Source organism: Lepisosteus oculatus, chromosome 4 (assembly GCF_040954835.1).
Source record: "Lepisosteus oculatus isolate fLepOcu1 chromosome 4, fLepOcu1.hap2, whole genome shotgun sequence".
In the NCBI taxonomy this organism is placed as follows: domain Eukaryota; kingdom Metazoa; phylum Chordata; class Actinopteri; order Semionotiformes; family Lepisosteidae; genus Lepisosteus; species Lepisosteus oculatus.
This window is the reverse complement of record NC_090699.1, coordinates 17,155,592-17,298,774: the sequence shown is the minus strand read 5'-3', so window position 1 is coordinate 17,298,774 and position 143,183 is coordinate 17,155,592. Positions and strand designations below refer to the sequence as shown.

General features: G+C 41.3%; 5 protein-coding genes, 1 long non-coding RNA gene and 1 other non-coding gene across 13 annotated transcripts in view; 5 read left to right on the top strand and 2 right to left on the bottom strand.

The window, feature by feature from the left end:
* Window positions 1-10,289, top strand: part of cxcl12a (chemokine (C-X-C motif) ligand 12a (stromal cell-derived factor 1)) — a 10,451-nt gene extending 162 nt beyond the window's left edge. The window contains exons 2-4 of one of the 2 annotated variants that reach the window (XM_015346435.2): window positions 2,005-2,122; window positions 4,572-4,679; window positions 6,799-10,289. In XM_015346435.2, coding sequence (XP_015201921.1) covers window positions 2,005-2,122; window positions 4,572-4,659 — 206 coding nt within the window. In that variant the 3' untranslated portion in view covers window positions 4,660-4,679; window positions 6,799-10,289. The remainder of the gene's footprint in view (window positions 1-2,004; window positions 2,123-4,571; window positions 4,680-6,798) is intronic. The other variant, XM_006630250.3, reaches the window with a different exon arrangement.
* Window positions 10,290-48,932: 38,643 nt separating this feature from the next.
* LOC107077297 (uncharacterized) lies at window positions 48,933-60,536 on the bottom strand. The gene is made up of 4 exons (XR_001478338.2): window positions 60,013-60,536; window positions 57,194-57,382; window positions 50,213-50,291; window positions 48,933-50,070 (listed from the first exon to the last, which is right to left on the bottom strand). It is a non-coding gene; the product is annotated as an uncharacterized lncRNA (long non-coding RNA).
* A 4,553-nt stretch (window positions 60,537-65,089) lies between these two features.
* Window positions 65,090-92,721, top strand: ercc6 (excision repair cross-complementation group 6). Of its 3 annotated transcripts, none has more exons than XM_015346354.2 (21): window positions 65,090-65,178; window positions 66,362-66,796; window positions 67,479-67,599; window positions 68,757-68,862; window positions 70,177-70,894; window positions 72,464-72,595; window positions 73,157-73,315; window positions 74,215-74,350; window positions 77,773-77,943; window positions 78,339-78,515; window positions 80,886-81,002; window positions 81,291-81,386; window positions 83,490-83,708; window positions 85,508-85,618; window positions 86,722-86,841; window positions 88,880-88,974; window positions 90,007-90,152; window positions 90,489-91,073; window positions 91,409-91,595; window positions 91,713-91,791; window positions 92,067-92,721. In XM_015346354.2, exons 2-21 carry the CDS (start codon window positions 66,372-66,374, stop codon window positions 92,502-92,504), a joined length of 4,338 nt encoding a protein of 1,445 aa, XP_015201840.2. In that variant the 5' UTR covers window positions 65,090-65,178; window positions 66,362-66,371; the 3' UTR covers window positions 92,505-92,721. The 3 variants fall into 3 exon arrangements, with proteins under 3 accessions (XP_015201840.2, XP_006630380.2, XP_015201841.2); XM_006630317.3 differs by lacking the exon at window positions 65,090-65,178 and adding an exon at window positions 65,194-65,392 and having other exon boundaries at window positions 66,365-66,796; XM_015346355.2 differs by lacking the exon at window positions 65,090-65,178 and adding an exon at window positions 65,194-65,392.
* A 2,105-nt stretch (window positions 92,722-94,826) lies between these two features.
* LOC102689112 (bone morphogenetic protein 2-B-like) lies at window positions 94,827-101,574 on the top strand. Of its 2 annotated transcripts, XM_015346358.2 has the most exons (6): window positions 94,827-95,166; window positions 96,643-96,755; window positions 97,090-97,229; window positions 97,314-97,430; window positions 98,186-98,384; window positions 100,791-101,574. In XM_015346358.2, exons 2-6 carry the CDS (start codon window positions 96,659-96,661, stop codon window positions 101,237-101,239), a joined length of 1,002 nt encoding a protein of 333 aa, XP_015201844.1. In that variant the 5' UTR covers window positions 94,827-95,166; window positions 96,643-96,658; the 3' UTR covers window positions 101,240-101,574. The 2 variants fall into 2 exon arrangements, with proteins under 2 accessions (XP_015201844.1, XP_015201843.2); XM_015346357.2 differs by lacking the exon at window positions 94,827-95,166 and having other exon boundaries at window positions 96,371-96,755.
* A 3,064-nt stretch (window positions 101,575-104,638) lies between these two features.
* Window positions 104,639-113,724, top strand: drgx (dorsal root ganglia homeobox). 2 transcript variants are annotated; one of them, XM_006630315.3, is made up of 7 exons: window positions 104,639-104,785; window positions 105,181-105,289; window positions 106,606-106,706; window positions 108,128-108,229; window positions 110,035-110,207; window positions 110,587-110,699; window positions 111,746-113,724. In XM_006630315.3, the coding sequence occupies exons 2-7, from the start codon at window positions 105,232-105,234 to the stop codon at window positions 112,018-112,020; spliced, it is 822 nt and encodes a 273-aa protein (XP_006630378.2). In that variant the 5' UTR covers window positions 104,639-104,785; window positions 105,181-105,231; the 3' UTR covers window positions 112,021-113,724. The 2 variants fall into 2 exon arrangements, with proteins under 2 accessions (XP_006630378.2, XP_069044959.1); XM_069188858.1 differs by lacking the exon at window positions 104,639-104,785 and having other exon boundaries at window positions 105,122-105,289.
* Window positions 113,725-117,810: 4,086 nt separating this feature from the next.
* c4h10orf71 (chromosome 4 C10orf71 homolog) lies at window positions 117,811-127,040 on the bottom strand. 2 transcript variants are annotated; one of them, XM_069188856.1, is made up of 3 exons: window positions 126,500-127,040; window positions 123,096-123,188; window positions 117,811-122,656 (listed from the first exon to the last, which is right to left on the bottom strand). In XM_069188856.1, exon 3 carries the CDS (start codon window positions 122,532-122,534, stop codon window positions 118,596-118,598), a length of 3,939 nt encoding a protein of 1,312 aa, XP_069044957.1. In that variant the 5' UTR covers window positions 122,535-122,656; window positions 123,096-123,188; window positions 126,500-127,040; the 3' UTR covers window positions 117,811-118,595. The 2 variants fall into 2 exon arrangements, with proteins under 2 accessions (XP_069044957.1, XP_069044958.1); XM_069188857.1 differs by lacking the exon at window positions 123,096-123,188.
* Window positions 127,041-132,773: 5,733 nt separating this feature from the next.
* On the top strand, window positions 132,774-137,486 carry tmem273 (transmembrane protein 273). The gene is made up of 6 exons (XR_011189404.1): window positions 132,774-132,789; window positions 133,144-133,236; window positions 135,199-135,252; window positions 135,721-135,831; window positions 136,614-136,644; window positions 137,001-137,486. It is a non-coding gene; the product is annotated as a transmembrane protein 273 (transcript).
* Window positions 137,487-143,183: the final 5,697 nt, after the last annotated feature.

Sequence of the window (143,183 nt, the reverse complement as noted above, 5' to 3'; positions counted from 1 at the left end):
TTGCTTGCTTTAGCACAGAAATTGATTGACTGTTTCTGAACAGACTCGAGGATATCTAGAACATCTTACAGAGAGAGGAAGGGATAATTGGTTTCAGCACGGGACATGTTTTGCATCACAAGTTTAATTGATTTGCAATGTGTTAAATATAAAATAACAAATCAGCTGCTTCATACTGTATGCTGTTTTCTTAACAATAGCTGTATGTTATTATTTTGTATTTTTTGTATTTGTGTGCATTCAAACTTAGTCATAAATAAGATTATACTTAGTTATAACGTTGGTAAGTAAAAAAAGCTTTTGTGCTGCCTGCTATAGAATTATCTCTAGTTTTTCTGTAATGAAATCACTATCACTAATGTCTAACACCATCCTGCAGTTCACACTAAATGTCATAGGTTGCATTCCTGTAGTGATAAAATTGGAGAAAACTGTCCAGTGCAGTGTCTATTTTACTAGCATAACTTGTTTTTTTTAGAGGTACAAGACTACATACATTTATACAACATTGAAGGGCAAGGTTAAAACACTTTAAATATGCATGCTTCTAAAGAATTTGCTAGAGTACCACTGCAAAGAATGCATTACTTATTCGTTTACATAAAAGGTGTTGAACAAGAACCAACAAATAGGTGTTAAAATGATGATGAAATACTATTGAGTCTTTACTTTGGTCAACCTTTGTATGGGCTTAATTACCCTGTCATTTACATAATAAAATCACGGAATAATGTGAGAAACTAATTTGCATCTCTCAGTAAATCTCTCCGTCTGGCGTAATGGAGCCCTTTTTAATCGAAGGGCAATTAACACCATTCTGTTTCTGAAAGGGGAAAATTCCAATTACAGTTTCAAAATGGATGTATAAACATCCAAAGAATGTCATTCAGGGGGTCCTGCCTCATTATTTCTAGATACAATTGCCACAATTCCGGTGCCAAGTCTAAATATAACGGAAAACAGTGTTTCTCGCTTGAAAGATGCATGCAAGTATTTGATATTCCAGTATGTTAAAGGAATTTAGGTTTCATATCCTAACTGCAGAGATTGACGAGAGAATTAGACTGTGTAATTAGAAAACTGAGTTTTTCCATCTTGAGAGATTAATATCCTTTTGAATACTAGATTGCAATCAAGAGATTAAACAATTTGCTTTGTTAGTTGAAATTTTATAATATGAATGTGTCTCTTTCTATTGTTAGTAAAAATATAATTGCTCACTATGTAGTTTGTGTCTCTCGTGCACTAGAAATGTGTACTTAGTTCTTGTTTTGATGGATCATGATCTAAAATAGAATTTCATATTTATTGCCTTATTCATTGTGCAGCTGTAGTCATTATTAGGTAAAGCTCTTGGGCTGGAATCATTGTTAAACAAGTTCATAGGCAAAATCTGTACAGTATACAGTATAATATAATATATATATATATTAGTTATATTTTATTTGCATTTGCATGTATTTTCTTTATCAGACCACCTATTAGTTGCTTGCTATGAATAATAGCTTGTACGCAGAGAATACAGGAGTTTCCAATTATTAGAAAGATGAGAAATGCAATATTATCTAGATGAAATGATATTCAGTTTAAATTATTGCTTGCAGAGCTTATAGATTTCATGCATTGTGAATTTGAAAGATCCTTTGGATTTGGATGGCTTATATAATTGATAAATAGCTAAAATGTTGATAACAGGCTTTTATAGCTCCCTTAATAAAGAGCGGGAAATCGGAAATCTGCGGTGAGACACACCTAAATCAGTTGACTGTCACGTTGCTCTCCTACTAGTTTAGAAGAAACGTGAAACAAAGCAGCCATGATGTTGTTCTAGTTTTGGGAAACTGATGTACTCTTGTATTAAAAAAAAAACATAACGCATATAATTTTACACAAGTATCATTTTCAGACAGGTGGTCTTGTATGTGAGATATTCACATGAATTTGTCACCCGAACGCGCAAGCGACGCGACAGTTCTCACGATCTCGTCCCGTTTGCCTTCGCAGCTAAACCCTTCAGTCTGGGAGAGAGGTGCTGGTGCCGAGGTACAGAGAGCTTCGTACCCAAGAGCAGCGTCAAGCAGCTGAAGTTCCTGAACACTCCCAACTGCCCCTTCCAAGTCGTGTGAGTTTATAGACTGAAGCAAACCGGCCGCTAACCCTTGACGACTTTGTTGTCTCCTGGAAAGGACTGCGCGTTTTTTTTCCCCGACACATGGCTGTTTTGCGTTGCCCGTGACTTTCCAAGCCTGAGAACGGCTCAGGTGTGAGCCGACGTGGTTAAGTACATCACTGAGAATTTGTAGAGAGAGAGATGTGTCTGCCAGGGCTTGGTACTTAGTCAGGTGCCCCCCACAGCACATTCTCGTTCATTCAGGCTGCACTGCATTAAAGAAAAGCTCACTTTGGAAAGGAAACATACTGTAAGAGTCAGAGAGAGCCCAACTGCAAGCGTGGCAAAAGGTCACTCCTTAAAAAAGCATGGCAAGAGTAAACTTCCTTACTGCTGACACAGGAGTCACAGTAAATGCAGAAAAGACAACCAAGCAGCAGGGCCCTGGGCAGGGTCTCCTGATATCTTTAACCCTGTCGATGAGAGAAACTTGTAACTCTATCTCTGTGTTTGCTGTTGGTCTTAACTTGCTGTGAAGCAATTACTACCCGCTGTCCTTACTCAGGACCTCTGCTACCTTCCAGCTTAATTAGAAAGATGTGCTGCCAAAGACACACACCAATTACAACAGCTAGCAGAAAAAAAAAGACTGAAATCTTTTCTGAGGTGATTTCCTTTTAATTTTTCACTGTTAGTTGTTGGTACGAGGAGTTGATGCTGGTGTTGGGAATTCTGACAAGCGGAGCTCTGTGTTCCACTCAGAAGAGCATGTTTATTTAATGGGTTTGTAAAGGTGCTCTCACTCCCAGCTGCTAAGTGAAACGTGACCTTTTGGCACGGGGTTGTGAAACCCATATTCTGAATGCAACTCCTGTGCTCAAACCTCCCAAATTACAAAGGCGTTAAGAGGCGGCTGATTGCTTAACATCCCCAGGCAAAATATATTTGATAACTCTTGTTCAAGAGTGCGCTTCTGTCAGGGTAACATTAAAGGGGACTTTTAGCTCATCAAATGGAAAACAAATGGGCGCTTGGGGACAGTTCAGGGCGGTGGCTAATTTTGGCACCAGGGTCCTCTATAAATTCTTTCATCTACAGCATTGCTTTAATGCTTCCCATAATTCTTTTAATAATCATTTTGCGATTAAAAAAGAACTCCAGGAAACAGATGTTAACAGTGGAAGTGGCAGTGTTAATCCCAGCACTTTTCTGCATACAATATTTCAGGTTGCTGCACAATTAAGTTTCCCCCTGGGAAAAAAAGGAATGTTTTTTTAATGGTCAATACCCATCGCAATACCGAATACCTAAAGAATCTGGCATCCTTTTAGTAAAGCTTTGCAGTGAATTTACTGCTAAACTGGTTCCAGATATAAGATTTTCAAAATATACAATTGCAGCAATATGTGTTATGATTAGATAAGAGATATAAAGTGAAAAAAAATCTCCTTGCAGGGTGTTGCACAGTTCTGACCTTGCCCATAGTTCTAAACATTTAGAGCCTGTTCTTCAATATACTGTAACAGCAGTGATTTAATCAGACTAACAGGGAACCTCAACACTGACAATATGTATGTGGATTGAATTATGCGTTTGCAGACCTAAAAACGGCTCTACTCCTGGTTGTGTTTTCAAGGATAACAGCTTTGTAACCAAATTTGAAAAGGAAATCAGTAAAACCTGCCTCATCAAGTCTCATGCCTCTCATTGTAAAAACTGTGAACCCAAGATGAGATGTATGGTCACTGAGACCCATGAGACAGTGAATACCCGAAGGAGTGCCATACCGCCTTCTTTACTGAAGGCAAGGAAGGCATTTGCTGGTGTTTCATGCGGTTTTTGTTGATGTCTGAATGAGCAACTTGCTGTACTCTTGCAGCATTCATTAATGCTTCTCTTCAATAGAACCACAGAACTTGAGTTTCTACCCTGAAGGAACCAGCACATTCAGCTCAGTACAAGAACAGAGAAAAGAAAAAAAACCCTCTCTAACCAGAGACCTGCTTCAAAATTTGTGTACTGGGTTTTGACTCGGTTTGTGGAACTTTGTAAATGATAATTTATTATACATGGAATTGAAGCATTAATCTGTTTTAAAATTGTTCACAGGTGTATAGCAGCTACAGGTGACTTCATTTTATATTCTATGGATCCTGAAGCATTTGATAGAGATCTCTCAGCTCCAGTGAAATTATTGCCATGCCGGGCTGGAATGTGACAGTTAATCTGAATCAACATGTTTACCCCAGTTCATCACAGACGGCAGAATGAGGCAGAAAGGAGGGAATTGAGACAGTCTTTCATCCATCTAAGAATTAATCCAATAAAGGGGATTTAGGATGCCTGGATTTTAGTATGCAGTCCCTGACTTTGGTTTTAACTCGGAGCGGAAAAAGTAGAACGCACTCTTAGAATTTTAATTGAATGTTTTTTTCTCATCTGTCTTTTCTTTTTTTGACAGTGTCACGCTGAAAAACAGCAAAGAAGTGTGCATTAGCCCTCAGACTAAGTGGCTGCAGCAGTACTTAAAGAATGCTCTTAACAAGTAAGGAGAAACACTTCTTGGCAAGTAAGAAAACACATAGGTAAATGTGAGAAACATGAAATGAAATACTTGCCTGTTTTCACGTGCACATAAAGATCTTGTTTATTTTATACTTCAAAGTAAATATTTTTAAAGCTTTACTTAAGGGTGAGACAAAACAACAATTGGTTTAGTACTTGAAATAGTCTCCAAATGTATTCATGGTCCAGATGAGGTATAACTAAAGAATTTAGCATAAAAACCCATGTGTCCATTCAATATTTTTTCATAGAAATATAAAAACTAAAGACTTGCATGACTTTCAGTAAAGTATATGTAAAGCGAACGTCTGTCAAAAACACATACTTGGAAGAAAACCACTCAGATAGCACCCAAGGTTCAGAATTGAATCTTGGTCCCAGAACTGGTAGACAGCAATAGTAACCACTGTGCTACCATGCTGCCCATAATATATGTTATAACCTCTTTAAAAAATATTTCTTAGATTATTTATTTTTAAAAAATAAGATCCCAAAATGTTCCAGCTGGTCAAAATGGTTCAAATATGAATTTTTAACTAAAATCATAAAACATATTTTATCATGATTGCATTTTGTCACATAAAAACAGGCAGTTGAAATTCGTTGCTGGTATTTCTGGTTTCCTGTTTCTCATGAAAGGACTTGTGTGTGTGGTTATTGTCTGTGGCCTCTTGTCTTTAAAGTACTTTTCTGAGGTGAATTTTCAAACTTTTGGTTTTCCATTTTTTTAGCCTGACATTTACCACACCATATCTTTTGAATGTTCCATGTTCTAAATGTTAGCTGTGTGTGCTTTTGAGCAATGTGTTCTTTTACAACAACATTGGTGAGGGATATTTGAGTTCCCTGTGTTTAGTGCCCCTATTATCAGACAATTTTGCAATTCTTCTCAGTAGGATGTCTTCTCTCTATGCTACGTTTGCTCCTCATCACTGTCAAATCTGCATAGTGCTGTTTTGTTAAATGTGTGACATTTAACCAGATGTGCCATTTTGCAGCTGTTTGCTATTCCTTATCTTGTAGACACTATTAATTAGCATCAGCTTAATTACTGTATATATTTGCAGTGCTCAGTTCAGTTGCTGTTTAATGTTTTTTATTGTCTTTATTTTTTGTGGACAATGCAATTAGTTAGGGCAATGAATTAGAAGATATTGGATTTGTTTTGTAAAAGGGACTATCTATCCCAGAGATTTTAAATATACAAAAGATCATTATACAAAGAGTATGCAATTGTGACTTTTATGTTTAAGAAAGATGATTCTGATCATGTCTCATTACCCTCTTAATACTCCAGACCCAAATGGTCCAAGAACAGTACAGTAGGTGAAAAAGTGTAACAGCAGTGTTTTCGAATGAGCTTTGTAGTTAAAAAAATCTTATTGATAGTACAAATGCAGATATTTATCTGGAGGACAAACTGCAAGAAGTGTTTCAGATCCAAGGTGTTTGCACACTGGAAACATTTAACTGTCAAAAGAGTGACCCTGTCATCCAGAGTCACTCTTGTCTGTCTGACAACACTACAGCCATAAAAGGTAAAAGGAAAATAAAACATATACTGTATATGAAATACATATATATAATGTATTAGTCTTAGACATCAAGCAGTAGTTACAATACAGTATGTGTATGATAGAATTAGCAGTTCACTCAAGGCCATTAGTATTATTTGCCATTGTCACAGATTTGCCTTAATTAATCCCTTTTACTCTGGAAAAGAAGGAATCAAACTTTTTGTTGAGCATCTTAAAGTACATCAAGTGTTGTTGTCATGAATCAATCAATTTACCAATCAGGACTAATGGACTCATTGTTGGGTGGTCTTCACCATTAGTCATGTGCTCCCCTGTGAAGGTAAAAAATTGAGAAAAAGTTAAAAAAAATAGAGAATCTATCTGGACTAACTGCTATCTGAAAGCAAAATAGGTACAGTCTGGGTAGAAGATCTCAATTTCTGCAAGACGAAGGGGAAACCACTGTGTGAAATGGGTAGAAAAATGTAAAATGTCTAAGGCTTTTGCACAGCAGTGGATATACTGTATCATTACAGCCTACTGCCATCAAAAGGCTTCTGCACAAAATAACCTTTCTGCTCTTTGCTGTTGTTTTCTGTGTTTCAGAATTAAAAAGGAGGGAAGATCAGGCAATTAAGGACCTGTGCAGGTTAACAGCCGCTGTCCTGCCCTGCCATGCAGATATGTAATGTGTGCTCTGCTCTGGGCTGCTTCCTGTAACAACACTCAACAACCAGACATGCTTCCCCAGCACTGAACCTGCCAGCGGTTCACTGCCACCCCTAGTGACACTTTTCTTACAAGTGCAATTAGAAATATATGTGTATATGTATAAATATCTATTTTTTTAACCAAGAGGTTTTTGGAGATGTAGCCCTTTCATTCCTCCACACTCTGTCACAAGGAGCTGTAGTTGAGTTTCTGGGCACAGTGCACTCTGTCACCTGCGACAAGCCAGCTGAGCCGAAAAGAATCACCTTCAACGTTTCTGAGACCACCCCCTATTCTGAAAGAGATCAAAATTACCGTTGAGCTTTGCACAAACACAGCGCAAGAGAAACTTCAGCACCTTGGCAGCGAAAGACCCTAAGTCATAAGTATATTATTGGGGATTTTAAAATGTTTTTACAGGAGCCTCCTGATTGCAGAATGAGCCCTTTCGAAATTGACCTGAGGCTGGCCGAAAGACTCTGGTCTAAAACGAGCTATAGACAAAGCTGGCCACGATTTAACTGCCTGCTGTGCGAGAGAAACCCCCCTCTAACCCAAGACCCCTCGCTGACACGACAAGCTGATTTAGTATTCTTATTGAATGCCATAAAACATTAATAACGAGGGAAAGAAGCTGCTAAATAGGAAACAGCAGTGCGTTGTGTGTTGGATGCAGTAAGTGCCTATGCTGTCACACAGTGGGAAGAGGCTGTGCTGTGTCATATGCCACTCAGTGCCAGTGCTGGAGGCTGGATAATAGAAAACAAACACAGAAAAAATCCTGCTTATGCAGAAGATGCTGCAAGAGATATTTCTGCGGCACGAAAATATGAACCAATGCTTTGGCCTTTGTTTGTGCTGGGACCAAAATTTTGAACAGAATTCTGATCTTATTTCATCTAGAGAGGTTGTTTTTGGTTTTTGTTTTAAATGAAACGAATGTTTAAAAGGAGAGAATCACAGAAAGGGCCACACAGTTTTTGCTCGCCAATTAGGATGGCGGAATGAGTGAGGGAGGGCAATGAGGAGTTAAAAAGAAGCAGCGTGAGGTGGCCAGTGGCCAAAACTGACAAGTGTGCCGCTTGCCAAGGTCTGTCTCACAGCTGCAGACAACTAGAAAAGAAAAGAAACGCCAAGGACCTGAGGGACCATTGTCAAGATGGACTAAAATGTCCTTATAACAGTCAGTATGACATTGTGTCCCGATACATCGCTCCTTGTGACTTTATATCAACCCTTTTTATGTAAAAAGCTGCCTTCTGGTTACAAAGCCATTGTAGTGTTTCCTCTCAGATCCAGGACCAGTGTTGTCTAGTTGAACTCGGCAGTTGTTTTCTCCAGTTCAATGCACTTTAGAGAAGTATATACTTTACCTTCAGACCAGGCAGTTCATTTTGTAATGTAAATGAACTCTTATACTTAAACAAACAGCAACATTATCTGACTACAAATTATATTTTATATTTCTTTCTTATTTGCCATTTGCACCAGCAAGTATTTCAAAACAATAACATTTTGTTTCTATCCTACTTAGTTAACATTTTGACACACCTCTTTTTTAAGATTGTTTTTGCAAAATAAGGAACAGTAGATTATTTTTGTAATTGTCACATTTTTATACATAGTAATTCTTATGACAGTACAATATGAAGGTAATTCCCAGAATGTACTAGACTGCAGTGTTTTCTATTGTTTTTGTTGCGCAGTTTAAAATTGTGTTTGTCTTTTTATTGAGGAATCTGGAAAACGTCCAGTTTCAAAATGTTTTAAATGATATCAAGCATGATGTGAAATACACTCACAAAAATTAACATGATTGTAAAACATAATATGTGAAACAGTTGAGATGTTTAGTCTTTCAGATGTTAGTCGTAGTCATATAGTGAACAAAATGTGCCCAAAGATTGCTTTTGATCAAAAGTTTGATTGGTCAGATTTTCAAAATTTCTAGCCATGTATCTAGATGCAATTTAACCTACTGTAGGTTGTTAAGTACAGTCCGAAAAAAAAATCACAGAATTTGACCGATCACCCCCAGACAGGTGCAGGATAGTCCTACACTTCGAAAACCATACCTACTGTACCTTATAAGGGAATCATAAATATATCTTATTCCGTATTTCCTGGACATTTATAATTCATTCAGCTGCCAGGTCTCTTTGTATCAATAGATTAGCATTTCATGAGTTTCTTTCCCTGGCCGCGGAACAAGCGACCTGCAGGATGATCTTGAGGTCAGGAAGTGAGACTTGGGATTTGAAGCCCAGGGCTCAGACGGCTGTGATAGGTCACTGCTTTCGCACCCGGTCTCCATTAATGTTCGGTGTTAGTTTCCACTGAGTGAGTGGCAGGGTCCCTGCTCCGCTTAATCAATCAATGCCCTGATTATGTGAGCAGCAGCCTGCGGGCAAACAGATCAAGGAGAAACACACAAGGATCTCACAGCAGAATTTAGTGGGGATTTGACGGCTGGACGGGAAAGAGACTCTGTGTGGCTTCACACAGAGCCGTAGACAAAAATTCAATCCTACCAAAACTGATTTTCCTAAAAGGATTAAAAAGGTGCTATTTCTGTTTTTATCTGAGAACGTCCGCTGATTTAAGGTGCTGATAACAGTGGTATCTTTGTATCCCCCAAATGAACAGGTCTAATGATAACTGAAAAATATCTGGAAAGAAGAAATAGATTTGGGTAAATTCAGTTGTTGCTGGTAATCTGGTAATTACAAAAGAATTTAGTACCATGTTCACCCAGTATTTGGTTGTATCGATGTAGCTGCTAACTCAAACAGAGACAGAGCAGATGACCATGCAGGGTCACTTAAACTGTAAGTTAAAAACACAATCAAAAGCTTTTGATTCTGTGTCTTGGAAGCATTACATGAAACAACAGAAAGTAAAACTCTTGAGTCTGTCATTATGTAGTTTTATTGCCATGATAATTCACTCATGTTTCCTACAGCCTGGCCAAACACACTGTGGACAAAATACATTTTGGGAGGTGAAAGTTGAATTCTGAGACAGGGCCCTCTTTAAACTTAAGTACAAATTGAGTATTATTGCAGGAATTAAATAATTACTGTACTGATATTTTAAAATGTAAAACTGTGATTGTTTCACTGTATACCAATTGTTCAATGCCAATGCTTTTTGCTTGTCTTTCTCCCACACAATGTGAAGAAAAATATACTCTTTAAAGGCAGCTTACTTCATAAATATATGTCTATGTCATTCTACCTAGCTTTTTAATTAGTTTCACTGTTTGTATGCAGTCAAGCATAATACATTTGTTATCTCAATTCACTTGATATTTTTTAAATAAAACTTTTTTTAAAAAAAACATTGCTTTCACTGTCATTTATCTATGCAATAAATAGAAACATGAAGAGCTGTGTATTTAAATTATGTTGTTTTTAAAAAGAATTAACTTGATTTCAAACAATGGTGCTTTGTATACAGTGTAAGGACTGCACTACAGGTTGAGGCTACTAACGTGTCTGTTTTTCTATATCTCTTTTCTAAAGAAAAGACACACACTGATATTGCAACACACTGAACGCCTACATGATCTAAAGTAAAACATTTGCAGAAAACTCTATTTTCCTGCAGATGAAGACACCCCTATATTCCTGCAGACAAGTTTCTACCCCTCGCTAAGCTTTCCTTGAGAAAATGCTGTTTGAGTTTTGAAAGAAACTAAGACACAGAAAGGAAATCGCATCATGTCACTAAGGTAAATATAGCCACTGTTATGTGAAAGTGCTCAAAGACCTGAGCTTTTCGGTCTTTGTGGGATGAAGAGCTGGTTATTCATCCAAAGTTACTGTGTTACACAGGCTGAAACTCGCCAATATTTCAGCACCAAGCCAGAAACTATTCTGTAGTTCAGCTTTCTGCATTGGGAAACTGAAACACCACTTTCTGTATCATATTCTTGGTAGTGCAGTCAATGCAGTACTAAAAGGCCTTCATGTTTTATGAGCTTGTAGCTAGCTAAAACAGAGCAAATACTACTTAACTCACTTTTTGTCACCAAGGAGCTAAACAGTATAAATGTCAATATATTGAAAAATTAAAAGTAAAACACCTTTCTGTTTTCATAATGTATTTTCCTAAGTCTTGTCACTAGTCATTTGTTTTTATTCCAAGACATGCAGCAATTGAAACATATAAGAAGCTTGGCCCATCAGAAATCGAGGCACCTACTGGACTTGAAACTTAACATTTTGACACTTTGTGTGTTGATATATTCACTACAACAGGTTCATTAGACATTCATTGCATAGGGGGCTTCATATACATGCATACAGCTGTCACTATGAATAACCGGGAAATTCACAGCTCCAACAAATAGACTATTAATATTACACCTCTGGGAAGCAGAAACTGATTTTGACAAGTAGAATGAGATTCTAAAATGATAGGCGATGTGTTTTCAATTATAGACACACATTTAGAATTCAAATATATTGTTTGGGTGGGGCGGGGGATTGCGGATGGAGGGCTTGAATTTCAGCTGAGCCAAATAAGAAGCATAGGCTCACTTTGCACTTAAAAATCAAGATTATCAATCCACTTGTATGTAAGTGCCCGGCGTCACATTCAGGAACTTCCATGGTGAAATAAGTAAATTTGGTCAAATGCATTAAGAGTTTCAGTCTGTCTAACTAATATTGGAGAATCTCTTGCTTATATGGTTTAATTTCAAATGGCTGGGATAATCCTCTGTGATTCAAACACTTACACCTCTCAGATAAACAGAGCTGCTCCTTTGATGTAATGGGAAGCACGCTTGCTGCAAACCACAGGCTTGTCGGTGTAATCCGACTTTCGTGTTGGAAGAAATTACTGTGTGCAAGTCCGTGGCTGGAAGAGATATAAACCTCTTAGCTTAATATGCGCCAGTATTTTTTTATATCCTCACTGTGGTCGGCCCAAAGAGAACAAAGGAAATGCTGCTTCTGTCATAAGGATTTATGCTTTTCGAGATGAGTGAAACAGCCAATTACCATCCAGCGCCTTGATAAAAAGTGATTTAGAGTGGTTGTGGAAGTGATAGCAGTAATAATAATAGATAACGTTAACTCATTCCAAAGTACTTGACATACTGTACACTGTAAAAGGTACTTTGTACTGTAAGTCTGGCCTTGCAGGTTCTTAACTCAAACAGTTTGCTTGTGTTTTCAGACCCGCTTCAGTTTTTGAATAGTAGAACAAGTTTAACAATTAGTATACCAGATACTTTAGCTTATACTTTACTGGGTTTCAGATCTCCTCTCTCTTAGGTCTGTCATTTGAACCACTTGGCTAAATTTAACAAAGGAGCCCATGCCCTCTGAGAACATTAACTACTGCTGCTACCGTACTAATGTCACTCCCACCAGTGTCTGCACATCACTGATAAACAATAACACCTGTATAGAAAGCTAAAATTCCAAAGTGAACTGTGACACAATCCTACTCACTGTGTTTCTTAGAAATGGCATACAAGAAACCAATTATTTGTGAGCACAAGAGCTGAGTGCTGAAAACAATGAAAAAACAGTCAGTTGGTTCAACAAGTTGAATTGATTGAGGATTCAGTTAGTATGAAACCAGAAGAAACAGGTTACACCCCAGAAACCAGGACTGGGGAACACTGTCTCTTTCCCTGTACTAACCAAGCCCAACTTTACTTAGCTTCGGTGATGTGATGCAACGCAGTGGTAATTTGACCCAAAATCTGACCCAAATGTGACATATCAGCACACAAAATGACATTTTTCTACAAAACTGCAATAAAAGTAACGACTCTTAATTTCTTTGTCTCCTGAACTGGAAGGTCTGAATGTGTTTTGCCATGGGTTGTCTTTTTTCTGGATGATTGTTTTAAACCTGCCCCTGCCCCACACCTGATTGGCTGTTCCCTGCTGTTTCCTGTGATGGACGTTGCTCACTATTGGCTGAGCTCTAGCTCTCCTGCTGGTCTGCAGCCCAGTGGCACTGCCCTACTCTGTGCACAGCTCCTGTATGCTCACACACACTTGCTGACTGACAGCACCTTCTGTGGCTCTGTATTAAACATCAACACTGGCTGCCAAACACTGATATGTGAAGTGAAAGACTAAACAAATGGCAGGATCGGAAAACAAACAGTCTGACTGAGAAGTAATTAATTTATAGGTTGTTATTTTTGCATGAAGGAGAGTCACCTTGTGTATTTGTGCAATCATCTAAAAAATGAAAATATTCTGAACAGTAACATGAGACGTCAACAAAATTTAATGGTTTCATTATGATCATGGGAACAGTTCAAGGAATAAAATTCTTTCAGGGTTCACTTGTACGTAACATCTAAAGGATGTTTATTAAACAGAGTGTAATTGTAGTAACCCATTAGCAAACAAATACTGCTCGCAAGCAAAATATAGAGGCTGCTTAAAACAAAATGAACATGTTGAACGTTGACCTCAACATTGACATGTTGCATTAGGACATATTTTCAGTCTGAAATGAAATGAACGGTGACTTGTGGTGAACAGATTTGTCATCATACTATGAATAATCTCTCCATACTGGCAGTTGGATTGTAGAACATACTTCTGTGGTTAATAGGTCTTTGGTACGATCCAGAAATTATCTGGAGGAGGTGGAGGCCTGGGAATGGGAATTCCTACTGACTAATAAGGTGAGAAGTAGTCTGATTATCCAAATCAACTACACAAAGTCTGGCTTTCAGTACACACCTGCTCAGCTGTGAAATACTGTGACAGGACAGTTTATCTTCTTTCAGAAACTGTGACTGGAAGAAAAATATGTCTCTCTTCCAATCTTGATGTCTGTGCACTATGGATTCCTATTATTAATCGATTTGTGAATGGAAAGGACATTGTGAATATAACAAAGATTAAAAAGTAATGTCATTTGCAACCACAGCATATTACTTGTATTTGTATTTTTTAAATGTCCATATTTAAAATATTAGAAATATCCAACATAATAATTAGGTTGTGGAACCATCCCGTATATCTATTTAATTTCAATTCTGAGATCTTCCATTGTGTGATAAGAATGTAATCAGATAAACTCAAGATCAAGAATGGATGGTCATTATACTTAGGTTTGGTGCTGTGAATTAATAATAATAATTAATATTTGCTTACACTTATCTAGCGCTTTTCTGGACACTCCACTCTAAGCGCTTTACAGGTAATGGGGACTCCCCTCCACCACCACCAGTGTGCAGCCCCACCTGGATGATGCGATGGCAGCCATAGTGCGCCAGAACGCTCACCACACATCAGCTATCAGTGGGGAGGAGAACAGAGTAATGTAGCCAGTTCATAGATGGGGATTATTAGGAGGCCATGATTGGTAAGGGCCAATGGGAAATTTGGCCAGGACACCGGGGTTACACCCCTACGTGAATTCACCCAATTAGTGAATTGCCATATGATAGGACAGCAGTGATTATGTATTTAAAGGATGAAGAGTCTTAACAGGATAAAACTTTCTTATACAGTACCTTATTAATAAAACAATATAAATTGGAGCCTTTCACAAAAAAAGTAAGCATTATTATTGTACATCAGAAGTAGCACTCTGCATTATCAACATTTTCCCTTAACATTTATGATTGATGATGTCCATGACAAATCAAATACAGCAAAGTGGTAAAGGGTGTGTTACGTCATAACTTTACAAGTGCATGGCGTACAGAGATAAGAGTATTAAACACAAGTCAAAATCAGCACACAGTGGGTGTGGGGTTGTGGGTGGTGAAGGTGGTGACAGCCCATACAGGGGAGAACAAACCATATTGGTTCACTCAGGGTTGTGATTGGCTCATCTCCACACTGCCCCCTGTCTATCTGGACACGCAGACAGACACGCAAACACACACATCACTCTTCCACTTTCAGAAAGAGCGTCTTTGAAATCTGTTGATGAGCACGCAACTAAAATGCTGATCTCAGGACCAGGGCAGCAATAAAGAGGTAAAATGAACACATGAGCAAATACCAGCAGCTAACAGAAATAAATGAATGTGCCAAAGAACTCTAAGAACAACAGGGTACATTTAATGCCGTTATGAGTTATTTAGCTCGACAAATGCTTTTAGTTTTGTCATGTAAGAAACAGCACCTTCAACAAATCCAGAACAAATAAAAAAGTGCCATGGGTAAATTAAGAGACTCATCTTAAATAAATTCACTTTTTTTGAGCTGGTGGGAAGCTTGTAATATTTTTTATGGAGACTCGCAAAAAACACAATGAATGTTTGTTCAGTCACTGCATTGACACTGTGACTCTTCTTTGTAGGTTCAGCATTGAGGAAAAACACTGAAAGACTTGTCTTCCTCACAGCAGGATGACGGGCTCATTCCCTCAAATTTTGCTAAAGGAAAGGGTGAAGTCAGGTCTATCAACACGCTACTAACATGTAGATTCAGAAGGATAAACAGTCATTTGATTTATCAAAAAGTTTCCACCTGGAGGTATGTTAAGTTTTTGTGAGAAGTGATTATAAAGCTCAACACCCACCTGAGATTCTGTTTTGTAATAGCCTTCCATCCTGTTCAAATTTCACGAAAAAGAAACTCTCCCTATGAGAACACGGTGATCTGTTTTCCAGTCTCTGTTCAAACATGTGAATTTTGGAAAATGCTCAGAGCTATTAGATATCAAACAAAGTCGGGCCAATAAATCCTTTAAAATGCTTAGATAGGAAGAATACGTTTCAAAGAAGAGGGCATCTCGCTGTGCCATCTCTGGCAAAGGCACACTGTACCGTTTTCAGCAACTGAGTGCACAAGCTGTGAATCGTCTTGCTTCAAGGTACAATGACAATGGTGCAAAATGAATCTGATTTGGCAAACATTCCATTCAATCAGAAGGAAAATGTTTAGAAACAGGAACAATTAAACAACAAGATCAGATGGCCATTAGAGTTCTAAGACTACATACTGTATCATCTCACACTGTGCAGTACTCCTGCTCTTATAGTCCTACTGTCCTGAGTCTTTCAGGCAGGAGTATTAAAAGAAAACCTAGGAAACAGTTAAAGTTAATGGAAGGAAAACCCCTATAGTATGTATTGCCACTTTGTTAGAGCTGCGTAGCGTGAGAAAAAAAAAGTTTGATCAATGTTCTTGGATTGGAGTGACTGGATTGTGCAACTGAACGGGTGCTGGCCAGTTACTGTAAAATGGGAAATTCTTGGAAGAAGCATCTTTCATTAACATCAAACAATCTGCTTTTACGGCACACTGGATACAACTTGGCAAATATCATGTGAAAACGTATTAGAATAAGAACTTTTTTTTTGTTTCTTTTCAATGTTGCTTTTAAGTTTCATTTTAAGTCACATATAGAACGAAATGGACTCCAGTTTATCCAAAATATTGGATAACTGAATTAACTCTCAGTTAATTGTAATAGTAACTGCTCACAAATTCCAAGTCCTCAACTTTTGCAGGTTTCCAGTTAGAATGTGTATTTTTATATGCTGACATTGACAACCTTCATTATCAGAGCTAAGGAATATGTACTAAGTTGCAGGCAGCAAATACAACCACCCAGCTGATTGAAAAACATCAAAAGACACAGACACAGAAAAAGCAAAGAAATCATTTCTTCATTAAGAACGACAATAAAGCCTTCAAGTTTGTCATCCCAGAGCCCTCAGAATAGATGTAAAATAAGCAGGAGAATATCACACATGACCAGAGAGTGCACTACTGATCATCTGTCCCTGGACACCTCCAGTCCATTCGGAGTTTGGAGAGGGATAATCCGTTCCCCGAGGGGAAGCCAGGCCAAGCTCAGGGCAAGGATAGGCAACAATAACACTGAGAAATGAGAGGTGGCCACTCGGCCCATCTACAATAGTCGGAACACAAGGAGGCTTATCTGGGATTTTAACCCAGAGCTGCTCACACGTACTGTATAAGCATTAAACAAAGCCCTACAGCCCTGGCAGTATCAGCTTCACAAATGGCTAAATGTTCAGATCTGCGGACACAGATGAGGCCTGAAGCTGTCACACAAGGCCATGATGAAAACTTGTGGAATACAAAAGTGAGGATCGTTTAGAAAGAAGAGACAGTCACACTGTAATACACCATCTGGCCACCAGGGGGGTTTCAGGTGTGAAGAGGCTTGATCCCTGCAGACCAATGGTATTCATTGCTAGACCTGGAGAGCCATAGGCACCCAGGGTTTATGCAAGGTTCAATGAGTAAAGGTCCTGCAGCTGTGGTACTGTAGACCGATCAAGTGAACACTTCGGTCAGATCAAGTCATGAAGAGCGCAGCCGTTATTCCATATTGGTGTTAATCGCAAACAAAATAGAAATGGAAATAGATCTAACAACAAAACAGGTGGTAAAATACAGAAAGCAGTAGCTACATGAGTAAAGTACTGTAGCTTTGGAAGAAGATGCAGGCCGAAAGTTAAACTAATAAACTTAGAAATTAATCATATGGAACAAATATGACTTTTAATACATGCCTATGTCAACACCATTTTTAAATCACTGCACATCTTAAGTGGCGAGACAAAATGCTTTAGTCTCATTCCCTGTCTCAGAGACCTGGCAGTCAGGATGCCAGCACTGGTGGAAAATCCACACCTGACAGCAGATGAGAGAAACTCACTGTGGAAGACAGGAGGTTCACAGTTGGTGCACCCCAGATCTCTCACAGCCCACATCCTGCAGGACTGGAACCAGGCTGGCGGTGCAGGAGCTGTGAGCCCTGCTGGAATGTTCTTACATTTATCAAGAAGGGAAAAACATTGCTTTAACCTTGTAATAGGAAGAAGGGTCATGATGTGAGTGCAGAGGATTAAAAACAGGTGGGCTTATGTCTCACTTGTTAGTCTGTCTTTTCAGGCTGAACCTGAAATGGGGAGAAGGTAACAGTCATTAAAATTCACTGTCCTTTGAGTGTACATAAAAATAATTGTGTAAAATCTTTAAAATGTCTTTTAAATGTCCTTATATTAATATAGCTAGGAACGGCAAAAACCACAAAGTGAGTTGTTACACATTGTGGTGGGTTTCCTGGCTGTGTGAGTATCATTTAAAGTTTGATAGCCAAGCTTTTTTGTTAAATTTGATTCAGGATTAGGAAATTGAGGACTATTTTACATTCTGTGTAATATATTCTCCTGAGAGGCAATGAAATGTTTGGCAACAATTTGCCATTCAAACCCTTTCATGTGTATTATTAACACAGCAGTCATTTAATGTTGGTGTTTCTGTCTTTGGATTAATGCTAGTTAGTAGAAGTTCTCTTGTGTTGTGTGTCCAAGGCATTTTCTCTGGGGAAACATTAACACATTAGTAGAACTCTGGCCCTAGTGCTGCCCACAGGATGGTCTTCAGGAATAAGGATCTTTATTTAAAAAATATGTTGACTGGAAACCTTGTACAGATTTTCATAGAATTTCAAAGGACTTTTCTGCGTCAAATGTTTTTAATACTGCAAGTGAACTTTTGAGATGTCTTTTGAGATGAAAGCAGAGAAATCTTGGAATTTAGTGCGGTTCTAAATGTCCCATGAGGATTATCTTGAGGAACACATAATGCCGAAAAATAGAATGTATTCAGAAAGAAATGGAAGCACACGAATAGCTACATACAGCACATTGAATGCGAAACAAAGGAAAGTGAAAAGGAGAAAGATGGAAAAAAAGTTTTTACAACAGCCCCCTAAGGATGTCTGCTCTTGATGTGTTAATAGGAGATGGAAGGCAAGAGACCTCACACCTTAGTCTGTGCAAAGACCTCTGAGATGAAACAGAGACAGGCCTCAGTGTGTGCACCCACACAACTGGAAGACTGGGACTCAGACACAAATGACAGACCAAAGGCCCCCATTCACTGCAAGAGCTCTCAGCTTTAAATCATTGTTGTTCACTTTGTGGACAAGTCCTGTATTTAAAATGTTGCAGGCAGAAATAGACTGCCTCTGTGCAGAACTTTGAATTCCAAATGTTTCATTTTTGGCTGACCTACAAAGCTTTCAGTAGATGTGACCATTGCTCGGGGATGAGGGCTTTGTCAGTACTGTGTATTGACAAGATCCGTCATCTTATAAAACGGCGCAGTGTTGAGCAATTTTTTCCAGCTGGGTTCAAATCTCTAGAACACCATTAGTTTTTTTTTTCTGTAATTCCACTGGGGTTTATATTTCAGAGATAAAGGATTTATTTGAAGTTCTGTGTTCTGACCTTTTTTTAAAAACTGATATTTTTGTGTCCTTTTTGTAATTCGCACATGCCAGTAAAATGATATACATTTCAAGTGGCAAAAAGGGGCAAATTGTGTTTTCTCTTGTTGGAGAGAAGGAGATAAAGGATTTTTCATTGTGCCAGAGTGCACATGCAGTTAGTCCCAAAAATGTGTTTATACATTTGTTGGTTAACTGTTTTTCGGCGTAGTTACAACACACAGCAAAGCAGTTTACTGTAACAGGGGTGTGTATGAAACAGAATCATTGGTGAAAAGATGTTTTCCCCTTTACTCATTAACAACAGTTTTGCTCAGATGGGCAAGGTATATTCTGCATTGTAGGCATATTGAAATGAGGCTGCAGGTTAATATAATTGTGTTACAGAAATACTGTAAGGAAACCAAAGTTTGACAAGGAATATGTGGGCAAGCAACCAAAATGTTCAAAGAAAAGTGGAGACTTGACACCAGACAGGGCCCGTCTCAGTACTCCTCAACCCACATTACTAACCTTCTGAGGGTCTTGTTTGCAGCTTGAGGGGTGAGTAAGATGGCTATGATGAATTAAGAAAACAAAAGGAGTCTACATTGTTCATTCGCGGGTTGATTAAAAACAGACGAGTGCAGCCACCGCAGTTACAGCCCCACCAGTGTTTCCCCACACAAAGTGAACATTTCGGAGTGAAAGAGAATTCCTGGGTCCACTGCCCACAACACTGTGATCCAGACAGCCCACTGAGTAGAGGATCCCTGGTCTCCTGCCTATCACTGGGTGATGTGGTGGCTCTGTGGCTAAGGATCTGCACCTATGGCTCCAAGGTTGCTGGTTCAAGTCCTGTGGCTAGAAAAAGCATCCTACTCCTTTGGGCCCCTGAACAAGGCCCTTAACCCCCACTGCTCCAGGGATGTTGTATAAATGGCTGACCCTGTGCTCTGACCCCAAGCTTCTCTCCCCGTCTGTGTGTTTCATGGAGAGCAAATTGGGGTATGTAAAAAGACAAATTCCTGATACAAGAAAATTGTATATGGCTGATAAAGTGATCTTATCTTATCATACTGTGATCTGGACACTCTACTCAGCTTATCATCAAGATCAGGCTTTTTCTTCTGTTTGTTTACCTTTGATGGTCAAAGATTTGACAGAAGAAAACGCTGGCAAACAAGACAATTGTAGGAAGACAAAGTGAACAGTGGAAGCAACTGTCCAATCACAAGGACAAAACTTCAGATCTTCCAAAGCTTCAGTCCTGCACATCAACCACTCTGTGTTCCGAACCACAACCAATTTGTGTTTCATCAGCAGTGACTCTGTTTATATGAAAGGACATTATCATAGAAAACCCTCAGAAATATTGCAAAAACAAATCTGAAAGATAACGATGCTATGTTTTCATTTGATGTGTATACTATGTTCAATGTTCTCATTTTAAAATTAATTTAATTAATGTAGTTTTCATATGACAGAAGTAAACAACAGTACAGTATGTGAAACAATAAGCTCGAATAGACTCTAGAATCGCAGAACAATAGTGGACCAGCCAAGATTCCCCAGACTTCACTTCTCGTACACATGTTCTTCCTTTAAGTTGCACTGATTGAGTAACAGTGTATCAGATTTTTGGCACAAGTAAACATGAAAAGCGTAATAACAAGTTTACTCCTGCCTCCCTGCACCAAGCTGAGAGCCTTTGACGCAAATTAACAAAGGAGAAGAAAAGCGTTTGTTTAGGCCCCTTTAAAAGAATATTTGCAGAAGTTTGCAAAGTTGGCTACAGAAATTGCTTTTGATTTGTTTGGATAGAAGTGTGGAGTTTCTGTTTTTAGTTTAAAATCAGATAAGACAAAGATATGCAAACAGACAGTAAGCCAACATTTCAAATGGGACAAGAAGGAGAACAATTTAAGTCATAAATCATAATCGTTAGGTACTGTAATAGAGTATGCATTTCAGTTAAAGGGCATTCTTAGGGGCTTTATATAACAGTTAAAGTATACGTTAAAATCAGTCCCGTTTTGTTTAGAAAAAAATACTTACAAAATTAAGGCAAAATGTTTTGTGTTGACTTTACCTTCAGAAAAACATGGATTGTCAGGGAACATCTCTAAGGTTTGGTCTCATTAAAGCAAGACTATTTTTCCATTACTGACTCAAAATAAACAAATGGCAAATCTGGGCTAGTTTCAAGGCAGTTACAAAGTGCAATTAACTATGTAAATAGTAATTAGTAAGTTTAAACAAACAATGTTGAACTTCTACAATTGAAAATGATAAAAATGAAATGATAAAAAAACATCTCAGAAGTTAGCAAGCAGCTTACAAGAATAATGGATCTGATATAAAGAAACAAGTATAGACATTCCCCTCCTTCTCAGTCTGCTGTGGCACAATGTGGTGGGTCTCAGTCTGTGTTGTGGGACAATGTGATGTGTCTCAGTCTGTGTTGTCTGACAGTGTGTTGTGTCTCAGTCTGTGTTGTGGGACAATGTGGTGTGTGTCAGTCTGTGCTGTGGGACAATGTGGTGTGTGTCATTCTGTGCTGTGGGACAGTGTGGTGTGTCTCAGTCTGTGCTGTGGGACAGTGTCACAGTCTATGTTGTGGGACAATGTGATGTGTCTCAGTCTGTGTTGTCTGACAGTGTGTTGTGTCTCAGTCTGTGTTGTGGGACAGTGTGGTGTGTGTCAGTCTGTGCTGTGGGACAGTCTGGTGTCTAAGTCTGTGTTGTGGGACAGTGTGGTGTGTCTCAGTCTGTGTTGTGGGACAGTGTGGTGTGTGTCAGTCTGTGCTGTGGGACAGTGTGGTGTGTCTCAGTCTGTGTTGAGGGACAGTGTGGTGTGTGTCAGTCTGTGTTGTGGGACAGTGTGGTGTGTCTCAGTCTGTGTTGTGGGACAGTGTGGTGTGTGTCAGTCTGTGCTGTGGGACAGTGTGGTGTGTCTCAGTCTGTGTTGAGGGACAGTGTGGTGTGTGTCAGTCTGTGTTGTGGGACAGTGTGGTGTGTGTCAGTCTGTGCTGTGGGACAGTCTGGTGTCTAAGTCTGTGTTGTGGGACAGTGCGGTGTGTCTCAGTCTGTGTTGTGGGACAGTGTGGTGTGTGTCAGACTATTTTGTGGGACAGTGTGGTGTGTTTCAGTCTGTGTTGTGGGACAGTGCGGTGTGTCTCAGTCTGTGTTGTGGGACAGTGTGGTGTGTCTCAGTCTGTGTTGTGGGACAGTGCGGTGTGTCTCAGTCTGTGTTGTGGGACAGTGTGGTGTGTCTCAGTCTGTGCTGTGGGACGGTGTGGTGTGTGTCAGTCTGTGCTGTGGGACAGTGTGGTGTGTATCAGACTGTGCTGTGGGACACTGCAGTGTGTCAGACTTTATTGTGGGACAATGTGGTGTGTCTCAGTCTGTGTTGTGGGGCAGTGCAGTGTGTCTCAGTCTGTGTTGTGGGACAGTGTAGTGTGTCAGTCTGTGATGTGGGACACTGCGGTGTGTGTCAGACTATATTGTGGGACAGTGTGGTGTGTGTCAGTCTATTTTGTGGGACAGTGCGGTGTGTCTCAGTCTGTGTTGTGGGACAGTTTGTTGTGTTTCAGTCTATGTTGTGGGACAGTGCGGTTGTGTCACTTTGAGCTGTGGAGCAGTGTGGTGTGTCTCAGTCTGTGTTGTGGGACAGTGTGGTGTGTTTCAGTCTGTGTTGTGGGACAGTGTGGTGTGTCTCAGTCTGTGTTGTGGGACAGTGTGGTGTGTGTCAGTCTATATTGTGGGACACTGCGGTGTGTCTCAGTCTGTGTTGTGGGACAGTTTGTTGTGTTTCAGTCTATGTTGTGGGACAGTGCGGTTGTGTCACTTTGAGCTGTGGAGCAGTGTGGTGTGTCTCAGTCTGTGTTGTGGGACAGTGTGGTGTGTTTCAGTCTGTGTTGTGGGACAGTTTGTTGTGTTTCAGTCTATGTTGTGGGACAGTGCGGTTGTGTCACTCTGAGCTGTGGAGCAGTGTGGTGTGTCTCAGTCTGTGTTGTGGGACAGTGTGGTGTGTCTTAGTCTGTGCTGTGGGACAGTGTGGTGTGTGTCAGTCTGTGTTGTGGGACAGTGTGGTGTGTTTCAGTCTGTGCTGTGGGACAGTGTGGTGTGTGTCAGTCTGTGTTGTGGGACAGTGTGGTGTGTTTCAGTCTGTGCTGTGGGACAGTGTGGTGTGTGTCAGTCTGTGCTGTGGGACAGTGTGGTGTGTCTCAGTCTGTGCTGTGGGACAGTGTGGTGTGTGTCAGTCTGTGTTGTGGGACAGTGTGGTGTGTCTCAGTCTGTGCTGTGGGACAGTGTGGTGTGTCTCAGTCTGTGTTGTGGGACAGTGTGGTGTGTGTCAGTCTGTGCTGTGGGACAGTGTGGTGTGTCTCAGTCTGTGCTGTGGGACAGTGTGGTGTGTGTCAGTCTGTGTTGTGGGACAGTGTGGTGTGTCTCAGTCTGTGCTGTGGGACAGTGTGGTGTGTCTCAGTCTGTGTTGTGGGACAGTGTGGTGTGTGTCAGTCTGTGCTGTGGGACAGTGTGGTGTGTCTCAGTCTGTGTTGTGGGACAGTATGGTGTGTGTCAGTCTGTGCTGTGGGACAGTGTGGTGTGTGTCAGTCTGTGCTGTGGGACAGTGTGGTGTGTCTCAGTCTGTGTTGTGGGACAGTGTGGTGTGTGTCAGTCTGTGTTGTGGGACAGTGTGGTGTGTGTCAGTCTGTGCTGTGGGACAGTGCAGTGTGTCTCAGTCTGTGTTGTGGGACAGTGTGGTGTGTCTCAGTCTGTGTTGTGGGACAGTATGGTGTGTGTCAGTCTGTGTTGTGGGACAGTGCGGTTGTGTCACTCTGAGCTGTGGAGCAGTGTGGTGTGTCTCAGTCTGTGTTGTGGGACAGTGTGGTGTGTCTCAGTCTGTGCTGTGGGACACTGTGGTGTGTGTCAGTCTGTGCTGTGGAGCAGTGTGGTGTGTCTCAGTCTGTGCTGTGGGACAGTGCGGTGTGTGTCAGACTGTGTTGTGGGACAGTGTGGTGTGTGTCAGTCTGTGTTGTGGGACAGTGTGGTGTGTCTCAGTCTGTGCTGTGGGACAGTGTGGTGTGTCTCAGTCTGTGCTGTGGGACAGTGTGGTGTGTGTCAGTCTGTGCTGTGGGACAGTGTGGTGTGTGTCAGTCTGTGCTGTGGGACAGTGTGGTGTGTGTCAGTCTGTGCTGTGGAGCAGTGTGGTGTGTCTCAGTCTGTGCTGTGGGACAGTGTGGTGTGTGTCAGTCTGTGCTGTGGGACAGTGTGGTGTGTGTCAGTCTGTGCTGTGGGACAGTGTGGTGTGTCTCAGTCTGTGTTGTGGGACAATGTGGTGTGTGTCAGTCTGTGCTGTGGGACAGTGTGGTGTGTGTCAGTCTGTGCTGTGGGACAGTGTGGTGTGTGTCAGACTATATTGTGGGATAGTGCGGTGTGTCTCAGTCTGTGTTGTGGGACAGTGTGGTGTGTGTCAGACTGTGTTGTGGGACAGTGTGGTGTGTGTCAGTCTGTGTTGTGGGACAGTGTGGTGTGTGTCAGTCTGTGCTGTGGGACAGTGCAGTGTGTCTCAGTCTGTGTTGTGGGACAGTGTGGTGTGTGTCAGTCTATTTTGTGGGACAGTGCGGTGTGTCTCAGTCTGTGTTGTGGGACAGTATGGTGTGTGTCAGTCTGTGTTGTGGGACAGTGCGGTTGTGTCACTCTGAGCTGTGGAGCAGTGTGGTGTGTCTCAGTCTGTGTTGTGGGACAGTGTGGTGTGTCTCAGTCTGTGCTGTGGGACACTGTGGTGTGTTTCAGTCTGTGTTGTGGGACAGTGTGGTGTGTGTCAGTCTATTTTGTGGGACAGTGCGGTGTGTCTCAGTCTGTGTTGTGGGACAGTATGGTGTGTGTCAGTCTGTGTTGTGGGACAGTGCGGTTGTGTCACTCTGAGCTGTGGAGCAGTGTGGTGTGTCTCAGTCTGTGTTGTGGGACAGTGCGGTGTGTCTCAGTCTGTGTTGTGGGACAGTATGGTGTGTGTCAGTCTGTGTTGTGGGACAGTGCGGTTGTGTCACTCTGAGCTGTGGAGCAGTGTGGTGTGTCTCAGTCTGTGCTGTGGGGCAGTGCAGTTTTTTTTCTCAGCCTGGGCACAAGTAGCTATTTATTGTGCAGCCAGTATGGCTGTGACTGTCCTCATCCAGCAATACAGATCCCTTTTGTATTTCAGAATTGCTGGACAACTTTGAAAGAAATGCAGAACAGCAGTGCAACAGAAATGTGTCTCTGTCCCGACCTCACCTCTCTCACACTGAATGGAGCCATGTCTGCTTGTGCCAACAATGTCAATGACCAGGATCAGGTCACTCAGGCAGTGCTTGTTCTGGATCTACAGTACATATGCTTTTTTTCTGTGTTCAAAAAAATCTGTGCTGAGAATCTGCATTCTCATACACAATCAGTCAGCAAGCCAATCAAGCATCTGCATACAGACAGCTCTATAACTAACTGAACTCAGGGCACCTACTGTACCTGTCCAGGCATGGACTTAATAAGACAAGTCTTGGCACTAGTCCTGTTACACTAGAGAATAACTGAATGTGATCTATTGATGAGGCAACACCACATTGATAGCAAGGCATTGAAAGAATTAAGAGAAGAAAAAGAGGAAACGTCACAAGATAATTCATTAACACTTTATGTGTTATTGATACATCTTAGTATCCTTTATTCTAACATCAGAAAAATAAAAAAAACAGCAGAGACCACAGAGGTGACAAATTAATTTCTATTTTCCAAACTGCAGTCCAAATCTGTAAGTGCCAGAGTGAAAATATGTGTCTCTGGAGACAGTCCTTCACAATATAAAAAGAACCGTTATGAAGTCAGGTCAGAATGCAGGCGACACATGTTTATGTTTCTCAATACAGTAGGATAGAGGCTATGCAGAGCCAAAATAACACTCTCTGCTGACCTTGAGACTTAAATCAACAGGAAGATACTGTATGTGACACATTTGCTAGCTTTAATTCCTGCCAAGAATGTAGCTGAATCTGTGTTGTCTGGTTTTGAATGTGGTTTTGAATTTATCTCAGAAGCCAATGCCTTATTTGCAAAGTGTTTTAAACATGTAAGTGCTGTGTGAGAGAATTTTCAGATCAGTGTCCTGAGAGTGTCTAATTGCATAGATACAAATAAACTTGGCTAGTTCTTATCTTAAAAAGTGAAGTCAACATTGTGATTGCTGGAGTAAAGAGAAAATGTCTAACACGTGTTGCTAGTTTGTTTACAACCTATTATATAAACGCTATATCTAATTTTAATACGACTGTGTGTTAATGCTGTGCAAAAGAGTTTTGTATATGAGAGACAATCAGGTGTTACAATGTGTGTGTTATGAACATCAACAATTAACTCAAAGCCTCATCTAGAGTTTTCTGCCGTTAGAACAATTGTGATTATTTCTACAGCTCAGTTTGGGTTAGACGAAACCAAGCTCGACATTTAACTATATTTATTTAATTCACAATGATCGAAATCTTCAAAAACAGGTCCATCAGCCGAAGGAAAAAATAGTAAACATAAGGCAGTAAGAATTGACAGCAGGAGACAAAAGCCGAGACTGAGGACATGTCTGGCATGTGTCCCTTAGTTCAGACAAGTGAAGAGTGGAACACGCAGGAAGAAAAAAACAGCTACTGAGCCTTGCTTTTGAACTGGTTTCTTTCAACAACTGACTGGATGACTCGGATCAATTAAATATTAATTACCAGAAAAACTAGATGGGCCACATGGAATCATCTCGTCTGCAGTCTTTCTTACATGTTTGCGTTGTAGGAGTCAATCCATCATTTTTACACTCCCAGAGTGGTTTATTTGTTGTCATGTGCTCCACATCCCTAATATCATCAGCCCTTTTACAACACCCATAAAACTTATACAGTACTATAAAATAGAGGTCAGGGCTGTCAGCAATCATTGTAAGCTTAGAGTGAAATGAGTATCACTTCTGTAGAAGAGCAGCAGGGAAGTGTGTTTCTGCAGGAAGAAGTGAAAAAAATGAGTGTAAAGAGCAGGAGATTGTACACCACGTAAGACCTTTGCACAGAAGTATTGTATGTGAGCCTCTGTGTGACACATACTGGATAGATCGCATAACAACTCGCTCAGGAATCCAGACTGTCGCTTCGGAGTACACATATAACACTGACCTATTAAAGAAGAACACATTGCTGGAAATCATAAAAAAACATTAAGACGTTTGTGGCCCAGTTGCTTGAAATCATGAGCCATTTAAAGACCCAGTATAATTAAAAAAAAGCTAAGTTAATACGGGGAGTGGAATTTCTATCACAATTATAAGCCTGGTACAAACAAATTCTCTCTTTATTTCTGCTGTGCCTTAATTTGTGTAAAAGTCGCTCTCTGACAGATAAATGTGCAATTGAGCAACGGTGAGGAGGCAGGAGAGTGGGCTGTCTCTGCCCTGAATGAGGTGTGAAACGTCAGGGATTTAGAGATAATTCAAAAATAAGGCTTGTTTATTCATTTGATTTCACAACAGCCTGTGGTATGTAATGCTCTATCGCTGCTGTGCCGCGATATATATGATTAAGACAGCGGTGGAACGTTTTGCAACTTGCCCGACCGCATTAGGATCAGATGAAGGTGTTTAACAAGTCTGTTATTTGCCAACCATTTGCACATCTTAAACTTTAATATTCCGAGCTTAGCGATCTGTGAGACTTAACCATTGTGTTTTCTAATACAAGGTGCACTCTGCTGCTCTGATTGAAAAAGTTCCCTTGTGAAGTGCTGGAGGTGGGCAGAGATCTGATTTCCACCAGTAATACTAGATAATCATGCATTGAAAAGAGGACTATGAAGAGAGTGAATGCAAAGACTATATAAACATTATTTCATGCTGTGTTGCGCTGCCATCAATTCCATTTCTGAATGGATTGGTACAGATGTCTTGCAATGGTAGCGAAATGAAAGCACAGTCGAGGAGGACAGCAGCAGTGGCATACCGGCTTACCAGTCACTCCTTGTCAGAGACCTTCACAACTCGTCACAGCTTCTGCAAACTACTCAAAGAACACTTTCAACATGACGGCTTCCCTAAAAATATCAGTATCTATGTTTTCAAAAATAAGACAGAAACATAACACCATTTAATATTAAGGGTCTCAATCACTGATAATACATGTATAAGAGTAAACATTGATGTATTGAATGAATTTCCGCACAGCTCCCCCCTGGTTATATGCAACTGCAGACACAAACCTCGCATTGAGAAAAGTCATTCAAGTGGGAGATAAGGTTCCCATGGAAAAATGAGGTTAAATGTAGTTTGCACCCATTTTTGCAAAGAAGTGAAAAGGGCTTCAGAGAAGGAATAGAAATAATTCAGAAGGGACAGACCAGGATTTCTACAGTGGAAGAAGGTGGACACTCTTACTAAAAATCTGAGAATCATAATAAGAGTAATGCTTATCTGCGCTCAGATGCGGTTTTGATTATTTTATTTTTTCTGAGACTGGTCTGTGATCAGGAGGGTATGCTGTGTGGGCCAGAGCTCTCGAGATGCTGTCTTGGGTGGTATAGTTTATTAGCCCCCCAAAGACGTTCGTTGGCGTTCCTGGGGAGCATGTGTGAGGAGGGGAGGAGGATGCTGGGCCTAAAATAGCTGTAAATAAGAGGAAACGAGTGTCCAGGGAGAACAAGGGCCATAGCCGTCTGCCCTCAGGGTCATTTCTTGATGCTCAGTATTTAAATTGTCAAAAAATGGTAAAAAAGATGGCACACCCCATGTGGGCTGTGAACTGATGTTATTTTCTTTCACATGCTGGATAGAAAGAACATGTATGCAAAATATGTGCTTTACAAACATTCTCACAGCATACAGTCATTTTTGTTTTGTGAAACCGGTAGAGAAAATAGATATTGAAGCTGAAGATTGCTCATTGTACTCTCAGATGCCGCTCAGTAGTGAAAATCAACGTATCTCTGTAGCCTGAACATAGGGCGCTCCGATTTCAATGTTTAAAGAGATCAATGGTGGATCGAAGTTCCCTATCACAGCAGGGTGCAGAACTGCTAATTTTCCTGAGAACTTCATTAGAGCTCATGAGACGAATTTTACTCACAGTTAAACTGCTGACTGTCTTCTGTGTTGCTGGAATATGGATTTTGAAGGCATTTTCCACACTGTTTATCCAAACACAACTAGGACCAGTTGGAACAGAACACGAGAACACATCTGCGTCATTGATGCTGGCCCATTGTAATTCTCCCTGCAACGGGGGAGAATAAACAGCGATGAAAACAGAAATGGGTGATGCTTACCAAGGAAGTCTTTAAAGCTAAGACTCCTAGAGGAAACGGCTTTAAAAAACCAACAGAGATCATTTTAATCACTCATGCACAGCTAATAAGAAACTGATGTTTTGAAATTGCTTTCCTAAAGGATTGTGAAATGAAATGCAATAAATATGAACCGATGGACTTGGCTCAGCGCCCTAGTTTTAGCATCAGCTTCTATCAGCTGAACAGAAAACAACAAACATCAACATCAGGAGATGCTCACACTCTCAGAGTGAAGCCAGCAGTTTGGGATGTTTTGGAGGGCACGGTACAGCAGAACTAATTTCCACAGACAAAAGTTGTATTTAGAAACATATGCCGAGTAACTGCATGGCAATTATATCACCGATAAATTACTAGTCTCCACAACTATGTTGTGGTTAACGCTTAACTGATTCACATGTGGTTTTTAGTAACCGTATATTGGTTATTCTTCAGCTGGAAATTATTTAGAGAAAAATGCAATAAGGTTTGTTGACTTTGATATGATCAAATGAAAAAAATATGCCAAAGCTGATACCATGGATTAATTAGGTTATTCATTTGCCTTGAGGTAAATTATGTACACCAAAAATAGTTTACTTCATTTTCCTACTAAAACTAACGAGGATTAGGCTCAAAAGGCTCTGTCCAGGGCAATGTGGCTGGCTTTGTTCATACCACAGTGAAGTATCCAAGCTCACCTCTGGAATACAAGTCAGGTTCTTGTTGAATTGAAACTGAGGGGTGACAGCTGCACCTGGAGCCCCCAGAGGTTTGTATTCCCTGTTTGTAAAAGCAATTTTAACTACGGAAGCTGCCAGGCTACTGGCAAACATCCTAAAAACAAAGGCCCCGAAGCTGGGCTTGTGAAAGCCTTGGTTAGATTCTTAGTTGGAGTTCCCCCATGTAGGTCAACATTCCCTCAGGAAGTCCCTGGTACAATTAAGATCTTCAAAGGTCTTAATGAGTTATCAGGTAGAAAAGGACCTCAAGTATCTGGTATCTATGAAGGAAAACAGTGAGAACCATGAGAGGGTTCTGACAACAATAACTCAAACTTTTTGAAATCTTCAGAACTAACACAGTTGTTTAAAAATCACATTTTTCAAAAGTCAATGTGGAAGGTTCTGTTAAGATCGTGGACTTGTAGGCTTGAAATCAACAACCCTGTGTAGACAAGAGTCAGTACAGGCTATAAAATCTCTTTTCTGTGTGCTCAGTTGTGAGCCATTCACCCTGAACAATGCACCTCTAATTTGATCATTAAGAAACACAGGGAAAACAGCTAATTGCTCCTTTGTTCTTAAATGATTGTGTTCACTGAAGAATTCTTAGCTGGCTATGTAAGAAATTGTTTTGAAACATTTTTTTTTACCATCTTCAAATTAGTGATTCCACCCTTGGCTTACAGTTACTACACTCTGTTGGAAAACAATGACCTTGTGGGATACTGTAGATGAGAAATATTTTTAAAACTCAGGAGTGCACTCTGCTTTTGTGTGGGTCTCTGAATGTATTCCCAGTTTAGCAAGGCTTGGGATTCTAAAATTAGTTTTCCACGTTTGTCAAGATTTCAAGCCACAGCGGTTTCTGCTAATTTTTTTTATAGCTTTCCCCATATAAATGTGTACTGGAATTTCCAGTGCTGAGAGTGTAGCAAAATCACGCTAGACAATGGTAAAGAAACAAGGCGCAGTGTGAAGTGTGGTAAACGCACTTGTGAAAAGAAAACTGCACCAGGTTACTGCAGGAGCCTCCCCTTCACAAGGGGATGCTCGTACTGTAACTTGTCAGGAACACGCTCAGTGTACACTTATCAGCGGTGGAATGGTCTTTTACACTTGACAGGCCTGTACTTTTTTCAGCTTTTGAGAAACAGTGGGAGCCTGTGAAGTAAAAGGAATTTCCAGAAGTATTTTGGACTTGTAGAATCCCAGCAGCCAGGGCACACACCAGCTGAGGGACTGACCCAGGATGACCTTCCTTGGCATGGGGTAGTACAGCTCTGGGAGATGCTCTCCGCAGGGTTATGGGAAGCCTAGGAGAGGAGCTGGGGACCAGACACTGAGAGAATGAGACTGGTCGCACTTCACCGGATGGGACAGCACTGATGTTGACTGGTATGTTAGTCTGGAAAGACACAGTGGAGCTGTCCGATCCTGCCTCCAATGGAAACCATTTTACTGTGCAAAAAAAGCCCAGTATAATGTATGTGCACTGGTAGTGGCCCAAACATGATTTAACCCAGCTGAGAAATTGCAGCCAGCCCCTCTGCTATTCAATCTTTGAGAAATGCTGTTTGCCTTGTGTATGTTTAACATAACAATCATTTACTGTACTCCCACTTATGGACTGTGCAAAGACGGAAAGCACTAATCATTGCAATAATCTATGTTCTAATCATTTGCATTTGTTAAGAACGGTCTTTGAGATTTAAAGCCATGCAGATGCCTTCTGTTCTAATAAAGCTGTAAACTGACCACACCTGCCTGTGCCCCCAGTTCCTGTGGCCAATTAAAAAGTAATTCATGTCAGTTTGTCACCTACTTAAAATTCCCCTTTAAAGAGGAGATCAGCCCTTTGTCTTGCATGGTACTGTCTTTTACTTTCCGTGTCTTTACTTTGATACGATTGTCATTCAGCCCTCACAGCATTCAGGGTGTGTTTATGTGACAATTTATTTTGCAGTGTGTTTTTTATTGCCTGTTGTTTTATCATGTTGTGCAGTGTTGATGAAGGAGTTATTGCAGTGTTTTAGGCTCAATCAAGTGAAGCGCTATGACACTTTTAACACAGATGCATGCCTTATTTATCAGTTTCTTCAGTCTGACTTGTATTTTGTGGGTGATGTTTCAATAAAAACGGCATGATTCTATTTTTTCTGCTACAAAAATAAAAGTAAGCATTGTTTTCTTGTTTGCGATGTTTATGATTGCTATTTATATTTTTGATACACCCTGCAATCTGTAAGTGACTTGAATTATATAAAACCCCGTGTGTAAACCTGAAGAACACCAGGATCTGTGAATGTCTCAGAGCCTGAACACCAGGATAATCTGTTTATTTGTCTTGAACATGATCTACAAAAGGAGGTGTATTAAATCTCACAATGTAAAGATATGGCATTGGTTTTGTTTTAACTGGACAGGCAGGAAATACTCTGTCCCTGGAATGGAACTCAATTTAATTTAAAGGAGGTCTCATTAAAGCAGTAACAGAAAAAAGAAGAGATTCACTACAGCAGGGATCCCACCCTGGGAAACCATAGTCCTGGAGGTTTTATAGGTAGCCTTAAACGGCTCCCCTTCTACTAATTAAACAACTGATTGATCCAATTAAGTTATTACTCAGCTGTAATGAAAACCAGAAGACAACATGTCCAACATTTTTCTGCAGTTGTGATTACTCCTGGGGTCATCACTGTTCTCAGCTGAGTTCATTTTATAGATTCATAAAGACATTGCAACAATTTGGAAAGGCATGCAAGTTTAAACAAACAAGTTTGCCTCTTATAAGTGCTCGTAAGACTGCTTTGTTTTAGAACAGAATTCAAATAAACACTTACAAGATGTTCTCTATTCCTTAAGAGAAATAAACTTAACGTAGCCAAACTGATCATTGACAGTTACTGACAGGACTGGACTTTTCTGACAGGAATAGTTCCCACTTCAAGAAACATGCTAAACCTCTATAGGACAAGTGAACGCAATGGCAGTTTTGAGAGATACATTTGGCTAACTATATCAGTAAGATGTCTGACCTGTACTGTAGTACACTGTCTGAACTGTGAGTAGATACTTGGTTATGGTTCCCAGCTGAGACTGAACAGCGCTGAAGGACAGAAAGGGAGTCCGCAGTGACAGAGTGATTTTGTATGAGGCAGGGTTCCAGCATGGGAATGAAAACCAGATGAAATACAACACAAGCTCTTTTCGAAGGGAGAGCTGCGTTCGTTTGTGGAGCTATGAGATTCATTACTAAACGGGGTTCATTTATTTATTGAAAGGCAAAACAAAGTTTCAATAACTATTTTTGTGTCACAGACATGTACTTAGTGAAAATTCAGTCTTTTCATGCTAAAGGTCCAGAACAATCATATAACTTACTAATTATAATGGACATTCTCACGTGGGATTTAATTAGTGGGCTTTGCATATATGATGCTGTTTTTTTATTTTTTTTGGCTGTTTAAACATAGTGAAGGCAGGGTTTCTTGTACTGTAGGTCTTTAGGAAAGGTCTAGGTGTGCCTGAATAAGTTAGTTTAAAACAGTTGCTAAAGCAGTTTTGTAACAGAAATACTTACAGGGACATGGATTCCCCTCTCTCAGAAAAAGTTTATTTTGAAGATGACTCATGTTCTTCCTGGGAAGTCTTTTGTGTTGTTGAGAAAAAAATTATTTTTTAAATGCCGGTAAATGTCATGGACCTGAAAAATACTGGCTCTTTTTTTTCTTTTTCACGTCCAAAGGATCCATTATATTGCAGATGAGGGTCTTTTACTTTAGAAAATTCAGCACTGGGTTTGAAATGACACATTTCATATGTGCCTTTGCACTGCAGCAGCTAAAGACAGGAAAACGAGGATTGTTGACCCTGGAGGCCATCCATGCTCGCGTGTGGAAGGAATACTTTTGCCAGGACCAGCTTGGCAATGCTGGGCTGGTTGGCAAAGTGGCTGAACTCTTATTGTTCAGTCTGGGGTGTTCCTCCTGTTACCAATAGTGCAATTTCCTTCCCCGCGAAAGAAAACTGTAGGACTAGCTTTCTGTAATCTTCAATGGGGCCATTAATTTATACTTAACTGATAAGGCCAAGGAAAAACTCGTTGTGAAATCTGAGGGCTCCATTCAAAAAGGCTGGGGTGGTACTTTATGTGTTTCGGCAGCCGGGTGGAGCAGTTGTCAGGGCTCTGGCCTCCAGACTGGAGCAGTGACCCTGAATCCAGGGTGGGGCCCTGCTGTTGGACCCCCGTGCCAGGGGCCGTCCTCACATCCCTCCAGGACACGAGCCTGCTGTGTCACGTACTCGGTCACCAGGGTCAACTGAGGCGAACTACACTCTGGTCTTGCTAAAAGAATGAAAATGTAGACACTCTGGTGCTCTGGGATGTTCCAGACCTGACAAGCAGTTATGAGGAGCTGTGCAAAGATTTACGTTAAGAGCAAAACGTAGAAAGGAAATGATGCCATTTCACCGTATGAAGCTTATTTATAAAAATGTGCAGATCTCCAGCACAAGCAGGTGTTGCAAAATGAGTGTGTTGTTAAGTACCGAGTAGCTCAAAGCCTGCACTTGTATTTTTTTTATTGCTATCAATAAAGAGAAATCATGCATGTCATTTAGCGTCTTTAAGTCACATTCATCAGATTCTTCAAACTGTAAGTCTAGTTTATAACATGTATAAAAGCAACCAATGTGAAGCAGTGCAGCAGTTAACTAGTTCAGTCTACTTCACTCTTTGTCTGGTGTTCCTTAAAGACAAACTCTAAATACAAAATGGGAATCACTGAGTTAAGAAAGGGCTGGGGTCTTCACATCTTACATTTTCCAGACAAGCTTTAGAACGTATCCAGGGATGTTATGAAAAAATTTGGCGATTTACTAGAAAAACCCCATTGAGAAATTGTGTACAATATTGTTCTTTACAAAAACAAATATTGCACCTCTGGAAGCTTTTCATAGAAGAACAACCAAAGGCATTCTGGGACTTAAGGGGATGTCCTACACTGTCAGGCTGAAAGAACTAAACCTCCTTGAACCGTCTAGAACAAAGAACACCTGATACATTTAATCAAGGACCTCAAAAGCACTGACAAAGTGACTGACAAAACTTGAAGACTCAGCAGAAGTCTTCACAATGAACAGTGAGACACAAACCAGAGGACACAAGTGGAAATTACATGGACAGGTATTGAAGACTGAGAACGGGAGACAATTTTTCACCCAAAGGGTTGTGGAATGGAAGAAGCTACTCACTATATGGTTTAAGTTTGTACTTTAATGTCTTTCAAGAAACTGCTGGATGAGATCCTCTGAAGAATAAGCTGCCACATGGTTCAGATGGGTGGAATGCCTTCCTCTCATTTGTAACCTTTCTTACGACCTTAAAAGTTGATTATGCCATTGCTGATAAAAGTGATATGCAGAAGAAAAGATTAAGTCCTTTCCTTTAATAACATTTCTAAATGCACCTCTATAAAAAGCAACAGAACTATGCGAATTTGTTGTTCCAAAGTATTCGAGTGGTATTTCCACTGTGATTTATCTGTCTTTTCTGATGCTTCACTGTAGCACATTCTCCTGAGAGATTAATCCTTCCCTGCTCAGTCTGAAAAGGCAGTCTGAACGTTCCTGTGAGAAACACAGCTTGTTCTCAGAGGGCAGATCTGAACTGAATCTCAAGAACCATGTAGATACAGAAGATTGTGGGTCCCAGCTTGCAGCATTATCTATACTTGTGACAAGAGTTCCAGGACTGCTAACCAACTACAATAAGCTCTCTGGTAAAGATTAACAATGGAACATGAGCATTTTATTTTTACAATGACTGGAGTCAGCCCACCCTTATAAATAAACAAACACACAGGCAATAAAGCTCACAGAGAAAGAGAAACCGCATTCTTTCTTGTAAGATACAAGAAGATACACGAGGACTTACATGGAATGTCATTAAATTTCTAGATTTTATGACTTAAAGGTATGTTTGCATTACAATGACAACCTGATAAAAGCCATGTGCACCACGTACAGATCTCTGTGGGAACGAATATCACACTTGAAAGAAAAGTACAGTAAGTGTTTCAGGGAAAACCAGGAGAGACAGAGTTTGTTTTCAATTAAGACGCAGGCAAGGGGAGGTTAAGGGCCTCTCCTCTGGTAGACAGTTCCTGAGTGGAGAGGGGAAGTAGCTGAACGTGTGAAGTGATTGCTGTAGTTTCCCAGGAAGGTGAAGAAGAAGCAAGCTGATCTCAGGGGCCTCCTCAACCAGATTTAATGGGCAGTTGGATAAGGGGTCTGAAGATCAGAGAGCTGGTCACCGTGGTCTTGTGGTTAGCTGGATGAGTTTTGAGAACCTGAGTCCTCTATAGTTTGGATATTGTAGTCAGGACAACATGCCTCAATACCACAGCTGTAGTTCATACCACTCGGAGTCTGTTGATTGAGTGTGCCGACATTCCAGGTGTCTATGTGTCTGGAAGAGGAGGTGGTAGAAGGATGATACCACAATGGATGAGATTTAGTACATCCGTCAAACACAGGTCCAGTTTGCGCAGGAAAGGACTCGGCTCAGTGGAATGAAAAGAACCAAGACTTCAGGGAATTTCAGGTTTAGTCAGCACTGGCTCTGAGCAAATATTTCTCTAGATATACAGAGATGAGGAATTCTTCTTGAATTTTTGTGTTGCGTGGATCTTTTCCATTTGTTTTAAATTATATTGTAACCTCATTAAAAAATGAAGGGCATGTATGTCAATTCTATTTTTATTTCTATTCAATTGAATTTTGGCTAAAGGAGCAAGAGTGCTCCCAAGAAATTTCCTGAACTGCTCCGATGTTCCGAGTCCTTGACGGAAATACAGTGGAACAATAACCTGAGTTAGGGAATAATCAGGTTTTCAGTCTGGCACCACTTCCTTTGGCAATACAGTCATCGTGACTCACAGAGAACAATCTATTACACACACTTCAAACCTTACTGTTACACATTTAAGTCTAAAAATAAAAATATTATTAAGTAAGAAAGCTGTTCACATCAAGGTGTGCAGAAAAAATAACACAATCTGAAAGTCATTATATCATTTAAAATTATAAACAGTTGTTCATATAATCTAGAAACATCTGAATGTGCTGAATTATGTAAAATATGAAAGAAAAATCCTAATAGATCTCCGCCGTGCATAAGTAATGCTAAATAACCATTTAGTCATTGAAGCAGGACACAGAATTAGATCCTGATAAATCACTGGAATGGATCTTTAGGGACATAGAGCCCAGAAAAGTGTAAGGTAATCTACTAGCATAGTAGCACAGTCTACTACTCAGCTGTTGGGAAAAAAGGATCTTTCAAAGTACGGAAATTTAAAAATCTTTCTTAGCATCATTATTACATAACATTCTTACGTTTTTTTATTTTAATGTTCACAAAAAGCTCGGTAGTCTGAGATCATTTCAGTTTAGTAAGAAAGATTATTTCTTCTTCCTTGTAAAATTCAATTCTTTAGATAAATAAAGCATTTATAAATCTTTCCTTTGATTAATTATTGTCCCTGATGAATAGACTATCATGATGTTTCATCTTCTGGGATATTTAGGGATCCTACTGTACATGTGTAACCTGATAAATGTGGATAATAAATCCATTCATGGACCATCCACAAAATGCCATCTGTAACATTTTATTTCAGATCTTTCACTCATAATCCTAGGTGATTATATGTATGTTTTGTTTTCCACAATGGAAAAGATGATAAACAGAGTATGAGATCCAGAAATGTCGGTATTTTGTGTTTTTGTCACTGAGCCCAGAAAAGACTTGGAATAACAGATATGTTTTATAAGATGTCACACAGCTGAAGGGTAAAATGCCTAAAAGATTTTTTTACTGACATTTTGGGGCTTCAGAGATCTGAAAGTCTGACTTAGTAGCACGTACAGGCCAACCTAATATCTTTCTTTCAGAATTACAGACCTATCATGTTCCATTATGTATAAGGAAACTCTGCAAGATATTAAATAAATGAAACGATGTCCTGGGCTCTTTAAAAAAGGCAGCAATCATTTCCAGCTCATGCATTGCTGAGACTCTAATAATAACAAATGATGGACGCAGTCCGGTAAGAGTGCAAGCCTCACTCAGAAATGGGGAAAGCTGGTTTTCTTGCTCCTGGGTCTGAAGGCAAGAGGAAGGCTATAATTTCACCCTGAGCTGCGGGGGATCGGAAAGGCTTGTATATTTGTCTTGGTTTTAGGAAACTGGATGTTTTTGCTCAGGACTGCTTGCAGCTCATCCCTGTTGGGCACAAAAGGTGTTCACTGTAAGATATAGCTCTTTCCGAAATGCAGTGAAAACACATCTCAGTGCCTCTTCATTAAACATGCATAGAGGGGAAATATTTGTGTCTATGGTGGCCGAGGAGAGGATGTGACAGTGCCTGATGTACTGAGGAAAGTGACATTTGCCAGCACTGTGCTGCCATGGCCTTCAGTCCCATATTAGCAGGCTAAATCATCAACAAAAAGAGCTCAGACATTTTATGTATGACAAAATGTTTTTGTGCCTGGCCAGGGAACTATTTTCAAAAACGTGAAAATCTCAGTGGTAAAACAAATTAAGAAGCCAACAGTTCTCCGCTTACTGTCAGCAGAACTTAGAAAGAAGACAGAAAACGTCATCTGAAGCTAAACAGTATGACACTGCCCAGATACGTAAAATGTAGGATATCACAGCTTGTTAAAATCTAGGTAATAATTTAAATACTCCATCAATAGCTTTATACGAAAGTCTGGGCAAATTGAAAGTGACATAATCCATTTTATTTCTAGTGCTCCTGTACTTATCATCAGTGATCTGCATAATGCTTTTAATACATATTCTGGGTTTCCATATTTGCTACTCAGTAAATCTGATATTTCCTCACTGTTGTGTTTCACTGAGACATGTGTCATGTGTTATTAAAATTAGTCACATTTTATTACTACAAACAAGTATAGGTGACATGAGGCTTTCCAGCACTGCAGCCTTTTCTGTACCAGACAGGTCAGATGCCCCTCTCTGTAATGCTTGGATTGGGTAGGAAATGTAGAGTCCTTACAAAGATCCTTAAATATCCTGGGGGCATTGTCCTCAACAAGGCCAGAGACCCCACTGACCCAGGCACTGCTGGAGAATCACGGGGCTTTGGAAAACAGCAACGCTGATCACCTCCATCTCCTCTACGAAAGGAGATTTGGAGGCCAAGATTTCCAAAAATCTCTTTGTTGCTTTGTAGGTGTAAACGATAATAAAGCAAGAGTTATGCCAGGATTAGTGGGATTCGCCGAGTGGAGCGGCATAACAAATTAAAGTTGCAGGGCCCTCTTTGCTCGTAAGCTACCGCTTTTTCTAAAGCCAGCTGAGTAAATACTGCTAAAGGAAGAAGTGAAACTATGTGGCACAGGTCAAGTGGGAAAGAATAAGGGATGGATGATCAGAGGTGAATGGGGTTTAAAAAACAATTATGAAAGACAGCAGAAAGGCAGAGCAGATAAATAGGAGCTTTCCCTACTATGTACCATTTTAGGTACTATGCCAACACAGTGCAGCGAATCATGAGAATGCTAAACTATGAAGGATATATGGGATGTGAAAAAATATCCATTCAAAACAGAATGTCTAGAAATGAAATCAGATTATAAAAAAAAATGTGTACAATAATTTTCACCATTCATCATCTACTCATGTAATTCACATAAGATATATCTTAAGGTTCGTCTTGGATTAATGGATCACTGACTCTACAGAGAAGATCCTGGAGGCTGTACATGTCTTAATTAAGACACACAGGAGACTTTGGCTGTCGGGAGCAAGCTGCCAAGCAATATTCCTGAGACAGGTTCTCTGGGATTCTCTGGGAGGTCGAGGTCTGATGAGATCCTGCGGTCAACAAGCAGCCAAACAGATTAGATGGGTCAAACCAAGCCTTTTGATTTTGGACTTTTCTTATCATTTTGGCAGTACTGGCTTATGGAATATTGTATTTTTCCACCATACATTTTTCATGAAAAAGTAAGTTCTGAAGTACTGTTAAACTATTTTGGTCATCAGTGAGATAAAATAAAGTCCTGATATATGTTCTCTGCGAGTTCCTCCCGAAGCTGAGCTTCTGGGAATTAGCCAGATTGTAGATTGTAGTCCAGACAGAACCGATCAACTTTGATGTATTCCACATGGGAGCCTGCCAAACTCCCAGTTTGTACTGAAAACCTCATTACAGAGCTTGGCTAAAAATGCACTATATCTGAGAGGGGTGAGAGACGTTATTATTTCTGCATTCCTGAGCACTAAACAATATTAATAGAACACCACTCTGGGACTCCATTTTTCAGAGCTATCACTCAAGACGGGTCTCCTGAGTCTCCAGAGATTTCATATGCTGATATTAGGCATATGCTGTCCTTTATCCTTTATCCTTTCATGTTATGTATATGTCAGCCCCTTAACTGTACAACTGTACAATGAAAGTAACATTGAGGTTGGTTCATTGGTATTATAAACCTGGCTGTCTGTGTAACACCATGGGTATACAACCACATGGCTGTTGTCAGAGTAGGAGAACTTACATTAGTCACTAGGGGAACAATATTGTCACTGGGCATCACTTCATTTTGTTTAGAACGTGCGGTCATATAAATGCTTCTCTCTAGTCAGTTCAAAATTTCAATACATAAGCTAAGTAAAAGCAACGTGTGCATGTTTCTCTCCACTTTCAACTCTAGCTTGTGAGTAGTAATAATAATAATAACAATAATGGCATCACATCTTCCAAAGAGCAGAGACGTAAGGGCTGGTCTGCTCTCCACATGGCCTGAACCTGCGCTTCAGCTGAGTGAAATGCTGATCTCATCCTCAGCGTTGCATCAGTGAGTTTTGTCTTTGCAGTGATGGAGCTGAAATGGCTCAATGCTGCTCCCAAGAAACCCCTTGGCAGCTGAATGATGCTGCTACTGGAAATCTCCAAAGTGTCAAATGCCGCCCAAGTACCTTCTTCTAAAAGATATAACATAAGTACACAATGTTTCATTATAGCCATAACCCTAGCCCTACCCATACACCTTACCCCAGCCCCAACCTCAGATCTAGCCCTAACCCTGACCATGGCTCGTAACCTTAAACATAATGTGCAGTTTAATAAATGTAATGAACATTTTATATCTATTTCTTAGAACAATAGCCATAAAAGACTTTTGTCATGTTAGGATATATACTGTAGTCAAAAACATATAAATCATGTTTAAATGCCATGTTAATATAGTATAATGCATTAGTGAGAACCTCATTTAGAATCCTCTACAAGTGTGGGCTCAAAGGAATGTCCTACCTAATCTTTCAGGATGAAACCGAACCTTTTTATTCTTGACCAGAGAAGCCTGCAAGGGGGTGTGACCCAGGTGTTCAAAATCCTTGAAGGCACTGAAAAGGGCGGGTCAGCGGACGTCTTCAGAACCAGTCAAGTGTGGACCACCAGGAGTCGCCTCTCCATGCAGCAGGCCAGGGCTGGGGGCACTCTTCACGTTTCTGGAGGGTCAGCACACAAAACACTAAAGTAAAAGAGCTCAGATACTGCTCATTTCTGTATGTTAATTAAAGAAAACAAATACTACAGTTTCTTTCCCATTTATTGAATCAGAATTTTGGCTACGTTTCGTTCACTCCTGCACTCTGATGAGTGTGAGGCATTGTACCCGGCTCGTTACTTTGAAATCATCTGTTATGAGTTGGATACTTTACAGGCATCCTTTTCTGACAGCTGAAAAGAATGGATGCTATTAAATTACAGGAAATCAATCAATTCTCACGCTCCTAAAACTGGCAGTTTGACTCAGGAGGAGAATTTGAACATAGCTTTTTCCTAGAATATACTAAAACTGTCATTCAGTGTCTGATTTAACAGTGATGTGTTGTCCATATATTCCCATTCGCAAACAAATTTGAACTTTTAACCATTTTTCTTTAACTTTCAGAACAGCATCAACGCTTATTGTGAAAGCAATATTAAGGCATATCTACATCATCCAACTTGCCTCCCCATTTAGGATTTAGGATACAACAGTGTCTAGTTCATCATAAGATGAATAGCAATCCCGTGGAGAGGAAACATCAGAGCACAGACTCTGACTGTTATTATGATCTAAATGGAATGAATTCAATTCATACAGAAGAGACGCCCTTAAACAATGTTTTAAAAAAAAGCATCAGAAAACATTTAGGAAAAACAATTGAGACAGTGTTACAGTTGTGATTTTTAGAAAATTTATTTTGCTCTCACCCCTTAACAATAACCGCCGAATCCTAAAATACATGCTTTGCAAGTACCAACTAGAAATATACTGTATCTTGAAACATTAATCTATGAAAATATGTTTTATAACATCTGGAGACAGACGATGTGGGTCCCTCAGCATGCAAACTTTGGAAACAGCTGGATAACAAATCTTTAATAACGTTTCAGTAGAGGACACCATCACCATATAATTATGTTTTATATCTGTATTCTGAGAATTGACACCTTTTCCTCTGCACATTCTCATTCCAAATGTGCAGGTACTGTAGTTAAATACAGGTAATATATGATTGGAAAATGTGCTATATATTTTACTATTAAAAGTTAAAAGTAAATTGCAGAGTAAGTGTATAATGTACGACAAAGTTTATAAGTATAAGTAGTGTGCAATCATCTTTACTGAAAATAGCTAAACATAAAACAGAAGTAAAAACTAAAGTAGGACTGGTAATATCAACTGCTTGTTAAAAAGTGAGCAATTTTACTTCCATCACTGCATTGTCCAAACTAAACTAAAACAGGATTGTCCCCGCTTCTGCTCTGTTCCTGGGAAAAGGCTCTACTCTTCCGCTGGTCGTTTCACAATTTACTGAATACTCAGCTCAATACTGTAACAACACCTCTCCCATCTGTATGTGAGAATCCACTTAGTGTAATGCTCTCTGATCCAGACTGTTTTAGCTTACAGTAGGGAGAAAGATTCAATTAGATTTTAAAAAAGCCTTTTTAAAAGTATCCCTCACATACTCCCTTTAATAATACATTGTATATTGTATAATAAGACATTGTAGCTTGTATTTTTTACCTAATGCTCAGGGAAAGTGTTTTCCAGGAATCGATGTAATGTACATTCTTTTCAAGTGCTGTATATTGTTACAAAAAGCCGCATTTTTGGTTCATGACACAAGAGGAAAAAACGCACCATAGAGCAAAGGGGGACACAGCTCACAGACCATGTCATCACAGAGCAATACAAGCTGTATAAATGCAGATTTGCTTAATCACTCAAAGGCAATGCACATAAGCAACAAAAGTTTATATTTTGCATTTTTTAATGTGGTCTGTTCAGCAGTGTTTTATCTTTTGGCTTTACTTTGCAGCAGGCAGAACAAAACAACTCCATCCTCCATCCAGATGTGTTTTTTCTTTCCTCCTCGGAGTTCCGTCTCCACTGTGTTGGCTAATTCCTTCGGCAGCCCTCCTCCTCGCCAGCGTGATGCATCTTGAATTGCACCAGGTTGGTCTTTTCAACCCCCTCCCGAAATCTGATCCTTAAGTTTGTTTAATTTTGTTTGGAACATCAACACAACCTTGAGACATCTAATACTAAACCTTTTCATACATAGTTTCAGCCAGAAAATTAAAACAGAAAATAAAAGCACTGATAAATTGTTCCAGTGAAACCTAATGTCTTTATTTGTAATGGTCCATGAAAGTATTATTTACTGCATCTTGACACAAAGGTTACTTGTACTTAGAGTCCTACTATTAAATTTAAAAAAAACAATCTGGAACATTTTTAACCTCTGTCCTTATACTAACACTGTTAGTCACTTGCAATTTCTCTAGAACTCATTTTAATGACTCAAAGGAAAAAAAAATCAAAAATCATCTTCATCATCATTGCTGCAGGGTGGCATGCTGTCTGTCTACATATGGAGTTTGTACGTTCCCCCTGAGTTTGTCTGGGTATTCACTGGGTGGCCCAGGTATCCTCCTACAGTCCAAAGACATGCTAGCAATTGGCTTCTGGGAAAGGTGGCACTGGTGTGAGTGTACGCATGGTTGTGTCTATGTGTGTCCTTCAATGGACTGGCGTCCCATCCAGGGTGTATCCTGCCTTGTACCCACAGTTTCCCTCCAGGCCACTGGGACCCTGAATTTGATAAGCTGTTGTGGAAAGTGATGATTATGATATGATCATCACTGTAACCTGGTGATTCCCCAAGTGAAAATGACTCAAAGCCAAATACAAAATACGGACTTTGTAATGCATAAGTAATTAATTAGCTTTTACACAAAAACAATAATACATCTTAATATCGTAGGTTCATATAACATCTCTCCCAACCCAACAAATATAAAAAGGACGCACTTTATCCTTTACTGAAGTGCAGCTTCTCCCCATCTGGGAGACACACAGAGGCCATTCTGCACCAGCAGCCCCACTGCACAGCAGATCAGGAGGAGGAGTGAGACACTCCTGTACTTTGCCAAATGAACTACTGTAAGGGGGAACTTCAGGAAGGACAGCACAGTTTTAACTAGGGTTAATACCCTTACTTTTAGAATTATTGTACAAATATTCAACATTTGTGAAAAATCAAGGCTTTAAAGATTATTTCTGATTCTGGAAAGGATGAAAATTTTGTTAAGATGAACAGAATTATTGGTAACAGATCCAGAGGAACACAAGGGCGCAGGAAACCAGGTTGTAAAAATGTATTGTTCTAGCATTCCAGTTCTAATACGAATGGCATTGATCTTCTCAAACGTCCAATTTAAATCATAACTCCATTTCTATATATGGTATTAAAGTTTGTGATCGTACATTATGCAGTATATGCTCAGTTGCAGTCTGTCTGTATCTTTCATTATAAACTGTGCAAATTACTGATATCCAGAGTTATGCAATGTTTAGAGATTAGTCACTTTTAACACAAGAAAAAGACAATTTTGGCAGATCAAATGAAAACAGTCTGGGAATTGGGTAGATTAACTTCAAGTAATTGCACAAGTTCAAAAATGACACAACAGTTCGTTCGAAAGGTTCCAGCTGATTTTCATATGTATTAAGAACCAAATTAAAATGGGGGAGATAACAACTAAAAATGAAAATGAATTAACCATAAGTGAGCACATAAAAGTAATTGTGCTATGAAACATTTGACAATACAAACTGGAGCAAGGGAAATTTAAGGATTCCCATTGACAAGTGTTCTCTAGGACCACACACACATGTTGAATGGTTTAGTGTTCTGTGATAGTTTAAGATTGCATTTAATTTTTTTTGCCTGCCAAGGTCTAAGGTGTTCCATGATGTACGGCCTACAATAAATCAAATCTTTTACCTGCCCAGCAATCGGAAATTACTAGGCTTGTGCTTGATGGGTTCTTTCTTTCTGCCAGAGGCTTCACCCCAGTGGAAACCCGCCATCAAGCCCTGGCTTCGGAACTTGTAATTATTAAGTGGGGCAAGGTTTGCTTGGAAGTATTCTTTAATAAGGTTTCTACTTTTTGGCATTGTAAATTCAGAGTGCCCATGAAGGTGCATTCTGCATGAGGGGCCTGCTGGCTCCTAGCAAAGGTTCAAAGACAATTTCAGCAGGGGCAATGAAGTATAAGCATGAGAAATGTACAGTACGTAACTCTGGAATGCTGCTGTGGATGTTTACCATGACAAAGTATTACAAGGGAAAGCCTTTCCTCCAGGGATGTGCTGATCACTTGAGTTTTGTATTTGGGAATGCAGTACACAGAGTTTTGAGCACAATAAACAGAGGGTGGATGCTGCTTGTTCTTACAAGACAAGGTTAGCTCAACAGAGACGCTTGGGAAACAACGGCGACAGGCTGCAGGGTGACAGCAGGAGACAGGAACCAGTACAAACACAGGAACCTCTATTTTACCTAGAAACAAAGTTGAGATATGAAAACCCTATAGGAATATGCCCTAAGACGAGACCAAGTATTAGACAGCAACTAATTATACCCTCAGGGATATTTAAATAGCAATAGGCTGTGAATGCTATGGAAATATGGTTAAACTTTGGTCTGATTAAAAATAAACAAATATTTTCCAAATCAAATTTAGTGCATGTTTCTGAAAAGGAAAAGGGTTGCGAAATTGAATTCTAAATGTAATGTAAATGTATATCAGTTATGAAACATATTCTGCTTAAAGAAACTACTTACAAAAGTGGAGGTTTTGCAGGCCTTTCTACCAGTAATTCCAACCATCACACACCTTGTATAAATATATAGTTCCATTTTTCCATTAATTAATCATTATATGATATTGATCATTCATTATAAGTGCTTATATACAGGTAGTTATACACTAATAAGCACCAAAAAAGACTCAGCAGCTGAAAGTGGGAGTAAGCATATTCTTTGTCAGGCTGTACTTCATTCTTTACGGTATTGTCAGAGTTATTAGCTTCGTAAATGATCTTTATAAAAGTTTTTCGCTTCTGAGATTGATTTAAAAACATAAATCAAAATGCATCATGTGCTCTAGAATAATGCCGAAGGATCAAGTAAGCAGTTTAAATCAGATATTTCAACCTTTAGCTTCAGATCTGTGTCAGCAGACAGTGATGTCTGAATCTCAGATTCGCTGTGGCTGTCTCATTTGAGAAGTACCTCCTTGGATTACGTTTTCTGTCCTGAAACTATTCTTGTTCACTGCATTTATTGGATGCATAACAGGGATTTAAATCATTCATCATTACAAATAACCTTTATTTGGCCTTGTACGTTTATCCTCGAAGGATGTAGAAACTAATAAGCATGGATATTGAATTACCAATCTGTGTTCTGCAGCTTTTGTGAGAGTGGTACGAGACAGAACCAGGTGTATGTTTGTACATTTCTGGAACTGTGGGAAGCTAAAGTACAGTAAGTGTGAAGGTAGTCTGAAATACTACCTGTCAGAAAAGAGCCCTCATTGGTGCCCTGATATCTCAAAGGCTTGAAGTGTTGGGAGACAGGAACCGCAGAGCTGAAGTAAAATTTTGAAAATATCGGGACACCGAAAGGCTCTAAATTAAGCTGTGACACAATGACGTGTGTTTAAAAGGCGCTCCTCTGTGTTTTAGACCTTGCAATAAAAAACATAACACAATGTTTCTGTGTCATTTTCTCGTGGCTTGCTAGGAGAGAGCGTTCTTGCCATTCTTGTTATGGGATGTTTCCCCTCACAACTGCAGTACCTTCTAAGCCAGGAGGACAACTGGAGCATTGAGGGGCTCCTGCAGTGATGTAGACCCTCACAAGACCCACAAAAAGAGAATTATATAGCAAAGATTTCAAGGCAATCAACCAGCAAACTTCAATAATATATAAAATAGCATAATGTACAAGAGAGGTCATGAACAGAGGATATCACAATCTCCTTGTTTTGTAGCTTCGTCCTGCGGCGATGCGACACTGTTGAGGGTGTCCAGTGTCAACACACTCTGCTCAAGGAAATCCCCTGCGTTGCTGATGGAGACCTATCGTCTGGGGACAGGAGCCAAAGTAAACAGTGGAAATGTGCTGCCACCTGTCTGGAGGGGATGGGCTCTGTGATGTCCAGAGGCTTGTTCTCCTCAGCGAAGGGCCAGAGAAGGGCCAGGAACGGGGCAACGAGTCTCCCTCCATCCTGTATGTCCCCCATTTCACAGGGAGTCTGGTTCCACCAGGCACCGTTCCCTGCTGTGCTGAGATGGGTCATTCTTTGGAACAAAAAACGTTTCCTTTTTTTTAAACTGCTGAGCGCATTTATGAGAACAATCTCTTATCTGGGGAATTTAACCCCTGGAAGAGACCAGCACATTGTTGTGAAGAAATCCTCTTACTCAACAGCCGAAGGAGGAAATGGGCAAACGTCCACACTGCATGCCTGTGTGACCCGAGTCCATTTTTGGCTTTTCAATAGCGCCATTAATCATACCAAGACCGCGCTCTGCTTCATTAGGAATCGCTGAGCAGCTAATAATTTGGTACCACTAAAACGAATGTCTGAGGTATATAGTTTCATATGTCTATGAAATAGGTAATGTTCTCAGAAGACACGGCGTTTCAAGCTCGGGAATCGTCCCGCATTGGAAATGCCGTAAAATGATACAATGCTGTCAAATCCGGTTGTTCAAAGTTGATCCCACTGAGAAAGTAAGTTAAAAAAAAACAGTGGCAAGGGAACAAGGTCTATTTAAAAGGAGTTTGTGTCTATAGATCCTATAATCTACTAAAACTACATCCACCGAGCAGCTCTGAAGTTGTGACCTGATCCAAAAAAGATCAAATGCCTGTCTCTTCCATTGAGCAAAACCTCAGATACCATCACTTACAGTGTTCAGCCTTCCATCTCAGTCAGTTTAACTCCTTTTTTATACCTACATAGGTCAACTAAGAACGAATTCTCATTTACAATGTCACCCTGGAGACACATTTATGCAGCAGGGCGTGTCCTGGGGCTACCAGAGCTCAAGGATACAAGAGCAGCATCTCACCTGACATCCTAGCCCGTGGCCCTCTGAGTTGTCCGCAGGCCTTATTGATACGCCGCACTGCTGCTGCAGCATTTCAAATAATGCCATTTCACTCTAGCCTTCAGCTCGGTTTGACTGACATAGTGCGTTTTCTTGTACTTCTGTCCCACAGCTTTGTGTGAAAAAAAAAACCTCACATCCAACAGGAATGAATTATGCTTGCTACATGTTCTTCAATTAGCGTTAAACAAGCTTTGTGTTTCGAAGAAGGCTTTCCATTGACAAGTTTTCGGCGCCTTCAATGGCCTCGATGTCAATGGAGTTCAGGAGCTGAGGATTGGCAGTCTGAAGAGGCAGAGTTCTTGCCAAGACAGCACACGGGGGGAAGGAAAACGAACAGTATTGAGGTTGTCGGTATTGTACAGTCAATAGCAGTGGCGCTAAACACCCAGGTCCCAGGACCTCAGGGGTCAAGAGGATGACCAGTAAATGTAGTGAGGGCCCTGAATAGCACCCATGCCATCACATTCTTACCCAGCAGTCAGTTCTGTGTTCAGTAATGCCATTTAGGCTAAGCAAGTCTCTTGATGGTCCATTCTGGGAACATTTTTTTTTAGTTCACAATAGAATTAATTAAAATGATAGCATATTTTGGAGGGGCGTCAGGTTTAAAATGGGGAGTTTCAATAGGGGCCTTCAGGCGTGTGACATTAAATAGACTCTTGTCTGCTGAAGATGGGGAATGAGAAAAGGAAATACATTATCTTTGCCACCTGGTTCACGGGAGAGGCTGTATTTTGTAGTATGATCACTAGTGAACACCAGATCAGTAGTAACAGCCTCAACACAGCCTTTATCTTCTTAGGTAATTTTCTTTCAAAACTGTGAGGAAGGAGCTGTTGATTAGGTTGTTTATTTTTTTAAGTTTGTCCTGAACAAAACAGTCATTAGTTTTTGTTTATTTTAATTTTCTTGCTGTCATAACACTGACCAATATTATGGCCCTGCAGGGCATTCACCTTGCCCCTGTTTCACACTAGATTAATAGCTGCACTTTACAGACCCCCCGATCCATTTTTAACAAAGGTTCTGAGCCTATTGCAGTTTTCAAGTTATGCATATTTGTGCGAAACCCTGGGGGATTATTCTCTCCGTGTTTGCAGAACCCAAAGTTCGCTGTCTTCCCAGCCACAATGACCCTTCAGCAAATCAAGCCTTTTGTACTCAGATGGTTGTGTAACCCGCCCCTGGTACCAGGGTGGAACACACTGTCCTGATCTGGTGTGAACATGGTTCCCCAAGCTGCTGCTGTACGGAGCTTCCACACCTCACTGGGGGGAATTTCACCTCCTGTGAAAATGGTTAATGGTTCCCAAGCTCGGTTTCCCAAGAAACCCATCTGGAGCTTCTTCAATCTGGGGAAGAGCAGACACAAACAAAAAAGCGCAACTCAAATTCATTTATCATGCATTTTGCTACTGTCTTTCTATACTTTATTTACACTGTTCTCGAAAAAATATGGAAACAAGACGCAAAACAAGGTTTTCCATTACTCACGGATTTTCAGTATCAGTAGTGACCACATTTCTACTGATAATGTTCTCCAGTGGTGTCAATGTCACAGCAGTGCATACCCCTAAAAAAGAAATGTTATTATCGTAAGGGGAAAATTATAACAACTGAACAAATCAGATGAATCAGATGTTGTTCTAACATATTAAAGGCAGGTGCTACAAAATTATCCCTGGGACTGGAGGTAAATTGTAAAGTCATACTCTAAACGAAATAAAATACAGAGTACACTGAGTAAATCAGTCTGTCCTGTTACAGCTGATGTCCTATTAATACAGTCTTGTTTTTTGTGCACAACAATTATATAATGACATTCAGTGGCACAAAATGCAGAGTTATAATGTTACTGTTATTTCCCTTTAAAGATGAAAAATACTACACTTCATTACTTTAGCTTGTAATTAATGGCTTATCGTCAAGGAACTGAAAAAGCAGAGACATTTCCATAAATTCCTGGCTGTCAGTTGTCATTAAACAAAGTGGGACAACGGTGCTTTACTACAGAAACTCTCTTGTTTGCACATTTCACGAAAACAGCCCCCATCTCTATTCAAATCCATTTTCCAGAAATGTTTTCTTAAGGTATGAAGATTTATGACTGTTGTGATGATCTGCTTCATGCAACTTAGAGCTTTTGGAAAAGTCAGCTGAATTCACCATCAGAAACTGCTACACAACAAGGCTCAGAAAACATTTCCAAACAGCCAAGCCAACAAATGCTAGAATGTTGTCATTTTTAATATTTGTTCACTACACTTGAGTTTCAGGAAATAAAAGCTGGAGGAAATATTTAGTTGTGGTTAGACACCACGCTGAAAAGTACATTTTCATTATTTTTCTTTCTTTGTGATGTGGGATTTCCTCTGTCAGACATGCCTCCCCTGGGCAGCCGAGATCTATTGACATGAGACTAGGATGATCTGGTGTAGGCACTGTATGTAGAACTCCCGTGAACATCTGTAGACATCTGTATGAAACCTGAAGACTTCGGTTATGCAGATGTGCTTCCTGGAGGTGAACCCCCTCCCCCAACACATGAAGAGCACTTTAATAAATTTCCACTTACAGGAACAAAAAATAAAAGCCCAGAAATGCAGAAATGTGCCCTTTCCTTGCAACAAAATATGCTGTCTTTCCTCCTTTTGTTTCTAACTGTAAAAAAGATGTCTGTTTCCTGAAAATTATACCACTCATATGTGTTACTAATTATAAATACAAGACTCTCAGTAGTCCAATGTATCACAGTAATTTATATTAGTCAGTAGAACAACCCCCTTCTTTTAAAAAAAAACACTCACATGGACCTCACTATGAAATATTTGAGATCTTTAAGCTTCTCTGCAATTAACCGGTTGTACAGATGTCTGGACTCTAAGATTTAAGGGGGATTTCATAAGATAATGGATTAAAATGGGTTTGACCATTGCTAGTGTTGTGTGTTGGACTGTGTTCAACTTTAAATGAGTACCATAACAGAGGTGACCAGAACACATACTGAAACATCATTTGCTTCCTTCTCTGTATCCTAATGACTTTAGTGCCTGAAAACTAAAACATTTAGGAAGCTTTAAATCTTCTGTGGGATGCAGTGATACTTTGTTTTTCTGTGCTGCACCTCTACGTAAGGTTACAGGACAAGGTGCTATGTGTCGTGAGCTTCATTTGGACCTGGGTTGGATGGAAACGCCAACCCACTGCCCATGAGTCACAAACTGTGAATCCGATGCTTGAGAGTGGGTTTCCATTGGCTCAAACCCGCCTCTGCTTGAAACATGAAATTTGTGTTGGACTGAAGCTTTGATATAAACTAGGCCTTAGTGGTGCTGTTATTGTTGTTGTGTTGCAAAATGGACAAACCTTTGTACTCTGATGTTTTGCTTCAAAAACAGAAAGGCAAATTGGCACCGACTGTGCATAAATAAGAGCCTTAGCCAGAAAGAGTCCTAAGCAAAGCATGTTTGGCTCTGTAAAAGTCAAGTCTGTTTCCCACAATTCACCAGCTCCCTGCCGAGAGAGTAGACGGAGGGTTTTTAAAGCTCCATTGTGTTAATGCCCTGCAACACTGCGGAGGGATCCAGCACTCAGCACCAACTTGTCCTTGTAAGCTGGCTCTTCTCTAATAAAAGCCTGCTATGTGATTCAATAATTAAATGGCTCGAAAAATTACCGCCCACAGCAGACTAATTAGCAAATAAAGTACTTTTTTGGATTCGAGACAGTTCCTTGGTGTACAGTATTGTTTTCCTCTCTGGTGTCTCATATTTTGCAGGATGCTTTGCTTCTCCTGGTTTAGCACTTGTTTGTGTTCACTCGTTGCCTAGTTTTCAAAAAAGATACTTTTATCATAACAATACCTTTATTGTAATACCCAACTGTTGTAATAAATACTAGTACCTGCCCTGTGTTGCTGGCCTATAAAGAATTTTAATGATGAAATGGACTGTTTATGTTCTATGGCGATGGTGGCCGAGTGTTCCCCATGTGGATCTGATTAATAAGTAATAAAGAAGCTTCAGCGCATGACAGATTGATCCTCAGCTGGTTGCTCTCCTTAGTGGACAGAACTGCCAGAAGAACTGGCTTGTGAGAACAAACTGCTTCTTTGTGTTCAGTTTCTTAAACATTCTGCATCATCCCACTTCTTCAATGCTTTCCCTTGCAAAGACCCATTAACACACAGCACCTCTTATCGCAGAGGTCTGCCAACAGGCTGGGGCTGCCTGCTGTCTGCAGTGGGCTGTACGCTACTGCTTTGAGCTAAAAATCAAAGCAGAACCAGATTTCATACCGCTCTGGAGAAGTATTTGCTATAATCTTGCCCTCGTTAGGATACCTTTGCAAGTGCTGTGTTTGTTTCTTGGCTATTGCAAAGGTCCTTTCTCTGCATGCGCATTTCCCTGAATGAAACTTTAAAGGTGCATTTTTTTATTGACGATTAGAAGCAATTAGCAATAAAAATGTGAACAAGCCTTCTCTAACGATCACCCTGCAGAGGAGCATTTTAAACCGGGACAGCAACAACTTTAAAGGTACATTTTTTTATTGACGATTAGAAACAATTAGCAATAAAAATGTGAACAAGCCTTCTCTAACGATCACCCTGCAGAGGAGCATTTTAAACCCGGACAGCAACAACAGGGTTGTCAGGACAGGGCCTGGAAGTCAACCTGTTGGTGGGGCTGGAGCCAGGCTGCTGTGCTGAGTGCAGATGAGCTCCTGCAGTCCTGCCACCTCCTCTGTATCTGCAGCTGCAGGCTGGATGCAGCCTCTGGGGCAGCAATGGCCAGTATCTTAACGAGGCAATCAGGTAATCCTAAAACTGAAGGTTTACAGTATAGAAATGAACCATCCTTTTTGTAGTCAGAATATCTAGTATAACATGTGGAATGTGATCCAATAGCACATATTTTTCAGAAATTCAGTGAGTTGACATTGCAGCTCCGGTAAAGCCCAGCCTGGTTACGTGCGGACAACACATACTGGTGAGACCCTTCTGTGTTTGCGCATTGAAAATATTGAGATACAATTTTGCGTCTCATGACATGAGGTGTGTCTAGCTGGGGACGTGTGGTGCAGCACTGTGTAGCGGCGTTCAGTGCAAGCTCAGCTGGAAACCTAGACTCGCCTTCTTGTAGAACTGAAATCTCACCCAATTACACCCCCGTCGCCACAGGGGCTTCGAGCAACGTGTCCCATACAGGGACATGAGAAATGGTTTCTCGGTCGGGGAAAAAAGAAACCCCGGGTTTATCTAAATTTGAAAAGAAAATACGCTCCATGGGCTGTGCTCTGTCTCGCTATTTATTAAAGAAAACAAACGGAAATCCCCGGCAGACAGGAAGGCTTCCCTTTTGTAAATTAAGACACAAAATTTGGTGCCAAAAATAATCAGGCTATAAACAATGAGGAACAAACAAGATTCACATAATATATTTTCGCGCACGTGAATTGCACAAAGTTGAACAATTGATCATTTAAAATGACGTGTCGCACAACCTACACACAGGAGGCCACCAGACACAGTCTGACCTCTTCTCAGCAGTACATTAATGAAGACAAGTTAGCATCTGTTTAACAGAGTTTGTCTTTATAAATGATTCCAGTCAATAATCCAGTCAATAATAATTCGACAGTATTATAACTATTTTTATAGCGAATCTCAAAGCTATTTGGCCATCTTATTGAGAAGAAATAGGGAAGATGTGTCATGAAATTCAGCTTCAGCTTTAATCGGTATAAAACCTGAATTCAGCTGCCATAAATATAAAAGGGTATATTAAAGGGTGTTCTCAGTTAATATAGCAATTAACTATATAGTACAATCTTCTCAGTTAATTATAGCAATAAAGTATTGTTTAAAATCTAAAATGCACAGATCTCAAAATAAGTGCCTAGAGCTCTTAAAATACATAACTAATCATGTAACAATCTAAGTATACTGCCTGCATGCGGTCATCAAAACACACCTATACATTAATAACTGAACAGGGCACAGAGAATGGAGAATGAGTTCCTTCCACAGGGAGAAAACAAAGGAGAAAGGGTGGATGTCACTGTGGAGTGAAAGAGTGGATGGAGATAGAGAGCACTTCCTATAGCAGGAATAGACAAAGCCCATAAGGACATAGAAGACCATAAAACTGCCAGAATCATTTTCAATAAACGGATGTTCCTCATAGAAAAAAAAAACAATAAAACTGCCCAATGATGCAATGCTTTTGTCTCTCATCTGAAACCCAGGCATCTAAGCAAGGTTAAATTTACAGCTAAAGATAGTAAAAAAAATCTAATTTAAGACAGTAGTTTCAACTTGTGGGTTAGGACTCAGTGGTGGCCTCATGATTTATTCTCAGCTGGGACACCACGGCTTGCTTTTTTGAGAATTAAATATAAAAACTGTATGGTGATACAGCATACAGTGCAATATACTGTGAAACCATGAACTCCACTGCAAGAAAATTCAAGGACCACGATCTTGACTGAAGAAAAGCTTCTTGATTTCTCGTGAAAGCTGATTTGACGTTTCGTGAGGATTTAAACTTCAGGTCTCTGTTCTGAGAACTCAGCATTGCTGCAGGAGAGACCGCACATGCTTGTAACTTTGTGTGCAACATCTGGGTCCAACAGCATTTTCCACACTGGCAAGTATCAAAGAGCCAATCTTCCCTCCACATGTGGCCTGAGAGGACAGCTTCCAGTGGTCCCTCCTGACATGTCCTGCTCCACAAATTCTCACGTTTTCTTGAATCTTTAACATTTGTTTTCAGCTAGGTATCAGATTTTATTATCATTAAGAAGCATTTTGAATGTGCTGTCTGTGTTTTTGTCCATGTACTGCTGCATCATCAGGTTCCAAATTAGGCCTCTGCCCTTTCACAGGCAAGACACCGAGGGATACAAGCACTAGAGGTCTCTGAACATATGTGGTTCTAATTTTTTATTTTATTCATCTGATTATGGCTGCTTTTCAGGAGCAATCCCACAGCGCACTGGGCTTTACATCGGGACGGGTGCCCAAGAATGGTTTTGACAAACACAGGGCTCATGCTCACGAGGTGGGGCTGTGCTTCAGGGAGCAATAATTTAAACATTATAATCTTCACTACTTTCCTTCTCTGCAGGTGTTCATCCATCCCTTTTTTTTGTGCTGACACTTCCTGTACTGATTTCAGTCCTCTGTGAATGAAAAAGCACCAACAAGCTCTTTGATGGCTTTTAATGAAACCCAGTTCTCGAACATACAGTATATTGCCTTCAGTGAGGTCTTAATAAGTCATAATCTCATTATTCCTGAGATGCATTTAGTTGCACATAAAAGTCTGTTTATTTGTGGGAACGTGTTTTTGCACTGTAATGTTACTGCTGGTATTTATTTTTATTTTAAGGATTTCATTGTAGTGATCAGATATTTTGCCTAGTATTCAGAATTGTTCTCCATTTCTAAATGAATCAGCTTATCCTGTCAGTCATGTTTTGCTAACCAAGTAAGATGAACAGTAAAGAAATTCAGAAGACTTGTGGGGACATAATGTTGCGCTTTTAAAACATTTTGCAAGCAAACTCCAGTGCTGGTCAAGGAGTACGGTACAGACCTGCAGTTAGTCTAGTGCAGACCTGAATTTGCTGAACTGCAGGATAAACATACAAACTGGCAGCAGTGCGTGACTGTTATGTGTAACGTCAATATCCTATGCATCTTCAGGGGAGTCCAGTCTTCAGTGTGAGCAGATGTGACTGCCATGCCGCTGTCCAGTATGTCTTTGCTCTCTGCAAGTCCTTTCATTATCACCTCCCTGCTTCATTACCCCACTAATTGAAGATTGTGTCGACAATGATGAGCTATCGCAACGTTTTATTCATTAAATCTCCACCAGATGCACTTTTTCAGCCAGCAGAAAATATTCGGGACCCCAAAAATCATCTTAGACAAATATTTACATTGAAGATTGCAGGCCATCATGGAAGTGATAGAGTCACTTTGAACAGGCGTTCCATTTCTTCAGCTCAGACACTCTGTTGTGGCCTCTCCCAGGGGGAGACAGGCCTGTGAACTGAGCATATGCACATTTACTTCATTTACTCTGCTACTGTGCACGTAGCTTAGAATAATGTGAATGAGAACTTTCAGCACTTATTTTAGAACTGAATTCAGGAAGAAGTGACTTAAAGAAGATTTATTTTCAAGAGTATTACAATATGTTTTGTAATTAAAGAATAATGTAATGACTGTTAGCTGTCTTTCTAAGATGGCTTTCCTTCTTTCCTTTCCTTTATGCGAACTGTCTCAATTGATGAAATATGTAGCCCAGTACATTGCAGTACTGCAAATGCACTAATTTCAACTGTTTAATGGTAATTGTTGCACTAGTTTTGATTCCTAAATGTGTACGTGTTGCAAATGCAATGATTTGGGTTTGCACGTGGCTGAGTGTATAGCTTTAAGCCTCGAGGTACAAAGAAACATACTTGAAACACGCTTGCATTTTTTCTGTAGCTTCATCGCCGAGGTGCGCTCCTGCCGGCGTGTTGACAGGCTGCTGCAGTCTGAGGGGGTTGCTAGGCGATGCTGCGACGACTAACTGGCCACCAACAACACTGCGCTCTTTATCTAGAAGCAAGTGTCTGTCGCTTGCTGGTTCCTTCGAGTTAAGGACACTGTGAATGAAACACACATTTTGAGTAAAGCTGGGTGGTATCCCACAGTCTTCCCCGCTGCCTCGTCGGGCACCTTCTTTGCAGTGATTTGCCACAGCTCACAAAGTTGTGCCGTGACTCCACGACTCTTCGCCACACTTTATATCACCCTTAACGAGGTACAAGACAGTAAACCCTACTGAGGTGATCGTTTTGATGTTGTAAGCAGGAAAGGAAGCTAGAAAGTGCCTGGGAGGGTCGTGATCCAAACCCTGGCTTCCTGCACCAAGCCCAGCGTGAGGCCTGGTGGCACAGTGAGGCCTTGCTGAACCAGGCAACGGCATCAAACTGTTTCCAACAGCAGCAGGAGCCCAGGCCACAGAGAGAGCCCCAGCACAGGCTGAACATTCAGTGCAGAAAAACCACAGCTTCTTTTTAACGGAAGCGCACTGTTGCCTCACAATTTAAACTTTACAATTCCAGACTAAAGAAAAAATTAACTTGAAGTCCGAAAGAAATGGAAGAATGGAAAATGAGGTTTCATAACGGAAAAATACTTCACTGAGATATGCTACTTAGATATTTTCTTCAAACACAGCAGTTAATTCTAGGCTTGTCAATGTCTCCTGCTCTGTGGTGTCAGTTCGAAATCTCGCGGTGAGTCTCAGGAGGACAAGAGGCACGGCGGGCTGGTAAAGAGACATGTTTGGTTATGTGGCTGGCGTTGGAATGAATAAGCACTCTGTCTGGCCAGGGGCTCTCCAGCACTGAATTCAGACACCTACCAAATGCAAACTGTCTCCCTAAATGTACACCAACACTGTTACACTGCTCTTGCTGTTCTTATTTCACTCTGAGACCATCTACTCCAACACAGATGTGCTTGCAGAAAGCTCAAAAGAGTAAAAAGCAATTTATTTTTTGTGTTTTTTTACTTGTTCTTATCCTCCTGTGCAAATAACATATTTGTCTAAAATTAAGTAGCCGGCGTCATTTCTTTTAAAAACTTTTATCGCATATCCTGCCAGTAGTGGTGCACTGTGAACCATCAGCCTCCTCCTCCCCAGAAAGTACTACCAGTTACATAAACAGCAGCACCTCAGGAAGCACATCCATCATATACTCTGGGGACAGGAGTTATGGTATTGCACAAATTCCAAACGGGAGATCAAAAAAGGTTCTTTGCAGATCAGTGTGCGCTAATTGTAATTGCACCTGGGCATTAGGACAATCGCATACCTCACTGCTCGGTTTAAAGGAGGAGGCTGGAGTACAGTGAGCTGGAAGACTCTCAGGAGCGCACTATCAAGATTGAGGCGGTTTACATTCCTTTCAGCAGACCTGTCCTGGCTTCAGTTATCGTCTAAATGCCATGAAAAGCAGATCAGTTGGTAAAATGATAAAGCGACTTTTTTGATAGTTTGTTTAAGTGAGCTCCACACCTGCATACACACAGCGCGGCGCACTGGGAGCAGACCACCAGTCCAGTCTTCCCTAGACATTTCAGACTCACTGGTGGTGTGAACAAAGGTCTTACTCTGAGCCATACTCTGAACTCAATTCAAAGCCCCTGTGGACATTCCTTTTAGGCAAGTGCAAACTCCTCACCAATTGTGTCAAGAAAATTAAGCGCTTGTATTTTTTCATCTGCCTTGAAAGAAAACTGTGGAAACTTTTTTGTTTGAAAAAAAATGGCCTGAAACGCCTGATCTTGACCTTTTCCCAAATATCCTGTGTTCACACATCTGGCCTGTGCTGGGAGCCTGTCCTTCCCTTTTTCTGCAGACTGATGCAACCTGCTAAGGTGTTAAGGTGCGTGCAGCGTACCTGGACAGGTACAAATCACAGGCACGGGCTGGTGGGTTCAGGAGAGCAGACTGGGAGGCCGTGAGAGGGGGCTCGGGAGAAGCCGAAAGAGACAGGATGGACGCAGAATTCATGGAGAGATTCAGCTTCAAGCACGGAACAGATGCATCTTAAGAGTGAGTTAATCAAAGCCTAAAAAACAGCGTCCAAAAAGGTACCAAGAAATCGTTTAGGGACGGGGGGGAAAGGATTCTATAAAATCATTGAAAAACAAAAGCAAGATCCAGTTAAAGGAAAGGAGTGCAATGAATCACTAGAACAGGTAAAGAAAGAAATCAGAAAGTTCAAGAGAGAGACAGAATGAATATTGCAATGGAGACTAAAATAAACATCCTTTAAGTATTAAAGCCCAATTACACCGCCACACGTGTATTAGGCTGTGATGTGTAAAAGATCAGATTTAATCTGTACCATAAGCCCTTCTGATCTCAATACCATCAGGCATTTCTTTAACGTCATTACAGGTTTGTACTCTAATAAAATGTTAAGGCCCCAGTTGCTGAACCTGTGAAGGAGCTATTCTGAACCCCCTTATGTCAGAAATGACATATGAGGCTCAGGCTAAGTATGCTGATTAATCTTCCTTACATGAGAGCTTTAATTGCCCCTAAGATTTGCGAAGGAAAATTTATTTCTGGAGAAGCAGGAGCAACATCCCATATATCTCCCAGGGGTCACTGACGATTATACAGCTCACCTCTGAGGCCCACAGCTCTCATCTTTCCCACAAAAGACAACTGGGAGTTAATAGATTTCACCGTGAAACAGAGAAAATGTAGCCTTACCAAATAATTGTGTAAGAAATCCCATCAACTCCCCTTTTTTTGGACCTGTTTGGCCTTTTCAGCGGCTGCTCCTCGTCTGGCACCAGTGCTCACTGCAGCTCTGACTGAGCCTGTGGAGTGAAGGAGAGCCCAGCACTGCTGTGGAGCAGAGGAAGGCCTTGTGTGTGGGTTCAGCTGGAAAACCTCACCTCACATCGAGATTACAGCTCTGCTCATACAGTGCTGCCGGTCACCAAGACGAGGCGCCTGAGGGTGAGGAGCAGACGGAGAGCCCTTCGGGTAAGGCTCTCAGTACTCGGTCACGTCCTGCTCTATTTCCAGAGAGGGCAAACCCGCGACAGCAGATCAGCCCACACTGCAAAGGCGTTGTGGCACCGACGAGCTTCAGTCAGAGCTAGACCAGATTGCAGCCGGCGATGGTTGAATTGCTTCTTTTCTTGCATGGGATACCAACAAAAACAAGAATTTTCCATTCCCTAAAATAATAGAATATGAAGACTGCATTTATAAATCTAAATATAAAGGCAGATGCCAGGCAGGTGTTTTTAGTTTTTTCCACCTCCACTTTCCCTTAGAGACTGTCAACATCTTCAGAGAAAACAGCAGTCAAATCGGCTCATTTCTGTTCCACAAACAAATAGACATAATTTCTCACCATCCTCATCAATTTGTCCAGTCCTTAAGGAATATTTTTTTTTCCTTTAAAGATTTTTCCAAAACATCATTTGTCACTCCGGTTGGGAGAGAAAAATCACGCAGACACTTGCAGGAAGCAGAGAGTAGGGAAGGCACTGAGCCACGTTTTTTTCAATGCAACTTACTCGACTTAAATATCTCACTGCGCCTGACATTTTTAATTATTTAAAGCCCAAACATTTCGGCTGCACAATATGCACTCTCCACATGCTTATTCATTAGTTTTAATTAAACCCTTTAAATTTATTTATGCTGTCACAAACTGATTAACAATTTGGTTACAGGAAGAACCTAAACATCACCTCGAGACGGTTAGCTCTCGTCTTGGCAGTGATGCCCAGCGAGATTTTACACAACTCCAACAGCCATTACTCTCATTTTACAACTCAGCCAGTGTGCTGCAGTCAGCAAATACGAGCTGTTTGCTCATTATTTCCCTTTAAAATTCCTCAGGTGGAAATTACTGGGAAAAATGCCTTTATCTCTTTGCGCTGAATGTTCATCGCCCTTCCCCGTCGTTACAAAGTCAAAAACTGCCCTGACTGAAGTGTAATGAAGACGGCACTGAACGCCAGGGCTGCCACACATGCAGAGGAAAATGAATGTGGGAAAATAAATACATAAAGCGAGCGGGGGTATTATCTCTCAGAAGACCTCTCTCCAACCCTGCTGCACAGACAAAGAAAAAGGGCCGAGAAGTTATCTTGTGTGCCAAGCTGGATGGAGGGGGCTCAGTGTGGTCTTTCGCTCTGCATTACTCCTTTTCCTGGTTTCCTTAACTCTCCGTTCTTTCTTTTCCAGGTCAAGCAACAGAGTCTGAGGGCTGCCCGAGTTCTGGCGCATTGATAACAACGAAATCCGTGGAACCGGAGCCCACCGAGCTGGGAGTGTGTGGCTCTTTTGACTCAGCTGATGTTTCATTTCAACACGGCTTTTTGTTTAAAAGTGCCAGCGGCGGCTTTGTTACCCCGCCAATCACTGCAGGCTTACAGCCCTGGGTTTTTCATAACACTGTGTTAGGCGTCTGCTCTACAGTGTCACTCAGACTCCATAATCCCTCTTATCACAGAACCTTCCTTATCACATTTCGAACAAACCGACACAATTGCCAATAAAAAATGTTAAGGCAGAGCTGTGATTCTCGGTACCATACGCGATTGAACACATTTTGCAGCACATTTGCTTAAACCGTCCTTCGGATGAGACGTAAAACCGAGGTCCTGACTCTCAGTGGTCATTAAAAATCCCAGGGTGTTTCTCGAAAAGAGTAGGGGTGTAACCCCGGCGTCCTGGCCAAATTTCCCACCGGCCTTTATCAATCATGGCATCCTAACAACCCCCCTCTATAAATTGGCTTAATTACACTGCCCTCCTCCCCACTGATAGCTGATGTGTGGTGAGCGTTCTGGCGCACTATGGCTGCCATCGCATCATCCAGGTGGGGCTGCACACTGGTGGTGGTGGAGGGGAGTCCCCATTACCTGTAAAGCTTTGAGTGGAGTGTCCAGAAAAGTGCTATATAAGTGTAAGCAATTTTATTTTTATTATTATTATTATTATTATTATTATTATTATTATTATTATTATTATTATTAAACCCAAGCTCTAAGAAGCAGAGAAAAATGTTGCATTTTTACACTCCTACAAACTTGCAACCCTGATCCACCCTGAAGGGAGAGGAACAAGTCATTCCTTCCCTGCGCTGTGGCGACACTAGAACTCTGTCCCTGTGGGACCTGCCGAACCTGGCCTGTGTTCTGGCTCCACACTTCCTTCCCACTCTTTGTTAGGGTCTGTATGCCCTCACAGGTGTGCCTATAATACCGAGACAAAAAGGCAATTCATCAGTTCAGTCAGAACAATCAAATACCTGCCAAATTCACTACAGCGCAATTAGGCTCCAATTTTATGAAGGTTTCATTGAAAGCCCCTTTGTGAATGTCGAAGCGAGGGAGTGGTCATTCCAGTCCAGACGGAGAGAACGTATTCCTTTCGGTTTTCATCATTGTTAAAGGGATAAGAATTTAACTCGCACTGTGAATATCATTCTCAATATTCCAAACACGGTGACATACCACATATTTAAAACAAAGGCAGGCTCCCAAAGGTTTGACAGAAGAGCCTAAATATTATGAGTGTGACGAGAGCAGAAGTTTAAGTTTTCTATAACTAATGATAATAATATCAACTAACATAACAACTAATAATTGGGAATGTTACCATGATTAAAAAAAATGAATAGTAGGGAAACTGTTGAAGTTAATGTCTAGTTCAAAAGTCTCACGGTTTCTCAAAAGCAGTGGTTGATGCAAGTATGTTTTTTTATTCTGGTAAAAAGCTTGGATTCTCTCACAGAAATGCTCAGTACAGTAGCTCTCTTACAGAGCTTTCCAATAGTATTTGCACCATAATTGATGTAGATACAGATCCATTATACAGAACACCTAACCATCCATCCAGCCATTTTTAGCTATTTTACCCAATACAGGGTCTCAGGGGTGCTGGAGCCTATCCCAGCAGGCATTTGGTTCAAGGCAGGAAACAGCCCAGATAGGACAGCAGTCCCACAGGGCACACACAGACACAGACAAGAAACACAATCACACTCACACCAGGGCCAATTTTCCCAGAAGCCAGAATGTCTTTGGGTTGTGGGAGGAAACCCACTCTATTACAGGGAGAGCATACAAACTCCATACAGATAGTACCGCAGGAATTGAAACCCAAGCCACAGCACTGCAAATCAGGAATGCTAACCACTGTGGCACTGGAGGTTTATAAACACAGTACCAGCACACAGGGCCCTTCCAAGGGCTGGGGTCATCACAGATGCATTATGTACAGTATGATTAATGTAGTTCTAGAAACAAGGAGTTGTTTTTCCTCTTACAGTTGTGTGGCTCTTATTTAAGTATTTCCTTTCTCAAGATTACTTAAGGAATGTATGACAGATTGTATGTAACTAAGCTTACTAATTCTTTTAATACAGCAAAGAAAAAAAAACGTAACTGCTTCTTTATAAAAAAGAAATTGTTTGACTAAGAGCTAGTTGGTTGGTAGAAAGCATGTTTGTACTGTAAATAGAACGCTTTTAGGCTCTTCTTCCTTTTCCAAAGCTGAAATTATGTTGAGATTCCACATCTGACAAGTTTTAAAAAGGTTTTAAAAGATATACTGGCATGGACCTATCTTTTTAACATTTGAATTAACATTGTCTACTGAGTCTGCAACACCTTTACGTAATTTTTGTTTAGTTATTTGCAACGAAAAAAATAAAAGTGGCTACGCTGTAGTTCTGAATAAACCACAAAATTGTTATTGGGGCCACGGGGAAAAAGTAAATTAATTTCACTGTCCTCTAGGTTGCAATGTAGTTTTGATACAGAACATAGTGACTCTGGGGAATGCTTTTTCTTTGCATTGGCCTAAGCTACAATTTACATTAAAAGAACCAACGAACCAGCATTAATCATGTTTATTCTCGAGGTAATAATAACAATTCTTTCTCACAAAGTACAGCACTGCAAAACTGATCTTCAAACATTCTCCAACGGCGTGAACAGAATACGCACTATAACAGCTCAGAAATCACATGGAAATGTTGTCGTTGTCGTTGTTGGATATTTTCATCAATTTAGCTGAATGCAATATCACTTTTTTATTTATTTAGTAACAATAAATGTTATGTAAAATGTAATAAAAACGGCAGAAGGCAGCTTTCAGAAGAAAAATGACTCTCAGGACATATATTTCCCCTCCAATTTACTCTAAAAGATTCCTGTAATTTTAGTTTGATGTAATCCAGCTTGTGAATTATTTTTTGGCGGTCGGCAGACTGAGCATTTCTACATTATGTATAATCATCCTGGTTCGGCATAATTATATAAGCGAAAGCAGATTGGAAAGCCTTTTGCGTTCAACATATATTGATGCCGCTTCTCAGTGGGCGCCCGAGATAGTGGCGCAGTTGTTTCTTAAGGAAGGCCGTGAGCGACATCTAGCGCTCAATGATATACCATCTTCTCCTCCTGCAGACAGCAGTCATTCAGAAGGTGATGAAACAAGAGGTGGTTGTTATTTACTGCTTTTTTCAAGGCGAAAGAATAGTAAATCCCAAACCAGTCATCAGCCATATTCGCCACACGTTTGAAGCTTGTAACAGCTGGATGTTTAATTAGATATGAACACCTCTTTAGACTATGTACATATACTCTGTAAGGGCCTTTTAATTTTTACTAGGATTTAGGGCATAAATATTTTGGCAGTTTATGGAGCGAAAGTGAACCGTTCGCTGTATCATTCCTCATACAAATCCATCATACCGTGGCACTCAATACTGTATGTACTTCCTCCTGTCCACGGGGTGGCGCTGCACTTTACACAGTGCTCCAGATTTACACCACGCAAGTTGCCGGAAGGAGGGCGCCGGAATGGTTCCATTGTGTAATATTGTATATAACATCTCTGGAGGTAAGATAGGGTTTGGAGATGTGTGATAGTAACCTTCAGCAAATTATCGTTACTGTTTACCTTTAGATGTCTGCTGAAGTTGTATAACAGGGTCGCCAGACACGGATTAATTGTTACTTTACCGAGCACAGGGGGATGAAGAAGGGGTTGTGTTATGTAATTTTGATGTTGTAGATCTTTCCCACCAGAGACGGAATGACTAAAAATGACCGAGGTGCAAATTTACTTTTTAATCTGGATTTAGATTTCCCGGTCGTGTGAACGCCACAGCTGAAATTCAGTTTCTGTTAGTTTTTTTTGTAACATCTCGAAGAGGCGTTCAGTGTTTCCTTTATCATTTTCTTTTGCCGGAGAGGTTCCCGGTGATGTCAGTAAGCCATCAGGTCCCAGTTTTGTTGTCGGGGTATGCCGGTTGTGACAGGGGTCTCAGCAGTTACCGTAAGCAGCGCCGGTCAGGTGCTGGCAGTGACTGGAGCACTCCTCTGACAGCACCTTGACAGGATGGTGAATAGTCTGGCCTCTTTCCTGACTGGGCAGAGGAGAGCACAGCTATTTAGTTGTGGGAAATCTGTTTTAAAACTAAACTACATTAAACCAGGCCATCGATTCATCCAGACTTTGTACTGTTCAGAAACAATTGAATCCACGTGCATGGTTATTGTGTTGTTTATGGTAATGTGCACTTATTTAATAAAGCTTTGTTTACTATCACGGTGATTTCATCTTTAAAACCTTTAATGTTTTTTTTTTTTGCACTCTGTGCTTCCACGGCTTGAAACAGATCATATCAGGCGCTGTCTCTTTAACACCTGAAAGACGCAGAGTTGTGAAGTATGAAACACTGAGCAGGGAAAGGCGCTGCCCTTGGAGGATACTGTACTTCAGCCTCCTGTGTCTTGTCAGGCAGGTGTGCTTCAGCGCACTTTGACTGACAGTGAGTGATGCTTGTCTTCTGACCTCAGATTTCCAGTGTGGATTTTGACTAGTGTGCCTGTACAGGGGTGTCTGTGCACGAATACAGTACTCCAAGGCCACTGCCTTTCACTCTTCGGTGTTCTGTACTCCACAGCCCTGCATCTTTCAGGCATTAAAGAGGCACCGCCTGATACAGTCTACCTTCCAGTTGACTTTTGGAAGAATTTTCTGAAAATGGAGGGGAAATATTTTCTGTGCTTCTTTGCAGTAGTCTAGAAATGCCCACGGATGGAACTGGGGACCAAGACCCAGCAACGCCGAAGAGCCCCGTCACTGCCCCCGAGCCCCGGGAGCCCGAGGTCCCGCAGGAGAATGGGATCGGCGGAGAAGAAGAGGCGGGGTGTTCGTCCTCCAGCAGGGGGAGCCCCGGAGCAGCGCCGGTGGCAGCCCCTGCTGCCGGGCCAGCACCGGAGCTGCCCAGGAAGCCGCAGGCCCTGCTGCACATCGACCGGCAGCAGATCCAGGCCGTGGCCCACAGCGCCCAGGCGGACGAGCTGCGGGGCCTGGGGGTGGACGTGTACGACCAGGAGGTGCTGGAGCAGGGGGTGCTGCAGCAGGTGGACCGGGCGATCAGCGAGGCCAGCCAGGCCGCCAGGAGAGCCGACGCGGAGAAGGAGTACCAGGCGGTGCTGGATGACCTGAGGTTCGGTGGCATAAGGCACCCTCTCTGACGCACTTGGCCAATGTCCGAGGGCGGGTTTCGGACTGGTTTCAAAGCAGGCACAGCATAAGAGCAGGTGAAGGGTTATTCCATGCTGAAAAGAAATAGACACAAGAGACAATGAGAACTGACACGCCTGAAGAAGGCTCAGCAGTCTTAATGTGGTGTCTCTTTTCCTTTCAGCATGGAATGAACCTTTCCTGTTCCTTTTCAGCCTCTGCTTGCTGACGCCGCTTGAGCATCAGTGCACAGCATAAGCAGTACTGGCATCTGTTCACATTTCTCTTGTTTTTGTAACTGATTTTTAGAGCTAATCCAGACGTGCAAAATCTGAGTGTTAATTATGAGCATAATGATTTCATGTATGAGAGCAGACTTGCGTCTGGAGTATACAGAAACGCTGTCCCACTCATCGGTGCGGTTTCGAGGTTTCCATTGGGCAGAAGGGTGGAGCTCCTGGTACACGAAAGCCCCCCAGTCAGGCCCTGGGCGTGCAATGGGCAGCACGGAGCTTGTGAAAATCTCGATTTCCTGCAACTCTTTGTCATTTAGACAGGGCAGACGTTACGATTTCAGTTCTTCAGTGGTTCTCAAGTCTTGTGTTGGAAAATTTAAAACCAAAAATCAGCTAACTGAAATCTAACTTTTGTCTTGTCTTCCTTAGGTCCTGTACAGCTGCTCTCAAACATGCCAATAAAATCATAGAGCAGCTCACGCCTTATACTGCCACAAGCAAAGACATCAGCAGGAAAATTGAGTCAGTTAAAAGGCAGAAGGAAAACAAGGTAACAGCACTGTTTTAAGAGTCTGTTTCATTTTAAGTAGAGTGTCAGGAGTAAGAAATCGCCTTTCGTATTATTTTTATGTCTGCATATTAAAGGTTATTGTTATTTTTGGTTTTATCAGTAAGGACATAAGAAAGGTTACAAACAAGAAGAGGCCATACTAGATCAATTAGTAGTAATTTATTCCAGGATCTCATTTAGCCATTGAAACCAGGTTATTGGATTCAACACAACAACAATAATAATAATACAAATCCTTACACTTATGTAATGCTTTCTGGACACACCCCTCAAAGCGTTTTACAGGTAATGGGGACTCCCCTCCACCACCACTAATGTGCAGCCCCACCTGGATGATGTGATGGCAGCCATAGTGCACCAGAACACTCACCACACATCAGCTGTCAGTGGGGAGAAGAGAGTGATGAAGCCAGTTCAAAGATGGGGATTATTAGGAGGCCACGATTGGTAAAGGCCAGGAGGAAATTTGGCCAGGGCACCTGTAGTAACACCCCTACTCCTGTTCAGAAATGCCATGGGATTTTTAATGACCACAGAGAGTCAGGACCTCAGGAGTTTTATGTCTCATCAGAAGGACGGCGCCATTTTTACAGTATAGTTTTCCCATCTGTTTACTGGGGCATTAGGACCCACACAGCCTGCAGAGTGAGTGCCCTCAACTAACCCACTAAGACCTCTTCCAGCAGCAACCTTAGCTTTCTCAGGAGTCTGCCATCCAGATACTGGCCAGGCTCACTCCTGCTGGTTGCCAGTTGTGAGTTGCAGGGTGATAAAACGTGGCAGCTTGTCTTTCAGATTTGCAGGTTTAATGTGTTCAGTCCAGCTCAAAATGAAAAAAAGATTAAATTAGCATGATGGAGATCACATATAGGCCAAGGAATGAGCAATGGAAGTTGTTTGCACGCCTAAATCAGAATATTCCCTGACTGACAAACAAGTGATGTGCACTTTCAGAGCAGGGTTAAAGGCGAGTGGTGGGCCATGTGGCTGAGAGTAGCTCACAGGCAGCTGTTCGTGTGTCCCCTTCAGAATATTCAAATCCAAGAGCACCTTTTGTATTCAATTAGAAAAGTAAGTCATTCACGAGCAAAGTCGACATTGAGAAGCAATTTGTTAATCAGCTCTCGATTTTGCAGGAGAAGCAGCTGAGAAAGATTAAGGCAAAGCAGAAGCGTCTGCAGGCTGTCCTTGGAGGAGAAGCTGTTCTGGAGATTGAAGCTGATCCAGATGAGGATGATGAAGGTGAGTGGGCATAGTGACCGCTCAGGAGTTTGGTGGATGGCTTTGTGCCTGCCGCTGGGGAGGGTGTGAAAATTGCTTCATGTTATATCAGTCGCTGCGCTTCCTCATATGGTTTTATAAGGGCAATAATATAAAAAGCTGATCTTTAAAATAATGTTCTATGGTGCTCAGTGTAAACGTAGGGCTGGTTGAGCATCCTGTGATTGTGCTGATACACAGGGAAAATTAATGAGAAAAAAGTGTTAGTCAGAGGTTTGTGGCTCATTAGAGAGCTGGATATAAATGACAGTGGAAGATTTAGATTTCATCTGGATTACAGGAACGTAACTATTCTGAATTTCTTCATGGTGTCAGAAATGGCCCATGTGTAGAGAGTGCAGTGTATCTTTCCAGAAGCTTGACAGAGTGTTCCTCCCATCAGTCTGCCCTCCTAATGAATGTTGGTATCAAAAGAAAAGGAAAGACAAGAATGAGCCACACCATCCTCAATTCTCTAAGCTTCAACCCACCTCCGGTTTTAATTACCTAAGAGTAATAATTACTTGGATTATTGATTGGATAAGAAGGCAAAACACCTTTTTTAAAAAACAAATTGGGTATGCTTACGGCTCTTGAATTCAGTGGTTTGAAGGGGAACCGCAGTCCCAATTTCTCAGATCAGTTATTAAATCTCGGTAGCTAATAAATTCATTGACGTTATAGAAAAAATTAACAAATTTCAAATTAGGCACAAAATCGTGCACTCCGTGAAAGTACTCTAAGTCTCCATATTTTCGCAGACTCGCATTTGAGTTCCCACTAACTGTGACGTGATTCGGCCCTTCCTCCTCAATGGTCACTGTAATGACTAATGTAATGCGATGTACTAGCGTATAAGTACAGGTTGTTCAGCAGGCATTTCACCGCAGAAATGTTCCAAAGTTATCTGCATGCGGAGTTGATAAGTAGGTTGTATTTGTAGTCTTGAAGTCGAGAGCAGTATTTCTGTTGGAGATGTATTCACAAGTCTGCTTGTTTACAACGTAGCCTGCAACGCATCATTGGAAGTTTTGATGCCTCGTTCTGAATAGCAGAGCATGGCACTGTGCAGACCTGTAAAAAGAAGTCTATTTTTGGATGTAAATTGGAGGTTTTACAAGCTACTGTGTAGATTTTACATTTACCGTGGTTTGAAATGCACTCATCAATGCTGATTCTTTCTAGCCCCGAAATATGAAAATAGCGTTGCAGTTCCCCTTTGAGGAATGAGCAGTGGCGGAAAAAATAAAGGTCAGAAAAACCCATGCACTGTCTGTACTCTGGTTTTGTCTCCAGAGCCTGGCCCCTCGACTCTTGGCAGCATGCTCATGCCAGCTCAGGAAACCGAATGGGAGGAGCTCATTCGGACTGGCCAGATGACCCCTTTCGGTACCAGAATCCCCCAGAAGCCGGAAAAGAAGGAGCCCAGGAAAGTCATGCTTGATGAGGCGTCTGGATTTGAGAAGTATCTGGCCGATCAGGCCGTGATGGCAATGAACAGGAAAAAGCTGCGATCCAGGAAGAAGGTGAAGAGACCTCGCCGCGAGCCCACAGATCCCGGCGCGGCCGGGGAGGTTGGAGTGCAGGAGAATGGGAAGGTGTCGGGGAAGGGCCAAAAGCTCGTGAAACACCTGCGGAAGTTACAGAGGAATGCCTTGAAACTCCAGTCCAAAGCGAAGGTCAAAGGCGAGAAGCCTCCTCCTGCCGAGAAAAGGAAATCCCGTTCCCACCGTGGCTCCGAGAGCGGGGAGTCCGAGTACATTCCCAGCGACGAGCTCTTCGACCCCGAGGAGCCGGAGGAGGAGGAGGAGGAGGACAAGTTCTGGGCGGACGAGGAGGAGTACGACCCAAAGCCGTCCAAGCAGCAGAAGCGGCGGCCGGGGAGGAAGACCACGGAGGAGGAGGGTGACGAAGATTTCCGCAGCAGCTCCGAAGAGGAGGGTGTGGCTCGAAAGGGCCGCGTGAAGAGATGCAGAGACGACGGGGACGTCGAGTTTTACAAGCAGAGGTTGAGGTGAGGCCCGCCGCAGGGGTGTGCCCTCTTCTGGAAGAGTTTCCAAGTAGCCCGCCTCTGCGTTGCGCATTTCGTATCGGGCTAGGTGGCGGTTTCTCCCGAAAAAGCTCCTGTCTCTCAGGCATGGGGTGCGACCGTGACCTGGGGGTTTGGCGGGTGGGTTCTGCTCATGGCCTGTGAGCAAGATCTAGGGAGCTTGTAGACGGAAGCCGGCGTAGGACACAGTTGTTCTATTAGTGCACTGACTGTCTTCAACAAGAACGTCAACAGTGTTCGTACTGAACAAGCGACATGGTTTCACTGGCCTGAGCAGTCTGTATTTTTACACAGCTCTTCTGAAATGTTTTCTGAGCAGCGTGATACATCGCCACCCGTTTTTTTTTTTTCTTCCTCAGGTTTGTTAAATAAAGAGCAGTGCTTGCTCAGACTTAATTAAAAATGTCTACCAGGAAGCCTGAAGAAATTTAAAATGGTGTCCCCGTGAAGTGACAGGAGCAGGGCGTAAATGAAGATGGATTTTTTGTACCCTCTCTCACACCTTTCATTTGAAGCTCAAATGCTTAATTGTCTGTATCAATCTTAATTTGCTTCATAACGACACTGCTACTAACTGCCATGTCCCTGCAGCTAGACTGGATCAATTAAAGCCACCCTGAAAGCCCATAAAAAGTGAGCTAACTAAGGCAGAGCAATGGGTTTCTCAATTTGGGAAATTAGTATAATTAACCAGGGATCCTTTCTTATTTTAAATACAAACTATGCATTTTGCTAAAAATGTAAAACTATATTAAATCTCAGTGTGATGCCTGCAAAAATGTCTCCTAAATCAAATTGTAGTGACTGCTTGGCTTGAAATGCGTTGCAGTGATTTCTCTACATAACAATCCTAAAGAAAAATGCAAATTAAATACACATCCGTAAAACATAGAGGACCGTGGGGATAGATTTGCGAGGAGTTTTAATAATGTTCTTCTGGAAGACAGTTCAGACAGAAAATATTGGAAGTGAGCAATGGCTTTCTTCATATTTACACTCTCTAGGCTGACAGAGGCTGGGTGAGGCTCTTTGTTCTCCTCTGGAAGGCAGAGATGTGGAACGGAACTACTTCAGATTCGGGGTGGAAGGGAAAATACATGAATGAAATTCCATGAAACGAGTTCATGGTTAAGACATGGCGAAACCCTGTGTACGTCTGTAGAACTGATCGTGTCCCTGGCTAAATTAGCTTGCAGGATTAGTCATGAAGATAGATATTAGAAGCTTAGTAGCGTTGGAGTCCTGCTTGTTTTGAAAACCTCTTGGACTGATTTGACGGGATTAGATTGTCTTCTTTTTGACCCGCCTGATCCTGTCGAATCCTTCTAACTGTATTTGATGGCCTATTAGTTCAACACGTGAGAGAATTATTCTTTGTCTTCTTAAAAGATGTGACCACTAACAGATTGGGCCATGGCTATTTGGTATCCCGATGCGGGGTCTGGTGCTTTCAGACTTGCAGATGGTGCAGAGGTATGGGTTTCTGTGCCTTGGGCCGGCAGCTGTAATGACTCGGTCGCTGCATTTGTCCAGGAGGTGGAAGAAACAGAGACTGAGGGAAAAGATGGAGCAGCAGGAGGCTGGAGCTGACGAGTCCGAAGACAGCGATGCTGAATTTGATGAAGGTTTCAAGATGCCTGGATTCCTCTGGAAAAAGCTGTTTAAGTAAGGTTTAGGTGTTTGAATATTGGTTAAATCCTCCGAGCTCTTCAGGCATATGAAGGATACCTTGAACCTCTGTACACGGAGAGTATGTTTAAAAGAATATTCAAAAACACGTGCAAGTGTAATTGGGTTTTTATTTTTTGACTACAGTGTTTTTTAAAGAAATCAAAAGCAGAGATATAGGCTATTTATACACTTAGGCAACTTGTTAAAATATTTTTACCAGTCGTGTTAGATAAAAGTAGTATCTATACATCAATTGTCAATAGTAGGTGCTTGGAGCAACGGAATATATTTTGGAAGTGAGTTGACAGTGGTTTGGGAATGCAGCATTGAGATAAAGTCAGGTGGTGTCTTTCAGTGTGCAATTTGTAGCTCCTGCCATCAAGGCTGTTAAAGCACATGAAATATAAATGCCTCCTCATAGTGCCTGTGTCTAACAGGCATGATTCATGTTACTCTTAGAATTCTGGGTTGAATCAATACAGATAATTACCAGGTGATTAATTTATCATTAGTTCTTGTTGTGTGTTTGTCAAACATGTCTGGCATTGTTCACAGGTATCAACAGACAGGTGTCAGGTGGCTGTGGGAATTGCACTGCCAGCAGGCAGGAGGAATTCTGGGGGATGAGATGGGCCTGGGCAAGACCATCCAGATAATTGCCTTCCTGGCAGGGCTGAGCTACAGCAAGATCAGGACTCGTGGCTCAAATTACAGGCAAGTGCCCCTCTCTCCAGACTGTCAGTCTCGAGCTCAATTAATATTTCATCAGCTGTACTGCTGGTGGAGGAGGACCTCCTAAATTATTAAAGACATTTCAATTACAATATTCCTTTAATTCTTTTAGTGGGAACATCAAAGGAAGATATTTACGAGATGGTAGAGCTGTAGGGCTGGGGAAATTAAACATGTAACACATTTAATGAATTCCAAACGGTAATGCTTTGTTTTGCAGATGCACAGGGGCTGGATATGCGTGGGTCAATACAATGTCTAGCTTTGAATTCCACAAATTGATTGTTTACCAACTCAATTACGGCTCAATATCAATAGTTTACACAACATAGAATTTTAAATTGCTTATAATACTTTTAGCAGCATTTATCATATCTCGAGATTGCATCTGCTTTGGTGAAACGTGGACTTACCATTCTCTACAGCAGACTCTGTTATGAAACCCACAAATGTTGTTTTTACCGCTGAAAAACACCTTTTTCTGTGGCTTAAATCTGGCGACTGGAGAGTTTGTACAGATCTTAATTTGGACCTCCAACAGGCTGTACATTTTTCTGTTCAGAGTGAAATCATTCTTTCCATCTTCAAACTGAATTCCGAAGAAGAGAGGCATCGGAAAGAAATAAGCACGGTGTAGTTCGCCCAGCTGTTCTTGTGATTGTAAACCGAGAGCCTTAACGTCTATATTCGCAATAGAATGATGCATATTTCGATATATAAAGCCACTTGTATTTTATTTTCTCATCGGAATGTCATAATCACCATTCATGTCTGATTTCCTTTAAATTAAAACATGCATGCATGGGCAGCATAACAGATATTAACAGGTATTCTGTGCTTCACTGCCTCACTCTATATAACAGCAGCTTCTGTGTGTTTAGATACGCCGGACTGGGCCCCACCATCATTGTGTGTCCGGCCACGGTGATGCACCAGTGGGTTAAGGAGTTTCACACGTGGTGGCCTCCCTTCCGCGTGGCCGTGCTGCACGACACTGGCTCTTTCTCCAGCCGGAAGGTGGGCTTAGGTCGCAGGACCCTCGTTGCTGATGTGCATGCTTTAACTCCATAAAAGAGAATTAATTCCATAAAAGTTTCTGAATTTTGTGGGCTGTGAAAATGTAACTGCGATGACTGGAGAGATCAGAATACAATCCTTTGATTCAGTTGGGTTTTCCTGCAGTCTTTCCGGTAGTGTTCAGTCTCCAAGCAAGGCCTTGGGGCTCAGATTTAAACGTCGATCCGCCCCGCTAGTGTCACATTTCGAGTCCGGCGCTATGTGGCAACTGTGCGTTGAGCCGCTGTGAGACAGCGCTGGCAAGGGGACAGCAGTGGACACACTGAGAGCTCCTCATGATTGACAGGATGACCACCATGTTGATTTCATCAGCGCCTCCTGCTTTGCCCTATTATCAATGTGCTACAATAATGTAAATAATGTAGTCTGCGTGTACTGTGTGTCTTCCGTACTCCTATGCAGGTCAAGAAAGTGTTTCATCTTAAAAAATTGTTTTATTTCTGAAACATGACTTTAAATAACAAAAGGACATACTAACAACTTTTGTCACAGACTGTATTTGTCCGGTTCATGATAGTGGGACAAACGTGCTTATGTGTAAAATTGAGTAATTGGTACAGCTGTGTGTATTCCATGATGAACATATTCTAGACTCACCAGTACATGTTAAATTATAGGCTGTTTTAAAACAATGATCATCTCAAAATATAAAGCCACTTATATACTGTATTAATAGAATCAGAAAACAAATGTACAACTTTACAAACAACATTATTTTAGGAAATGATTATATTGTGTATAAACCATAATTAGAATATTATATACTGTTGCCACATTGCCACCTTCAGATTTTACAAAATAAGCAAGGCTGGGCCTGGTCCATACTAGGACAGGGTTCCTTTAGGGAAAAGGTTGCAACTTTGTGTTGAACCTGTAGGTGGCGCTCTTCCCTCTGGGATGGTTTCTGGGACACCGCGGTAGAAGGTGTCGTCCTTCAAGTGAACCATTAAACTGAGGTCTTGATTGTTTGGTCGTCCAAGACAGCATGGCCCCGTTCTTAAGAGTAGAGGTGCTGTCAATATCCTGTCGAACTTCCAGTCTGGGCTCTCGCAGTCTGGGCTCCCTAAAGTTCCTTCGTGATTCAGCTGGTGAAGCAGTTCAGTTTCTCATTCCTCCCCCTGATCTGCTGCACTGTGATGGGTCAAGTGACTCCTGTCCAGTATGTGAAGTGCTCAGGGAAGCGCTTTACATATTAGTCAGGTGAAAAATAAGTTGGTGTTGGATGTATTAGAACAATGAATCCATCTTCCACACCAATGGTTATCTTCTAATCCACTCAATAGCGAATTCTGTTTTCAAATAACTATATCATTACCATGTGTGGTTATTTGCACTTTGAGGAGAGGGGACCAACACATCTTTAGACTTCTTCCTCTTTTAAAACAGACCCTAGATGGTTTTGGCATCAGTAGAAACATCATTATCTTCAGTTTCACATTTTACAGTTGCCTCTGTTAGACGTCTTGATTTTCATAATTTTTAGAAAGAGTTATCTTGTTGAATCCTTTCTGTTTTCTTACGTCTTTAATCACTCTTCTGTATGCTTGTGTCCGTGGTTCAGAGTCTGTGGAATAACCCCTAACCCTTAATAAAATACTGTTGCTCTGTTAACTTGGTTATCTTAATTAGGATCTATTTGCTGTTGTCTATAGTAATGAACTAGTTTGCTGATCCAAATTAAATTCCTTAGTTGGTTTCAAAGATAATCAATACAATTGTCTAATTTGCCTTGGCGCGCTCAGCCTGGAAGGCCTAACCATAAGCACATTTTCTTTGTTTTGTAATTGTTAATTTAGCTGTTTAATAGCTCTGGTCATTGCCAAAATTGCCGCAGATTTAACCATTAATTATGTTTTTTAATAATTCTGATATTTAAGGACTTTATAAAGTATATTATATTTGATAGCATTTTACCACTTTTTACAGCAATTTTCATTTCAGTGTTTTATCATGTAATCCCAGCAATAGCGCTGGTATCCTGTACTCGGCATAAAAACCTTGACATGGAGTTACTGTGTGATTTTGAACCTAAAGAACTTAAGGTGATAGTTAAACAAGTAAAGCTCAGGCCATGCATGGTGAATTATTTGCTTTTTTCCAAAGTGACCCATTTATAGTTTTTATAGTACGGTAATAAAGTTATAGTGTTGTTTGTGAGCAATGTATGAATTTTAGACTTTTCTAAAAACGCATGGTTTGTCTAATTATATTCTAAATTGGAATTATTTCGCTTTAAACAAGACCGTAACTAGAAGGTTAATCACAGTTCTTGTGCATGTATTTAAAGGGAATTCAGTACTCACAATCACACATGTATAACCTGGCACGCTTCTGTTTTGCGTTACTCATAAAATATCCTCAGGCTCACTGCGCAAAGTTATTGAAGTAGCAATAATTCCTTCAGTAGACGTCATTTTAGCTTTAGTTTATGTGGTGCTGTTTTTAGTTGGGTTTTTTTTAAAGTCCTCTGACAAAAAAGGAATTACGCCCTCCCAGTCTGAGTGCCACTGAAGAATGGCTGTGATAATCCAGAGGCTCAACGACGGAGACACGAGGTGTGCTGCCAAGACCTCCTCTCGCTTTTCGTCTCTTTTCCTCCTTGTCAGCACAAATCCTCGTTTATTAAAGATTTAGCTTGAAGGAAGTTTTAATTAATTACAGGTTCAGTAATTCCTGACTAGGAGGCTCCCACGCCGTGTTTACTGTGAATGGTCTTCAGGAGCCTGAGCTGCCTTTGTGCTCTCTCCGCTGCCTGACAGTGTGATTTATGGCTGTTGTTTTCCACCCGTCCACTGTTTGCCCTCCAGGAGGGATCGGTCTCAGGAGCATCTGTAATATCTGCAGTACACTCGCAAAGTGTCTTTTAATGACAGCAGCACAGCATTCAGCAAGTCAGGCTAATAGCAGATGTACCCTATTAATTGCACAAAAAAAAACAGAGAGGTTACATATTTTACAAGCTTTTAATTTGAAGTCACCGGAGATGATTTGTGTTAAGTGCACAGATAGAGATCTGCGTTATATTTTGTGATGGACCGCTACCAGGTATCGAGTTTAGACAGTGGCAGAGTGATATCTGGTAGCCTTTAGCCTAAAGGTGTTTCATGTGGAACATTTTTCCTTGTGAGTGGGGAAAAAAAGAAGTAAAATCTGAACTTACTAGCAGGACAACGGCACAGTATTCTGAATGGGAAATGAGAGTGATTTTTTTTTTCATTGTTTATCATCATTTCGCCTTATTTAGACTACAACAATCTTTCATTTTACTACTTATTGATCTTTGCTCTTTTCTTTTTTTTGTTGTTGTTGTTGTTGGGATTTCTTTCCACGTTTTGCTAAATGGAATTTGATTTCTGTTCCAGGAAAAGCTGATCCATGAGATAGCAGCCTGCCACGGGATTCTTATCACTTCCTACTCGTATGTTCGGATCATGCAAGACTATATTCAGAAGTACGACTGGCACTATGCGATTCTGGATGAAGGGCACAAGATCCGAAATCCATATGCTGGGGTTACACGTGCTTGCAAACAGGTGAGGCTATCCCCCCCGGGGGGGTCAGTGGACTCTGATATACTCTTGGTGTTCAGCACTGTTCATTTACAGAATCTGTACCCCAACAGTGTGCACAGATTCTCTGCAATCAAATCCTACCACTGTTACATAAAAGGACCAGTTAAGCTGTATCATTTCTCTATATATTAAAATTTCATTCCTCTGTTCCTGTTCTTTTGTTAAATGGATATTAATCTGCATCTGCGTTTAGATTATAAAGACTCGTGTGCCAACTTTGAGTATTGGTTTTGCCACGATTGCTCAGCAGTACTGTTGTGAGTGAGACGGAACACGGACTATTTTCCATGTGTTCTAGAACATGTTTTAATTGTGTGTTTATATGTGTATTTCCTTTTCTCCTTTTCTTGTCCCAGTTCCGCACACCCCATCGCTTCATCCTGTCGGGGTCTCCAATGCAGAATAACTTGAAGGAGCTCTGGTCGCTCTTCGACTTCGTTTTCCCCGGCAAACTGGGAACGCTGCCCATTTTCATGGAGCAGTTTTCAGTCCCTATCACTATGGGAGGTTATTCCAATGCTTCTCCGGTCCAGGTATGACACTTGTCACTGGCGCCAACTCGTCCGGCTGGCTCTCAGCCCAGCGCACTTGTTTCCCACGTCACCCCCAGTGTGTTGTAAAAGCGAGAAGGCGGGTTTCATTTTTCTCTGGTTCCCCCTAATATAGTGCCTGAGTCTGCTCCACACCCAAGGCCTTGCTCAGGGATAAAGCATCCACTCGCTGAGCCTTGAGTCCTAGGAAATGTGTTGACCAGTCAGCATATTCAGATACTCTCCCATCACACGAACTGTTAGAATACGGCAATAAAACAAAACCAATTACAAGCCCGAATGAAGACAAGTGTTTAAATTCGGTCTTTTTAATCACGTAGCAAGAGCCCCTGTGTGTCTGAGAGGGGTATTCCTTAGCCTGGTGGCCAGACACGTAAGGGCGCGAGAGGTCTGCAGCAGCAGTACAGAACGCAGGTTTGCGGAGTCAGTCGGTGCGGAGCGAGGTGCTCAGTTGGGACCGTCCGCACCGAGCCTGGGAAGTAGGCAGTGAGAGTCCGTCACAGGGACAGAGGCCAGGAGTCAAGGCTTGTGAGGAGGTGGTGTCCAGCCATGTCTCCACGTCACCCGTTGCAAAACAGAGGAGGCTTTTGGCCCATCAAGCCCTGTGGTAACTCGGCAGCTCTGCAGCAGTGGCTGTTTGTGCACAGCCAACCTTCTTGTTGCTGCAGAGAGTCTGCTAAATACTTCAGTAGCATCAAGATATAAATGTTCTTTTTGTGCTGAGTTTATTATCTGATCCCCAATAACAGGCTGCGTCGGGTTTTGTTTGTGCCTGTAAACTGCTGAGAAGGCATCTACCAATAGGACACTGATCTAAAATATAAATATTGAACTGAAATTGATTGTAGAGCAATCCAGAAAGGGCTAATGCACTTAATTTTTTTAGCTTTTAATACAGGCCATTTAGGGCACATGGAAAAAAGGATGTGTGTGCCAGGCTGTGAAAGGAATAAGCTAGTGTCTTTATCAGCGGACCTTTTTCAATAATGCACTGACCGTATAGATTTACTTTCTTCGATGCCTTAAAAGGAATATTGATGTTCCTTCCCCAGCCAATAATGAAAACCTTTACTAATTATTAATGTTATTAAATGGTTGGAAATAGCTAACTTCACTGTTCATTTAGAATGCCTTTAGCAGCAAATGCTTCTCAGCTGTCTGTTCCCAGCTTCTCTGTCCTCCCTACGTTCTGCTGAGTTTGTGTTTTATTTTTCTTTACCACGTTTCAGACGCGGATTTATTCAATAGCAAATAGTGAGAAATAACGGAAGGCTGGAATCGTAGTCAGAGGAAAGATGTGATCACAGAAGAAAATATATGTCGGCTCACAAATCATTTCAAATTGTCCTTTTTAACGTGAAGAAGGGATTTTAATAAAGGTCGCTGTTGAAATATTCACGTTTTACTGCATTCAGCTTCATTTGTTATCTACAGCCAGATGATAGCTTTTACTACATATTCATGGTTTTAATGACGTGGTTCTGTACTGATAAAGTAAGGGTGTAAGAAAGCAAACACTTGACTTAAGCTCCTTGCCTTCTAAATTAATGTCTTCATGCATTTTTGATTGTTTTTTTTTCATGAGATTATGAGTTCCAATTACAAATAGTTTTTAATTCAATAATTTTAATTGCTCCGTGTTTCATCCTCTTAAATGCTTTTAGTAAATTAGCAGTGAGCTTGTACATCATGCGGGTAGCACTTCACAGATGATTCATTATTGTAGCATATGCTCACTTAAGATCAGCATGGCCTTTTATTTTTCTGTGATCACAAGCTCGGCCTCTCACTGCCTTTTGTCGTCTCAAGTGGGCACTAATCTCCACTCATTGTCTGGTGTCTTCCAGGGCTGCAGGCCTCCTGCTGGTTTCTTTTGATCTTTAGGCCCTGTTAGATTACTGGTAAAAGGCATTTGGCCTAACACAGGATTAGGCTAACGGCAGAGATAGAAGAGAGCTCCCCCCCCTTGGGAGAAGCAGCACTTAAATGAATCTTTAATGTGTCGATCTGCTGAATGAAAACAGCAGAAGAAGGTGAAATTTTATGGTTGGCACCGGTCAAAGCTTTTGGTTGGGCCTGCCGAGTTCTGCATAACTTCTTCTGGAGCCTGTTCCTGAGACCTCCTATATCTCGGCTCTGAGTGCAGCCCAGTGCCATTGACTGAACATTCCTACAGTAGGTACGATACAAGACAGACAACATTGGCACTGCAACCTGCCTGCGTCTAAAGTCCTTTTTTTAATGAGGGTTATGAGGTGACCACATGGAAAGACCACAATGTGAATTGTTTCACATCTCAGAAGTTGCAAAATCGTTTTCATGTGGCGGTACTTTGACGTTTTATCTTTATAGGTACAGACAGCTTATAAGTGTGCCTGCGTATTGCGAGACACCATAAACCCATATCTCCTGCGAAGGATGAAGGCAGATGTCAAAACAAACCTTTCACTGCCTGACAAAAATGAGCAGGTAAGCTTTGCCAATAGAGTGGAGTTCAGTGCCGTGTTACTGTTTGACTTGACCTTTCTTAACCTCCCTTAAGCGTAGATGACATGACTTGATTTCTGTTCCGAGTGTCATAATGTTTTCCAGACACTTTTGATACTGCAGAATAACATTTCTTAATTTTAACTATATTCATACTGTATGATGGCGTATGATATGAGCCTCTTAAAAGCCTACTTTGGCAAGTTAATCTATGTTCTGTATTTAAAATGTTCAGTTAATAATTTTCTTGTTTCTGTTCCCCCTCAAAAGGTGCTGTTTTGCCGATTAACAGAAGAGCAGCGCCAGGTATACCAAACCTTCATAGATTCCAAAGAGGTCTATCAGATCCTGAATGGTGAGATGCAGGTATAGTTGCCCTCACTAATAAAGTCTTATGTTTTCCTCTGAAATGTGTAATGAATATTCCGGTGGTTTACAAAGGTATGTTTACTTTGAGCATTATTTGGACTATGTGGCTTTTTTCTTTATAATAGTATTGGGTATAAAAGAAATCTGAATAACTAAGCCTGGTTTTCCTTACTAAATCCACTACAGTGAGCGCTGATTATTAAAGCTTTGTTGCGCCACTTCCCTTTTTTGTGTGCAGCTCTTGTAATGCAAACAGGGAGTCTGATGAATGGCATTGTAGATGCTTGTTCAGTACTTCAGGAAAGTGCCCTCACTACTCTGATGCATCACCCTGTCTTTATCAGTGATCGGCACATGTTGAATCCAAACACTTTTAGTTCTCCCACACAGTCCTGGTTTATTGGGTACAGGGACTGTTGCGTCTTCCCTCAGCTGTGACTGACGCAGATGCAGAGATTCCGGCCCATTATTTTTACATAAGCTTGCCAATTCGACGACTCTCTTTAGCGGTCTGTTGAAAGGGCCCGCTTCCTTCGAATGCAGGGGCAGTTTCGCGTGTGCGGTAAGGACATCTCGGAACAGTGCCATGCACACTTCAGAAGGAAAGGAAACAACACGATTCCACTTCTGCCTGCTTCTGCCACACTTCTGTGTTCCAGTAACTCGCAAATGTTTCATCAATTATTCAGCTGTTTGACCTGAACATTTGAGCTCACTAGGTGCTTTTATTGCACATTATATCCAGAAAAAAAATATTTAGAATGGATACATTTTGAAATGCAAAACAGCATCCAAATAATAGCGATTAAAATTAGGATTACCAATTATCATAAAACATTCATGTAGCAAGATTTTAGCAGTACGCCGTACAAACATAACTTCAAACGTTGATATGTCCGTGTTCAAGGGTGACAGTTGTGTATATAGTTTTCTTTATTTTCCAAGGAAAAACATTTGAATGCTTTATGATCAGGTTAGTAATGCTGCTTTGTATCAGCAGTGGAGGGAACTTATCTGATAGAGCATGTGGATATCTGTTTACTGGTTGCATATCTGTCATGATGAAAAATGCTGTGTGAGAGAGCACTGCAAGCAGGACAGACTCAGCCATTCTCATTGGACCAGGATGTCAAATACACAGTCCCCTTCCATGTTCTTGATGTTGTTAAAACTGATACTCTGGATTCTTTCACGAAACAGATGGATGAGATCTTTGGATCACTTAGCTGCTAAAAATAAAAAAATATAGAATGGTCAAATGTTCCTTTGAGCCGTGTCTGTCAGTCCAGTTTTACGTCATTGCTCTGATTGAGTGTGAATGTTGTCCAAGGACAAACGTGTTATTTTAATTTGCATGTTGTTTAATAATCGTGTTACAATTTGTTTATTTCCTTTATCTTTTCTCCTTCTTATTTAGTTCTCATGTTTTGAAAGGAGAGGTGGAAATAGGCAATTTATTGCACTGTCCCAAGTGCTCTAGAGGTCATTTGGGGATAGATGTGCAGTTTACAAACCCTAATGTGGTCTAAAGTCCATTAAGTTGAATTTTTAATGTGTAGTCTGTTGACGTTTCTGTTTCAGTTTCCAAGCTACCAGAAGAGAAATCATTTTTTCTTCCTTAAGGATATTTACATTAATGGGTATTATATACCCCATTGTTTCTGAGAACTTTGGACATTTTAGGTAGATTTTCTGATGGAAGACCAGGCTTTGAAGAATGCTTAGGAAAGGTTTAATTTGAATAAAGCAAATCTATACAAATGTAAGGAAGTGAAATCGTTTTTTTATATGCTTTTCAATGAGTTACTTCCAAAAGGTTCTCGGGTTAAAACTGAAAGCAAATACAAAATATGTAGAAAGTGTTCATTCAAATGATATGGTAAGATCTGGTCCGGTCAGCAGATCCACTGTAAGCTTTGTTATAAACAGTCCACTGGTGAAGGAACAGCGGACACAGCTTCTTTTTGGTTGAGGAATCAAAAGTTTGCCCCAATGTTTTAGGGAGATTCTTTGAACCATGGACCCCCAAGCTGAGCAGGTGAATGGCTGCCAATGGGTATGAACCCCGGATATTCAGGCTGGCCTGGTTTCTCTTTCCAGGTGTTCTCTGGCCTGATAGCTCTGAGGAAGATCTGCAATCACCCAGACCTGTTCTCTGGTGGCCCTATGATCCTGAAGGGGGTTCCGGATGAGCAGCTAACTGAGGAGGAGCGCTTTGGGTACTGGAAGCGCTCTGGTAAACTGATTGTCGTGGAGTCTCTGCTGCGGCTGTGGCACAAGCAGGGCCACCGAGTGCTGCTCTTCTCTCAGTCGCGGCAGGTCAGTGCTCACACCGCTCAGGAGAAGGTGCTGTTACTGTAGGAGAAGGGCATCACAGTGTCTGTCATAGTGCTATCAACACTGCACTGCTCTGGAGAAGAGCCTCACAGTGATCTCACAGTACTGTCAACACTGCACTGCTCTGGAGAAGAGCCTCACAGTGATGTCACAGTACTGTCAACACTGCCCTGCTCTGGAGAAGAGCCTCACAGTGATGTCACAGTACTGTCAACACTGCCCTGCTCTGGAGAAGAGCCTCACAGTGATGTCACAGTACTGTCAACACTGCACTGCTCCGGAGAAGAGCCTCACAGTGATGTCACAGTACTGTCAACACTGCACTGCTCTGGAGAAGAGCCTCACAGTGTCTCTCACAGTACTGTCAACACTGCACTGCTTTGGAGAAGAGCCTCACAGTGTCTCTCACAGTACTGTCAACACTGCACTGCTCTGGAGAAGAGCCTCACAGTGATGTCACAGTACTGTCAACACTGCACTGCTCTGGAGAAGAGCCTCACAGTGTATCTCACAGTACTGTCAACACTGCACTGCTCTGGAGAAGAGCCTCACAGTGATGTCACAGTACTGTCAACACTGCCCTGCTCTGGAGAAGAGCCTCACAGTGTCTCTCACAGTACTGTCAACACTGCACTGCTCTGGAGAAGAGCCTCACAGTGATGTCACAGTACTGTCAACACTGCACTGCTCTGGAGAAGAGCCTCACAGTGTCTCTCACAGTACTGTCAACACTGCACTGCTCTGGAGAAGAGCCTCACAGTGATGTCACAGTACTGTCAACACTGCACTGCTCTGGAGAAGAGCCTCACAGTGTATCTCACAGTACTGTCAACACTGCACTGCTCTGGAGAAGAGCCTCACAGTGTATCTCACAGTACTGTCAACACTCTACTGCTCTGGAGAAGAGCCTCACAGTGTCTCTCACAGTACTGTCAACACTGCACTGCTCTGGAGAAGAGCCTCACAGTGATGTCACAGTACTGTCAACACTGCACTGCTCTGGAGAAGAGCCTCACAGTGTCTGTCACACTACTGTCAACACTGCCCTGCTCTGGAGAAGAGCCTCACAGTGATGTCACAGAACTGTCAACACTGCACTGCTCTGGAGAAGAGCCTCACAGTGTCTGTCACAGTACTGTCAACACTGCCCTGCTCTGGAGAAGAGCCTCACAGTGATGTCACAGTACTGTCAACACTGCACTGCTCTGGAGAAGAGCCTCACAGTGGCTCTCACAGTACTGTCAATACTGCACTGCTCTGGAGAAGAGCCTCATAGTGTCTGTCACAACATAGCACCTGGCAGTGAAATGTTTCACACATACTCCACATATAGACTTTGTGTTGTGAAGGAGATTTTTAAACTGGACAAATTCTGCATAATTTCAGTCATTGTGGGTATTGGTTTGTTTTCCAAAACAGTTCTTACCAAAGTTTTAGTTTATTTATACTTTTTCTTCTAAGTAATCAGTAGTGAAGTGTTTTATGTTTTTATGAGAATTGTGTGTGTTTATACCAGTGGCTGCAACTGTATATATCATTTTCATCCACAAATAAGTTTCTGAAATGCCTTTTGTTATTCAATACAATTCATTATGAAATGCATTTTATTATACAGGATCTTTCAGGGGCCAGCTTTTCCTGTTCAATAGAAATGGGATTTTTCCACAGAATGCATTGAAAATTACGGTGTGTTGCTTTTCTTTGTACATGCACTCTTAATGGCTTTTAATCCTAAGTAATCCTGTTAACCATGTTTGGTGTGAAACCGCCTCTTCACCCAGATGCTGAATATCCTGGAGGTCTTTGTGAGGGACAGAGGGTTCTCCTATCTCAAGATGGATGGAACCACCACTATAGCTTCACGGCAGCCTCTTATTGCACAGTACAATGAGGTGAGCAGAGACTGGCTGTGCTGTCCCACAGAGTTACAGGACATTCGGTCTGCAGACACATGCAGTGCCGATGCACATATCTGACCCTAAAGCCAGAAAAAGAAGTGCTGTCCCAACCATACCCAGGGAAGGATTTGATTTGTTTAATTCTTATAATTGCATCATTCTTTAGCAATACCCCCCAAAAAAATATCTCCATCTCTGTAAAGTGATTTCAAAGATTCATGGAAACAGAACAAAGATGGAATTGAGCAAGACTCCCACTAATGAAGAGGCTCCATGGCTTAAACTCTGTATTTCTCTTTTCTTTTTCTGCATGGAATGAACATTTGCACCCTGTTTTATTGTCTTAGCAGATCAAAAAGCAACACAGTTTGCAGCTCTAGTCATAGCATGCCTAGTGCCAAAATTAATATATCTGCATCTTTAAAGTGTTGGCTATTGAAAAACGGGACTCTTTTACTGTACTAATATGGTTTCACAAAGCCTGCTGTAGAGTTCGTAATAAAGGTTAAGATGGTTATACAGTATTTCACATAGACTGCTGTCTGCTAGCCTCACTCAGCTCAGAGAAGCCCCAGCAGTCAGTTTTTAAGGGAAAGTTTCACTCTTTCATGTCAGATATGTAATTTTTTGCCAGAAGTGATTGTTGCCCTGCTGTTCTTGTACTGAATGGCCCTTACTTGCTGATACTAGGGCCGTGTTTCTTAACCCCTGGTCCTGTGGACTGAAACCGGTCCCTGTCCCCTTTCGGACAGAGCCAGAGAGGCCCAGCTCACAGTGATCATGGATGACTTCAGTATTGTTTCTTCTATCATTTTGTTGTGGTTTTTAAGTGGTCCTCAAGTGAGGAATGCTTCAGGGAGCTGCTCCCTGGTAGAAAACAAAATAGAGAAACACTGTAAGGACAGTAAGGCAGATCTGTAAGGGCTCTGCCATGCTTGTTTATTCAGCATTGTTTGTTCTCTTTTTTCCTTTGTTGTTAAAAAAACATTGCACATTTGCTATGTCCGGTTTAATAACTTTTTTTTAATATTCAGTAAAGAACGAAAGATAACATAACGGAAGTATAATGACTTGTAACATCTCGTCTGCTTGTCTAGAACAAGTCCATATTCCTGTTTCTGTTGACCACCAGAGTGGGAGGACTGGGAGTGAACCTGACAGGAGCGAACAGGGTGATCATCTTCGACCCTGACTGGAACCCTAGCACTGACACGCAGGTTACTGACCGTTTACTGCCGTCATTCGGAGATCTCTGACCCTGGCGACAGCAACGAAAAAGAAAGACTCCAGTATGATGTAGCTCACATGTAGCTTACAGACGTCTACGCAAGACAACACAAGACACATTTGTTTTAAAAATGAGTACAGGTTTATAAAACATTATAAACATAAAATCGGTATAATGTAATGGCACGAATCCTTATGTTGCATGTTGTTAATGTACAAAGTCCAATTTGTTATAATATACATTGTTCAGCAAACAAAAAATAGCATTTTGTCTGTTCTACTGCTTTAGTTTTGTTGACTGTTTTTCAGGGGTATAATAGTAGGGTACACATGCATAACAATAAAACAGAATTCATTGCCAGACTTTTAATTCGTGGAAGCTGGAGACGTTTTTTTTTTTAAATTAGGTTTTGTTTAGAAATGATTTCAGTTTGCAAAAATGCCGTACCTTTGCCACATTTGACTTGTGTATTATAGGTAGGTAAGGTAGGCAAGATTATATTTTAGATTATATCCAAAAGCAGCACAAACACACTGACTTTCCTATTAGGAAAAAGTGGATTCTTTTTCTAATGTCATGTACATTTGTCAGTGTTGGAACAGTAAATATTTGCAGTTTTTTTGCTTTTAAGTTTAGTTTTTCTGCCAGTATGCAAATGGTGAATGGAGAAAAGACTCCAGATGATTTATTTGTCTTTTAAGCTATTTATAGAATATTTTAACTATGTTAAAGGTCATTTGCTATTGCTGTGTACCAAAACCAAATATAACAAAGAAAACATCAGTTAAATGCATTTGTACAAGTTTAAATGCTTTGGTTAGTTATAATGGTACATAAATTCATTCTTTTAATGAAGCCTTTAAGTACAATTCTCCTGACTTCCTTGATCGTTCTGACAGTGCAGTGGCACTGCACGTCAGTTCAGCACCAGGCATTCACAACCAAGTTACTCAAGTACAGCTTTTAAGACTGCAGCTTGCTTTATTTTTAACAAGAAAGTTTCACCTGTTGAAAATACTTGGTTGGTGGATAAAAGCTTAGGGTAATAACTGAAAGGCAGTGCCAGCTGGTGGCAAAGTTAGTTGATTTTTTTGTACCCAGCTTTCACAGTGAGAGAGAAGTCAGATGTACCTCGTGATTAAGCATAATTTGTGAATGATAATTGCAGCTCAAATAGTAATGTGTATATTAATAAAATGCTAAACAAAGTCAATCACCTGAGTTTTCCATTAAAAAAATTCTACATATTTTCTTTTAAAAAAACACCCAAATTTAGACAAAAATATCCTATCAATCCCGAAACTTCTTTTCTTTTTGTCAGAGGCAGTTGTTTTTTCGTTTTGCATAGTAAATTGCGTATCTAAACTCACTTTCCTGAGCACTTTGATGATTTTCACCGGTGATGATTGTGAAATAAATAATACAATTGAGAGAGAACGCGAGGGGGATCGGTACGGTTTAGCACAGCGGTTCCCAGCCCTGGTCCTGCTGAGCCACACAGCCGTTGCGTCTGTTCCCAGCTCTTAAACTTATTGGCGCTTTAACCATTGTGTTTTTATTAGTGAAGTGAAATTCCTAGCTTGTGACCAGAAACAAAATGCAAATATTCAATTTGAAGCAGCTTCTTAGATCAAGTAAGGCCTCAATTATCTAACTTAGGTAGGGAAACCTACCAGCAGGTATGTGGGTCACCAGAACCAGGATTCAGAACCACTGGGTTAGGGGCTCGGGGCTGTTAAGACTGTGGCTTCAAATCCCGGTTGGAGAACTGCTGTTGTGTCCTTGAGCAACGTCATTCACAACCACTGCCTGCTGGGTAAATGTGTACCAATGTAAGTCTCCTTGAATAAAAGCAGTAGTTTAATAATAAAAGACCGGTGAGTGACAGTGAAACCCCTGGACACATGAACATTATCCCTCGCAGTAGATGTCACGTGTTCCTAAATTTTGTTTCAGTCTGTTCCAAGTATTTCATCCTCGTGCTTTTCATTGCTCTGATTAGAGTTGTGATGTTTCTGCTTTTTTAGGCCCGAGAACGTGCTTGGAGAATAGGCCAGAAGCTGCAAGTGACAGTGTACAGATTGGTGACGGCTGGGACTATTGAAGAGAAGATTTACCACAGGTCTGTAATAACAGGCATGGTTTTATGGAAGCCTGGGGATAGTTACTTGTTTCAGAGAAGAATAGCTACTTAGGGTCCCTGGATCAGAATGCAGTGAAAAACTACTACTGGCAAAGCAATCTCGACAACTTTTTTTAGTGATGCAGAACTGTCTCATCCCTTATAATTGTTTTACTTCATGGTTTGCAAAACTTTAGTGTATAATTTCAGCTCATTTTTGAGTCTGCGTGAGTTTAGCTTTATGTAATTTCTTGGGTTATGGAAATATTATTTTAAGACAACAACAGCACATTAAGACAGAAATGTAGAGATGTCCAAAGTTTTTATTTTTAATAAAGGCTTTATTTCTCTCTGATAGACTATATATAATGCTTCCTTTTAAAACTAGGACATATTCTGTGTTTATTTAAAACACATGCTTTGCTTGAGTATTTTTAACACATTTCCCTTTTATTAAAGTAATATATTTTTGTTTAATGATTAATGCATCAAATAATTTCCTGTTCTACGGCTTTATAACACATTTAGTCTCCTAATAACGGAGAGTTTCTGGAGGGCTTTGGTTTTCTAAAGACCATAGATTTGTTTTGTTGTTGCTCAGCATTCAGTCCTTTTGAAGATTTCCAATTGTTTTTTCCATAAAGATAACACAAACCATTACCAGTCATATTGTTTCTCGCATTTGAATTCGCATTTGAAACAGACTATAAAGTCATTAAGTGCCAAAGACAAATGTTCACGCAGGACGTTCAGGGACAGTGGTAACCTGGTGTGTTATTTGATTCTTGAAATACTGTAAATTCCCAAAGAAACTGAATTTGCGGGTTGTTTACAGGTTAATTGACTAATTCAGACCGAACCTATAAAACAATATTCTTTTTCCAGCTGCTTTACAGTTCAGTGGGGTAAAATTGTGTAAAATCAAGGGGTAGTAGGGTTTTATTTCTGGTCATTATGTTAATGACTGTGTTACGGGCGAAGATCCGATTGAAGAATTTCAATATAACTTGTTTTTTTTTTTCTTTTCCTCAGACAAATCTTCAAGCAGTTCCTCACAAATCGAGTACTGAAAGACCCAAAACAGCGGCGTTTTTTTAAGTCCAATGATATTTATGAGCTTTTCACATTGAGCAATCCTGATGGCTCTCAGGGGACAGAAACCAGTGCTTTGTTTGCAGGTATTTCAGCCGTGGAACTCATGTTAAAGTCGGTTCTTCTTTGTGGGTTCACAGACACATGCAGAGTGTGCCTTAAATGTGTGTATGAGCGTGCAGAAGTGTTTCTTGGAAGAAGGTTCCTCTTCCATATGAGTGATGTCATTGAGTTTGTGACTTTCTTTTAAAAGTGCATTATATTGATTCCTATGTCGTTTTCCCCACATTCGTTTTCGCCAATAAAAAAAACCGTGTTAAATGTATCAGAATGTTACCTTTTGATCTCCGCTGATATGCTTTTTCGGTGTGACGTCATGCCTTGCAGAAGAATCAGGGTCTCGTTCTTTTTCTTGCGCTCAGGCACTGGGTCCGACGTCACAATCCCGAAGAAGCTGTCAAAACCCCGGACCTCACAGCCAAGCCCCGGCGACACCCGGCAGAGTGCGGCCGAGAGGCCCAGGGAGGCCACCTCCTTGGAGTCTAGCCCGGGGCTCAGCGGCCGCGAAAACCCAGCCTCGACAGAGCGCGGGAGGGCGAGTGTGAGCGAGGGCGAGGGCGGAGCCGACCGCAGAACCGCGGGGACGAGGCGCGGCCCCCCGGCCGGCAGCACCGGCGGAGAGGACGCAGGAGACGCCAGCACGGCGCCGGAGGCCTCCGCCCCCGCGGCCGGGCAGGCCGTGGACGGATGGCAGAGCCAGCCGGGGCACGGCAGCCCCCAGAAGCACAAAGAGAAAAGGAAGCATTGCGCCCCTGGAGAGGGCGTGGCGCCGCCGCCGCCACACAAGCACAAGCACAAGCACCCCAGCGGCAGCAGGTTCGAGGGCCATCACATCCCGCACCTGGTGAAGAGGAGGAAGTACAGAAGGGAGGAGGGGGACGACAAGGAGAGAGAAGACCAGAACAAGAGCGACGATTATGTCTTAGCCAAGCTCTTCAAGAAATCCGGTATCATGTTTTATCCATTATCACATGCCAAACGACAAGTCGCGGCACTGTTTTCGTTTGCACTGTTTTATTTCTTGCATCTGAAAATTGTGTCGTGTGTTCAGCAGGCGCAATACCTGTTTTGCAGCTGCATGCCACTTGCATTGAACATTTTTGGGAGGAAAGCAGAGTTCAGACATTATTTTTTGTTTATTTGGCTCCTGCCAAGCATTAAAAGGGTCATTAAACAGTTCAGTTCTTTTACAGAACAAATGAGTTGTTTTCTTAGTTATCGAGTATGCAAGGCTTGAGGCTTGAATGGTGATGGCAGTACTGTTTTCTGTCTTGCTTCTTAGGAATCCACAGCGTCATGAAACATGACTCGATCATGGAGGCCTCGAACCCAGACTATGTCCTGGTGGAAGCGGAGGCGAACAGAGTGGCCAAGGATGCTTTGAGAGCTGTGAGGATCTCCCGACAGCACTGCAGGCTGCCCTTCTCCAGAGCTCCAGCCCCACAGGGCAGCCCCCTGGTGGGAGCAAAGTTAGTACATGCAATTTCAGCTTCTTTAAAAAACACTCCCGTTTGGCCCTGTCTGCTGTCCTAGATGTGGCACTGCTTACTTTTCATCATCCTAATGGTTTTTTCATTTAACATTAGGAAAAGGTTTGGAACAAAGAAAAATTCTCTGCTGTCTGCTGCAGCCCCAGTTACAACCAGTGTGCCGGAGAAGTGCAAGGTAGGACATCTAAACTTTGGAGTTTTTAGGTTTTTTATAGAGACTTAAACATTTCTTTTTTCTAACAGATGGATACGTTTGATTCTAATGTTAAATGTACTGAAACCAGTATTTATCCTCTAAGGCACAGACTCTCAAAGACTTGGCCGTGGACTTAAGCAGAGCTGTGTTTTGTATAGTTGTGTGGTTACCAGACCTGTCTGGGTTTGTATAGGACTCATGCCTAGCATCGGGCCATAACTGACCTCAAGCTGCCTACACGGTTTGTGTTTTAGGACGCTGCTGTTATTAAGAAACTAGGCTTGAAGAAGACTCCCTCCTCCAGTCATTTCAGTGGGGAAGGCGTGGAGGAAGACTCCAGCCTCTCTGCTCTGTCCTCATCTTCCCTGCTGGCCGTGATGAGGGCCAGGAATCACCTGAGCCTTTCCCAGTCCCTGGAGAGTGACAGGGAGCAGGACGGAGTGCCGCCGGCGTCTGCCGCATCCCTCACCCCGACCGAACACGACGAGCTGCTGGTGGACTTGAGGAACTTTATTGCCTTTCAGGCCCAGGTCGATGGACAGGCAAGCACTCAGGAAATATTGCAGGAGTTCACTCCCAAGCTGTCTGCCTCACAAACAGTGATTTTCAGAGAACTGTTACGGAACATCTGTGATTTCCATAGGTCTCCTGGTAAAGAAGGCATTTGGAAACTTAAAGCAGAATTCCAGTGAATTTATATGCATTTTTTACACATTGTGTTAATTTGTACTGTATTGTAAAATATTCCATATCTTTCATTTTTTTTACCTGGGAAATACTTGAAGCCATATACTGTACAGTAATTTTGTTTTGGAAACTGAATTGGGAAAGAAGATGGGTTTACCAGCGCAATAAACTAACTACAAATGGATCTGAAGTATGTTTCAGAATAAAAGCAATGTTTGGAAATATTGGAGATTGTCTTCCATAATGGACATAATTAGAAGGACATGCACTATGCATCAATAAACATACACATACCTCTTAATGGGAACATCCCAATTTTAAACATGAAAAATAAAGAACTCCTGCACTCTACGCTATTTAAAAGTCACTTTGTATTGTAGGCAAAGCAAAGTGCCAAAAAGCCAATATTTCAAAGACCCTAATCAAAGGATTAAAAACAGAATTGTTCTGCCTGCCTATACACATAAACATGTTCCTAATGGACCGTTAATCAGTGATCTCAAGAACACATACAGTACATTGATAACACTTCCATTTAGTCAAGCCGCTAAATTAGTCATTTCTTTTGCTTTGTGAACACTTTTTAAAGTTAAAACTGGAAACTGGAACAATCGCTCACTTGTCTGTGGCATTGTCATTTTTAATTTAATCTGCTGTCGTCAAACATTAAATTAAGAAGAGAGATCCCTAAAACTGTACAAAAATAATATTGACACCACGTTTTGTACCGAAAATGTTTGTTGGGGTAGAGTGAGAAATGCAATCTGGCTCTTGCTACCCAGACGTTGTAGGTGGAAATCTGACAGGTCGAGCTCCACTATTCATATTGGTAATCAGCGCTGGGATTTGTGTTTTCAATTTAGCAGGGTAGGCTGTTGTGGATTAACGTTTATACAAACATTTCCAGGGTTTTTGCAATATGTTCTGATGTTGTAAAATGACGAGGTTGCCAGAGCTGTGCCGACTCAGTTACTAGTTTTTACAGCTCTCCGGAAAGACGGGGTCTGTCAGACGTTAAATCCGGTTGGCCATATGGAAAGAGCTGTCCAGCAGAGATGTTGAGGATGGAGATCTTATCTGCAGCAGAACAAAATAATTATAACAGGCATTGAACATTTGTTTCCTAAAGTCAGCAGGAAGTGACCATGTGCCTAAAATGCTACAAATGAAGCATTTTATTTTTAACAGACTGCGTGTTGTTGACAAATTGTCTAATTATCCCTTGTCCTTGGATAGGTAAGAAAATGTAAATCCCATTACGCATTGCCTATTCAAACTCAGGTTTCTTTAAGTTACGAAGAGCTCAAAACCCATTAAAACCAAAGGAGTATTGTATTCTTGTAAAAGACAATACTATCAGAAAATCTTAACCCCTCTCATGGTAGCGCATATCCACTGATGCAAGTCATCTAGTGAAAACACTTCTAACTAAAATAGTGCCAGCTATTTTTTATTTTAAAATTTGTTTCTACAAATCATTTGAATGGTAACACACTTAAAGTGAGAAGAATGAATTAACGTTTTACGAATCGTTTCTCCTGGATATAATGAAGAAAATGGATACAGCAGACTGAAGACCGCCGGCCGTGGGGATGGAGGCTTTAAGGTTTTTAATGTTCTGGTTCATAAACCTAATCTTGTGCTCTTCGCGTTCCTGTGTGGAGCTGTATACAGGAAAGAAAACGACAACTGCTCCATATCGGTTGCCCCCACTAGTTAGAAAGACAGTTTGTAGTTACAGCTGTTAAACCAAGACCAACCTGGACACTGTCAAACCCTGATCCCCTCAGGTGGCCCAGGAAGATGGTTTTTATCACAAAAATATACAGTATATTTATCTGCGTTAAGCTTGCTGAAACTCGTTCTCTGAGATTCCGTCGTCTTGGGCTCTGTTCTTACTTCATGATGGGACACTTCAAACGTCAGCAGCGTCTATATCTTTTGTTACGGGGCCTTTTTTTCCTCTGTAGGAAGAGGCTCATAAAGACCAGAGTTGTTCACAAAGATAATTCTGTACATGAAGCGTCAGACCATTCTAAAATGTTTTATGTCCAACTCATGCATTTTAAGATTTAAAAAATGATATGTTATATAACCATGTTCATGTATTACTGGGAATAATAATTACAAATAACTTTCCTTCGATTTTATATTAGGATTAACCCCTGCTTTTGTTTATTAATAACGATAGGAATTTTATCGAGACAATTCATTAATTCCAATTTGCGTGCCAAGGGTCTTGTTAGATAAATTATTTGTGCCGGTACTTGATTAGCGCTTCGATAAAAGCTTTCAGAAATATTGGTGGAGGTTGAACTTTCCGCGATTCTGAAACAAGCACAAAGTTTTTTTCCGTGACAACCGTTAATGGTTTGGATTTAATCAGTAGTTCGCGTTTTCCTCCTTGATTACCAATTGATTAAATGGGCCAGAGACCTACAAATCCTTTGATCAGGGCGGTGATCTCAGCCGCAATCGCACTTGTTAACACTTTACCCCCGGCACTTTTCAAACTTGATTGAAGATAATCCTCAATTTATTCAGCGGGGCCTGTAAATAGATCAGTGGGTTTGGTGACACTTCGTTGATATCGTTTAGCCGTTTATTCTCCCAGTAATTTGCTCTCCAGGGGATGTTTTGAAGAAAAGCTTTGGTGTGACGTGAAAGGTATGTTTTTGGAGAATGACAGCGAATAAATCTCTATTTTCATTTGCGTCACAGATCTGTCTCTTAGTTTACTTTTATTTCCAAGAGTAGGCTGGCAGCGTGCTGATAACAGGACAGGATCCTGAAAGCTATATGAATGCACACTTGCATGAGCAGGAAGTGTTCCAGCGCCGCGACTCGAACAGCGTTCATAGTGCGGTTGTTCTTGGTTAAAATCCCCGTTTTGCTTTGACTGGAATGTCGCGGTGAACGTCCCTTTGAAGTGTTCGTCTGCTCTTCACAAGTAGGGCTGCCGTGGAAAAGGGCTCTTGAGCCAACTTCAAGACATTAAAAAGCTATCTAGAACTGCTTTACAACAAGATTTCCAATTAGGGAAACCTGTAGTCATAGTCGAAGTCAAACACACTGCAGAGCTGAAACTGTTTTGAAGCGGCTGGCTGTCCAGACTAACGCGCCTCTATCTTTAAAAGACGTCCACAGATTAATATAACATTCAAAGAATATGGTGTAATATTGGGTATAATAAATATGTACATAGGGAAATCCCTCTCAACCAGTTGCACGTAAGAGAGATTAATACAATCTTCCATACATCACGTTTTGCATTCTTGGTTTGCTTAAAAAAAGTTAATGATGTTGAAATATTCATGCGAAGAAGGATATTGACGAAGCAACCTCTGAATGCGTGCTTTTGACGCTGAAAGGATGCATGGATAAGTTATGGCTTTATAATAATGGAGTATAAACATTCGATGCCTGAAGAAGCAAATAGCAAGATGTCTAGTTTTAATTAACGACAAAATAATACACCCATCTGGATTTGGCCAGAAACTGCGAGATGAACTTGAGACAATACAGACAAAGGCAAGTTTCCTAGAGGTGCTGAAAGAATTGTGCGTGTTTAAACAGGTTTCCTAAGCATAAACTCAGAATCTGCACTGTGTGCCAGGGACGTTTAAGACGTGAAGACCCGCTAACAGCCTAAACAAATGACAGAGGCCTGCTGGGTTTTAATAATGCCATCAATTAACACTGTTTATCCTGGTTCATCGTGTCACCAAGGGGGTTGCCCACTCTGTCAATGTCATCAAAACACTGTACCCGAACATTTGATTTGGTTATATATGCAAAACTCGGTGGAGTCGCGGAGCTTTATAATGACTTGTCATCTTGTCTCTGGACCATTCGGCTACCGGGAGCGACAGCTGCGCTTCAGACTCGGGATGATCGCCGAGGGTTTTCCTACACCGTTGAAACCGTAGCGATTTCTCCAGCTAGCATGCGAGTCCACTGCATGTGGATCTGCTCTCTGTGGACGCTGCTCTTCCAGCCCGGGCGGTTGTTAAGGATCCCGCAGACGGCTTCGGCGAGGCAGACAGAGCAGAACAGCGTGCAGGGGGTCGTCTCGCAGGCGATTCAGAAACTGCACGAAGTATTTGAGATTGGAGACTTGCCGCCAAACTTTCTTCCCCGCAGGAGACCTCCTCAGTTCATGCTGGACCTGTTCAACGCTGTGGCGGACTCAAACGGCATAACCAGGGATCCGGGGATTTTGGAAGGCAACATTGTGCGGAGTTTTGAGGACAAAAGTGAGGGGTGTTGCTTAATTAATTTATTTTTAAAACATATCCAGTCACAAAGAACCTCATACTGTCAAACCACCGCTGTTAGTACATCTGCAAAAATGCATTATATTAAAATAATGAAAAATATATATTAAGCACCCTGCACTTAAAAAATAACATTTTCAACATGATGATGTTTATTGTGACTGAAACTGAAATCATACCTCAAATTTAAAGATTTTATATTTTGATCAAAAATCTGCAAAATAAGAGTAAAAAGGTAACAATTTTGACAATTGCATCAATCTGCCCATGAAGTGAAATAATAATGATTGTTGTCTAAACCCTCTTCCCCTAGTGCAATCCGATCAAACATATCATCTTTTCAACCTGTCATCTTTTGGAAAGAATGAGAAAATGATCAAAGCCGAACTTCGGATATTCAAATATAAACATAACTTTGTCGCTGGAAAACCGTTCGGGCATCGTTTCTGCAAAGTAAGTGCCTGCCGCCTCCTTCGCTAAAGTCGTCAGCGTTTTGTTTTGTGTTCTGCTGAACTATTGCTTCTTGCTTAATTTCAGGTGGATATTTACGAGTCACTCGACGGCGAGACGAAGCCCTGGAGAGGAAACCTGATTGCCTCCCGATTACTGCCCTTGTTCGCCCAGGGTTGGGAGGTGTTCAACGTCACACTCACTGTAAGCTTGCCGTGCACGTTCTCTTGACCCGCTTCTGTTACTGCCGCCGCCGGTGGTACTAAGGCCACCAGCGCGATCGCCGCTACACACGACTACTGCATTCCTACCGCAGCGAACTGCCTCTACGGCAGCTAGCATCAATACTGCCGCTACTACCAACGACGTTAATGCCCCGAAAACTCATCTCTGGGCTCTGAGCCAAGCTGCCCAGCCACGGTTTTGAAGCAGAAGCTCAGGGGTCCTTCAAGGAACGGCCACACGACATTCTTCGATTAATACACAGTTGGCAGCCGATTGGCCCACTGTTACTCTTACTGTTACTTTCACTGCTGCTACCGTTTTCATCTGTGTTACAGAATTAACCGTAACATAATACACTGTAATATATACTTATCTATAATGTAACGAACACATAAAATACATAGATACATAAAATAGTGTTAGTGTATAGGGTATTGGCTAACAGCAGTAAACGTTTATTGTACATTCAAGAGAGGCAGAAGACAGATTTGGCAATTTATTCATTAAACAATCGTTGAACCGAACATACGAGACAACGAGACAATACAAAGCAAACCAATAAAAAAAACCTAGGATCTGTAATTACTTAATATCAGTAAGTCCCACTAGGGGCGCTTTGATCTAATCGCTCTGGGCCCTATTCAGGTACTGTAGAGCCACCTTCGTTCTGGACAAAATACGGTATTCTCATAACACACTTCAACAGTAACTTTCTTTTTACATTCCCAAAACAGGTTTCAAAATGGATTCACAACAGCGATTCCAGTCCTGGTTTCCTGATCGTGACGACCCTGGCCTCAGGAAACGCGCTGGGACCCAGCGTAACGACTGCCGACAGGTACCAGAGACGCGCTGGCGGAAAACGAGCCTTCTTGGTTCTCTTCTCTGATGATGGGAGAAGGGCGTCAAAGACCCATATTTCACATTTTCCAGGTAATTACCCTCCCAACATTGAGATTCTGTAGAAATGCACAAGCTGGAGAAAGGTCCACCTTTCCTTTTGCTGTCTTTCCATTGTTATCACTGGAGATACCGAAGTGCCGTGCACATCAAATTTAAAATCGGGTAATATTTCCCGCCATAAATGTGACTTGTTACTGGTGTGGGCTTTTATTCCTTGCTGAAAACAACGTGCATATTGCATGAATAAATTGCACATGCAGATAGTAATAGCCTCGCTTTGATATCTGGGCGTTTTGGCACAGTATTGAGACAGTTACTTACAAGGCCGCAATGCCTGGGGTTTAATTCCTGCTTGAGGTGACTGTGTGGAATCTGCTAGATCAACGCTGTTTGCATGGGTGTTCTTCAGGTGATCTGGTCTGTCCCTACTTTCCAAAGGCTTGTCAGATGGGCAGGACTGGATAATCCGAAATATTTGGGATGGGCAACTAGTAGTACCATGTGATGATACATGAACTCAAAGGCTGACTAGCCTTCTTTATTTTTAGGCTGAACTAAAAACATGAGAAAAGTTACAAATCCAAAGAGGCCATTGGGCCCATCTAGCCAGTTTGATAGTACTGTAGCTAATAGATCCCAGGATCTCCTGCTAATTCTTGAAAGAAACCAGGCTACCAGCTTCAACACCGTGGCTGGGTAGCTTGTTCCACTCTCCCACAACCCTTTGGGAAAATAAGTGTGTCCCTTTCTTGGTTTTAAATGCACATCTGCATGGTTTCCAATGCTTCATGTTTCACTGTTCACTGTTCATTCATAAGAGGATTTTGAATGCTTGTATCAGGTACAGTTCTTCTTTGTTCAAGACTTAAATTCCATCAGCCTGTCAGTAGTGACCAAAATTCTACACAATGTTCAAACTGAGCCATTAGTAGTGCAATATACAATTTTAACATAACATCCACTGGTTTAAATGATCTGCTTTTAACTATACATCATAACATTTTGTTTGCCTATTTAATTGCTTGCCCATATTGTTTAGAAGATGTAACATAAACATCCTTTTCATAGCCTCTTCTAGCTCAGCATTTCTTTTTTGTATTTACAGTTTGTTTTTACTACCTGCATGCAAAACCCTGCACTTGTCTACGTTAAACTTCATCTGTAAGGTGTCTGCCCAGTTACGAATTTAATCTATTTTTAAATTTGATTTGCAGCTTCTACACTGTTTTCTAAGCCTCCTTGTTTGGGATCATCAGCAAATCTGGCTAGTTTATTAACTATCCTGGAATGCAGATCATTGATATGAATTAAGAAGAGCAATGGTCCTAGAACAGAACCCTGCGGTACTCCCCTACTAACATCACATGCTCTGATGTTCTTTAATTGCTTGGTAGGGGAAATGAGTTTGTGGATCACAGTTGGGTTCTCCTTCAACACCTGTGAAAAGCAGTTCAAACATCACTAGGCTTGTTTTCCAGATGGTGGCAGGGCTTTTCTTAAAGGACGCTTTATGTAGCCTGAAATCTGTGAGAAGGATTTTTAAAAATGCCAAGATGCCCCTGTTATTTATTCCTTTATTTCACAAGGTCAGCCAACTGACTAAATTCCTATTTTGACTCATTTGTTTGAGCAGTCTAAGTGAAGTGTTGGGCAGCCTAGGGTTCATCCTCATGACCCTCTTGTCTGGAGCCTTGACACACGCATATCCTCATCCACCTCTCAAGGTGTATGTTTGATTACATATTTTGGATAAGTTGGCTGATTAAGTTAATATGCATAGTGATGTGTTATTTGCTTGTAATCAGACCAATGAATGGGCTGTTATCAATGTGAGGTAGGCCCATTGCAATGGTGAAGGTGGTGCCTACTGCACCTCCCAGGAGATTGAATGACCCAGCAGGTGCCACCCAGCCCATTTGTTGTCGTTGCATGTGCAGAAGGTACCACCCTCCCCCGTTCCATGGTCTGAGTCTGATCATAAACAGATCAGGTGCATTGTCATGACATTGTTTTTAAAACCTAGTACGATTGACTGAAGGGCCAATCTCCTTCATCATCCACAAGCTTTGGCCACATGGTAGCAGAGGAAGCGTAGGAGCTCCTGCTGTACGAAGTCAACATTTACATCTGAGCACCTGGTCAAAGCATGAAGCACAGAAACAGAAACAATGTTTTAGCTGAAAGAAATCCCATTTAAAGTAGCTTGCTAAGGAGCCATCTGGCAGGTTACACTGTTGACAAATTTCTGTTTTCAGTATCACTTCTTTGTGGTTTAAGTAGAACACACTTGGAAGTCCACTTTTACCACCCAATATTCATGATAAAAATGTAAACCCTTTAGTCTTTGTGGAATACTTTTTCCGAGCACAATATCAATCTTGTTAAAAAGTGGCAGAATTTGCTCCCTTGTCTAAAACGCTGCCTCTCTGTCTTCAGGAGAAAGCACCATTGCTGGGGGTCAGGCAGCCCCTGCGCCAGTCCAGGCAGAGAACGCAGCTTCTCCAAGCAAGACGAGAAGCCGGATCCGGACAGCCCGCGCGGCCCCATTCTACGCTGAAGGGTATCCGAAGTCATGCCAAAGGCTGCCTCTGTACGTGGACTTTGAGGAGATCGGCTGGTCAGGGTGGATCATCTCTCCACGGGGTTACAACGCCTACCACTGCAAGGGCTCTTGCCCCTTTCCACTGGGAGAAGGGTTAAGGGCCACCAACCACGCCACCGTGCAGTCCATCGTGAACGCTCTGAAGCTGTCTAGCGAGGTGGAGATGCCCTGCTGCGTCCCTGACAAGCTGCACTCCATTAACCTCCTGTACTTCGACGATGAAGAAAACGTTGTGCTCAAGCAGTACGACGATATGGTTGCAGTTAGCTGTGGCTGCCACTAGCCAGCAGGGTTAGACGGTGATGACCCTGCCATCAAAGCAAAGGGGAAAGTGAACAACAGACCCACCGAGCTGATTCGCAAAAGGTTTGGAGCATGAAAAACCCCTCTATTATACAGTAGGCAGTTCGGCATACAAGCTGGAAGAAGACCACAGCCATGCTGAGAAAGGCCGTTCTTTCTCTTTCTAACAAGCACACTGTTCTAGAAGATTAACAACATGCCCTGGCTGTTTAGCACAGTTAATGGGATCTCGCATAATAATCTGTTCCCTACTGTTCTTAGCTCATTGTATTTGATTGTTGGTGATTTTGTTTGTTACAGTTTTGCTGTTCGTTGTTTTTAATTTGTATATTAACGAGATGTACATACTGTAAAAGAAAATAAAGGTTGAAATATTAATTATTTTCTTATTTTTCACATGCACAAACACTCAAACATTTCTCTAATAACACCGGCTTTTAGGGTTTAAGTTGGAGACAGTGAACATGATTTTCATACGTGGCTCTGTCAGTCTATAACTATATTTTAGTCTATCGTGCTGCCTTCAAGTAGGACTGAGCCTCACTATTTGGAGTGACGAGTTTATTAACCAGAAAATACAGAGGTTTCCATTATTGAATTATAAACTTATATATTTTTTTGTAACTCCGCTCCGAAAAATAAATTATATAAAAATCCGCAGAATCGAGAGAAGATATAAATATTTCAACGGTTCGATATGCACGTGCCGATAGTCGCGCATCATTTAGGAATGACAATTTTAAAATCCGAAACATTTAAGTATAAAAAAAATTAAACATTTAAGGAGAAGTTCGGAGGGGTAAATACTGTATATATCCATACAAACACAGAGCTATGTTCTACAAAATATATTTAGGACAAAATCCTTTAGTAGTTTGCGTGCGTTTTTAGCGTACACATGTACGCTTCTTTCTCAAACTCTTTTCACTTTATCGAACAGTTTAGACACGATATTTAATTTGTTTTTCTTAACACTAGGTATAATGCACATACGTGTGGTTATTTTAGGAATGTGTTCCTAAATAAAAATAGACAAAACATAAATTAATTCTAAAATACCCCTAAAATATGAATGTAAGCAACTTCCATTCAGAAAAGAAACAGTAAATTAGGGACGGTCACCTCTTTTCTCCCTTCAATCGTGTGAAGTATGATAAAGATATCATGAATAACAGAAGTCATCACCAGTGTGCTTCTGCTAATTGGCATATGTACAGTATGTCCTAGTGTCTATTAATTTGTCCTGTATTTGATAGATAGATACTTTATTGATCCCGTGAGGGAAATTGCAGAATATTGCAAATATTTGGTATACAAAAGATTTTGATAGATACTTTATTGATCCCGTGAGGGAAATTGCAGAAAATTGCAAATATTTGGTATTTATTTATTAGGCCAGATCACATAAAGATGAGAAAATGGACTGAAGAAGTCCAAGTACTGTAGGTAGCTGCGTCCTCTTTTCTAAAAGTCCTGTCTTCTTGGACCACAAAGATCCAAGTGTCTGGTGTCTTTGGCGCTGACCGAGGTGCTGAATCCTTTCTCTGAACCCGCGCCGAAGCGAGCTCGTGAGAGTTCTATTCAAAACAACCGAGATCTACAAATGAGCGTTCAATTATTTTTTTTTAAAAAACGTACCTAAAAGGGAATTATTCGTGTGCACTCCTACTTTCGGACAATAATTATAACAGGGATAATGTTTTGCAGTTTATTTCTCTTCTCTAGCACGAATTTAGAACGGTATTTTTTAAGATAGAAAAAACCACTGACGAATAGAAAAGCGTGTCTTTTGTTCATGTAATTGAGAATATCGCTGTTTTTGGTTTAGATTGCATAATCTATCCGTATATTATATTCGTAATTCTGTTTCTATTTACATATATTATATAAACTATATACAAAGACTTACATAGTTAATTGATTTATCTTTTTTCAGCAAATTGAAATAAAACTCCTCACCAGGAACAGTTCTTTATATACACGCCTGCATGCCATAAATGTATACCTTGCCTAACATGTAAAAGGTAAGCGAATATTCTCCAAATTATTTTAAATTTCTGCATTTACGGCACATGTGGAAACCGTTCCCCCCAGCACAGTTATCTTTGTCCCCCCCCACTCAAATGATATACTTCTATTCTGGATATAAACTTTTTTATTGCCGCTGAGATCTGTCCTTCAGAACAGAATATGAGCAGCGTCTGCATATTTATACATAACTGCACATGAGAGCTCGGCACTCGCTTCCTCTTCTCGTGTTAATGGTCTGCCGGTTTATTTCCGCGGATGGAGATGCATCCGAGAGGCGAAGTCGCGCAACACCGGCGAAGGGGTCTCCCACCCCTTTAAGGGCTCTTCCCCGTGTCTCTAACACGCCTGTAACATTTCCCTGTACCGATTGCCAGCCTTTATGAAATATTCAATTTCTGAAGTCTATCCAAAAAAACAATCAGCCTCAAGATTGTCTAGACAAAACACAGACCAAAAGTTATCAACAGTTGCTCGATTTCAATTTTCTGACGCATCTTACCGAGGTCATAATACCAACTTTATTTTCAGCGGTGCATAAATTAATTACACGCATTTAATAACCAAAATATCATTATATTCCCCCCTTAATATCATAAAGCCATTACTCCGGGGAAGCACTTAATAGCGCAGGGGGCCGTAACAGGCTATTATCCTTGTGTAATGCTATTAGAGAACCAATTATGCGCCATTATACCTGTTTTTTTTTTTGCCGTTTATGTGATTTCGTCCAATCCCGCCCCCGACTTCAAAATTTCAGCTGGTACTTAGAGCCTAATTTTCAGAAGGCAGAGAAACGACGATCTCTCTCCACCGTGTCCCTGATGCGTTTTAAAAGTAATTGAAAGGGTCCCGCTGCATATCATTTGCAGGGGAAAGCGAACATAAATCCGAGACCCCTTGCTGTGAACAAAATCAAAATTTGGTAGCGCGAGCGCCTGGAAAGTGAAGCCCTGAGTAAAGTGGACCCCCCAACCCATCTAATGTGCAATTACGGGTCTGACAGTAAATTTAAAATCCTGAAGCAGTCATCTTGGTTTTAATATAAAAACGAAAGGGGAAAAAAAACGTACTGTCTAAAAAGGGCGTGAATGTTTACGATTTGTGATCGCGGCGCATAGCTCCTGGTAATTGTGGAAATAAGGACATTTTTTTAAAAAATATTGGGTACTGTTGAGAAATGACGTCCTCGTCCACGTGAGGTCTTTGGAAAGCCCAATGGACCTATCCAAGTCACTCACGGAAGACAATGCTGGAAATAATCAGATTAAGGCCAATTATGCGTGAGATTATAAAGGCAAGTGCTGAGAGGCTGAACATGCTGGAGACAGTTATAAAGACATCTGGTCACTCCCAGGGCTGGGCTCTCTTTCTCGCTTTGTGTGTGTGTGTGTGAGAGAGAGGGAGTGTGGAACAGTAACACGCTCAGACGCACAGGAGCAGCTTGCATCTTCCCAAAGGCTATAACAGCGGCTGTGAATCTGCTCCAGGAAAATAGGTATGTACCGTTATCTGTCTGGTGTCTGCTGATACAGTAGATACGTAAATATAGTACACTGAAACATTTAATATATACAGTACATACAATTTTGTTGTCCTTCTATGAGCATTTGAAGCGCTTATTGAACAAGATACAATTTTTGAAGTTATGTGTACCTCAGCTGCACCTTAATTCTGCCAGACAGTGTACTTTGTAATCTTAAATATACAGTAGTAAATACCGGGGATATCTAAGGTCTGCATGGCTGGGTTGTCTTATCTGTGAACAAAATGTGTCTCATTCGCGTGTGAAACCGATGGCTTATTGCAAACTCATAAAAACAGTTCCAGATGTTCTCGCTCAAGTTCGTCTGTTATTGTTACATTTCTTTCACACATGAAATGGTCTTTTAGGTCTGAAGCGATACCCCCTGCGTAAAACAAAGTTCCTCACCGGACGGCGCGATGTTTTACTTCCATTGTCCACCGCAGTTGGACGGGGAGTGCTGCAGATCTAATACCTGTGAGTAAAACACCAGCCTGGCTTGTTCTCTGGACTTGATTGGCATCATCAGTACAGGAATACTAACTATGGCACCGAAAAGGGACTCTAGGTTATCTTGATCCTGACGCCAGTTTTAGGATCTGTACTTGCGTATCCCCGTGTCTTTCTTATTTCTCAAGATTGTTTTCTTTCTTTGCATGAGGAGAGCATGGTCTCTTTTCTTTCCAGGATTCCTTTTTGTGAAGTAAGGGAATCTATGCGGGGATTTAAAATAAGCATTTTTTATGTCATTCACATATTTACCAATTGAAAATGACGATTCATCTTTGCCACTTCCAAATGTTCTTTCAGTCTGTGCGTTCCATTCTAAGTTCTTGAATATGCTTAACTCACAAAAAGTGAAGGCCCAGAGCGAATGATAAATTGCAGGTTTTAATCTAGATCTACTAATCATCGTCTTTGTAGGTCACAATATTTTTTCCCACAAATATATTTTGAAAACTAAAATCACGATGTCCAGAAAGTGTCCTCTAAGTAAATTAACCGGCTGTTTGATTCAGGAAATGTATTGCCTTAGAACCTGACGGATCATGTGAATATTATGTGTCCCGGTACCTGAGCAGTCAGATCTGTTTCATCCCTTACGGATGACGTTATCTGATGTCATTTGTTGCATTTCAAAATGGGCATAAATACCTGCAGATTTGGAGGAAATCGCTCTACTGTTGTGTCAAGGGGCACGTTTTTGCCGAAGCTACTGTATAAGACAAAGTTTATTTATTTGTTTGTTTGACTTGCTCTTTGCCACCTGCCTCCCTTGTTTGTAGAGAAGCTGGTTTTGCCCTCAGGCGCCGACCGCTTCTTTTTTGTCTTAGTGATCACAGATGTTTGGTGTCAACCCTCTAGTCGACAATTCAATCTGGGCACGCTCCTCCTTTCTCCCAACTGTCCAAATTAATCTTTTATGTTGTTATTCTAAATATTTGTAAATAATAAATCACCATTAAAATAGCCAAACCGTCTAAATACGCTGTGCCCTGGAAGCAATCTGCAGCCTTATTTGCATTTTAAGGTGTAATAATCTAATATTCTATTGTCTTCACGGAAATAAAGCTTCTAAAACTCCCTCGCTCGTGGCTTATTTTTACGTTTACAATGTACAAATTTATATTCTTGATAAATTCCTGATTTAATGTTAAAATGTATTTTAGTCCAGATAAATCTTGTACTTTTGCATTCAAAGACAACATGTCCTTACTGTTCCTTGACTCAGAAGGCCAAAAGTTGTCTCGGTCGTTAAAAAAAAATCTGCTGTGCTTTACTGACCATTTCAGTGAACACCAGCAGTTTTGGGAGTCACGCTGCCGGGGACTTCGATGATGGTTTCCTAAGAAGAAAACAACGGAGAAACCGAACAACGTTCACATTGCAGCAGGTAATAAATAGCGCTCATGCCCGGCATTGTTTCACTGACACTGGGCGTCAGTTCAGCGGACCCGTGAACACGAGTCATGTGCTGGCCGTTCTGCATGATCCGGGAAACGCGCACAGCCGGACTGCGCTGGCTGCACACTGTGTATAATGTGTCGATTTCCTTCAAGAGAAAACTTGCTGTCTTTAGATGCCCGAAAGGATTTAAAGCAGCATCCTGATTGACCTTTTTATTGTATCGCGTTCTCCTTAGGAAGAAAGCAAAAGTAAAGGTGTGGAATATGTTAGAGCAATTTTTTTTTAATGAGTGCGGCCCACAAAGTGAACGGAGAAAACGGTGACGTGGTTACTACTAGAGACATGTGGATGTCTCGAATCCCTTTCTTGTGAATGGTCTGCTGTCGGTTATATAAAGTTTATGTAAAAACATGGACCAGCCCGCTATTGAGATACTGCGTTGGTCTGAAGTTATTTTTTTTTTCATGATACAGCGACAGTGTCAGACAACAACCGCTGCGTCGCGGCCTCCCTTCTAATTTTAATTTTTTCCACAGAAAGAAAGTTTTCTAAGGTGCGAACTAAATGAAATTAGATTTAGAATTACTTCGAAAATGTGCGCTGCTGCCGACGAGGCCCACATAACAAAAGCAGAACATTCTCATTATTACGATTGCTGTTGTTGATGTTTGTGTTGTGAAAGGCTGCTTAAAGCATTCCGATTTTTTCTTTACTTGGCTGTACTTATGAGACCAATATAAACCACCTGAGGTCAAGTTGTGGCCGTCGGTAGCAGACAATTAAAAAAACAACAACAAAATGACAAAGTTCGCATCCTGCATATCGTCGTCATTTTCCACTTTTAATCGCAGTTATTATTCTTGTGGAAAAGAAGCGCCGCACAGGCCTTCACCAATGGTAAGGGTCCGCCAGCGTGTGGCACAGAGATCACTGTTTCCACTGAAGGAGGCGATAACGGAGACCTTCGAATTTGGACATTCCTGTGGGCAACCATAGTACCCAGAGAGCCACAAGAGCAACCGTGGATTAATACAGTGATAGCAGCAGCATTTCTATGACACAATATTCATAAAAGTCTTTATTATTCGTGTCTCCTGCATACATGTATTTCATTCTATAGCCCTGCGGACATGATCACATGTTTATGTAAGTGGAAAACATATAGGAAATCACATATTGGATTTACGGCACTGTAATACATGTACTTTTTTATGTATGACACGAACTGAGAGATTTATTTAGAAGATTTATAACTTCCTAAAAAAAAGGAACTTAAGAAAAGAAAAGGACCATAGGACTTAAGACAATTGAAAAATAGTGGTGACCAATTCCGACGTTGAAAGGTATTCCTGGATCATCCGTAGTAAGACTGCCTCATCTCTCACGAATCATTTCTTTTCATTTCAGTTAGAGGCTTTGGAAGCAGTTTTTGCACAGACTCATTATCCCGATGTGTTCACGAGAGAAGAGCTGGCGATGAAAATAAACCTGACCGAGGCTCGTGTCCAGGTGAGTAGTTGATCTGAAGTGAAAGATGAGCAGACTACAGAGCAAGGAAACTATTTTTTTTTTTTTACATTAGTAATGTTCAGAGCACGTTTGGCCAAAGAAAGTAAATTAAGCCAATCTGTCATTTTCGCGATGCACTTTAATAACATCAACATAATGTGGAATATTAGATTAGGTTGATTAATCGGTCATTCATAATTAACTACTGATAATGTTCTACACTAATTTGTCCGCGTCTCTAAGGCACTAAATTACATCGATGCTCCATTCATTTCCGTGCCACGAAAAAAAGGAATAAAAGATGCTATGCTTTTAACGATGCAGGAGGATCTTACACATTTCCCGATAATATTATATATTATATATTGTATAGTATATATTATATAGTATATATTATATACATGCCGATATATATATGATGTTACACGGTCAGTACAGGAGGTCTTGCATTTGACAATTTATATTCTGTACTTGTTCTGCAAAAAGATCTGCAGTTATATAAACATGGCCACGTGTAATTAAATTCAATGTGTCCTATATGTAATTTCCTGCATTCCAGATTTGCTTTTGGGTTTTGGTGCAAGCGCAGATTTAATTGTAAGAAATATAATAGTTTGCCTTTTGTTCCCCTGGGTCATCTTACTATCGCTTAAAACCAATGACTGCAGAGAGATAATGGAATTCGCAGCTGTAAATTAGGGATTGTAAACAAATTATTTCTCTCTAATCGGATTACGAGATTCGTATTATTAAATCTGAACATGAATCAGTGGCAGCATGCAGGGATATTAAACTTACATTATTATTAGAAAATAAATTTTCTTTTTGTTGTAGTGTGTAGACCTTCTTTTAAGTGTCAATTGGCCATTGCCGCCTTAAGACCAAACTGCAAATTGAGATAAATGGGGCAATTATAGACCATTCAGAAGGAGGAGATCATGACTTCTTGCTGGAAGGTGCAGGGGTGAGATAGTGTTGTGACAATTAAATTCTGAATATTGTTGTTCTGCCAGCAAACTGTTGTCTTTTATTATGCTGAGTGAATGCTATATATATATATTTGTGCTCGTGTTGACATCATTGTACCTATGCACAATAAGCGCAAGCCTGCGGAGATGCGTTTCATTATTGGCTCTTTCCTATTCAAATATGATTAATGCGTTAGAAAGCCCAGTCTTAATCGAATCTGATGTTGTCAAACAATCACTAAATAGGGAAATAAACGACTTCATCATGCTTCTCTCTCAGAAGCAGGGGAACTGTCAGTGGGAAGTCATTAAAATATGATAATGAAAAATTGCTCAATTAAATGTTGTTATAGCCAATGACCTTCATTCAATTAAGATACAAGAACTTCCCTGCATATGCTCAGCATTTATGTCCTCGAAGTTTGAAAATAAGTCGTCACGTACAGTGAGGTCCAGTCAGGCACCTTCAATTAAACAGGAAGGATAAACCGTTTCTTTATTTCCGGCGTCGACGAGGTAACTGAAAAGGTGACACATTACCGTTGATATCTTTACACAAAGACTATGAAATTGATAGAAATACCTACCAATTTTATCCCAAGAATTTGAGAATATCTTATTAACCCTTGTCCAAGAACGACATTTAAAGCGCATTTAAAATACAAGGGAGAAAAAGTTGTGACGAGGAACAAGATTACAGTGGGTATTATACAGAAATACATAACGCTCTGTGTCTATGATTCCGCACTTTAAGTATTATTCGTTGAAATCGGATTAAATTATACATAGTTATCTTTAGATCTATTTTTATTTTTTCCCGAATTTCATATTTTATAGGTGTGGTTCCAGAACCGGAGAGCCAAATGGAGAAAAACGGAAAGAGGGAGTACGGACGCAGAGGGGGGCAAAGACTCGCTGGGCGAGGGCGCCCCCCCAGCGACCAACATGGCCTCGCCGGCGCCCCTTGAGCAGGGCAGGAACAAGAAAGAATCGCTGGAAATTCAGCAAAGGTGCGGCCGGTCAAAAATCCAGCGTCGAGGTGCACAGTCCGTTCTTTTAGTTACTTAAAGAGACCCATGAGTGTTCTGCGAGTTTCGGGGACTTGTGCGACAGGGGTTCATGCTTGTTAGGAGAAAAGAAAGCCCAGCAGGGAATATGCCTGCGCTCTGCCCGACTATAGCAGGCTAACCAACCCGGAGTGCTGGGACTCATTTACCGTACCTGTATATAGCAAGGCGGACTGGAATAGGGAGCGCTAAACTGTTCAGCAGAGTGCGCAGCTGGAGCCCGGCTTCCGGAAGCACTCCCTGAACCTCGTCGACTCGTCTGGTTATCGTGTCATGGCATTCAGTCCTTCAATTTAAGCCCCTCTCATGTTTTCTTTTCAAGCATAAACAGGACTGTGGGTCCCGGCGGTCCGTTCTTCCCGTCCTGCCTGCCCGGGACTCTCCTCAACACAGCCACGTACGCCCAGGCGCTGTCTCAGGTCGCGACTCTAAAAGGTAGGAGCTCTGCTTCTGGCCTGTTAAAAGTGACAGTCGGGCGCCATGCTTCAGCCACTGGCCCAGCGATAACTGACCTGCTTCCAGTTTATTGAGAAGCGATATCGGTGAGAAGAACCGAAATATTGTAGCAGTTGTGGCTGATTCTCCATTTGATGGTGGCCCAAGTATTGATCACTTACTGTACTGTAATCTGTGAAATTGAAAATATAGACAATAACGAATAAATTGGACCCCAAGGCTGTGGATTAGTCACTAAAGTGATCATATATCCTTATTTAAACAAATTGAACTCACTGAAGAACTCGAATAGGTCTAAGTGAGGCAGCCCCACATTGAAACATGAATAGCTGGTACCTCAAGCCCTGTGGTTCTGTGCAGTGTTAGCAAAATAAAGTGCTTTAAAAAGAAATAAGATGACAATCAAACGAAGAATGGTGCTATTTGTCAGCTCCAGGCTCCCATATCAAGTGTGCTGTTTTGGTTCCTTAATTCTGTGTGGTGTGAGGTGTGGTTCCGGTGATGTAGTGCTGAAGAAGGGTGCTACTGTATGTACAGTACATCTAGACTAGAACAGTCAGTTCTCGGGCAGAAAGGCTCTTTTAATGATTCAAGAAGTGGCCTTATTGATCATGTTTTCCAATAGAGTGGGTATATTAAACTGAATTAGGAATGTTGCTGTTTGTGTTTGTAGCCAACTCCTGGGCAGAAATGTGACTGAAATAATTTTCTTAGGATGCGTGGGAGTCCACAGCCTGACCAGGCTGACTCTAAAAAGTCTCCTGCAGAGAAAAAAAAAAAACAGCCCAGGGTAGAGCCTCCACAGACTGCCCTGTGTAAAAGGCTCTGTTCGCATCCTAGCGGACAGAAGCTTCTGTGCAGTCCGTCTCGGAATTTCCTGCAGAGTGGGAAGAGAAAATGCCCTGTGCTGGTCAAAGCCATTATCAGCCGCCCTCATCACTGTCTTCATTATCCTGGTGTAAGTGCGACCGGCACTCTGTGGCATTACGCGCGCTGCAGCTCTGCTCTGCTCTGTGTCCACTCAGGGGGGCCCCTCTGTTCCTGCTGTGTGCCCGACCCGATGGGTCTGTCCTTCCTGCCCACCTACGGGTGCCAGAGCAACCGGACGGCCAGCGTGGCGGCTCTGCGCATGAAGGCGCGGGAGCACTCCGAGGCCGTGCTGCAGTCCGCCAACCTCCTCGGCGCCGGCGGCAGCCCCAGTCCCAGCCCAGCGGCCAAGCCCCCGGCCCAGGACGGCGGCGGCGGCGCCGACAAGCCACAGCGCCCCAAGGACCAGCCGGAGAAGAAGAGAAACTTGTGAGCGGGACCAGCGCGCGGGACAGCATCACCGCACCAAAATGGCCCGCGCAGAGGACCCTGGAGAGCAGGACACCAGGGGGCGCTTATTCCTCCCCCGGACAAGCGCACCTGTTCCCCGGCGGCTTCCGGATTCGAGAAGACAATTCCTCGCGTGGGACGATTTTCGTTCTTCCGAATGCTTATTTATTAGTGAGCGAGTCCCTCCCAGTATTGGGCCCTTCCTAATTTAAGTGTAACGGCAGTCAATTCCAGTGGACCATGCCTGTAAACTGGTTTGCAGAAGCAGATTTATCCAGTCAACCGGACACTGTCTTAGCGTTGGTTTAGTTTGTATTCTCACAAAGAGGAGAAATTGGCAGGTCTTCCACTTCATTGAACTTCGTTTCGTCAGTTCAACTTCAGTTCTGGGATATTAACAGTTCGGCTGCCATCCTGGAAGTTCTGGTGTGTTTGAGGCCCTCCATTACACTATGTGGGCCCTTAGTCACCAGCTGTACAGATACTTTACCTCCACAGCCAGTATTTCTTAGACATCCTGCAGCCTCTTACCGAAAAAAAAAGCAGCTGACAGATGTGCTGCTTATCACTCAGTATTGCAAACTGGATTTACTGGTCCCATTCTATAAAATGGGCAGTGCGTTTCTGTGTCAAGAGAGCTGAATATTGACGTTGCTTTCTTCCTGTTAGTTGTTGTCAATTCATACTTGTTTTATTGTTCCAGGATGATTTTCTTTTTGTAGAGAGTTGTGCTTCACACATGACATCTGACAATTATGAATATGCAATGTACCATCAGCTCAGCGATATGTTCTCAATAGCCAGGCTTTATTCCTGTACTGACATGTATTTTAAAACAATTAAAAAGATGTAGACATTTATGTACATCTCCTGTAGCCTATTGCTTGGGCCATCTGGCTCTAATTAATTATTAACTTATTTCCCTGTACACCTAGAAAAAAATGGACTTATTATTTATTTACTTTTAGGACCTCCACTTATTATTCCTTTTAAAAAGCTACCTTGTCATCCTGTTAAGTGTGCTTCTTCATTTTATTATTATTCCTTTTGTAGATTTGTTTTACATTGCTACAGTTAAAATCATAAGACAGCTACTGTCTCTATTCTTCCCAATTCATTCAGTTTGATTAAATTCTTCCATATTCTTTTTTTCAGGAAAGGAACATAAATAAGAGAATGGTTGAGCAGATTAAGAATACTTAACAGCATTGCATATGAAAAGTAGTTAGGCTGATTAAATTTTGTGTCCTTGAGGATTTTCAGGAAATTACTTTTGATCGTCAATAACACAATTAAGTAAACTACACGCACATTAGCATGAATAATTGATAAGAAATTATGTATTACGACGAAATAGTGATTTAATAATTCATGATGCAACACCCTAGTGACTCCGCAGAACAAGATAACGTCAAAGTCTGGCCTGGCAGGACTGGGTGTGCTGTGCACTTGCACAGACTGTGTGGTTTGGTTGTTTTTCACAATAATCATAAGAATCCTAGTAAAACTAACAATGTGGGGCATGCTGTGGATTTTCTTTGATTCAGATATCAATAAATTTAAGGACTTCTTTCAATCAAATCGTTTTTGTTTTGGGCGTGAAGCCAAGGTTTCTGATGTTGTGTGTAATGATGACCTCTGATAATAAACCAGGCTGGTGCATCACAGACCACAATTTGAGGCTGTACCTCTGGATTGTTTGTCATTACTCAGACCAAACTGTTTGTGAGTTAATGAGGTATTTTTTTCTTGCAACATTTATCTTTGAGATTTGAGATCAGTAAAAAGCAACAAGAAGCTGGTGCCCTAAAGTCCAGTTACTTAGAAACCTTCCGATCGTAAGCAGGCCTCTTGACTTGGACAATGAAGCTTCTAGAATATGAGCTGAGCAAAAAGCCAGGAGGTTAATTTTCCTTTTCGAACAGTGCCCTTGCGTCTTTTAACGTCTGCTGAATAGACACTCTTTGAAAACTGTGCATCCGTTGAAGGTATTCTCTACTCCTGGGCTATCTGTGTAACACTGGGGAAGAACAAAAGACCATTCAAAAGATTCATTTTTTTTCTTTTAGAAAATACTTCAAGAAGTAATCATATCGCTACATACTTCAAAATACTTTAAAAGAGAGTCATGTTAGATGTATAATGCTATTTCTGCACTTCAAAGATTTTTATCAGCAAATGTTTACTCATTTCACTAAATATTATACTTTTAGAAATTTACCTGACATTTTAAACAATTAAACAGTTGTTTCCACATAGTATATAATTACACTATGTTGTAAATGTGTTAATTACACATTTCACAATGTTGTGCCTTTCGTTCTTCTGATTTCAAACTCTGATTTATAAGAATTAATTCTACAAATTCATGTTTTTGTTTTATCATTTAAATTATAGATTGATCCTGCTGCATAGCAGCAAAGACTGTGAGCACTTTATTCATAAAGATGTTCAGGTTACCTCCATGTTGGGTCTGCGTTGCTTTTGGATTCTTGTGCTTTAAAATGATCAATAAGTCAATCAATTATGCTCATCCCTTGTGGAAATTATACAAACGTAGCATTCTTTAATGCAGTGAGCATCGTTTCTGACTCGTGTTTACACGTATTCCAATAACAGCTTTATGCTTATTCAGCATGAACAAAAGTAAGTAATTTAGAAATTTAGTTAGATTACAGCATTAATTTTAAGCCAAGATATTGTCAGTAATTCTGGCATTTGCTTTGTGTGGAAATCTGATTTAATTATCTGAAGCTTTTTACGCAGCAAAAAGACAGGGCTGATGTTGTGCTGTTCATTGACCAGTCAGACCTTTTTCACGCAGGTGTGTAGACTTCATCATGAAAAGGGGAGGGTTGCTTGTATTTTCTTAATTTCTCATTGCGGGTGTCCAGTGTTTCATCCCCAAGAACCTCCTATTTCTGGACTGGATTAATATAGAAGTTTAAAAACGCCTTTTGTCCGCAGTGCTGAGCCCTACCCATGTGTCTCAGTGCCCCGCCCAGGAACACAAGCAGTAAGGCTCACAGAGTATCTTTGCCTCCAAATCAGCCCAGTTTTCCAAGCCTCCCTGTGGGCACACTGCGATCACTGACACCCTGTGGGCACACTGCAATCAGGACCCCTTTGTGGGCACACCATGTGAGCTGATGTCCAAGACTGTTATGTGGTTGTGTTTACCAGCGTGAGAAACACATACTATGTATTGCATACAGTATATGGCATCATTCATGCATTCTTTATTAGCAGCTTAACCATATCTTAATTTAAGTTGCAGTTCTGTCTGATAGCAGCTGTGTTTTGTGTTACTGTTAGCAGGAGCTGTATTCTTTACTTGGTGGCTTAAGCAGTGTAGACAGTGCTAGCGCTAAAACAACTTTTACTGCTGGATCTGTTGTCTCATGGATTATAGATGTTCGGTTTCATCCTGCAATGATGTCTGACACAGGGCACAAAGGCAAAAAGAAAGTTGTAATGATGGCGGAACTCCTTTCGGAATTTCGAATATTAAATGATTAATGAACAGAAAAAAAATAAAGAAAACAATTGTGCTTTTAACTTCCACTAGAGGGCCTCCAAGCTCAGTTCTGAAAAGCTGGGGCCTCATCTGGGCTGAACATTCTTAACAGATGTACTGCCTTTTAACAACAGATGCACTTCGATTTACTCCAACTGTGTTGCATTTACATTCTTGAACTCGTTTTAAAGGCTCATTCTACCAACTTTTTATTTTGCTCAGCAGTTTCCCCTGGTTAGCACTGCAGTGAATGATCCGTGAAAAATACTCAACGGGTCTTTTTTTCAATGATCGGTTGCCGTTTTATTGCTGCACTTGCTGACTGTCTCCAAGGGCGAGAAGAACCCAGCACACCTCTAGGCCTCTCCTTTTCCCCCATCGCTCCTCACTGTCCTCATGGCTGGGGGCTGCGCAGGCGAGAGAGAGCAGTGTTCACCGGCAGCCTGGGCCGCACTGGTGCTCAAGCCTCCTCAGTTCGCTGTCTGCTGCAGCTCTGTTAATACGACGAATAGAAATGTGAATTGGTAATAGTGGTCTACCTGCTTCGAAATGGTTCAGGAGTACTGGACTGACGAGGTAGGAAGATCCTTTTTTACTTTAATCTGTGCAATAGAAAGAAAACAATTATGTGTTGCTATTAAATACAAATTGTGCACACTTTCATCACGAGAAAACCCTTTTCTAAACCAGAATGCAAGGCTACCTTTTCAAGCCTGAGCAGGACCTTTTTAGTCTTGGACAGACAAGACTATGAGGGAACGTGGAAGTGTGGAATACGTTACTCAGCAATACCGCTGAAGCCGATAGACTGCTTTCTTTCAGGATCAATTAACTTCTAACCACCAAACAGGCTCTCGTTTGTAACAGTTCTTATGTTCTTACATGTATGGCAGAGGATGTGGATGAGAGTAAAACTATACCTTAAAGAACTCCAATTAAAATAAAATAATTACTAATTTCTATATCTATTATTAAATACTAATTTATATTACTAAATAATCTTATATTAATATTATTGATATTATAAAGAAAACTTTGACTACATGTACTAATGTTCTAAAAAGCAATGTAAAATGTACAGTATGTACAAAAATAACATTAAATGAACAAAAGCTCTGCTGAGTCTTGGGTGTACAGTACATTTTCCTGTAGGCAATGACTGTGTTACTCTATTATACTTGTGATCTTGACTGTATTGTTACATAGGTGCTGATCTGCTATCTTATTGGAGTATTACACTCCTGAATGTATTGGTGTGAAGTGGAAATTCCAGTTTATTTACAGTGATGATGGGCAGTGGAATGAGACTTTTGTTCCACTATACAGTAGATCGAAGATGCCATGCATCTTAAAATATAGAGTTTAAAAAAATCATATATACTATTTCTGTATCACCCTTACTGACCAAGGTTACTGATGATATTTAATTAATGAAATAGGACATTTTCCCCCAAAAAATTAATCAGGGTATTACTTTGGAAAATATAATTAAGAAAGTGCATTATTACTGCTGTGAAGTGTAAGATACCAAATTCTGATAATTGTGAATGTCTATCGGTCTATGCTATTAGGACCCAAATTGAAATGCTAATTATTCAGACTGTTTTTAACACGGCCATAATAAAACTGCTCATGCAGCCCCATTCAAACAAATGTGAAATGATGTTATGAAGAATATGGAGATTAGAATCAATTGGCCTTTGGGAAATTGCTTCACGTTCAAATTAACATTGGAATTGTGTATTGAACTTGTCATTCTACCATGAAGTTTGTTTAACTCTGGCCAGTTCAGTCTCTCTTTTTGTGTATAAGGAAGGACCAGTCAAGAGGGCAGACTGAAAGACAATATTTTAATCCTCACACACGGCACTGACTGGCAGATCAGCACAGTACATGGTGTCTAGTTTGTCACCATCAGAATTAAAGTATTTTTAACGTTCCTTTTAGAGGAGGGTAAAAAGAACCACCAATGTGAGCAGATAAAAGTAGAGCAAGTATTTTTCTCACAAGTAACGACAATGACGATAGCAGACGAAGATGCACACAGATATGAACGGAAGTATCAGATTTTAGTATTTTTGGGGAGCACGAGTAGTGTCTTCAGCATGGCACTGTGCACTGTGAACTGTGCTTCAGATGCATTGGCACAGACAAACAAGGTGAAGAAGTCCTGGATTCTCGCATCAGGTTCTGCTGCTTTTCACCTCTGAACTTAATACTAGAAGTGCTTTATGTAAAAAAAAAATGCACAAGCACTTGAGCGATTCCAAAAAATATATATTTCTCACAGTTGTAGCTCATTTGGTAAAAACACGATAATGAGGTACAATTCTTCATTATAGTTTCTACACCCAAGTGATGCATGACTCTCACAAGGCAGCAAATTATCCACTTTGCACAAATCAATGAAAATAAAACTCGCTTGCAATGACTTACTGTAAAAGTTACTACAATGTACTGATGGGAACAGCTGAATCCTGTCTGCCTGCGTTATTTTGCTCGCTTCTCCCCAATTACAAACCGTTACAGGAAGATTTGTGGTAAACAGGTACTGTATAACATAACCCTTACAGAATACCCTCTCAGGGTATGCGAAATTGCAAGAGATAAAACAAATTCCCTAGTAGGTCTTCTATCTTTCAGACAACATTTTCAAATGGAATGGTATAAATTATTTTTTAGCAAAACATTTATTTAACAAATAGCCCAGCTCTTTCTATTGTTGCAAAATCTAAAGCCATGTTAAAAAATCAAAAGTATTTTGCTAGACATCAGTCTTTACATTTATAATAATTTATAGTGTAAATTTGTTCATCTGCTCTTGCTCCGTTATGGGAAACAAAAAAATAATAAGATTTTACTTTCATTTCTTTGTTTTCATCTTTACAAATCCACCTGATATACTGTACAGCCACTTTGATATACATCTCTTATGTATATACATTTACACTATATTCTAACCATTTTAGTTAGTCCAGTATTTTGCCATCCTTTGGCTATATTTTTTTTCTGTAAAGACAGTGCAATTTTGTCTTTTGTATTTATGAAACACTCTCAACAGCAAAATCTTCCAGTTCACTCATTGATATGATGTCCAGGTTCCTTGGGCTGACACTGGTCTTGCCTTCACTGTACGCAGAATCATCTGCCACCTGGCTAAGAGATTCGCACGCAGGCTCGATGTAGGGCTGATTCTCCCGGTTGTATTTCTGTTTGAGGACTTCCTGTGCCCAAGCCTCCGAAAGCCGCAGCTTCTCGGGGTCGTCCATGAGAGCCGCGGGGGCTGACATCTGAGAGGAAGATCTCAGGGTCGGCAGCGTCGTCACGGGGAGGGGCAGGAACCCGGGGTACAGCACATAAGAAGGGGTGTTCAGCACCTCCACCGACGACGCGTGTGACAAGCCCCCCTCGGTCGACCTGATTGACAGCTGAACGTACTTCCCCGTTTCCGGGTCGAAGAAAGTTTTTGTCTTGACCTGCACCGGCATGTCGACCACGAAGTACTGCCCGGACTCGGGGTCTTGCAGGAGCTTCCTCTGGGTGAGGGGGAAAGGCTGGAGGGACTGCGCTCCTTTCAGCGTCACCACGTTCGCAGCCGGCGGGACGTAACTGGGCTCGGGCTGCGCGGGGCTAGCCGAGGACACGGGGTTCCCGGGAAGGGGCGACGACAGCAGACAAGCTGGAGACGAGGGCGTGCTAGAAACCGCCCGGATAGGCTTCTTGTCAGTTACGGCATTGCTATCCGCTTTGGGCTTGGTATCAACCTTTCTTCTTCTGTTTGTGAGCTTCTTAGCACGCCGAAGGGCTTTTTCCGTTTTCGGGGGAACAGCTGGTGGTTTGCCGAGCGGTTTGTTTTCACTAGCACTACAGACTGAGTCGGACCTTTCACTAACATCCTTGGAGCCTTCTGTTTCTTCAACGTTTGCAGCACTAGCAGCCTTCTCCTCCGCACCTGTTGAGCTTGCAACACAGCTTTCTACATCCTCTGACACTGCATTCACAACTGCCTGACTTTCATCTTCTTTGGGTGCTGAGTTACTTCCAAGAGGGGACTCAGCTTTGCCTGCACCTGGGTCTTCACCCAAACACGGCACTTCATTCTCATTCTGGGGCGGCTCAGGGACCGGGACTTCATCTAAAACAGGAATTTCATTGACACCGGGAGCTTCACTTTGGACTTCAGGACTGTGTGCGACCCCCTGTTCCTCAATCTTCTCCGGGTTGCTCACACGTTCTCGGGGAGCAGTTAGCTGCAGCTCCTCTGGAAATGTTTTGTGCAAAGGTGGCTTGACAGCCTTGATTACAGGCGATGTCCTAAAGGTGTTATCTTTAATTTTGAACATGTTGAGTTTTGTTAAAGATGGAGAGGGCGCATTTGAGATTGGCACTGGTGTGTAAGCCTTTGCGTAATCGATTAAACAGTGCACCCACCCGCCTTCCTCCAGCCCCCTGGGGGATATTTCAGTTTCCTCCTTTGGAGGTGTCCTCTCCCGTCTTTGAGGAGAGCTCTCTGGCCTGGCTTTCCTTTCACTCTCTCCTTCATGGTTACTCAGAGCATAATACTGCACTTCCGACTTGTCCACTTCCTTCTTCCCCTCCTCAGCCTTGTCCTCAGTCTCCTCCTTCTTCTCTTTAGAAACACTCAGATTCCACGAAGCAAATTCCACTTTCACATCCTCATCATGAATAGTTTGAAGGTTCTGGTCTGCTAATAGTTGTGGCTCCTTGGGAGACTTTGTTTTCGGGTTGACGTTGCTGGTTTTAAGAGAAAACGTGGGATTCGGTTTAATACCATTGTCCTGCAATGAAAAATTAGGGGCTTCTGGTTTTTTATTGATCAAGCTTTGCACTGGCTTTCCTGCATTGTCTTTGTCTCTTGTCGCAGTGGACTGCAGAGGCCTTTTCACTGTTGCCACCTGCTCCTTCACTTCTTCTTCCTTAGTATTTTCTTTCCTGTATAGTTTCAGTGAAGGGTAGTCTGGTCTCTTTCGCGAGGTGATTTCATGCGACCTAGGAGAAAGCACCACCTGGGAGTCACTGAACCTACTTCTTTGGCTTTCGGCAGGCTGATCTGTGCTCACGGCGCTTTCCTGTGCTGCAGCACTGAAGCACTTATAATTAGCAGCCTCTTTTACAGTGTGAGGTGAACTCAATGTCAAGTAGTCATCTGAGATGCAAGCATCAGCATAATATTTTCGATCAGCGCTTTGCATGTTGATTGTTTGCAAGACAGGGCTGGTAACAGACGGGATATCTCTTGCCTTCAAGTGTCCAGCTGTACCCACTCCAGCAGCAGGAGCATCTGAAGTCATCGGTACGTTTCTGGAAATGACCTCTTGCTTGGAGGGCTGCTTATTTCGGTCATGGACTTCCTGGCTTTTAAAGGTTGTTGGGCTGTATTTGCTCTTCACCCTTTTCCTGTTATCTTTGAGATTAAATAGCAGGCTGGAGGCCATAGCTTTGTAGCTGTCACGGAATTTGTGCTCTGGCACAGGTCTGACCTCGGGTTCAGCTAACGTCTTGAGATCGATGACTGGTGGAGAAAGAGCGCACTGCAGGATTTCTGACGTCTCCGTTTCTTGTCTCGCATGAATCACAGGTGTCAGCAGCTTGGAAATGTTGAAAGGAGGAGAGGCAGCGTGAGCCGTCTGCTCAGCCACCAAGGTCTGTGCTCTCTGATGACCTGGAGGCACCTTGCCCGGGGGACACAGACCTTCCTCTCTGTGCCTAGATTTTTCACCCTGGGGGGACACTGTACAGGGTCTGTGCAGGGGAGGCTTGTTCGTGATCAGGTTTCTGTGTTTTCTCCAAGGGGCACAGTTAGCCCCCATCTCAGATTCACACCGTTTCTCAACGGATAAAGCTTTTTGTAGAACTGTCGACCCGGGTACTTCTGCAGGGATCATGTCGTCAGTGTGCCTCCTGTGCGTTTTCCTGTCCCCAGTTTGGGGGGTCTGTGTCCTGTGTGCAGCAGTTAACTCTTTGTAGAGAGGCGAGTCGTACCACCTGGGGATTTCATCTGAGGACAAGAGGTCTGCTACCTCTTCTGTGTCAAACGGGTATCTTTTATAATCCTTCCATGACTGGAATGGGCTGTATTCACTGTGGAGGAACGAATTCCTCAAGCTCAGTTTCTTCCCCTTGCTCGACCTGCTGCTTTTCGTTTTTGAGTGCTTCGTGGAAGGGACAGTTGCACCCCTGTCAGACGACTGCTGAGCAGCTCTTACTTCAGAAGAATGAAAGTGGTTTCTGGGAGGTGGGAATTGCCCTGCTTTCTTCCAGTTGTCACCTGCAGCAGATTTTGTGCTTGAGATAAAATTCTGCTGGTAGGCATCAGAGAATTCCGATAACTCCCTCTGGATACTCAACAGGGCGGATTTGTCCCAAGATTCGCAGCTGTTCTCCCTGTAGTTGTAATTGTTGTTTGCTGTGCATGCCGTGCTCTGCTTGCTATCGGCATTCATACTGTTGTCAGTGGCGTTCTCCACAATATCAAACGCCTTGATGAGCGAGGACACCTTGGATGCATTCTTCCTCTGTGGCCAGGCTGTTCCAATAGACCCATTGCTTAAATGTAACACTGCATCGTTTTTGCAAACTTGCTCTTGCTTTGTCTTTTCCGAGACGGACTGCTGGAATGTTGCAGCAACCTCTGAGGTTTTCTCCGAGTCTGTGTACCTTTTCACTGCAAGAGCGTATCTCTCTTGCGCACTTTCTTTCAGGAGTTCTTGGCTTTGATTGTCTTCGATGAAAGTTCTGTGAAGACCGGCTGGGGGAGAAGAAAAATCTGCGTCGTTGTAAATGGCCTCATCTCCAATGCACAAACTCCTGAACGCTCGGTCGGTAAGACTGCTGACTTCTCTGTCCGTTTCGTCCATGAAACTCCCAACACTCGAAGAGTCACTGAAGCCATCTGTGTATTTGTAGTGCCCCTGCATACTTCCTCTGTGACTCATGTGGCACTTTTCCAGAAAGCTCATTTCAGATGCTTATTCACATGCGCTGGGCCAGTTGTCCCAATCAGTCTTCCAGATGTCTTACCTACACTGTCTTGCATTTAACCAGCTCACCTTCCAAAAGGCAATATGATCTCATTTCTTTCCTGCAAATGACAATGGGATTAGGAACATCCTCCAGCTTTCATTGCAAACTCCACCTCGGCAAAGGAAACGATCGCTTGCATTTAAGAAAAAATATGTTCAATTACGTTGACAGAAGAAAAGCTTACAGGGCTGATGTGATTTGTGGTTCTCTGTTACTCTCAATTTGGACGTAATGCACGTTTTTTTATGGGGTAGAATGGGGTGGAGTGCTGGGGGCATGCATTGAATCTTACTATAGAAACGGTGCATCTGCATGTATTTCGTAAAAAAAAAAACAATTTACAGAAGCTTGTTCACTCATCACAATAATCATAGTTAAAAAAGCACTAAGTGTAATGTAATGTTAGTATATAATACTGAATTATAAATCACGCTAGCCTGCTTTCACTCAGAGTGAAATTCTTACATCTGCAGAATCTTTTCAGTAGTAAATCCTACCTGTTGCAGAGCCCACTGCTGCAGCATGCCTCTTCAGCGCTCTCTTATTTAATTATTCCTCGATTCCCCGTGTTTGGTCACATTGATGCCCAGCTGCCATTAAAAGTTTAAAATAGTATATTAGATGCCCGGAATAGTAAATCATTTCTATACTACAGCTTTGACCTTCTCATATGTGTAGTGAACTCTGCAACAATGACAACATACAAAACCGGTACTGTAATACCAAACATAAGCTATTTTTAAACACCAGGGCTCTTCCATCATAGCATAGCTTGCAATTGCACTGACCCCTAAAGAAAGCATTCTGTCATCCATTCACCAAAGACTGAAGCCCCATAGAACACCCCTTCCTTTCACTGCTGCCTGTGCCTGCTCTTTAGTTTTTATTTTAATACAAATGTTTTCTATATGGTGTATCTGCACCTCAAAAGAAAGCAATGGAATGCAATCCTTTTGACATTACATCCTAACATGCAGGGTGGTAAATCTGCCAAAAAGAATACCTTATGTTACCTAATGAATGCCTAATTAATTAAAAATGAATTAAAGTAAAAAAATCATCCTTCAAAGACCGAATGAAAAAAACAAAACATTAACCTCCTGTAAGACTTTTTCATGTGGAAGCAAGAAAGGAGCAACACTCAAAATAAAGTGTGTGAGTGCTCCATCCCGTCCCCACAGCAATAAATATTCTGACCCACTCTCCTCTACATGGCACTTGTTGATTCTGATCTCTGGCTCGACCCCAAGAGATCAAGGAGCTTATAAGGTCTTATGTGGTGTTGATACGCAAATACAGGTTGACTCAGCACTGAGCAGAGCAGTGTCCTCCAAAGCCCAATGTCCAGTGAGAGGACATGGGATGGCCAGCCTCTTGTCTTGACGCCACTCCCCTGACTATTACACAGTCTCAATGCCACACTGCAGAGATAGCTGGCTGTTGTCCCTTCAGTGTACGAACCACACACCACACAGCTCCTGCTGTGGTCACCTGGATTGTTAGCCTTGTCTGAAATGTCTACAAACATGTGTCTGACTGTGTGTCCCTGCACTGGCTGGCAGCACTAGCTTTCCTCCTTCACACAGACTGCTCTGCATTACAGAAACAAGCACATACAGTACGTGCAGACAAGTTGTACAATATAGACAAACATTTTTATTCTTGAAAGCTCCACACCTCTCTCTTCCTCTCTTGGGTGCAGTAATCAATGCATTTCAAATAGTTTTAGAGGCTAGTCAAAACACACGCAGGGAGTTAGGCCTGATTTATTTCTTAACTTCCATATTAATGAAGGAGTTAAGTTACACAGTATGTTGTGGAGCCGCTGATCTCATTCTACAAAACAGTACTTCAGTGGTTTTGTCACAGCAGTGTGAGAAATGGGAGGGGGTTTTATTTCCTGCCTCGAACACGTGACATGGGTGATTTCAACTGGCAGGAGGATGCTCTCCATTTTCTACTTGTACAACTGACCTAGAAAATCTAGGTAATCCACATCATAACCTGCTGGCCACCAGCGTATAAAGACAGTTTTACTGAGAACAACAAATCCCAGAGAGCCTGCAGAGATATGCACAATTTTAAATATGTCTTAATTAAAAAAATAATCTCATCTAGCTCACCTGTAACAAGACTAATAAGTCATCATGTGAAATAAATACTAAGAATTCCTTTGATCTGAATTTAAGACAGAAATGACCGGGTTTATGAAATGCCTGTATTGCATTATTCTGAGTCACTTTGTTTTGTGAACTGAACAGCATTATCCTTCCATGGGTTAAAGCTCCCATTTAAAAAATATATATATTTGTTTCACTTGAACATGCTTTTGAATTGAGGTTAATTTTAAAAATAAAAAAAGTTCAAATGATGCACTTAGGCAGAAAATTGACATTCACATTGCTGGTATGTATTAATAATCACTAAAAGCCCTTGTATACAGTACATACACTTTACACGCATGGTACAGTGAAAGTGGAATGGCTACAAATAAAGCTTTAAAAGTATGTAATACAGCAATTCCAGACAATGGCTGATAAAAGGTATTTAACATCACATACTGTAACTGTTTTTCTGTTTTCCTCAACAGAGGCTATTGGTTTTTGAGGAGCTAACAATCACCCTTATACTGTATAGAGAGAAAACTTTGATTTAGTGAAATCTAAATGCAGATGCCAATAATCCACACAGTGTAAGGAATTCCTACAGTAGAATTACTATCAAAATACTAAGAACAGTTTTATCCTCCTGGAATTCCCTCACCAACCAAGAGATGCTCTAGCCCCTGTCTTTACAGTCTTCCAGTAGCCATGGCAACCACATCCTTTTTTCTCCTGTTCTCCACGGCCAACATCTCTGCTGACCAACAAACACCCTGACTGTGACACTAGCCACACCCTAGATCACTTCTTGTCAAAACTTGTGCTTTAACTATTAAACAAGAAAAACAAGAGCGCTACAAAAACATTTTATGCTAAGTATGAGAATGTGATTCATGTCTGCAGTGATGTTTACAGCAACTGGCACACTCGCTTTGTGAAGGCCCAGTCCAGCCTGAGAGCCCCTTTTGAACTGCTCACCTGAAGGTTTCACAAGTGAACAGAGACATACTGTACTACTCTTCCTTTGCGAAACCCATCTGTCTGTCTGTCTATCTGTCTGTTGGTCTCTATGTTTTCAATCTAGAATGATAACTGTTTCCTAAACATTTTGGTTTCAGACACATACAGTATGTGTTTCACATACAAGCTCTTGATTTAAAAAGTAAAATAAAATCCACAAAACAGCTGAGTATATTAAAGGGTATCTGATCTGTCTCGACTAAAATACAGCAGCCATTTATGACATTTTCCAGTGCTTATAATTTGATACCAGTAGCAGTCTAGATGATTTCTCCATGTCTGCCTTAGTGACCAGTTTATTTTTAATCTCTGAGGTGCTACCTATTTCACTCGCATACTCAACACCTTGAGTGGAGCTCCTTTTTAAATTGAAAAGGGCACACAAATTCCTGTCATTAAGGACTTTTCTTTGCTTGTAAACAGGGTATGTTAAATATGTACATCCCACCTTACCTCTGAAATATCGTTTTACTTTGTGTTAAACATAAAGAAAAATGTTTTTTACTACGCAATTTATTTCACTCGTTCATAAAACTTTCACAGTTACTTTGCTCTATTAACAGCAAATCCAAGTGATTTCTTCTTGTTTTTCATTTTTCCTAATTATTATTAGTTTTCTTTCTCGGTACAATATGAAGAAAAAATATAAGTTAGTATTTTGCTGTATACTAGGTATTTTCTGTCTTTCTTACGCTACGAGAATACTTTATCGTCTGGTTTCCCCAAACTGTAATGCTTTGTCTCACAAAATCTGAGCCGTTTGTCAATTCACAGCTTACCTTGTGCTCCTGCCTTCCATTCTGAGGTGAGATTTTTCAGTCAAGGCTCCAGAAGAATAGTTCACTAGGAAATCCTGAGTCTGTCATTCGAGCAGGGCAAGTGCAGAATAGGCATTTTCCCCCTCTCACATTACTGAACACTGTGATCCTGTAAACTGCATTGCTTCTTCCTCACAGAAACAAAAGTCAAGAAAATCTTTAAAGACACTCAGACCTCCCAAACCAGGAGAAACGATCTAGGCAAGGAACCAGAAGAAAGTCAAACATCCTGAAATAGATGGAGGCGCAGCCGAAACCAACAGAGCTGTAACATGGGAAGGACCTTGCACACGTATTGGAATAACCATCTGGTGTCAAGTAACAGGCAGATGAAATAAACAGGCTCGTCAGCTATTTTTATATTTGGAGCTGCAAGTCCACCTTCCTTTACAGTCCAGTTTATCTTTTTGTACCTCTAGAAACCATTGTATCGAATCCAGAATTCAGCTGAGGTCTACCAGAGAGGCTTTTTTGCTATCCATCATTAATTCGGGCTTGTCAGTGCATCAGGCCAACCACGTGGGCTGTCAAGCTTTTAGGCACTGATGTCTCACAACAGAAATAGCCAATTGCATCACAGACAAATGTGTCCGATGTTCTTGGAGTGAAGCTGAGACCTGAGAATTGCCTCGATGAATGTCATCTGATAATCACAACCGATCATAACAGTTTGGTCCTGGAGGTGTTTAGCTTTCTTTCTTGTTTACATGTTTTTTTTTTGTTTCGCAACACTCTGGAAAGAGGAAGCCTTACCAGGCTCCTCTAATGTGCGCCAGGTTGTGGAAATGTGGACCTGAGGTATTTAGATAAAGGGGGAATGTTCAGATCCTACAATTTCCTGAATAAATCCAGAACGAATGCTCAGCAATCCTTCTTACCCAGTGTTATCAGTCCTCTGGCTGACTGCATTTACCCACACAGATTCACAAATCATGTTCGTGCACCTTGGTGTCAGGCTGCAAGTGGCACTCCGTAGCTCAGCCACTGATGCGAGCATAGCCATTTGGAATTCTAGCTTTGTAACTTAACCCTGCTCCCTTATTCCCGTTCACGAGCCTTTTTTAAAACTTTGAACTCCGTGTACTTTGCTCATGTGGATTTCCCGCAGTCATTTCTCTGCTTTATCTCTGCAGGTTTGTTTCGTCAGAAGGGCCTCCAGCAGGGCTCTGCCACAGTGTGGCCTCCTGTCTTGTTGTCTCACACCTGCCCTTGTTTTGGTGGTGCTGTAGTACGTGACACTATTGGGCCATCCAACCCATTTACAGCGTGAGTCAGCAAAGTCAATGTCACTCTTTGCTTTTAATTTTTATTCAACCAATTTGTATTTGTAATCAAAAGTTAAATAGGAAGGATAAGCGTGATATAATATACATTTTATTTTTTGGGTAATTCCATACATACGTGGTCGTATTAGAGCAAACACAGGCTTTGTGTCCAACGCAGTGATTCCAAACGACTATTCACTTGGGACCCATTGACTTTATGTAAATTTGTCAATTTAAGAGTGTGAATGTCAGCGTTTGGTTACTTAACTCTTTGAGGCCGTAACTCCATGCAGTTTAGGACCTGTTAAACTCTCTCAACTCTGTGGGTAAACATGAGAGATGCTTTGCCAAACATGTGCTGCAGCCCCACTTTGAGTTCTTACCTATTTTGGGGGATTTTGGACTACAATGAATTCTTCAGCATATAAAATGTTGCTCATCTGGAGAATGACCTGGCTGGTCTAAGAAGAAAAATTTCCACTTTTATTCTCCTGATGAACTTCCATCAAGTTTCATGGGCTTTATGTTATGGGTCAATGTAATTTAACGTGGTGAAGCGTCATCTGATGAGTATGGAAGCAAGTTCTTATACTATACATAAGCAGACAAATCTTTTCTGTAAATTTCAGACTTTGTGCTGATGCTACTGACATTAATTCAATTATCAATAAAGAAAATGTGTGAGTCCCTTATCGGGACTCCCACCAGTGCCCACTCCATGGCTTGACTGACTAGGATCACGAGGTGCGTCTCCACATTTCACCACTCTGTCACTTTGGTAAAAGATTATCTCTGCTGTCTCATTCCACTGTGATACATTCATTTTGATATCTTTACCTCTGCAGAATGGAGGTTGTGGGTGCTTTTACCGACAGCTGTTTTAGGGTTTCCTTGACAGCTCCGATAAAGGTTTGGAAATCTCATTCAGATGTTTTGTTTGGCAACCCAGTCTTGGTAGTTGGTAACTATACCAGTGGTTACTTTCTTCTTCAGTAAATTTCAAATTGTTCAAGTTTCTGTGCAATTATTCTGACTGGGGTTTTCTGACAGTTTCAAATTTGCCCACTTTTCTTTAGCAGAAAGTTCCTTGGTTTATACTTTGACTTTTGATTAGGGACTCCAGGCACTGACATCAAAGTGAGGTTTCTAAGAAGTTCCAATCTTCTATTAGTGTCTAATGATCGAACAGCAAACACTTGGCCAAGACACTTTTCTGCAGATTGTCCCAATACTTCTGTGCCTGTTAAATATGATCGATTTGTTTCATTCACCCAGGATGTTAGATCTAGACTTTCTTTACTAGATTTCACAGCAAAAGTAACACTTTTTACTGTCCCAATACTTTTGGAGGTCTCTGTAGCTGTCATTTGTAACCTTTCTTATTTATATGTACACAGGTCACGGTTTGATTAGGAAATTCCTATTGCTTTTCATCTATTGAATTATTTAACAAATATTGTGTCTTAATTTTTGCTGGCTAAGGTTTGAAATATAAATAATAAGTGGTGCCATTAACATGCCACTACAATTCAAAATTTCTTGTCGCTATGTGCAGTATGTTTAATTGTTGTCTATGATTGCTAAACAGCCAACATATTTAAAATGCTTATAAAATGCAAGATTGTTTGGCCTGTTTGGGGTAATTTCACAAGAAACAGTCAATATTAAAATATTTTAATAATAGTATAGTAAATTTGTAAAAAAAATAAATGTTTTTTCCACCCTGCTCTGTACATGGTACAGTAATAAATGGGAACCAGTTCTGTTCCTTGCAGCTGTGTGTTCGGCCAATATCCTACACTTCCTTGAGGCGAGACAAATCCCAGTTTAGTCTCTGGCGACTCAGGGCTCATTGTGCTGTGTCGGCACTTGGGACCTTTTTAAAAGTAGAAAGGAATTCGAGGGCATTTTTATTTTACTATCTGCAGACACTTACCTCTTAGCAAAGAAGGTCATAAGGCATACAGGGGATCTTTATGGCTGCCCAGCCACAGAGGTCCAGAATGACTTTCACGTCAAGTAATCTTCCCACAGCCTTAAATTGCAGGCAGGCAATGCTATAATAGGAGATGGGAGCAGTGAATACTTTCCCAAGAGCCTTGGCTGCTGAGGAGCCCAGGCTGTGGACATGATGGACACCCACACATGGGCTCGAACAGCAGTGTGGTCGGCCATCACTCATGGACACAGAGAGGTGCTGGGAGCAGGTTGCTGCTCACCAGTAAAGCAGGCATTTTTTCTGACGGCCTGGGCTTTCACAGGCTGATGGTCACATTCCCCTCATTCCTAGCTCTCCTGTCGCAAGCCAGGGCTCTACTTAGCCCACTTGTCTGCTGCAGTGTCCAGCTTATAGAGCCGCAGGGAGCTGGGACTTCATCTGGCAGCATTACAGGTTCTGTCTGATGCAACCTGCAAGGTTGATTTAAGGACAAGAACGTCAGTCAATCAAAACAAGCTTTTGACTTTTGGAGGAAGAGCTTGCGGATTTTTACTTCTTTACCTTTACACAAACAATATGCTGTGCTGGCAAGGGGGTGCCATGATTTATTTCTAAGCAATTGGCTATTGGGATATTTTGATTTTGCTTCGAACTGCATTCAGTGTCCCTTTCAAGGCACTAGCTATACTAAACTGTACATGGAGTACAGGATTTCATTTTACATTGGTATTTCTTGCAACATGCAAATATGCCATAATTAGATGTCCTTATTTCTCAGTAATCCAATATTTCTCTCATCCTGAAGTTATTCCAAACTCTAATGTTCAAACTCTGCCTGAAATATATGATATACTTGCTTGAAATGTCAGGGTGAACAGTCATGTTTGCTGTCCTGTGTGTTGCAGTTAGGAGTTTCCTAATACAAAGGACAAAACATTAGTCCTGTTTACATGCTGTTAAGTGTTTTACTAACAGTTTTATTTAAGAACATGTTATCAAGTGATATGGTAAATTGATAGCAGGAGCATGTTGCTAGAAAGACTCTTAGGCACAAACAATCACACACAAACATCAGAGCCCAAGAAATTCAAGAATCTGGAAATGGCTGCTGGGACTAAACAAGCCTGATCATTTTACCGACACAAATGTTGTCATGTTGCTGTCAAACCTTTCTTCACAGTTTCTTGCCAGTGAGAGGAACACGGATATATTTCAGGCAACAAAACATGAGCCGATGAACAAAGCAAAGTACTGTATGTGCAATCGTCCAATGATTTAAATAAATAACTAAAAGTAGCTATTGTTGTCTCACAATTGGCACTTCATTGCTAAACATAGTTAAATGTGTCTAAGTGCCGTCGAAAGTTTCCACTTGCTGTCACAATAGAGCTTTAGAAACAGAAACAGTGTTTGGATTCTTCATGATCACACCCCTGCCTATCTCTCATGCCACACTTGTGAATCAAAGTGGGTCCAGTCTGGCGCAGTGCCACCAGGGCACTGCAAACAGCCCAGCTATGTTGCCACCATGTCATTGTCAGAGCGTGCAGTCAGACACAAACTCAGGACAAGACAATCTCTCATGATGAAGCTGCTCACATTTAAGAGCAGACCTTCTGATAACATGGGGACCTGTACAAGTATCTTTATTCTTTAAGCCCACGCCTTGAATAATGTAATATCATTGCCAAGGTGTCAGAGCCTTTTTCTGGGTGAAATTGAAATTGAAGTTCCACAGCCATCCCAATGAGAGGACTAAGTCTTTACTAGCAAGCAGTCCCAGCCTCAAAAGAGTACACCAGGGCACTGCAAACAGCCCAGCTATGTTGTCACCGTGTCATTGTCAGAGCGCGCCCCCCTCTCAACTCCAGACGCCGCGCCTGAAATAGCCATGAGGCAGGACAAGTAAGCCTTTGCTGGGAGGGGCCTGACAATGCAGCGTTGTGAGCAGTGATAAAATGAAGGTTTGAGGGGTCAAACGGACAATGACAGCTATCAATCAGACAAACACTGACAGTTATGAAGCTGGTACCATATTTAAGGACAAGTGGTGCTTATGAGCTACCGGACTACAGCACCAAGGAAAAGGGAATATGAAGTGTTTCTAACATGTATTCAAGCTAGGAGTCCAAGTAGTGGACACCATGTAGTGTCCATTGCTTGCCTTGCCATCTCTCTATATGCTTTTATTAGGATTTCACTGTACCCTTCCTTGTTCCCTATTTCAAACCACAGTAAAACTCGACAAGGGAGACTATCAGTCTCTTTTCAATAAGGATGGCAATAGTATTGCATAGAAATGTCTGATCTTTGCACCGTTTCATTGGGACAGATAATCCCACTTGACTTGTGACACCGGCCTGTTTGGGGAACAGGCGGTGTTCAGGTGGGAGGCCTCCAGCTGAGTAGCAGCTACAATGAAAAGGGCAGGTAGGCAGAGATGTGAACACAACTATCAAAGCAATAGCAAGACGGACTGCCGCAAGGCAGGATGGCCCGTGCGTCTGAGGGCTTGCATTCCAATGCCACTCTTCACAGGATCAACCAGCCGGTAACAGAAGCAATTTCTGATAGTCTCCCCGCTCTTCATGAGCTGCTGCGTTAAAGAGACCTGGAGCACCTGCAGACGCACGGGCCCTCCCAGAGCAAGACTGGACGTCAGAAATACTGGAGTCAGGTAAGCTGTGTGTGTGGCAGTCAGAGTAGCTAAACTACCGACAGGTTTGAATGATGGCAGTCAGACACACACTCGGGACAAGACAATCTCTCATGACGAAACTGCTCTAATTTAAGAGCAGACTGTCGGAAAACATGAGGACCTGTACAAGTCCGAGCAAATAGTATCTTTATTCTCTATGCCCACACCTTGAATAATGTAACATCATTGCCAACATGTTAGAGCCTGTTTCTGGGTGAGAAATTGAAGTTCCACAGAGGTCCTAATGAGAGGACTAAATCTTTACTAGCAAGCAGTCCTGAAAAGAGTGCTCTGCAGCCAGTACCTCCTGCCCAGTGTCTTAGAGGGATTGTAACTGCAGCAGTGAGAAGTGAGAAGAGGACTAGTTACTAATTGACATATGGTTTGACCAATATTATGATTACGTCAGCTTACATAATACACAATTTGAAAAAAAAACTTTAGGATAAGAATCTTTTTAAATGTCAGGATAACATTACACCTGACACTGAAAAGACTGACTGCGTGAGAGATGATGAATTTGATTTCTCAAGAAACTTGAATGTAGTTTTGCATTAAGGTGTCCACTGTCCTTGTGAACAATAATGATATCAGTGTCAAGTCTTATTTACAGTTTCTCTTTCAAGAAGGAACAGACACAGGATGTGGCTGTGTTTCTCTAAACGGGCTAACATGTGACCTGTTTTTTTTTCATTCTTGTAAGAACAGCAAAAATAATGTGCCAAGAATTCAGAAGAAACCAAAATGGTTCAGTCTCTTAGAGTGTTTTCTGCTTTTACTGTGGTCCTGCTGACAGGTACGTATGTTCCTTTAATTAACTTCTTAGTTGCTTCTGCATATGTGCATTGTGAAGTAGTTGTGTGTACAAGTGTTGTAAAACAAACTGAGAAGTTGTTTTCTTGAGCTCAGAAAGCAAACGTGCAGTATTTCTTCCTCAGTGATTTCTGGGGGTTGTATGATTTCAAACACTCAGTGGGAGGGTGGAGACCTAACTAGAACTAGAAAGAGAGTGTTAAAATGTGACAGCTTTTAAATTATTTTTATAGTTTTACATTTTACATGTTTGATCTCTGTTTTCTGTCATAAAACGTTATGATTCCTTTCTGAAAGCTACTAGAAACTATACTGTAAATAGATGGTGGTTTTGTGTTTTTGGATTTAACTTCACTTTTTACACTGTTTATTTTTTATTAATGCATACTGATGCAAACATAATCACTCCATTAATAGATGACTTTCAGTGTGATTCAGCTCACTAATAAGCTTCCAGACTGGTTTTGTCATTGTGCAGGAGTAGTGTCACCTTGCGGAATGAGGAATAATAGTGGAGATTGTTGCTGAAAGCGTTTGTGCTCCCTGTCGTGTTGTCATGCTGTGAACTAAACACCACTATGTGCTGATTTGATAGCATCTGGTATCCCGATATGACAAACTGAGAGCGAGGAGTCTGGAAGACATTGACCCACAACCGTGTCTGTGTCTCGTGCAGGGAGGAAAGGCAGTGCTTCTGGTGACCACTCTCTCAGGAGTAGCGCTGCATCAAAAGAATATGCTTGTGAAAGGTGTTCAGTAACACTGGCTCTTTACAAATAATACATCCAGATGAGGGTCTTTTTGGTAACAGGCTGAGCAGGGCAGACCAGACCTGCCTTTCCACAGCAACTCCTGTGGGACTTCCAGGTGCTCGCAGTTTTAATCCCTCTAGCACGTCCTGGATCTATCCCAGGTCTCGTCCCAGTGGGCCGCGCAAACATTTATTAAACAACTGTGGCACTCTAAAAGCATTAGTTATGTCTTAGGTTGTGTCAAAACATCTTTAATTCTGACTAAATTAAGATCTATGGCTTAGAGGTCTCAAAACCACAGAGGGGCTCAGTTGGCTTTGCAATACAAAGTCTCAAAGATATCAATGCCATCTGCTCGTACTACTGCTAAGGAGTTTAAAGGGTTTAGTAAGGGTTAACTGGAAAGTACCTCCCTTCTGTTGAGAAATTAAGACTTAAAGATGAAAAATCATAGATTAAAGATCCCACGGCACTGTTCTGCTCTGCTTTTCTCCAATCCGCCTCTCGAAAGTTCACCCTTAATCCAGCTAGTGAATCAATTTCTCACTCCTCCAACTGGTCGAATGTTCAGTGGGGCTGCTGGTGAAAAGTAGCTGATGTGTGCCACCTAGCAATTCAGTCAAGTCTTGCACGAAGTGGGTCCTCTTCAATGTCTAAATTCTATTCTAACACTTTAGAATCCTCTGCAATTAATGGTGATATACAAATGTAAAGAATTAGGGCTAAAAATGTATAGGGCTCTTAAAAAAGTGTCCATTGTAATGGGATTAATGTTTCTCAAAGCGATAGTTCTTTGAGAGCTGGTTGCCGCAAATGTTAAAGTTGTTTTTCTTTGCTTTGAAGATGCTATTTGTAGATAAGCCTTTCTTTTTTTAAAAAACAAAAGTATGTCATACCAACTGTTGCAGTCTTCCTGTAATGTAATAGCGTCGGCCCGATGAGGTGAGATAAGCAGTGCTTGTTTTTCGACTGATAGTTAAATCAGAAGCATCTTTTGCTTTTTGTGCTGCACTTCATGAAGTCTTCTTTCCAGATATTGGCTCTGTTGCAACCTGAACTGAAGTGGACATCATTCTCTCGTTAAAAGTGTAATAACAGCTGTAGCTTATTAGTGTTAATGCACCTCTCCTGTAAAAGTTAGACATATTTTTCAAGAAGTGGTAGAATACAATCCATGTAACTCTATTTTGCAGATGTTTTGGTAGTAGAAGTCCATGCAAATGGATCAAAGAGCCCTGACGAACCAGGTAAAGCAAATTCATATCAAGACAGCACAGCCCTGTCCATGTAGTGTAATGGGAGCAATTACATGGTCAAAACATTAATTGTACTTGACGATGTTATATGAGACACAAGGCTGTTTTTTTTTTTACTTAATGGTAACTGTAGACCTGTTATTGATTAATTTTACTTAAATACAAGTGCATGGTAGCATTATTGAACTTCCCTGGATAGCTGTGATGAGAGGGTTTTGTATTGATTTATCCTGAACTTCCCTTTGATGTGTAGTCTAATTCTATGACAAAGTACTGGCAAACTTTTTATTTATTTCTATTTGCAATTCAAAAAGGTTGAAAATTGGTGGTTTTTTTGGTATTTTGTTTGTAGCTAAGCCAATTATTTTGCCATCCCTGAATATTCACATTAACCTCGTATCAAAATCTAAAACATGCAACAGTACACTTGTTATTGTCTTCTCTTCTTCTGCTTTACAGAGATCAAGTATGCGGTCATTGGAGCTGGAATAGGTGCATTTTTAGCTTTGTGCTTCGTTGTAATAAAACTGTACATGATTAAGAAACACATGCTGGATAATGATCTCTCAGGTAAGAGATGGCTGAGGGATACAATTGATATTTATGTTTTAACTTTCAGAAGCGTGCCTGTATTACTGAAAGTGTTTTAGCTTTAAGTATATGTCAGTAACAGCCTGTTCATGCTGTTACTGTGATAGAAATCATAAGATCCCTGCAACCTAATGTTTACATTGAAATGGTGTGATAAAAGAGCTAAATTTGAGTATGTTGGATTAGAATAAAATAGAAAACTAAACTGTAAAATGGCCAGGATTGGACTTGCACTAGTAGCAGACAGGAAAGTGTAGTAAAACAGACTTATGCAGTGTTTGTGAACCTTTTACAGATTTGCAATAGCAAAGTAATGGCACTGCAGTCTTTCACTGCAGATGTGTCCTGCACTATATCCACCTCATTGTACATGTGTCAGTAGTGGGATATTTGATGTAACTCAATTGATATATTAAATCTGTTGGGCTGATGTTAATTCTGTCAAATCTGGAATCGCCTATTGATTATTATTTTGTCTTAACTCTGCCACTCCTGTGTTAGCAAATACTGAGGAACTGTACATGCACTCCTTCAACACCTCTGCCTGTCAAAAACAGCTTGGCATTTGACCCACTGCAAACTCCTCAGTGCTTTGGGAATGAGTACTGATGGGAGCATCTGAACGCTCCTCAGGGAGGAAACTATATCCGTTACTTGATTTCCTCATATACTTGAAAGTACAGAGAAGAAAAGAAACTTGTGACTTATTTTTAAATGACAGTGCACTGGATATTAATCAAGATGCATCCTTTCTGTTGTAGATTACGATTCTGGGAAAAGACCATCATTAAGGTATGTTGCACCAGAATACAAATAAAAAAAATACATTTTCATTTACAGAAACCAGTGAATTTTAAACAGAGCAGCTCAGCTCAGAAATGGATTATCAAAATATCAACAATCATCTGGAAAATAAAAAATACTGAAATCTAAAGCAATAACAAAATCTTTCGTACTGTTTTCAAATGAATTCTAACACACTCTATGCTCAATGCAATGATTTTACCTTCTGCTCCTCAACAAAAAACCCTCAAAACATCTAAACCTGAGCATTTTGCTATGCTTCAAAAGAAAAGCAGACCTTGAAAAAATTTTAGCCGAGGATGTGTGGGACACATTTACTAACATCAGAATGAATTTTGTTTCAGAAATGAATGAACTGAAGGCGCAACTCAAGAGGCCAGAACATTTATCTGCAGGAATGACATCAGCGCAGAGAAAGGGCTTTTGTAAAAAAGAAAATCTTTTTTATATTTTGTTTACCTTTGTTTATCTGTTTTTGTGTTATTTTGCTAGGTAATACTTTAGATTTTAACAGAAAAACACAACTAGACAGTTTATTTTTAAGAGAAGGAGAATGACAGTTTGCATTGACTTGTAGTTTTAATATATTTTTTCAACTGAACAGTGTTAATTAATTTAGAAAAATAAACTGTAAAAAGGTCAGGATTGACCTAGTAGCAGACAGGAAAGTTATGCAGTGTTTGTGAACCTTTTACAGATTTGCAATAGCAAAGTAATGGCACTGCAGTCTTTCACTGCAGATGTGTCCTGCACTATATCCCCTTCTCATTGTACTGTATATGTGTCAGTAGTGGGATATTCGATGTAACTCAATAAACAAAATCCAAATACTTGCTTCTGTACTGAGTTGAGAACACTATTGCACAATGATAAAACCCTTGTTTAGATAATAAAATGCCATTTCATGGAATGATGATTATATTCTGATGATGATTTATAATTTATCAATAATTCGTATCTGGCTCAAGACTTTCGACAACATAGTTTCTCCAATCCTCTTGTGAAGCAGCAAGGATAGCAGTCCAAATCTCTTAATGCACCTGAAGTTCTGCAGATTAACCACCTCTGGCTGCGCAGGAGCACAGTGAATAAGTTAGCTGAATTGGGCCGTTTTCTGCTACACAAATGATCCCTGAAATATTTGCCTGAAGCCTGAGGAAGGCTCTACAGCCGAAATGTTGCGTTTCTTTTCTTCTCTTTTCAGCCTGGAATAAACCTTTACTTGTTCCTTTGCACCTACAGTATGCATGCTGACGCAGCTACCTACTTGAACTATCTGAAATATTTGGCCCACCTCAGCAAGAGAAGCCCACATTCATACTGCTACATAACACTGAAAAGCCATGAACTCACCACCTGGCAGTGTGCCATTAGCTCACTGGCACAGTCCATTATTAAAGTGATCCACACCTCCCTCAACAGCAATACTGTGAGCATCACCAATGCCTCAATCAATGAATCAATGAAGAAAACCTACAGCACTGTAAGCTGTAGTCTGACAGTCTACAGAAGAAATCCACTCTGTCACAATATCCGGTAAGAAGAAAGTTCCTAAACCAGCAGCAAATCCTGATCCAGTAGGCTGAGTTGCCACACCATGAAGATGGAGATTGACCAACATTGACAGACATGGAAGTTGAAAGAGGAGAGTGTGTAGGTAGAAAGAGCAGTGGGAAAACTCACTTTCTCCTATGCCTCCTGCTTAAATGTTCCTGTCAGTAAAGCTTTTTGTAATTGAATTACATGAATGACCCTCTTTGGCATTCTTCTGTTTTATACAGTATAATGATTAACTAAACAGACAGCTTTCTAGGAATGATCAGATAGTGTTGAGTTTAAAGCACATTCCATTGGCTGGTAAATCTCTTAAAACAAGCTGTTCCATTCCGGCGGCAACTTTTCATGGTACTGAATGACAGAAATGGGGGTGTGAATATTGCACTGGAGTTTAGGATCAAAGGAATTGCGAAAGTTGCTTTTGAAATGCTTTGGACATGAGACTGAGGGGCTCTTTGCTGCAAATTGTCCTGAAAAGGAAACATGGAACCCAGACAAGCAAGGGAGGGAGAATCAACTGGGGTACGTCAGAAGGAGAGGGGAGATCGAACAGCTACATCCCTCCACTAGCTGAGAAGCAGTGGCAGATATTGGTTCAAATAGTGAGGAAAGCAGAGAACTGGAAGAGTCGGGTGCTGGTTCTAGGACTACAAAAACTGAAAGAAGGTGGTTGGCATATTCTTAACGTCGGTGAGGTAGATATAAGCCCTTTCATTAAATTCAGACAATGGGTGAAAACACTGCATTTCAATTTATTATTGTGTATGCTCCCACTGAAAGTGGAGGAAAAAGTAATGCCTACACAAGATTCCTTTACAAGACATTTTATAGTAGTGTAAGCCTGAGGAAGTGTTGATGTTATGTGGGGATTTTAATTGTCCAGTTTATCACTGCACTCATAAACTTCATTTAGATCACTGCCCACAATATATCAGTAAGGTTGGAAGGATTATAAAACGTTTTCAGCTAGTCACTGAGGAAAATCACATAGGATGATGATTTTGTAGCTTTTCTTTCGATTGTGTTACGTTTGCAATCTGAATCGCAACCTGAATCTGTTTTAGTCTTCCAGCAGGAAGCTGCTGTCTGTCCGGGGGGGAGTGAAGGGCGGCTGGCGGAACCAGATGTTTCCTTGGTAACCCTAAAGCCCCATGGCCTAGGAGCTTTAAGTGCTAGTGGATCGGGGAGCACATCATGGAGTCTCCGGATGCCAGACATTTCCACTTTGGCTCTTTGCTCCAGTTTATGTTTAGCCCTCTCTTAAATAGTTAAACGCATTCAAGTTCAGCTGGGGGTGTGTTAAACTTTTTTGCATGCTGCAGTGTCCCAAAGAGCTTCACTGAGTCCATGAGACATTCGGCGGCAAAGGTCCAAGAGGTCTAACAAGCTGGGAGCTCCAGCCCAACAGACAGAGTGATTGGGAGGCTGAACTCAGAGAGGGGGAGGAGATGTGTTGGCAGGGACAGACTCGGACAGTGGTTTGAACATTCTGGTCAAGAAGCAAGAGCACCACCTTCTGGTCCACCAGCATTTCTTGCAGCAACATGGTGTCTCCCATCCCAGTACTAATCAGGCCCTGCCTTGTTGAACTTCTGAGACCTGACAAGATCAGCCCGCAAGTTAACACAGCACAAGAGCGTTTGGGGACCTGATATTGAAGTCTGACAATGTAATAAGCTTCTTGTTTGAATGGTATTAGTTGATGTTCTTCTTGAGCTCTATCTATCTAACTTTATGCTACTTATGTAAGTCTTTCAAATTTAATATTGAAGAAAGTGATCAAATCTACGGATCTATTTTTCCACAGAGCTGAGCTGACACTATTTTAAAATTAATGCAAAGTAAGTTGTGTTTCTAATCCAACTTGTATTTATATATCCTGTGAATATGGGATACTAATGTACCCATTAGTTGCTGACATGTATGATTGATAAAATCATCAAGTGTATTGCAAAAAAAAATACTTCTGTGTCACTTAGCAGTTTTGATTTCAAACTCTTCATACATTTTTAAAAAGATGAGTAATCAATCGATATGTTTAGTTACAGATGGACTTCTAGCAGTCAAAATGGATCAATATCCTGAATTTCCTGATGTCCATTTCCTTAGAAATCTATCTTTATATAGGCTGAGCCTTTCTAGATCAGCTTTGTAAAGAAAACAGGAAATCTATTTTTCTCCATTACACTCTGTGCCATTGAAACTACAGAATATCTTTATCTGCTTCACAAAATGATAACATCAGTCACATAGTTTTTCTGTACCCAGTAATACTGCCTGTTTTATTTGATATAAAGACAGTATACCAGTGGGATTACATACAAATCCATTAGTGTAACTACTTTTTACTTTAAAAAAAAACCCCGGAATATTTCAGATGAGTGGAGGATGTGAGTGAGACATACATACAGCAATCATTAAAAGCAGTGTCTGACCCTCCTGAACTATTTCTACACTTCAGTAAACAGACACTCCTGGGTCTATAAATCAAAAAGTCTTCAAACCCAGTCCTTCTGTACATGGACAAAGGTCAGCGGAAGAAGAAGAAGTATGTCTGTTACCTTTATTATCTTCTGAAAGTTTCAGCAGCTCATTATTAACATTTAAATAATGAATTTCACTCTGTCCAGTAAAACCATAAACCTCCTATACTGAAGGTGCCCAGGACAGATACTGTTGACAGGCTACAGTGTTGCCATAATAGCTTGACCTTATCAGATCTCCTGAGCTAGAGGCTATAAAGCATTGGGCCTGGTCAGTACTGGGATGGGAAGCCTCTAAGAAAAAACATATTGCTTCTGTCAATGGTGTTGGTGGACCAGTAGGTGATGCTGTTTCCTCTGGAGCACAATTTTGAATGGTGACCAGATACACTGTGCTGTACGAGGAGATGAAGTGTTATATTCACTTCTTGGGCACCAAAAAACACTCTGGTCTCTGGTTTCTCTAAAGTTCCACCTTAATTCAATTGCTAAAAAGTAATTGTTCTATTCTTATTATTAATTACTATAAATAAATGGAGTACAGGTAAATTATTTTAAGGAACAACAACAGTAATGAGCACACAGAGTAGACAATAGGGTGTATTTAGAAATCTATAAAAGATTTATTCTTAAACTGTAAGGGCTTGGCATTCATGGAAGTTTGAGCATTTAGATGAAGAATTGGTTAATAAACAAAGAGTACAGATAAGGGGTTGGTTCAGATTGGGATAATGTACTATAGTTGAGTGATATACTGTAGCATGGGGATTTGTACTAGGACCACTGCTATTCCTATTTGGCATCTAAATCTAAATTCTGGTTTAGTTAGAAAACTACCAAACGTGGAAGGCTTGCAGATGATGCCGCCTAAGAGGATTAACAAACACTGTAGAAGCATCAAATGTATTTCAAAAATATTTTTATCAAATTCATAACTGGGAAAACACCTTGCAAATTATATTAAAGTTGTAAAAGTGCATTTAAAACTGAGAGCAAGAAGCGGAATTAGATGCCCAGTCTTGAGGTTGGAGCTGTTACTTTGTCTTTCTTCAAGAAACAATGAAAAGTAATTGGATCAATTAGCTATCACCTATCAATGAGGCCAGATGGGCTGAAACCTCCTTTCATTTGTATCCTCTCTTATATGATGGTTTAGGTCAGAAAGCTACATTACAGGTATAAATACATACTTAGTACTTTTATTTCCCAGGTTTGTGAGTGAATTTTCCTCTCTCTGTCTGTGAGGTTTCCAATGAAGAAATCAGAAAAGGCTTGCCTTTCTTTGAAATGCAGCTGTCCTAATCAAGCAAACGCTTTTTGAAACCTGCCCTCTTTTCCAGAAGCCAATCAAGTTAAACAGCGCTGTGTTATGAATACACACGGGGGATAGAATGAAGATGAACCATTCTACTCACTGCGACTTGCAAATTAAACCTGACACAAGTGCTGGAACTCCATCACCGATAAACCTGACTGGTATTTCAGATTGAGCTATATTTAGACTTATATATCCAAGGTGAAAGGCAGAAGAGGCAATCTGAAGCATAAACCCTGCAGTACGTTCATGCCTGATCCTTGAGCAAACCAGGACTGGTAAGCATCAAGCCTTTTGTGCATCCAACAGCACAATTAGAAACAAATTGACTGAGAATAATTTGTCTAATGGCAGAGCCAATAAACAAGTAAACTGAGAAAGTGATTTAATGTATCAGCACTGGCTGTTGCCTTACAAATGGCCCAAGTGCCTATTATGAGTGCTTAGTAGACCCAGGGGGATGGACATCTACAACAGAAACAAAAACACGTTTCTTTTGATTTCCCCAGGTTATCAACCACACAATATACTGTACAGACTAAAATATTTTCAGAACCTGGCTCCTGCTCCGCTACAGGTCCTGCCTCTGGAAATGACCTTTGGAACTGGCCACAAGCACTGCTGATGAGCACTGAAAGCAAGGAATGAGCGGAGGCCATCAGGTCACTCAGTCCGCTGTCAGGGGGCAGAGGGCGAGACAACAGCTGTCTGAGGGCTGCTGGGATTGTGTGTGGGATTGCCTGGAAACATCTCTTTCCTCAGAGCAGCTGCCTGATTTCCCACAATTGTTTTCCTGCTGATCAATTTATCAGCTATTACTTAATCATCGGTATGGAGTGAAAAAGAAGAAACTTTGCCCCGGGACTGGGAGATGCTGTGTTTGAGATCAGCAAGAATACATTATGCATTCAACAAAAAACATTTAATGACTGGTTAATGCTTAAAAAATTACTACTTGTTAGAACTCAGTATACGGCAAGAATTGTGAACTCAAAAGTTGCTCTCAGACATTACAGTCCATGTGTAACTTAATTTGTAACTCATTTACAGATAAATTTGAGTGTCAAATGAGAGATGCAATACATTTTAACAGTGTCATAAAAATATAGGCAGGAATTAAAAACAGTGAAGCTGCCAAAGGGAAATTCAACTATGGTATTCCGACCGTCCCT

What these genes read in the sequence shown, in the direction of transcription:
- drgx (XM_006630315.3), top strand. Translation starts at nt 105,232, where the DNA reads ATGTTTTACTTCCATTGTCCACCGCAGTTGGACGGGGAGTGCTGCAGA. An exon ending in CAACGTTCACATTGCAGCAG is followed by an intron (nt 106,707 to 108,127) that starts GTAATAAATAGC and finishes TTTTCATTTCAG; the next exon opens with TTAGAGGCTTTGGAAGCAGT. An exon ending in TGACCGAGGCTCGTGTCCAG is followed by an intron (nt 108,230 to 110,034) that starts GTGAGTAGTTGA and finishes CATATTTTATAG; the next exon opens with GTGTGGTTCCAGAACCGGAG.
- LOC102689112 (XM_015346357.2), top strand. Translation starts at nt 96,446, where the DNA reads ATGCGAGTCCACTGCATGTGGATCTGCTCTCTGTGGACGCTGCTCTTC. An exon ending in TGTTCAACGTCACACTCACT is followed by an intron (nt 97,431 to 98,185) that starts GTAAGCTTGCCG and finishes TTCCCAAAACAG; the next exon opens with GTTTCAAAATGGATTCACAA. An exon ending in CCATATTTCACATTTTCCAG is followed by an intron (nt 98,385 to 100,790) that starts GTAATTACCCTC and finishes CTCTGTCTTCAG; the next exon opens with GAGAAAGCACCATTGCTGGG.
- ercc6 (XM_015346354.2), top strand. Translation starts at nt 66,372, where the DNA reads ATGCCCACGGATGGAACTGGGGACCAAGACCCAGCAACGCCGAAGAGC. An exon ending in TCCAGATGAGGATGATGAAG is followed by an intron (nt 68,863 to 70,176) that starts GTGAGTGGGCAT and finishes TTTTGTCTCCAG; the next exon opens with AGCCTGGCCCCTCGACTCTT. An exon ending in CCAATGCTTCTCCGGTCCAG is followed by an intron (nt 78,516 to 80,885) that starts GTATGACACTTG and finishes TTATCTTTATAG; the next exon opens with GTACAGACAGCTTATAAGTG.
- c4h10orf71 (XM_069188856.1), bottom strand. Translation starts at nt 122,534, where the DNA reads ATGAGCTTTCTGGAAAAGTGCCACATGAGTCACAGAGGAAGTATGCAG.